Source organism: Mobula hypostoma, chromosome 8 (genome assembly GCF_963921235.1).
Source record: "Mobula hypostoma chromosome 8, sMobHyp1.1, whole genome shotgun sequence".
NCBI classification, from domain to species: Eukaryota; Metazoa; Chordata; class Chondrichthyes; order Myliobatiformes; family Myliobatidae; genus Mobula; species Mobula hypostoma.
This window is the reverse complement of record NC_086104.1, coordinates 116,652,240-116,796,418: the sequence shown is the minus strand read 5'-3', so window position 1 is coordinate 116,796,418 and position 144,179 is coordinate 116,652,240. Positions and strand designations below refer to the sequence as shown.

Below are 144,179 nucleotides of genomic sequence, written 5' to 3'. Positions count from 1 at the left end.
GTTTTTCTTCCTTCTCCCGTCTGCGTGAGATGTGGGACATTTGAGAGACTTTGAACTTTTACTGTGCTCATGGACTTCTTCATCAAGTTATTGTATTGTTTCACTGTTGTAACTATATGTTATAATTAAGAAGTTTTGTTAGTTTTTTTCAGTCTTGGTCTGTCCTGTGTTTTGTGATATCACACTGGAGGAAATATTGTATCATTTCTTAATGCATGCATTACTAAATGACAATAAAAGAGGACTGCGTGTCTTCATAATCTAAAAAAAAAGAGCAGTGCATTCAAGTCGACACAAGTATCTCACAGAATTAGAAGCCTTTTGCAAGGAAGAATGGGTGAAAACCCCGAAACAAGAATTAAAAGACTCTTGGCTACAAAAAGTGCTAACAAGCTGTGATACTTGCCAAGGGGGGTGTTACTAAGTACTGACCATGCAGGGTGCCCAAACTTTTGCTTTTGGCTCTTTTCGTTTTTTGTTATTTTGAAACTGTAAAAGATGGATTTAAAAAAGTTTTCTTGCATAAAATATTAAAGAAGTGTTTCATCTTTAACCATATGCATTTTGGAAATCAGGTCATCTTTTACTCGCTTAGCTATTCACAGTAACAGAAATTTTAATCAAGGGTGCCCAAACTTTTACACGCCACTGTAAGTCCTTAAACATGGTTAGTCCATGATCTCGAAGCAATCCTGTCAGGTACTACTCTGACTCCCATGAACCCCTCTTTGTTGTCCTTACCTCTCTTGCCTTACTCTTATTTCTATGTCTAAATGCAGGTAGGAGGAGGACAGCCAGATGATTGAATTTCCCATATTACAGTCTTGGGATGGAATGGTAGTCCTTCTTGATGGTAATGGTTGCTAAGCAGAGACTCCTTCAAGCTAGCTGAATTAAAGTGCCCAGCAAGGATAGGAAAAGTGCCAGGGTAGGCAGTTTTCTGTATTATTTTATTTGCAAACTTTATCTTCTTTTGCACATTGGTTGGTTGTCAATCTTTTTCTTTATACGTAGAGTGTTTCATAAAATTCTATCGTATTTTATCCCCCTGTAAATGCCTGCAAGAAATTGAATCTCAAGGTACTTAGATAATCAATTTACTTAGAACTTTGAACTAATCCAAATTCCTTACTCACTGGCCATAACACTTCTCTGCATACTGATATGCCTATTACCGTCCCTTATCTCACTCTCCCACACACACACACACACACACACACACACACAAAATCCGATTTTCTTTCCCCCTCACTCTCTTCCCCTCTCCCCCCCCCACTGTCTCCCCATTTCACTGTCCCCTCCTTCCTCTCCCTCCTGATCACTGCCCCACAAATGCACAAACACAAAAGAAAAACTCACACGGACACTCACATACATAGGCATACACGCACACACACACGTGAGGACAGACACACACGAAACTGAGGGTGTAATGTTATGTGAAGCTCCCCATAGCCCAGTCTTGCCCAAATGATTCAGTGAGGAATTCCAGGCCTGCAGCTCAGCACAACCCTTGATCTCCTGGCTGTGAACCCTCCACCCCTCCTACCCCACTCTTCTGTGACAGGCTCTGCTCATCCTGATCTGGTGAAAAACAGTCAACCCTGCTCCCTGCACAGCCCTCCCTCAGCAGATGGATCACTGACCACCCACAGGAGGAAGGAGGAGGGTTTTATGTTGAATCACCACTCTCAATGGCACCATTTATCAGCCAGTAACGGCATTCTGGTGAGAAGGCCCTCCGGGGCTCACATGAATGGGCTGAGCTCAAATTACTTGCACTAATGCAGTCACACTAATAATATAAACTGCCTGTGGACTGTTCCCAGAATTTCGTCAAAGACAATATGACTGCAAATTCAATGATGCAATATTTGGCTGGAGAGAGCGAGGGAGAAGTAGGGGGGAGGAGGGGGAAGAGGGAGAGGGAGGCAAAGGGACAGAGTGGGGAGGGGGGAGGGATGGAGGGATCAGGGGAAATGAGAAAGAAGGGATGAAGAAGAGAGAGGAGCAGTGCAGATGGGACAGTGATGAGGGAGGGGTATGAGGGGGAGGGACAGGAGCTGAGGAAGGAGGGGCAGTGAGAAGGGAGGGAGAGTAAGAAGGGAGGGAGACCACACTGTCAGGGTTGTCTGACTTGATTAATCCACTACTACTAACAGCTGAATCTGTTTCAGGAGAATCTTTTTGTCTTTGCCTCATCGTAACCACAAAAAAATGACTAATTACATCAATTTTTGTGGAATCTGCATTGGCACACACTGACCTCCATCTTCCCTACATAATGCAGGCATTCGGGGTGGCACGGTGCTGTGGCAGTCAGTGCAGCATTATTTACAGCACCAGTGAGTCAAATACAATTCCACCACTGTCCATAAGGAGGTTGTACATTTCCCCCTGACTGTGTGGCACTCTGGTTTCCTCCCTCATTCTAAAGACGCAAGGATCAGTAGCTTAATTGGTTCATGGGTATATTTGGTTTATTGGGCCAGGAAGGCATGTTGCTATGCTACATCCCTGAATAAATAAATTACAACGATATCTGTTCTGATTGTTACCTCAGTGTTTGGAGAGCACCCTGACTCGTTGCTCCACTGTTCGGTTTGGAGGCTCCAGTGCAGTAGAGCACAAGAGGCTACAAAGGGTTGTAGATTCAGCCACAACCATCATGATCACAACCCTCTCCATCGAGAATATCCTCAAGAGGGTGTGGCTCAGGAAGTCAGCATCCATTACCAGGGAAACTCACCACCTGGAACATGCCCTCTGGTTATTGTTACCATCAGGTAGAGCAGACTGAAAATGCACACTCAATACTTTAGAAACAGCTTCTTCCAATCCAACTTCAGATTTCTGAATCCATGAATCTGTGAACACTACATCTCTGGGCTGAATATGGTGACATGTACTTTGATAAGAAATTGACTTTGAACTTTGAACTTCAACACAAGGGGCTCCCTGTGACCTGATTTCCCATCAATTAGAATTCCTCTCAGAGTCCCAGCACTGGGAATTGATTCCTTGAGGAAGGTTTGAACAATGGCAATGGTGAGAAGTCTAAGATATTTGTGTGCATCTCACATTCTCAGACCCACAAAAAAGGAACCAGTAATGAAGAAGTGTTTATTCAAACCCAGAAACATCAGAATGCAGAAGCTTCAGGGAAGTTGACTTCCTGCCTTCATTAGAATAGTTCAATAAACAGGGTTCCTCAATAAGTTGTGGTTATTAAAGGCATTTAGCAACAGCAAGTTGTTGCAGAACAGAATCTGCAAAGAGCCTCTTCCATGTTTGGAGGTCACAGTCTATCTGATACCCAACAAAGGACAGACTGGAGAAACAAAGCACAATTTATCTAAAAACAGGGACTGCCAGGGATTATGGAGACTGGGAAGGAAATGAGGGATGAAAGGAGTTACAGGGATATAGGCATTGAGATGGGTCTGGATGATGGAAGAGGTTACGGACATTGGGACGGTTGAGGGGGATGGGAGCAGTTACAGACATTGGGACAAGTGTCGAGGATGAAAACAGTTATAGAGACTGGGAGGGGTCTAGTGGATGGAGCATTTGTAGAGACAGATGGGTGCGGGGGTTAAAGGGGTTTACAGAGCCGAGGAGAGGTGTTGTGGATGGAGGGAATTACAGAGACCGGGAGAGGTACAGGGGATAGAACATAGGAATCTGCAGCACATTACAAGCCCTTAAGTCCGCAGTGTTGTGCTGACCATGTTGAAACTGCCTCAAAATTCCCTAGCGCATAGCCCTTATTTTTCTAAGAGGCTCTTAAAAGACCCTATTGTATCCACTTCCTCCTCTGTTGCCAGAAGTACATTCCATGCACCCAGCAATTTCTCTGTGAAAAACTTATCCCGGACATCCCCTCAGTACCTATTTCCAAACACCTTAAAACTATGCCCCCACAAGTTAGCCATTTCAGTCCTGGGGGAAAGCCTCTTGCTATCCACACAATCAATGCCCCTTATCATCTTATACACTTCTATCAGGTCACTTCTCATCCTCTGTCGCTCCAAGGAGAAAAGGCCAAGTTCACGCAAACTATTCTCATAAGGTAGGCCCTCCAATCCAGGCAACATCCTTGTTAATCTCCTCTGCACTCTCTATATAGTATCCACATCCTTCCTGTAGTGAGGTGACCAGAACTGAACACAATACTCCAAATGGGGTCTGACCAAGGTCTTATATAGCTGTAACATTATGTCATGGCTCTTGAACTCAATCCCACAGCTGATGAATGCCAACACACCATACACCTTCTTAATAACACCGTAAACCTGCGCAGCAGCTTTGAGTGTCCTATGGACACGGACCCGAACATCTCTCAGATCTTCCACACTGCCAAGAGTCTTACCATTAATATTATATTCTGTCTTAAAATTTGACCTACCAAAATGAACCACTTCACACTTACCTGGGTTTAAGCCTATCTGCTACTTCTCAGCCCAGTTCTGCATCCATGTATTAATCCATACTCTAAGTTCATCTGCCTTGTTCATGATGAAAAAGGTTGAAAAGGGTTATAGAGACTGGAAGGGTTGTGGGGTTAGAGAGTTTTATTGAGGTGGGGAGAGTGTAGGAACTTGGAGGGGCCTCAGAGATGGGAGGGATGGATGGCTGATAAGGGTTACAGAGACAGGAATGGGTGCATATGCCAGAGAAGTTTACAGAGGAGATTGGGTGTGTTGTAGGGTCAGAGGTGTTTACAGAGATTGGGTGAGGTGTATAGAGACTTGGTTGCATGCAAATATTGCAGGGTGGGTCGGGGGGTTGGTTTAAACAGATGACAGGGGTACAGGAAACACAGGCGTAAGATACTGGTGTGCAGAAATCCAATTCATCATCTATGTAAAGAACGGGGGTAAAGTACTTGTGTCAACTGCCCTGTCACTATAGCAAACTGGAGGAGGTGCAGTAGCATGGTGGGGTGGCTCAATATTGTGGTGGGGGCGGGATGGTGTTTTGGTGGAGAGGCTCAGCTTCATAGTGGGGACGAGACAGTATTGTAGCGTAGAGGCTTAGTATCATGTTGGGGACGGGACGGTATTGTAGTGGGATCAGGATGGTATTGTGGTGTAGACATCATGATATCATAGTGAGGTGAACCTGTAGCATACTGGGATGGCATGGTAGTGTAGTGGGACTGGGGTACAGTATCAGTAAGGACGGATCTGTCACTGTAAAACACTGGGGAACAGTATTGGTGAGGATGGGTCTGTCACCGTATAACACTATGGAACAGTACCGGTGGGCAAGGATCCCTCACTGTATATACTGGCTGGGACAGGTCTAACAGTGAATTAGATCATGGTACTCTACTGGAGATAGGTCTGTCACTGTATCACATGGGGCCTGGGTACCAGTGAAGACAAGTCTGTCACTGTATAACACTGGGATATGGTACTGGTGGGGACAGGTCTGTCACTGAATAACACCAGTTTAGTGTACTGGTGGAGAATGCCCAGTAACTATATAACACCAGGGTACAGTACAGGTGGGCAAGGCTCCCTAGTTGTATCACACTGGGTTAGGGTCCTGGTGCAGACAGGTCAGTCTGTGAATAACAAGAGGGTACAGTACTGGTGGGTTTGTGTGATTGTATAACATTAGGTTTGCAGTACCAGTGTGGACACGTCTATCACTGAGTAACACCGGGGTATGGAATCACTAGGGGTAGATCTGACACTGTTTAACACCAGGGTTCAATACTGGTGAGGACAGTTCTATCATTATGTAACACTGTGGTGTAGAATCTCATCCCCACAATCCTTCTTGACATTCATCCCTCATTGCCCCCTCTCCCTCCTCCTTGGCACTCCCACCGCTGGCTTCCCTCCGCTGCTCCTTCCCTGTACAGGCACCCACACAATGTCCTCCAGGGTGTGTGTGTATAGTGACGACATGGCTGTGTCCATTTCTCCGTCCTGTGCCCTCGTTCAGTGATGTTCCGGCACAGTAGCATTGACATCCCACCCTCCACACTCCCACCGCCTGTCCATTTTGGGGCTTGTGCTGCCATCTAACTGGTGTATCATTATATTGAAGCCCGATGATTGAAGAGGCAGGGAAAGATGGAGGGTAGTGGATAGAGACAAAGCGACAGAGGAATATCCCAAGCAGTCTGCACAGTGACAATGTGCAGAGGAAGCCTCTCACATTAAGTATATTTTTGGTAAAAAATCTTAAAGGATCATCCAAATAACCCAGAGGAAGAGTTACATTATTAAGGACCCCCATCCCCCAAGGACATGCCCTCTTCTCATTGCTGCCATGAGGAAGGAGGTACAGAAGCCTGAAGGCACACACTAAACAATTCAGGAACAGCTTCTTCCCCTCTGCCATTGGATTTCTGAATGGACATTGAACCCATGAACACTTCATAACTTTTTTTTCTCTTTTTGCACTACTTATCTAATTTTAAGCGTTTTAATATATACTTCTTACTGTAAATTAATTTTCATTCTTATATATTGCGATGTCCTGCTGCCACAAAACAAATTTCATGGCATATATCAGTGATCTTAAGCTTGATCCTGATTCTGGATTGAACTTTACCCACGAGTTCCCCTTAGCATCTCCTCACCTTCATTACCCCTCACTCTCTCCCCTCTCACTGTCCCTCCCTCTTTCTCCCTCTCCTCCTCCCTTTCTCTCTCTATATTTTTCCCTCTCTCCACTCTCCCTTTCTACCTCCATCCCCTCCCCCTTTCCCCCCGCCTCTCTCTTTCTCTGCCTTTCTTTTTCCTCCATGGTAAGCTCGGAAAGCAGCTCATGTTCCTCACTCTTTGTCTAACACATGCGGCAGATAGCATCAGCATAAAAACCTGCACACACAGAGCACTGCACCTGTCCATCACACTGAGTGTTCGGCAGGTGAGAAACAACGTGTGGTGATTTCAGGCATGGTTGGGATAGTGTCTGGCTCACTGAGGGAATGACTCAGGATCACAAGATATGTTGGTCTGTGCTAGGTATTCTGAATAGAGCAACTCATTGCGTGTGTGCGCGCGCGCGTGTGCATTTGTGTGTGTTAGTGTGAGTGCTCATTGCATGTTCGTGCAGAGATCAAGTACATTTGTGTTTCAATACACTGATCCTGAATCAAAGGAGATCCCACCAATGAAATAAGACAATGTCTATTCCCAGCAAACACAAGAGTTACAAGATTCCACATCATCTGGAAAGATATCATTGAGGAAAGTGGAAGCTGTTGAGAATACTGACCTCAGTTCAAATACAATGCTTCCAGCCAGCTGAACAGTCCAGAGATGACACGAAGGGTGAAACAGAGATCCAAAGAAATGCATGGGAAACCATCTGGTGAATACACTTTGAATTGTAAAAGGTGTTTTTTTAAACCCGGATTTGTTAGTTTTTGGAGTAATTGAAAGGGACATTTGCTAGACTTCATTGTCCCAGAAGAAGGTATTGAATCTACAAGGGAAGGGTGACAAAGGCAGCAACCAAGGTGTCCCAGTTCTCTTTCTGGTTTCATATCAGTGATTATAACTGCCGAAGGAGATCTACAGTGAACTGGTTACTTTTGCACAATGATCATAGTTAATGGTGAAATTCAGTGCTGTCTGTTGTAAATTAGCCAGAAATGTGTAACTTCAGAACATAATTTTGTTTTTGCTGTCCTGGTCTAGAAATATGGAGCAGGGTGGAGGGTGGGGCAGGTACGTAAAAGGCTTGATTGTTAAGTATATTCAATGCTTCTTCAGAAATTGTCCCAAGAGCGAGCCATTTTCAGAGCTTCAGTTAATAACTGACTGTATGTGCTATTACCACTTGTGTTGTTTCCCCATAGCAAAGACTTGTGGAACTTCAATCAGAAGTGGAGGTTCTGGTATCCTGTGGAGTAACTTCACCTAATCTGAGTTGGGAGTTGAAGTTGGCTGTAAGAATGTCACTCTCCAGCATAATTGATTCCAAAACCACAATAAGGACATTATTTGGTAACTTTTAATATTGTACGTTATTTGTAAATGTGATGTGAACCTGCCTGTGTTGACTCTATAGGGCAGGATACTTAAATGTTTAAATCCAAAGCTATAAACTTTATCAAACTTTGGTTTTGAGAATGGGGAATTGTACTGGGCAGAATCAGTGAATGGGTGTGTAAAAGTGGCAATTACATTTAGGTCCGTGGCTGAAGATTAAAAAAGGCAGCACTTCACGGCAGCTTTCAGAGTTGGACTACGTCCAATGAATGGAATTCATTAGAAAGGGCGAATAAAACTAAGGCACGGCCAAATGGAGCGGCCATTGTTAGAGTGGCCATTGTGGGAGCTGGCCTGTGCTGGAATGGCTTTGGTTAATCTGGCTTTGCCAAGATAAGTATCTGCTGAGTTTTTCTCCCACTTTATTCTTTTTCATTGTCTGTTAGGGCACAGCTAGTGCAGTGAGAATGGCTTCGAGGGCTGTGTTGTGTTGTTTGTGTGAGATGTAAGAATTTGTGGAGACCTCTAGCCTCCCAGATAACCATATCTGCAGCAGGTGCACCGAGATGAAGTTCCACAGAGCATGAATTAAGGAACTGGAGAAGCAGCTCAATAACATTCAGCTCGTACAGGAGACTGAGGAAGTTATAGGAAAGAGCTTAGTTGCAGGAGGCAGGTAATTGGGTGACTGTCAGGAGAAGGAAGGGAAATGGTCAGCCAGTACACAGTACCCTGTGGTTGTTCCCCACAATTATAATTATACCACTTTGCATCCTGTTGAGGGGAATGACCTACCAAGGGGAGATCAGCGACTGGGTCTCTGGCACTGAGACTGCAGCTGTAACGGAGTAAGGTAGCTGACCTCGTAGCACGGTTACAGATTTGCATGTAAGATGTGATGAGCATCACTGAATCATGTTTGAAATCTGGGAGTCTAACATCCAAGGATACACATTGTACCAAAAGGACAATAGCAATATGCTGGAAGTTCAAGAGTGTTGCGGGCCAGAAGTGAGTGAAGCTGCCATTACTAGGGAGAAGCTGCTTGGGAAACAATAGTCTGAAGGCAATTAAGTCACCTGGGCTAAATGATCTACACCTCAAAGTTCTGAAAGAGGTGACAGAAGAGGGCGTTAAAGAAAGAAAATATAGAAATGCACATTAGTATCAGTAAAGCAGAGGTTAAATGTGTAATCTGGGGAAAAAAATCGCAGTCGACGTTTCAGGCCGAGACCCTTCGTCAGGACTAACTGAAGGAAGAGTGAGTAAGGGATTTGAAAGTTGGAGGGGGAGGGGGAGATCCAAAATGATAGGAGAAGACAGGAGGGGGAGGGATGGAGCCAAGAGCTAGACAGGTGATAGGCAAAAGGGATACGAGAGGATCATGGGACAGGAGGTCCGGGAAGAAAGACTAGTGGGGGGGGACTCAGAGGATGGGCAAGGGGTATATTCAGAGGGACAGAGGGAGAAAAAGGAGAGTGAGAGCAAGAATGTGTGTATAAGAATAAGTAACAGATGGGGTACGAGGGGGAGGTGGGGCATTAGCGGAAGTTAGAGAAGTCGATTTTCATGCCATCAGGTTGGAGGTTACCCAGATGGAATATAAGGTGTTGTTCCTCCAACCTGAGTGTGGCTTCATCTTCACAGTAGAGGAGGCCGTGGATAGACATGTCAGAATGGGAATGGGATGTGGAATTAAAATGTGTGGCCACTGGGAGATCCTGCTTTCTCTGGCATCAGAGCCTGATGGCACGAACATCGACTTCTCTTCTGGGCATGGGTGAGGCATCACAGGTTAGGGTATTTTTAGCTTTCTTAAGGGGGACAGGGTTTTTTTTATAGGATATGATGGATAAGCAGGAATAGGGTACTAGGATGACCAAAGATAGGAGGATAAAGTGTAGGTTAGGGTACGTGTGTGTGTGATTGGGTGAAGGGATTTAGAATGTAAGTTTGTTGCACATTCCGGAGCAGAAGGTGGCGGTAATGCACCATTAAACTGGGTGCCAACCACCGTAAAACAAGATGAAGAAGAATGTGAAGAAGAGATTATGGAGGCAATAGTAATGATCTTTCAAGAATCATTTCCCAGAGGACTGGAAGATGTTGGAGTCGATTGTTAAGGATGTTGTTTCGGCTACTTATAGGCACATGATAAAATAGGCCATAGTCAGCATGGTTTCCTGAAAAGGGAAGTCCTGCTTGACAAATCTGTTGGTAATCTTTGAAGAAATAACAACCAAGGTAGACACAGGAGAATCAGTGGTTGTTGTATTCTTGGATTTTGGAAGGGCTTTGACAAGGAGTCAAAGATGAGGCTGCTTAACAAGTTAAGAGCCATGGTATTACATAAAAGATGGTATGGATAGGGCATTGGCTGATTGACAGGAATCAAACAGTGGGAATAAAGGGAACCTTTACCGGCTGGCTGCCGGTGACTAGTTTTCTTCATGGATGTCTGTGTTGGGACCTCTTCTTCTTACCTTATATGTGAATGATGTGGATGATGGAATTGACAGTTTTGTGGCGAAGTTTATTGATGAGACAAAGACAGGCAGATGGGCAGGTAGTTATGAGGAAGCAGAGAAACCACAGAATGAATTAAACGCAAGAGGAGAATGGGAAATAATGTGGCAGATGGAATACAGTGTTTGGAAATGTATGGTCATGCAGTTTGGTAGAAGATATAAAAACATAGATTGTTTTCTAAGTGGAGAGAAAATTCAAAAATCTGAGGTGCAAGGGGATTTGGGAGTCCCAATGCAGGATTCCCTAAAGGTTAACTTCCATGTTGAGTTGGTGGTCAGGTTGGCAAATCTAATGTTAGTATTCATTTTGAGAGAACCAGAGTACAAAAGGAAGGAAGTAATGTTGAAGCTTTATAAGGCATTGGTGAGGCATCACTTGGAGTATCGTGAGCAGTTTTGAGCTGTTTATCTAAGAAAGGATGTACTGACATTGGAAAGGGTTCAGAGGAGATTCATGAAAATGATTGCAGGACTGGAAGGCTTCTCTTATGAATAACATTTGATAACTCTGTGCCTTTACCCACTGAAACTCAGAAGAATGAGTGATGACCTCACTGAAAACTACTGGATGTTGAAACGTCTCAATAGAGTGGATGCGGAGAGGACATTTCCTGTGGTGGGGGAGCATAAGCCAGAGGACATATCCTCAGACTAGAACAAAAATGAGGAGTAATTTGTTTAGTCAGTGAGTGGTGAAGTTGTAGAATACATTGCCAGATGTGGCTGTAGAGGCCAAGTCATTGGATATATTTAAGGCAGAGGTTGATAGATTCTTGATTAGTCAGGGCATGAGGGGATATGGGGAGAAGGCAGGAGACTGGGGCTAAGAGGGAAATGGATCAGTCATGATCAAATGTTGGAACAGTCTTGATGGGCCAAATGGCCTAATTCTGTTCCTCTAGCTTATGGTTTAAAATGCACCATTTTTATTTTACAAATGTTAGTGCATTTTCTGAATAAATGTATTTGAAAATGCAAAAAATGTGTGAGTGTGTGTTAGGGGTGTGCATTTGCGTTTCTGTGTAGTGTGTGACTGAGATACAAATGCTTTGAAAATGTCTGCAGCATCAACACTGAACATTACAAACACGCAAACATAATTGAACATAAAATTAAATTAACAGAAACAGGAGAAATTCTCCAGATGCTAGAAATCCAAGCAACACACACAAAATGCTGGAAGAACTCAATAGGTCTGGGAGCACCCATAGAAGAGAATAAACAGTCAACATTTCAGGTCAGGACCCTTCATCAGGACCAGAGAAAAGAGACAAGGTCTGAGTAAGAAGGTGGGGAAGGGGGGACGAAGAACAAGGAGATAGGTGAGACCAGAAGTGAGGTATAATGAAGCAAAGAGCTAGGAAGCTAATTGGTGAAAGATATACAGTAAAGGGCTAGAGGTGGGGGAATCTGATAAGAGAGGACAGAAAGCAATGGAGGAAAGGCGAGGGAGGTGGAGCACCAGAGGGAAGTGCTGGGCAGATAAGGTGAGTGAAGGAAATGGTAATGGGGAAAGGTGAAGGGGAGAGGCAATTACCAGAAGTTCAAGCAATCGATGTTCATGCTATCAGGTGGAGGCTACCCAAATGGAATACAAGGTGTTGTTCCTCCAACCTGACTGGGAAATCCCGTTTTTTTTGGGTGGATCGAGCATTGGTGCTTAGCGAAGCAGTCTCCAAATCTACATCAGATCTGACCAATATACAGGAGGCCACACTGGGAACACTGTATACAGCAGATGACCCCAACAGACTCACAAGTGAGGTGTCACCTCACCTGGAAGATAGCTTTGGGCTCTCAACGGTAGTGAAGGAGGGGGTGTAGGGGCAGGTGTTGCACTTGTTCTTCTTGTAAGGATATGTACGAGGAGGGTGATGAGTGGGAGGGGATGAATGGACAAGGAAATCACAAAGGGAGTGATCCCTGTGGAAAGCTGACAGTGCTGGGGGAGGGAGTGCTGGGAGGGAAAGATGTGCTTGGTGGTGGGATCCCATTGGAGATGGCAGAACTAAGGAGAATTACGTGCTGGACATGGAGGTTTGTGGGGTTGCAGGTGAAGACAAGAGGAACCCTTGCAAGGATAAGTACCAGAAGAGAACATTCCAAAATGTCAGTCCATGGCCTCCTGTACTACTGCGGTGATGTCACACTCAGGTTGGACGGGCAATATCTTATATTCCATCTGGGTAACCTCCAACTTGATAACATGAACATCAATTTCTTGAATGTCTAGTAATTGCTCCCTCCCCCTTCACCATTCCCCATTCCCATTTCCCTCTCTCACTTAATCTCCTTACCTGTCCATCACATCTGTCTGGTGATTCCTCCCCGTTCCCTTTCTTCCATGCCCTTTTATCCTCTCCTATCAGATTTCACCTTCTTCAGCCCTTTATCTCATTCAGCAATCAACTTCCCAGCTACTTACTCCACCACCCACCTTCTCCCGGTCTCACCTATCACCTCCTGCTTTGTACTTCTTCCTCCCCTCTCCCAACATTCTCGTCTCTTTTTTTCCGATCCTGATGAAGGGTCTTAGCCTAAAATATTGATTGTTTACTCGTTTCCATAAATTCTGCCTGGCCTGCTGAGTTCCCCCACCATTTTGGGTGTATTGCTTTGATTTTGATCATGCAGATTTTTTCTTGTTTATGGAAATGAACAGATGGTCAGTATTTCAGACTGAGACCCTTCTTCAGGACTGAGAAGGAAGGGGGAAGATGCTAGAATAAAGAAATGGGGGTAAGGGAAGGAGTCCAACTGAAAAGTGATAGGTGAAGCCATGTTGGTGGTAAAGGTCAAGGACTGGAGAAGAATAAATCTGATGGGAGATGATAACGGGAAGGAGGAAGGGTCCCTGTAAAAAGTAATAGGTAGGTGAGAAGAGCTAATAGGTCATAAGGTCATAATAGGGAATAGAGAAAGTGGGGGGGGGGGGGAGAATATGTTTACCAGAAGAAGAAATCAATAATTATGCCGTCAGGTTGGAAGCTCCCCAGACAGTCCTTTGGGAAGGGACTGAACAAGGAGGGTAGGGGTCTAGATGGTTTAGAGTTTGTAAAATGTGTTCAGGAAAGTTTTCTAAATCAATATATAGAGGGACCAACTAGAGGGGATGCAATATTGAATCTCCTGTTAGGAAACGAGTTAGGACAAGTGACGGAAGTCTGTGTAGGGGAGCACTTTGGTTCCAGTGAACACCATTAGTTTCAACTTGATCATGGACAAGGATAGATCTGGTCCTAGGGTTGAGGTTCTTAACTGGAAGAAGGCCAAATTTGAAGAAATGAGAAAGGATCTAAAAAGCATGGATTGGGACAGGTTGTTCTCTGGCAAGGATGTGATCGGTAGGTGAGAAGCCTTCAAAGGAGAAATTTTGAGAGTGCAGAATTTGTATGTTCCTGTCAGGATTAAAGGAAAAGTGAATAGGAATAAGGAACCTTGGTTCGCAAGGGATATTGCAACTCTGATAAAGAAGAAGAGGGAGTTGTATGACATGTATAGGAAGCAGGGAGTAAATAAGGCGCTTGAGGAGTATAAGAAGTGCAAGAAAATACTTAAGAAAGAAATCAGGAGGGCTAAAAGAAGACATGAGGTTGCATTGGCAGTCAAAGCGAAGGATAATCCAAAGAGCTTTTACAGGTATATTAAGAGCAAAAGAATTGTAAGGGATAAAATTGGTCCTCTTGAAGATCAGAGTGGTTGCCTATGTGTGGAACCGAAGGAAATGGGGGAGATCTTAAATAGTTTTTTTGCATCTGTATTTACTAAGGAAACTGGCATGAAGTCTATGGACTTAGGGGAAACAAGTAGTGAGATCATGGAAACTGTACAGATCGAAAAGGAGGAGGTCCTTGCTGTCTTGAGGTAAATTAAAGTGGATAAATCCCCGGGAACTGACACGGTGTTCCCTTGGACCTTGAAGGAGACTAGTGTTGAAATTGCAGGGGCCCTGGCAGAAATATTTAAAATGTCGCTGTCTACAGGTGAGGTGCCGGAGGATTGGAGAGTGGCTCATGTTGTTCCGTTGTTTAAAAAAGGATCGAAAAGTAATCCGGGAAATTATAGGCCGGTAAGTTTAACATCGGTAGTAGGTAAGTTATTGGAGGGAGTACTAAGAGACAGAATCTACAAGCATTTGGATAGACAGGGACTTATTAGAGAGAGTCAACATCGCTTTATGCGTGGTAGGTCATGTTTGACCAATCTATTGGAGTTTTTCAAGGAGGTTACCAGGAAAGTGGATGAAGGGAAGGCAGTGGATATTGTCTACATGGACTTCAGTAAGGCCTTTGACAAGGTCCCGCATGGGAGGTTAGTTAGGAAAATTCAGTCGCTAGGTATACATGGAGAGGTGGTAAATTGGATCAGACACTGGCTCAATGGAAGAAGCCAAAGAGTGGTAGTAGAGAATTGCTTCTCCGAGTGGAGGCCTGTGACTAGTGATGTGCCACAGGGATCAGTGCTGGGTCCATTGTTATTTGTCATCTATATCAATGATCTGGATGATAATGTGGTAAATTGGATCAGCAAATTTGCTGATGATACAAAGATTGGAGGTGTAGTAGACAGCGAGGAAGGTTTTCAGAGCCTGCAGAGGGACTTGGACCAGCTGGAAAAATGGGCTGAAAAATGGCAGATGGAGTTTAATGCAGACAAGTGTGAGGTATTTCACATTGGAAGGACAAACCAAGGTAGAACATATAGGGTTAATGGTAAGGCACTGAGGAGTACAGGGGAACAGAGGGATCTGGGAATACAGATACAAAATTCCCTAAAAGTGGCGTCACAGGTAGATAGGGTTGTAAAGAGAGCTTTTGGTACATTGTCCTTTAGTAATCAAAGTATTGAGTTTAAGAGCTGGAATGTTATGATGAGGTTGTATAAGGCATTGGTGAGGCCGAATCTGGAGTATTGTGTTCAGTTTTGGTCACCAAATTACAGGAAGGATATAAATAAGGTTGAAAGAGTGCAGAGAAGGTTTACAAGGTTGTTGCCGGGACTTGAGAAACTCAGTTACAGAGAAAGGTTGAATAGGTTAGGACTTTATTCCCTGGAGCGTAGAAGAATGAGGGGAGATTTGATAGAGGTATATAAAATTATGATGGGTATAGATAGAGTGAATGCAAGCAGGCTTTTTCCACTGAGGCAAGGGGAGAAAAAAACCAGAGGACATGGGTTAAGTGTGAGGGGAGAAAAGTTTAAAGGGAACATTCGTGGGGGTTTCTTCACACAGAGAGTGGTGGGAGTATGGAATGAGCTGCCAGACAAGGTGGTAAATGCGGGTTCTTTTTTAACATTTATGAATAAATTGGACAGATACATGGATGGGAGGTGTATGGAGGGATATGGTCCGTGTGCAGGTCAGTGGGACTAGGCAGAAAATGGTTCGGCACAGCCAAGAAGGGCCAAAAGGCCTGTTTCTGTGCTGTAGTTTCTATGGTTCTATGGTTCTATGGTAGACTGGAATCAAGACACAGGACAAGTGTTCAGTGGGGCAAGATCAGGTAGAGACAATCAGCCTATCCAGATTGTGGATCTTGGGTAGGAGACAGAAGTGAGCAGCACAGGATGAGGGATCTATGAATTTGGTGGTAGTGGATGGGAATTCTGCAGAGTGGATGTGAACAGTGATGGTATCGGGGATAATTTTCATAAATGAATATAGATCAAATGCAAATTTTACATCAACATGATAAACAAAGATAAGTAGGGCTACAGTACCACAAGTTAAGGAAACAGAATCTGAGTTAGTGTTTGGATTTATTTTTCTGTGGGTTCAGAAACATTGTGGCAGTGGCAAGATGCTGTTTTTGAAATTTCAGAAACTTCAGGAACTTCCTGACTGATGGAGGTACTGGAGCACAACCAAGGTGGTGGATGTCACCTTTCTGAGACATAAATCCTTCAAAATATTGACAAACAGGAGCTTGCTTTACTCTGTCTATACCCATGACTAATGGCTAGGTAGAGCTGAATTGCCATCTATAAATGTTTTGATGATACATCAACATATTTGTTGGCAGAAGCACAGATGGAGATGACAGGCTGTAGTGGAGTGAGTTTTACCAACTAGATGGGCGGTGTTGCACCAATAACCTTGCAGTCAACGTCTGTAAGACCAAAAACCTGATTGTCAACACCAACCAATCCTTATAGTCAGATCAAAAGTGGGGAGAGTGAGCAATTTCAAGTTCTTGGGTGTTCTCTGAGAATCTAACTTGGTCCTAACATTTCCACACAGCTATAAAGAAGGCAAGATAGTGGCTATATTTCATTCAGAATTTGAGGAAATTTGGTTTAGAACACGGAACATAGAAATCTACAACACATTACAGGCCCATCAGCCCATAATGTTGTGTCAAGCATACAACTTAGAATTTCACTGGCACATACCCCTCTATTTTTCTACGCTCTATGTACCTACCTAAGAGGCTCTTAAAAGACCCTATTGTGTTCATTTTCAACACCACAGCTTGCAGTGCATTCCATGCACCCACCACTCTCTGTGTGAAAAATTTACCCCTGACATCCTCTCGGTACCTATTTCCAAGCACCTTAAAACTGTGCCCCACCATGTTAGCCATTTCACCCCTGGGAAAAAGCCTCTGGCTCTCCACACGATCAATGCCCCTCATCATCTTATACACCTCCATCAGGTCATCCACCATTGCTGCAAGGGGAAAAGGGCAAGTTCACTCAACCTATTCTCATAAGTTATGCTCTCCAATGCAGGCAACATCCTTGTAAATCTCCTCTGCAGTCTCTCTATAGTATCCACATCTTTTCTGTAGTGAGATGACCAGGAGTGAACATCGTACTCCAATTGGGGTCTGACCAAGGCCTTATATAGATGTAACAGTACCTCGTGACTCTTGAACTCAATCACACAGTTGATGAATGCAAACAAACCATACCCCTTCTTAACACTGTCAACATGCGCAGCAGTTTTGAGTGTCCTATGGACATGGACCCCAACATCTCTCAGATCCTCCACACTGCCAAGAGTTAAATTCTGTCTTCAAATTTGCCCTACCAAAATGAGCCAGTTCACACTTATTTGGGTTGAAGTCCTTCTAACACTTCTCAGCCCAGTTCTGCATCCTATTGATATCTCGCTGTAACCTCTGACAAATCTCCAGACTATCCACAACACACCCAACCTTTGTGTGATCAGCAAATTTACTAAACCATCCATCTATTCATCATCCAGTTCATTTATTAAAATCACAAAGAGGAGGGTTCCCAGAACAGATCTCTGTGGAATGCCTCTTGTCACCGACATCCATGTAGAATACAAACAACCTACAACCGCTCTTTGCCTTCTGTGGCAAGCCAATTCTGGATCCACAAAGCCTGGTCTCTTTGGATCCCATGCCTCTTTACTTTCTGAAGGAGCCTTGCATGGGGATCCTTAACAAATACCTTAAAGAAATCCATACACACTACATCCACAGCTCTACCTTCATCAATGTTTTGGTACCTCCTCAAAGAACTCATTCAGGCTCACAAGGCATGACCTGCCCTTGACAAAGCCATACTGACTAATCTTAATCCGATTATGTCTCTCCAAATGCTCATAAATCCTGCCTCTCAGGATATTCTCCAACAAATTGCCCACCACCGAAGTCAGCTCACTTGTCTATAATATGCTGGGTTATCTCTACTCCCTTTCTTGAACAAGGGAACAACATTTGCAACCCTCCAATCCTCCAGTATTTCTCCCATCCTATTGATTATGCAACGATTATCGCAAGAGGCTCAGCAATCTCCTCCCTCACTTTCCACAGTAGCCTGGGGTATATCTCATCTGGTCCTGGTGACTTATCTAATGATGCTTTCAAAAGCTCCAGCTCATCCTCTTTCTTCATGTCTCTATGCCCGCTGTAAGGAATTCCCACAGTTGCCAAGTTCTTTAGCCCTGATAAAAACTGAAGTATTCATTAAGTACCTCTGCTACGTCCTCTGACTCCATTCACACGTTTCCACTATTGCACCTGATTGGTCCTATTTTCGCATGGCTTATCCTTGGGAGCAGATGTTCTCAGGGCGAGGAAGAATGCCTTGTAGAATGCCTTGAGGTTCTCATAATCCCGCTCCCAAAGGCCTTCTTGTGGCCCCCTTCTGGCTCTCCTAATTCTATTCTTAAGCTCCTTCCTAGTAACCTAACAGTACCTAGAGCTCTAACTGTACATAGTTTTTTGAACCTTTCATAAGCTTTTCTTTTCTTCTGAACTAGATTTTCAACATCCTTTGTACAACATGGTTCTTTAACGCAAACATCATTTCCCTGCCTCAATGTAACGTACCTACGCAGAAATCCATGCAAATGTTCCCTGAACATTTGCCACATTTCTGCTGTTCATTTCCCTGAGAACATCTGCTCCCAAGTTCTGGTCTTATAGCATCATATTTTCCCCTAACCTTATTAAATGTTTTCCCAAATTCTCTGCTTCTATGCCTCGCCAGTTCTATTGTGAAGGAGAAAGAGTTGTGGTCACTACCTCCAAAACACCCTCCTGCCGAGAGATCTGACACCTGACCTGGTTCATTTCCCAATGCCAGAATCAGTCAGCCTCTCCTTTAGTTGGTCTATCTGCATATTGTGTCAGGGAACCTTCCTGAACACATCTAAAAAAACTCCATCCCATCTAAACCTCTTGTGCTAAGGAGATGCCAAACAATATTAGGAAAGTTAAAATCTCCTATCATAAGAATCCTATTATTATTGATCTGTTCCAGAATCTGCCTCCCTGTCTGCTCCTCAATACTCCTGTTACTATTGGGAGGATCTAATAAAACACCCAATAGAGTTATTGCCCCTTTCCTGTTTCTGACTTCCACCCACAGTGACTCAGTAGACCATCCCTCCATGACATCCTCCTTTTCTGCAGCCTTGACACTATCCCTATTTAGAAATGCCATGCCGCCATCTCTTTTGTCTCCCTCTCTGTCCATTTGGAAACATCTATAGCCTAGCACACTCAGCAGCCATTCCTGCTCCTGAGACATCCAAGTGTCTGTAATGGCCACAAAGTCATAATTCCACATAAGTTCATTCGCCTTGCTTATGATACTCCTTGCATTAAAATAGACACATCTCAAACACCAGGTTGAGTGCATCTTTGCTCTGACATCTGTGTATCCTTCCTCACAAACTCCCTATGGAGTACTTATTGTTAAAGGGGACAGCCACAGGGGTTCCTCTACTATCTGACGCCCTCCCTTCCCACTCCTGATGGTCACACACTTATCCATCTTCAGTGGCCCCAGGTTGACTACCTGCCTGTGGCTCCTGTCTACACCTCCTCACTCTCCCTAACAAACCGAAGGTCATCGAGCTGCAGCTCCAGTTCCCTAACACGGTCTCTAAGGAGCTGCAGCTCGATGCACCTGGTGCAGATGTGGCCATCAGGGAGGCTGGAAGTCTCCCTCACATCCCACATCTGACACCCAGAACAGAAAACTGGTCTTGCAGTCATACCCACTATTCTAATGCGCCGAGCCCTGTGAGAAGCTCCATTTTAAAACTCTGCTCCCCGACCTGTACGAAGCTGACACTCTCTTCAAAATGATTGGTCTGCTGCTAATGTACTAAAAGCACCCAAAAACTTCTACAGATGTACCATGTGGAGCATTCTGACATGCTGCTTCACTGCCTGGTATGGGGGAGCAGGGAGAAGGCAAGAGCTACTGCACAGGATTAAAAGAAACTACAGAAAGTTGTAAAATTATTCAACACCATCATGGGTACTAGTTTCCATAGTACCAAGATATCTTCAAGGAGTGGTACCTCAGTAAGGCAGCATTAAGGACCTGCAAACCCCATACATGCTATCTTCACATTGTTACTGTCAGGAAGCATGTACAGAGGCATACACTCACAGATTCGGAAACAGCTTCTTCCCCTCTGCTATCCTGTATCTAAATGGACATTGAACCCATGAACAATATTCCTTCGATATTCTTTATGAATTAGAGTTAAAAAATACATGTGGACTAAGATGTTAACTGTCCTGTGCTATCACCAGTGGGTTCATCAGTTGATCTGCCACCTGTCTTCAGGAGTTTCGGCCCACTTATTAAATTGTACTGCTGCTGCTAAGTTAACAAATTTCACAACATATGCTGGTGATATTAAACCTAATTCTGAAGATGCTCACAATTTTCAGTGCAGACCCTCAATGAGGACTGGTATGTGTTCTCCCAATTTCTCTTTGCTGACCACACTTCAGAACAATGGGGATGGGGTGACATTAATGACAGATTAAGGAACCTGGCCCCATATCCTCATGGTGACATCCCACCAGATTTTTCCAGGCATGCAATGAGAATTCTTGGGTCCTGCAATCGGTACAGTCCTGGTGTTGCATTGTCCATGCCCGTAGCTGTGGATTTCAGCCGTAGCAGTCTAAAATAAGAATATTTCATTATTTCAATGAGCTGCTTGCACAAGTCACCACAACATGGCAGCAGCGGGATGGAGCTGTTGAACATTCAGGTGTGTGTCTCCAGGAACTTCCTTCCTGATGGAGGTTTGGAGCACGACCCAGATGGTGCATGTCACCTTCCTGAGGTATTGCCTCTTATAGATAGATGCCTTCAACAGTGAGGAGAGATGTCTTCATGCTAGAACTCACTGAGTCCTCCACTCTCTGGAGCCTCTTGCATTCTTGTGCATTGGAGTACCAGGCCTGACACAACTAGTTAGAAAGTTCTCCCTGTACAGCTGTGGAACATCGTCAAAGTCATCAATGAAATCCCGTGACTCCATAAACAATTCTCAAAGTAAGCATGCTGGAATGCCTTCATCATGGCAGCATTGTTGTGTTGGGCGCAGGATAGATCCGTCAAAATGTTGGCACCAAGGACCTTGAAGCTGCTGACCCCTCAGTGAGGACTGTTCGTTCCCCTGATTTCCCCTCAGCCAATCACACATCAGAGCAATCGGGGGGGGGGGATGCAGGGGAACCTTAATGACACATTGAGAAACCTGGCCCTCGTGGTCACATTCACCAAATTATTCCAGGCAGTGAAAGAGAATTATTGGGTCCTGCACATTGGAAAAGTGTTAAGTGGAATGGAACCAGCAGTGAAAGGGTTACTAGGGAGTGAATGCTTCACTAAACAAAGCACAAGGGAGGCTGAAGGCTGGAGGAGGGAGTTTTGCCACTGTGGGAGGGGCGGAGAGAAAGGATCTCTGCACTGTGGGAAAGGCAGTGAGCAGGCAACACTGAGCTGTGAGATGGGCGGTGAGGTGGGAGCGCAGCGTTCTCTGAGGGGTGGTGAAGAAAGTTCTGCACTGTAGGAGGAGTGACCACTCCACATTAGGAGGGGCCAAAAGGAGGGAGAGCTGCACTGGAAACGAGCAGTGAGCAGGGAGTTCTGCGCTTGGGTTTACATCGTGCAATAGAATCGCAATCGTTTACAAAACACCGGGTCCAAATTCATCTACCTGGGTTCCTCTCCCTTCCAGAATGCAGGGGTGAAGCACAGTTCACCTAGTCTTCCATGGCACAGTGCTGCCTTCCCCCTCGTCCCTCCCACGGTGCAAACATCCGCAGCCCTGACCACCTGACGGGGAATGGTCAGCGGTGAAGCAGCTCGGTCAAGGTCTTGGTCCTGAGGCCCCATGTAGTGGTGTCCGGGGACTGGGGTACTGGTGCTCTACCCACAATCCTCCACCCATTCTGGGCCTCTGCTGCCATCGACTGGCCTGTCGTCACAATGAAGGTGACAAGAGTGTGTTTATGAGATGGAGGAAAGGAACAAAATGGAGGGAGAGGACGTAGGAAGAACAAACGAGAGAGGAAGGCAGAGGGAAAAAAGGCAGAGAGAACGAGGAGAGAATCAGAATTAGGTTTATTATCACTGGCATGTTGTGACATTAGTTGTTTTACGACATGAAAATATTATTAGCAACCATAGGCAATATCGTAAAAATATAAATTAATACCGCAAAAAGGAGAAGAGCTGTCTCTGAAACATTAAGTGAGGGTCCCCAGGTTCTGTACTTCATCCCTGTTGCTAGTAGTCAAAAGAGGGCACGTCTGAGAATGTGTGTGTGTGCGCGTTGTGTGTGTGTGTGTGTGTGTGTGTGTGTGTGTGTGTGTGTGTGCGCGTTGTGTGTGACGTGTGTGTGTGTGTGTGTGTGTGTGTGTGTGTGTGTGTGTGTGTGTGTTTGTGTGGTGGGATGAGGTATAAATGCTTTGAAAATGTCTGCAGCATCAACACAGGACATTACAAACACACAAACATGATTTAACATACACTTAAATTAACACGAACTGGAGAAAATGTGCAGATGCCAGATATTCAAGCAACACAGACAAAATGCTAGAGGAACTCCCATAGAAGAGAGTGAACAGTAAACATTTCAGGCCAGAACCCTTCATCAGGACCAGAGAAAGGAGTCGTGAAGTCAGTGTAGGACGGTGGGGGAGGTGGGGAATAAGTACAAGGTAGTTGGTGATGGTTGAGACTGGGACAGGGGGAATAATGAAGTAAAGAACTGGGAAATTAATTGGTGAAAAAGATAAAGGGCTGGAGAAGGGGAGGATCGAAGGCCACGGAAGAAAGACAAGGGGGAAGGCGAACAAGAGGGCAGATGGGCAGATAAGGAGGTAAGGTGAAAGAAGGAAATGGATATGAGGAATGTTGAAAGGATGGGGGCAATTACCGGAAGGTCAAGAAATCGATGTTCATGGTATTAGTTTGAAGGCTACCCAGATGGAATATAAGGTGTTGTTCCTCCAACCTGACTGTGGCCACATCACAGCAGTAGAGCAGGCCATGGACTGACTTGTCGGAATGGGAATGGGAAGTAGAATTGAGATGATGACCACTGGGAAATCCCACTTTTTCTGGTGGATAGAGTATAGGTGCTTGGCGAAACAGTCTCCCCATCTACGTCGGATCTCACCATTACACTGCGAGCACTGGATACAGCAGATAACCACAACAGATTCATAAGTGAAGTGTTGCCTCACCTGGAAGGATTGCTTTGGGCTCTCAGTTGTAGTGAGGGAGGGCGTGTAGGGACTGATGTTGCGCTTGTTCATCTTGCAAGCATAAGTACCAGGAGGGGGGTGATTTGGAAGGGATGAATGGACAAGGAAATTGCAAAGGGAGTGATTCCTGTGGAAAGCTCAAAGTTGGAGAGGGGGTGAGGGTTTGGGAAAGCTGTGCATGATAGTGGGATCCTGTTAGAGATGGCAGAATTCAAGGATAATTATATGCTGGACACGGAGGTTTGTGTGATTTTAGGTGAGGATGAGGAACCCTTGAAAAGATACATACCAGAAGGGATCTATCCAACATGTCAGTCCATGGCCTCCTGTACTGCTGTGATGAGGTCACACTCAGGATTGAGGAGGACTACCTCACATTCCATCTCAGTAGCCTCCAACTTGATAGCATGAACTTCGATTTCTCGAATGTCTGATAATTGCAACCCCTCTTCACCATTTCCCATTCCCATTTCCCTCTCTCACTTTATCTCCTTACCTGCCCATCACATCCCTCCAGTGATCCTCCCCCTTCCCTTTCTTCCATGCCTTTCCAGCCTCTCCCATCAGATTCCCCTTTCTCCAGTCCTTTATCTCATTCACCAAACAACTTCCCAGCTCCTTACTCCACCACTCCCGTCTTCCACTCTCACCTATCATCTACTGTTTCGTATTTCTTCCTCCCCTTCCCCAACATTCTCGTCTCTTTTTTCTTTTTTTTAATTTTATTTTTATTTGGATAAGGAATTCACAATTATCATGTACTTTTTTCACACATATAACACAGAGGGAAGGATCTCTGTGGAAAGTGGAGGGTTAGTGGGGGGTGGATGGAGATAAATTCGTCAGAATGTTGACACTCAGGAACTTGCAGCTGCTGACCCCTCAATAAGGACTGGCGTGCGTCCTCCTGATTTCCCCTCAGCTGACCACACTTCAGAGCAATGGAGGGAGGTGGGTGTGATCTTAAACACACTGAGAAACCTGGCCTCTTGCCTTCACAGATATATCCCTCTCAAATTATTCCAGGTAATGAAAGGATCTTGCAATTTGGGAAGGAGTTAAGTGGAAAGGAACTGGCAGTGAAAGGGTTACTGGGGACTGAGAGCTTCACAACACAAAGCACAGGGGCCGACAGCAGACTGGAGTGTATAGTAAGGATGTGTAGAAGGTTGAAGACAATGACATACAGCACTCCATTCAACGGATGGGTGATAAAGAGGGGGCACACTGCTGTGGAAGGGGCTTAGAGGACTGTTGATACACACTACAATAGGAATCTCAATCATTTACAAACCTCCGGATCCAATTTCATCTGCCTGGGTTCCTCCCTCTCACAGAGAGCAGGGGAGAGGCAGAGTTCAACATTCCTGCCATGGTGCAGTGCTCCCTTCTTCTACGTCCTTCCCACAGTGCAAACATCTGCGACCCTCACCACCTGAACGGGAATGGTCAGTGGTGAAGCAGCCAGGTCGAGGACTCTGACCTGCGGCTCCATGCAGTTGTGTCCCGGGACTGAGGCACTGACCTTCCCTCTGCTATCCTCCGCCCTGTCTAGGCCTCCACTGCCGTCTACTGACCAAAGCGACAGAATCAGAATAGGTTTATTTTCACTGACATATGTCGTGAGATTTGTTGCTTGTCGCAGCAATCCACTGCAGGAGATGAGAATATTATTAGTTGCCATAAACTATATATAAAAAATCAACACTACAGGCAGAGGGTAAAGCAGTGAGAAACTATTAATGGCTTCATGGATATTCAGAAATTTAAACACAGAGGGGAATATCTGTCCTTGAAGCATTGGGTGGAGGTCTCTAAGTTCCTGCACATCATTCCTGAATATAGTAATAAGAAGGGGCATGTCTCACATTGCAAGGTTCCTTAATAATGGATGGAGGGAGAGAGTGAGGAGGGAAAAGGGAGCGAGGGGGAAGCAACGGCAGAGAGTGGGAGGGAGAGAGCAAGTGGAAGAACAAAAAGGGAAGAGGAGAGCAAGGTGGGGCTGAGAGAGCGGGACAGAAAATATGGAGGAGACAGAGGAAGATGAAGGGTTAGGGAGAGAGATAAAGGAAACCAGAGGGAAAGGGAGGGAGGAAAGACAGAGAGAGAAGAGAGGGAGAGGTAGAGATGGCTATAGGCGATATGGAGGGAGAAGGGTGGAGATAGGGAGGAGAGAGGGAGGTAGGGGAATGAGAGAATGAGAGTGAAGATGAAGAGAGAGGGGACTGGTACAGAAGAAAAGAGTGCAAGAGGGCAGAGTGAAGATGGGGAGGAGTGGAGAGACAGAAAGAGAGGGAGGGATGGACAGGGAACGAGTGGTGGAAGGGGAAAGCGAGGGACATCCAGAGATGGGGAAAGAATGGGAGAGAGTATGGACAGAGAGAAGGGGTGGAAAGAGAGAAAGAGAGGGGAGGGAGCAGGGGGGAAAACATTGGAGAAAAGAAACGAGACAGAAAGAAGGCAAGAGTGAGGTGAGGGAGAGAGTGTGTGGAAAGAAATATGCGGAGAGAAGGAATGATAGAGAAAGGAAGAAAGAAGGAGACAGAGGATGAGGGAGCGTTTTCAATGGTGAGAGAGAGATGGAGAGAAAAAGGAAGATGAGATGCTGTTCTGCTATTTCCAGCTCTCTCTCTCTCTCTTACCCTCTCAGAGCAATGGGGAGGACATTACTGACACTGAGGAACCTAGCCCTCATGGTTACATCACCACCAAATTATTACAGGCATGGAAAGAAAAGTATTGCGTCCTGCACATTGGCAACGAATTAAGTGGAAAGGAACTGGCAGTGAAAGAGTTACTGGGCACTGAATGCTTCACAAAACAAAGCACAGGGGAGGCTCAGACACGAGGAAATCTGCAGGTGCTGGAAATTCAAGCAACACACACAAAATGCTAGTAAACACAGCAGGCCAGGCAGCATCTATAGGAAGAGGTACAGTCGATGTTTCGGGCCGAGACCCTTAGTCAAGACTAACTGGAAGGAGAGATAGTAAGAGATTTGAAAGTGGGAGGGGGAGGGGGATATCTGAAATGATAGGAGAAGACAGGAGGGGGAGGGATGGAGTTAAGAGCTGGAAAGTTGATTGGCAAGAAGATACAAGGCTGGAGAAGGGGGCGGATCATGGGACGGGAGCCCTAGGGAGATAGAAAAGGGGAAGGGAGCATCAGAGGAAGATATAGTGAGAGGGACAGAAGGAGAAAAAAGATAGAGAAAGAAAGGGGGAAAAAATAATAATAAATAAATAAGGGATGGGGTAAGAAGGGGAGGAGGGGCATTAACGGAAATTAGAGAAGTCAATGTTCATTCCATCAAGGTGGTGGCTAACCAGATGGAAAATAAGGTGTTGTTCCTCCAACCTGAGTGTAGCTTCATTTTGACAGTCGAGGAAGGAGGCCATGGATAAACATATCAGAATTGGAATAGGATGTGGAATTGAAATGTGTGGCCACTGGGACATCCTGTTTTCTCTGGCGGACAGAGCACTGGTGTTCAGTAAAATGGTCTCCCAGTCTGCGTTAGGTCTCGCCAATATATGGAAGGCCGCATTGGGAGCACTGGATGTAGTATTTCACCCCAGCTGACTCACAGGTGAAGTGTTGCCTCACCTGTAAGGACTGTCTGGGGCCCTGAATGGTGGTGAGGGAGGAAGTGTAAGGGCAGGTGTAGCAGTTGTTCCGCTGGAAGAGGGAGTTTTGCACTGTGGGAGGGGCGTAGAGAAGGGACCTCTGCACTATGAGAGGGGTGGTGTGAAAGGACGCCGCGCTGTGTGAAAGGCGGTGAGGAGGGAGCACTGCGTTGTGTGAAGGGCAGTGACGAGAGAATCCTGCATTGTAGAAGGGAGCACTCCACGGTAGGAGGGGTGATAAGGAGGCAGAGCTACGTTGGAAAAGAGCAGTGAGCAGGGACTTCTGCGCTGGTATTCACATAGTGCAATAGAATCTCAAAATAGAAATGTTTACCAAACAGAGGGTCCAATTAAATATACCTGGATTTCTCCCACTCCAGAAAGCACAGTTCACCTTTACTTCCATGGCACAGTGATTCCTTCCTCCTTGTCTCCCCCCAATCCACCTCCCCCACCCCATCCCATCCCCACAGTGCAAACATCAACAGGGAAACGGACAGCGGTGAAGCAGCTGGGTCAAGGTCACTGTCCTGGGCCTGAGGCACTGACCTTCCACCCTCCACCCTCTGCCCATCCTGTGCCTCTGCTGCCATTTACTGGCCTGTCGCCACAATGAAGGTGATGAGTAGCAGAGTGTGCGTTTGTGAGAGGGAGGGAGGGAACGAAAGCGAGGAAGAAGAAGTAACAAGAAAAAAACGACAAAGGAAGGAGAGGGGAAGAGGCAGAGAGAACGATAGGAGAAAATCAGATATAGGTTTATTGTCACTGACCTATGTTGTAACACTTGTTTTATGACAACAGTATATGCAAGACATAAAATATTACTAGTTACCACGGGCAATATGAAAAAGTATAAATTAATAATGCAAAAAGATTGCAAACTTCGGAGTACTTATTCATGGGTTCGTGGACATTCAGAAATGTTATGGCAGAGGGTAGAACTGTCCCTGAAGTACTAAGGGTGGATCTTCGGGTTCCTGTACTTCATCCCTGAAGGTAGCAATGAAAAGAGGGCTTGTCTCGGATGGCGAGTGTTCTTAAGGATAAAGGGAGTGAGAGAGAACGAGTGGGAGGGAGGGAAAACAATGGAGGGAAAAGAAGAGAAAGGGAGAAGAGAGCACAGAGAGGGGGAAACAGAGAGTGAGTGCGAGAGAAAAAAGAAGAATTGAGAGGAGGAAAGACACGGAATGAAAGTGAGAAGATGAGGAAAATGGGACAAAGAGTCAAAAAGGAGGAAAAGTGGAAAGCAGGGGGAGAGAGAGGGATGGAGTTGGAGAGTGGACAAGGAGAAAAGAAGGGGGAGAGAATGGGAGAGAGAGGGTGTGGGTTGAGATGGAGATAGAGCACGGGAGCAGAGAGATGGTGAGGGAGAGAGAGATTGGGGAAGGAGGAAGTGTCATGGTCCGGTCTGGTAAAGCCACATTCCGGTTCGCGGTCCGGTCCATCAATCCGTATGCTGGGTTTTCCCTGTTTTATCCAGTTCCATTGGGCTCCTTAATCGAGGCACCTGATTCTAGTTTCGGGTTGGCTTCATAAATAGCTTCGTGAGTCAGCTTCTTCTGCTGGACAATTCCCTTCCCCTCCCCATCTGAATCCCTGATGGTTCACATATGCAGTTTACCTCAGCAAGTATCCTCGACAGTCATCCCGGCCCTGGGTCCTAGAAAGCATCCCGGCCCTGTGCTCAGAGAAGGAGTCCCAGCTCTGTACCCAACAGCCTAACTGAGCCAAGTCCAAGAGTCGAGCCTAGCCTAGTTCTAGAGCAGAGTCCTGTACTGGAGTTCCTCGCTCAGCCCAGGATTCCCTCGCCAGGCCATGTAGATGGGAATGTTATGGTATAAGTAATAGGTACGGTCCCAGTGGAGACGTCTCTGTCATTGTATAATGTCCTTGTACAGTACAGGTGGGGATGGTTCTATCACTATTTTGTATTGAACTACAGTGTCGGTGGGGATGTGTCTGTCACTGTATGACATTAGGATACAGTACCAATGGGGACAGGTCTTTCTCTGTATAACTCTGTTGCACAGTGGGGCTATCAGTATCTAATTGAACACCAGTTTCCGTATAATAGCAGGGTACAGCAGACATGGCGATGGATCTGTCATTGTATATCATTGGGGCAGAGGACTGGAAGGAATGTGTCTGCCCCTGTGTAACCCAGGGTTCAGTAAAGCTGTGGACTGGTGTGACATTGTATTACTGCAGGGTACAGTACTAATAGGGACGTGGCTGTCACTGTATACCACCAGGGTACAGTACCAGAGGGGACTTGTCATTTACTGTAAAACTCTGTGGTGGAGCACTGGAGGGGATTGTTCTGTCACTGTATAAGACTGGAGAACAATCTGGGAAGGGATGGTTCTTTCCCTGTAAAACAGCAAGGTAGAATACCAGTGCAGATATGTCTGTCACTATATAAAACTCAGGTACAGTACCAGTGCAGGAGTGTCTGTCACTGCATGACATCAGGATACTGTGACAGTGGGAGCATGTCTCTCACTGTATAATGCTGTGGTATAGTGTCAAAGGGGGTGGGGTTATCACTCAATACACCAGGCTACATTACCAGTAGGGGCATGTCTACCTTTGTATATACCAGGGTACAGTATCAGTAGGGATTTGTCTATCACTATATACAGCAGGGTATGTACAACTAGGGATGTGTCTATCAGTTTATACAACAGGCTGCAGTATCAGTAGCATGACTCTGTCACTGTATACACTAGGTACCATGCCAGTTGGGATGTATCTATCACTGTATACAGCAGGGTACTGTACTAGTAGGGACGTGTGTATCTGTTGTTACGTACCCCGTAACTGGGTTGCCAAACCAGCAGAAATGGATCACTCAGTTGGAGTCTGGAGTACTAGAACTAAGAAAGTTTTATTAAAGAAACAAGCAACACAGTAATCGAAAGGATAATAAATGCAACAATTCAGTGATGATAAACACACATGTGCACAGAAGTAAGATAACAGCATCAATCAAGCTCTATCGTTGTCTAGGGGTAAATGACCAATTTCAAAATTACTCAAAGTTCAGTCCAGTTAGTAGTTCAGTTCGCAGTAATCATTGCCATGGCGGTGGACAACGTGGGGGAAGAGAGACATAGAACAGGAACAACTGATCATTCAGAACGGCTTCACTCACAGACCAGCAAGATGGCTCACAGACCAGCAAGATGGCTCACAAACAGCTTTTGGGCAGGTCCTTGGTGATGTCACCTGAGGTCACCGACTGTGACCCCTCCTCCAGATGCGGTCGATCCTCTGCAGTGAACCCGGCACCCAGGCAAGGGCGGACACACACCGGGTTCCCGCTGATCGTACCTTTCCACCCTTGTCGTTGTCTGGTACTTCTCACCCACTCGTGAGAAGCGCACCGCTTCCAGGGTCTCGTTACCTCGGGTGGCGTGTGTGTCTGTCTTAGCGAACCTGTCCCTTTTTATCCCCCTGCTGGGGTATCGCCTGTCCATCACTTCAAACAGTTCAGGGTTCAAAGGGGGGAGCCGCTCCAGACAGCTCTCTCTCCCACATCCCTTCATTACACATCTCCAGACGCTGCTCCATTGTTCCTTATCTCTCCTTCCCCTGAGGGCAGGTAGCAGACCAACTGCTGATGCCACTGATGCTAGCCCAGGCCAGCAAACATCTTAATTTTATGTGTATTCTCGTAACACTGTGGTACAAAATCAGGGGGGATTGATATGTCACTGTACCACACCACAGTATCTAAAGGTGGGGATGAGTTTCTGACTGTAGAACATGAGGGGACAATCCAGCAGTGTATGGATCTTTTGCTGAAAAACACCCGGGTGCAATTTCTGTGGATATGGGAATGACACAGTATATGTAATAGGTGGGGAGTTCTCTGTCACTATATACCACCAGGGTACAGTACTGGAGAAGACTTGTCTATCGCTGTTCAACGCTGTGGTACAGCACTGGGGGTGATGGTTCTGTCATTGTATAACTGTGGGGAACAATCCTGGAAGTGATGTTTCTTTCACTGTACCACTACAAGGTAGAATACCAGTGGACACACATAGAAGTTTCTGGTGTACGCAGCAGACCAGGCAGCATCTCTAGGAAGAGATACAGTCGACGTTCCGGGCCCGAGATCCTTCGTCATGACGAACTGAAAGAAGAGCTGGTAAGAGATTTGAAAGTGGGAGGGTGAGGGGGAGATCCGAAATGATAGGAGAAGACAGGAGCGGGTGGGATGGAGCCAGGAGCTGGACGGTTGAATGGCAAAAGGAATATGAGAGGATCATGGGACAGGAGGCCTAGGGAGAAAGAAAAAGGGGAGGAGGGGAAAAAGCCCAGAAGATGGGCAAGGGGTATGGTGAGGGGGACAGAGGGAGAAAAAGGAGAGAGAGAAAAAGAATGTGAGTATATAAATTAATAACAGATGGGGTACGAGGGGGAGGTGGGGCATTAGCGGAAGTTGGAGAAGTCAATGTTCGTGCCATCAGGTTGGAGGCTACCCAGATGGAATAAAATGTGTTGGTCCTCCAACCTGAGTGTGGCTTCATCTTTACAGCAGAGGAGGCTATGGATAGACATATCAGAATGTGAATGGGACTTGGAATTAAAATGTGTGGCCACTGGGAGATCCTGCTTTCTCTGGCGAACAGAGTGTAGGTTTTCAGTGAAATGATCTTCCAGTCTGCATTGGGTCACGCTAATATATAGAAGGCACATCGTGAGCACCGGATGCAGTATATCACCCCAGCCAACTCACAGGTGAAGTGTCAACTCACTCCCTTGTCTATTCGTTCCCCCCATCCCTCCCCACCGATCTCCCTCATGGCACTTATCCTTGTAAGCGGAAGAAGTGCTACACGTGCCCTTACACTTCCTCCCTTACCACCATTCAGGGCCCCAGACAGTCCTTCCAGGTGAGGTACAGTACTAGTGAGGTCAGGCCTATCACTGTCTCACAATGTGATACAGTACCAGTGGGGACAGGTGTGTCACTGTATAACACCAGCATATGGTTCCAGAGGGGATGGGTCCATCACTGTATTACCCAGGAGCACTGTACCAGTGGGTATTCGTCAGTTATTGTATAACACTGGGGTATGGTACCAGTGGTGATGGGTGCAATACTGGTGAGAATCAGTCTGTCACTGTATACCACTGCAGTAGCAGTGGGGACGTGTCTGACACTGTACAACCCTGTGATACAGTACCAATGGGAATGGTCTATTATGATTTAACACCTGGATATAGCACAGTTTAGACAGGTGTGTTACTCTATAACACCAGGATATGCTACCAATAGAGACAGGCCTGTCACTGTGTAACACCTCTGCATATTACTTGTGGGGATCTTTCTCTCACTGTATATCTAATGAATACTGTAGCAGTCCGGACGTGACCATGTCATTGTATGACATCGGGGTACAGTACCAGTGGGGATGGTTCTGTCACTATATAACACAGGGGTACAGTACCGGTGTGGATCAGTCTGTCACTTTAGAACATAGGGTGCAGTACCAGTGGGGACACCCTGTCACTGTATACCACTGGGTTACGATACCAGCCAGGATGGGTCTGTCACAGTATAATTCAGAGGTACTGTACCAATGGGGAACAGTCAGTTACTGTGTAACATTGAAGTATGGTATCAGTGGGGATGTGTCTGTCACTGCATAACTCAGGAGTACAGTACTGATGGTGACATGCCTGCCACAGTATAACTCGGTGGTACAGTACCTGTGGGGATGACTCTCTCATAACACTATTGATCACCGGGGTACAGTACCAGTGAGCATGGGTCTATTACTAACACCAGGGTAATGTACCAGTGGCGATAGGTCTATCAACATCTAATACCATGTACAGTAGCACTGGGGATGGGCCTGTCACTGTATAACACTGGAGTACAGTGCCAGTGAGGTGTGTCTAGCACTGTTTAACACCAGGCTCCAGTAATACTTGAGATGAGACTATCACCTTATAACTGACGGGTATGATGTTAGTGGACACTTGGCTGTTACTGTTTAACACTGGGGTATGGTACCGGTTATTGAAAAGTCTGTCAGTGTGTAACAAAGGATACAGTCCCACTTGATTGTGTCCATCACTGTATAACTAATTGGCATGGTACCAGAGGGGAAGTGTCTGTCATAATACAATACTGGAGCACAGGACCAGTGGGGATGAGTCTATCACTGTATTACAGCAGGGTACAGTACCATTCAGGATGTCTCTGTCACTGTATAACAGCAGGGTACAGTACCAGTGGGGATGGGTCTGGCAAAGTATAACACTGGGGTACAGTACCAGTGGGAATGGGTCTGTCACTGTACAACACAGGGATACAGTGCCAGTGGGGACAGGTCTGGCACAGTATAACACTGGGGTACAGTACAAGTGGGGTTGGGTCTGGCACAGTATAACACTGGGGTACAGTACCAGTGGGAATGGGTCTGTCACTGTACAACACAGGGATACAGTACCAGTGGAGACAGGTCTGGCACAGTATAACACTGGGGTACAGAATCAGTAGGGACAGGTCTGGCACAGTATCGCACCGCAGTACAGTAATAGTTAGGATTGGACTATCACATTATAACTAACGTGTATGATACTAGTGGAGATGTGCCTGCCGCTGTATAACACTGTAATATAGTACCAGTGGGGATAGGTCTGCACTCTATAACAATGGGGTACAGTACCAGTTTCAGACCAGTCTGTCACTGTATAACAGAGGGTACACTCCCATTTGTATATGTCTGTCACCGTATAACTAATGGGCACAGTACCAGTGGGGATTGGTCTGTCACTGTATAACTAATGGGCACAGTACCAGTGGGGATTGGTCTGTCACTGTATAACTAATGGGCACAGTACAGGTGGGGATTGGTCTGTCACCGTATAACACCAGGGTATAGTACTGGTGGGGATAAGTCTATCACTGTATAACACCAGGGTGCAGTACCATTGGGGACGTGTCTGTCACAATGGGAAGTGGAATTAAAAATGGGTGACCACTGGGAGATCCCTCTTGTTCTGGCTTACGGAGTGTAGTTGCTCGGTGAAGCAGTCTCCCAATCTGCATGGGGTCTCACCAATATACAAGAGACCACACCAGGAGCACCAAACACAGTATATGACTTCAACACACTGGCTGGTGAAGTGTCACCTCACTTGTCAGGACTAATTGGGGACCTGAATAGTAGTGAGGGAGGAGGTATAGGGGGCACTTGTTCCACTTGCAAGGGTAAGTACCAGGAGGAAGATCAGTGGGGAGGGGTGAATAGACAAGGGAGTCGCGTAGGGAGCAATCCCTGTGGAAAGCAGAAAGTAGGGGGGAGGGAAAGATGTGCTTGGTGGTGGGATCCAGTTTGGAAATGGCATAAGTTTCGGAGAATTATCTGCTGGACACGAAGACTGGTGGGTAGTAGGTGGGGACAAGAGGAACCCTATCCCTCGGAGGGTGGCAGGAGGATGGGTGAGAGCAGATGAGCGTGAAATGGAAGAGATGCAGCTGAGGGCAGTGTTAAGTGGAGAAAGGGAAGCCCCTTTCTTTGAAAAAGGAGGACATCTCCTCCATCCTAGAATGAAAAGCCTCATCCTGAGAGCAGATGCAGCAGAGATGGAGGAACTGAGAGAAGGGGATGGTGTTTTTACAAGTAGCAGGGTGAAACGAGGAACAGTCACGGTAGCTGTGAGAGTCTGTTGGTGGATAAGCTGTCTCCAGAGATACAGTCTGTTAGATCGAGAAAGGGTAGGGAAGTGTCGGAAATGAACCAGGTGAATTTGAGGGCGGGGTGGAAGTTGGAGGCAAAGTCGATGAAAAGGACAAGTTCAGCACAGGTTCAGGAAGCAGCACCAGTGCAGTCATCGATGTAGCATAGGAAAAGTGAGGGATAGTTACCGGTGTAGTGTTGGAATATAGACTGTACCACGAAGCCAGCAAACAGGCAGACATTGCTGGGACCCATGCAAGTGCCCATGGCCAGCCCTTTTGTTTGAAGGAAATGGGAGGAGTCAAAGGAGAAATTATTTCTAGTGAGGACAATTTCCGCGAGGCAGAGGAGAGTGGTGCTAGAGGGAAACCGGTTAGGCCTGCTGTAATACCTGTGTACATTATCGATGGGGACGGTTCTGTCACTGTATATCTAATGGGTACTGTACCAGTGAGGATCGGTCTCTCACTCTGTAATACTGGAATATGTTACCAGTGTAGATTGGTCTGTCATTGTATCACACTGGAGTACAGTACAGGTGAGGATAGACTTGTCACTGTATCACACTGGGGTACAGTATCAGTTGGGTTGGGTCTGTCATTGTATAAATTCAAGGTACGTTACCAGTGAAGATTGCCCTGTCACTGTATTAACCTGTTCACATTATCAGTGGGGACTGTTCTGTCACTGTATATCTAATGGCTACTGTACCGACCAGAACGTGTCTGTCACCGCATAACACTGGGTACAGTACCAGTGGGGATGTGTCTGCCCCTGTATAACACCAGATTTGAGCACCACTAGGGACAGATATCTCACCGTATAACACCAGAGGAGATTGGTTCTATCGCTGTACCGGTTACAGCGGGTACAGTAGGGGTTGGATGGGACTGTCACTGTATAACTAATGAGTATGGAACCAGAGGGGAAATGTGTGACTGAATAATATTGTGGTACAGTACCCACGGAGATGATTCTTCGATTGTATAAATTCAGGGTACATTACCTGTGGGGACAGCTCTGTCACAGTATCACACCTGAGTACATTACAGGTAGGGATATTCCTGTCACTGTGTATATAATTGGTATGGTACTGGTGTGGTCATGTCTGCCAGTATATCATAACAGGGTTCAGGCAACACACATCAAAGTTGCTGGTGAACACAGCAGGCCAGGCAGCATCTCTAGGAAGAGATACAGTTGACGTTTCAGGCAGAGACCCTTCGTCAGGACTAAGGGTTAGTAAGAGATTTGAAAGTGGGAGGGGGATGGGGAGATCCAAAATGGTAGGAGAATACAGGAGGGGGAGGGATGGAGCCAAGAGCTGGACAGGTGATTGGCAAAGGGGATATGAGAGGATCATGGGACAGGAGGCCCAGGGAGAAAGTCGGGGGTAGGGGGGGGGAACCCAGAGGATGGGCAAGGGGTATAGTCAGAGGGACAGAGGGAGAAAAAGAGTGAGAGAAAGAATGTGTGTATAAAAATAAATAATGGATGGGGTACGAGCGGGAGGTGGGGCATTAGCGGAAGTTTGAGAAGTCAATGTTCATGCCATCAGGTTGGAGGCTACCCAGATGGAATATAAGGTGTTGTTCCTCCAACCTGAGTGTGGCTTCATCTTTACAGTAGAGGAGGCCGTGGATAGACATGTCAGAATGGGAATGGGATGTGGAATGAAAATGTGTGGCCACTTGGAGATCCTGCTTTCTCTGGCGGACAGAGCAGAGGTGTTCAGTGAAATGATCTCCCAGTCAGCGTCGGGTCTCGCCAGTATATAGAAGGCCACATTGGGAGCACCGGACGCAGTATATCACCCCAGCCGACTCACCGGTGAAGTGTCACCTCACCTGGAAGGACTGTCTGGGGCCCTGAATGGTGGTAAGGGAGGAAGTGTAAGGGCATGTGTAGCACTTGTTCCGCTTACAAGGATAAGTGCCAGGAGAGAGATCAGTAGGGAGGGATGGGGGGTACGAATGGACAAGGGAGTCGCGTAGGGAGTGATCCATGCGGAAAGCAGAGATAGTAGGGGCGGGAAAGATGTGCTTAGTGGTGGGATCCCGTTGGAGGTGGCGGAAGTTATGGAGAATAATATGTTGGACCTGGAGGCTGGTGGGGTGGTAGGTGAGGACCAGGGGAACCCTATTCCTATTGGGGTGGCGGGAGGATGGAGTGAGAGCAGCTGTGCGTGAAATGGGGGAGATGCGTTTGAGAGCAGAGTTGATGGTGGAAAAAGGGAAGCCCCTTTCTTTAAAAAAGGAGGACATCTCCCTTGTCCTGGAATGAAAAGCCTCACCCTGAGAGCAGATGCGGTGGAGACGGAGCAATTGCGTGAAGGAGATGGCATTTTTGCAAGAGGCAGGGTGAGAAGAGGAATAGTCCAGATAGCTGTGAGAGTCAGTAGGCTTATAGTAGACATCAGTGGATAAGCTGTCTCCAGAGATAGAGACAGAAAGATCTAGAAAGGGGAGGGAGGTGTCGGAAATGGACCAGGTAAACTTGAGGGCAGGGTTTAAGTTGGAGGCAAAGTTAATAAAGTCAATGAGCTCGGCATACATGCAGGAAGCAGCACCAATGCAGTCATTGATGTAACGAAGGAAAAGTGGGGGACAGATACCAGAGTAGGATGAGATGATGACCACTGGGAAATCCCACTTTTTCTGGTGGATAGAGTATAGGTGCTTGGCGAAACAGTCTCCCCATCTACGTCAGGTCTCACCATTACACTGGGAGCACTGGATACAGTAGATAACCACAACAGATTCATAAGTGAAGTGTTACCTCACCTGGAAGGATTGCTTTGGGCTCTCAGTTGTAGTGAGGGAGGGCGTGTAGGGACTGATGTTGCACTTGTTCTTCTTGCAAGGATAAGTACCAGGAGGGGGGTGATTTGGAAGGGATGAATGGATAAGGAAATAGCAAAGGGAGTGATCCCTGTGAAAGCTGAAAGTTGGAGAGGGGGTGAGGGTTTGGGAAAGCTGTGCTTGATGGTGGGATCCTGTTAGAGATGGCAGAATTCAAGGATAATTATGTGATGGACACGGAGGTTTGTGTGATTTTAGATGAGGATGAGGAACCCTTGCAAGGATACATACCAGAAGGGACCTTTCCAACATGTCAGTCCATGGCCTCCTGTACTGCTGTGATGAGGTCACACTCAGGATTGAGGAGGACTACCTCACATTCCATCTCAGTAGCCTCCAACTTGATAACATGAACTTCGATTTTTCGAATGTCTGATAATTGCAACCACCCTTCACCATTACCCATTCCCATTTCCCTCTCTCACTTTATCTCCTTACCTGCCCATCGCATCCCTCCAGTGATCCTCCCCCTTCCCTTTCTTCCATGCCTTTCCAGCCTCTCCCATCAGATTCCCCTTTCTCCAGCCCTTTATCTCATTCACCAAACAACTTCCCAGCTCCTTACTCCACCACTCCCCCTCTCCCGCTCTCACCTATCACCTACTGTTTTATATTTCTTCCTCCCCTTCCCCAACATTCTCGTCTCTTTTTTCAGGTCCTGATGAAGCGTCTTGGTCCAAAATATTGATTGCTTACTGATCTCCATTAATTCTGTATTCCTCCAGCATCTTGTATGCATTGCTTTGATTTCCAGCATCTGCAGATTTTATTTTTGTTAATGGAAATGAACAGATAGTCAGTATTTCATGCAGAGGCCCTTCTCCGGGACTGAGAAGGAAGGGGGAAGATGCTAGAATAAAAAAAAGTGGGGTATGGGAAGGAGCCCAGCAGAAAGGTGATAAGTGAAGCCAGGTGGGTCGTATAGGTCAAGTTCTGGAGAAGAATGAATCTGTTAGGAGAGAACAGTGGACCTTAGGATAAAGGGAGGAAGGAAGTTATAGGTGATTGAGCAAAACTAAAACGTCATCATGCAAAATAGAGATAGTGTGGGTGGGGTGTGGGCAGGGAGGCAGGCAAAATATGCTTACCAGAAGGAAAATGAATATTCATGCAACATGATAGCAAGCTCCCCAGACAAAATATAAGGTGTTGCTCCAAATCCCAGAGGGTGGCCCTGGACTGACACTTTGGAATGGGACTTAGAGGAGGCCGCATCGGTAGCACCGGACACAACAGACAACCCCAGCAGATCCACAGGTGACATGTTGCCTTACCTGGAAGGATTGTCTTTGGCCCTAAATGGAGGTGAGGGAGGTAGTGTATGGGCACATGCAGGGATTACTGCCAGGAGGGATATTAGTGGGGAGGGATGAATGGACAAGGGAATGACAGAGGGAAGGATCTCTGTGGAAAGTGGAGGGTTAGTGGGGGGGTGGATGGAGATAAATTCGTCAGAATGTTGACACTCAGGAACTTGCAGCTGCTGACCCCTCAATAAGGACTGGCGTGCGTCCTCCTGATTTCCCCTCAGCTGACCACACTTCAGAGCAATGGAGGGAGGTGGGTGTGATCTTAAACACACTGAGAAACCTGGCCTCTTGCCTTCACAGATATATCCCTCTCAAATTATTCCAGGTAATGAAAGGATCTTGCAATTTGGGAAGGAGTTAAGTGGAAAGGAACTGGCAGTGAAAGGGTTACTGGGGACTGAGAGCTTCACAACACAAAGCACAAGGGCCGACAGCAGACTGGAGTGTATAGTAAGGATGTGTAGAAGGTTGAAGACAATGACATACAGCACTCCATTGAACGGATGGGTGATAAAGAGGGGGCACACTGCTGTGGAAGGAGCTTAGAGGACTGTTGATACACACTACAATAGGAATCTCAATCATTTACAAACCTCCGGATCCAATTTCATCTGCCTGGGTTCCTCCCTCTCACAGAGAGCAGGGGAGAGGCAGAGTTCAACATTCCTGCCATGGTGTAGTGCTCCCTTCTTCTACGTCCTTCCCACAGTGCAAACATCTGCGACCCTCACCACCTGAACGGGAATGGTCAGTGGTGAAGCAGCCAGGTCGAGGACTCTGCCCTGCGGCTCCATGCAGTTGTGTCCCGGGACTGAGGCACTGATCTTCCCTCTGCTATCCTCTGCCCATTCTCGGCCTCTGCTGCCGTCTACTGACTAAAGAGACAGAATCAGAATAGGTTTATTTTCACTGACATATGTCGTGAGATTTGTTGCTTGTCGCAGCAATCCACTGTAGGAGATGAGAATATTATTAGTTGCCATAAGCTATATATAAAAAATCAACACTACAGACAGAGAGTAAAGCACTGAGAAACTATTAATGGCTTCATGGACATTCAGAAATTTAAAGACAGAGGGGAAAATCTGTCCTTGAAGCATTGAGTGGGGGTCTCTCAGTTCCTGTACCTCATTCCTGAATATAGTAATGAGAAGGGGCATGTCTCACATTGCAAGGGTCCTTAATAATGGATGGAGGGAGAGAATGAGGAGGGAAATGGCAGAGAGGGGGAAGCAACAGCAGAGAGTGGGAGGAAGGGAGTGAGTGGAAGAACAAAAAAGGAAGAGGAGAGCAAGAAGAGCGGGTGAGACAGCGGGACAGAAAATATGGAGGAGATGGAGGAAGATGAAGGGTTAGGGAGAGAGATAAAGGAAACCAGAGGGAAAGGGAGGGAGGAAAGATAGAGAGAGAAGAGAGGGAGAGGTAGAGATGGTCATAGGCGATATGGAGGGTGAAGGGTGGAGATAGGGAGAAGAGAGGGAAGTCGGGGAATGAGAGAATGTGAGGGAAGATGAAGAGTCAGGGGACTGGTACAGAAGGAAAGAGTGCAAGAGGGCGGAGTGAAGATGGGAGAGGAGTGGAGAGAGAGAATGAGAGGGAGGGATGGTGAGGGAATGAGAGGTGGAAGGGGAAAGCGAGGGACATCCAGAGATGGGGGAAAGAATGGGAGAGAGTATGGACAGAGAGAAGCGGTGGAAAGAGAGAAAGAGAGGGGAGGGAGCAGGGGGGAAGACATTGGAGAAAAGAAATGAGACAGAAAGAAGGCAAGAGTGAGGTGAGGGAGAGAGTGTGTGGAAAGAAATATGGTGGAAAGAAGGAATGATAGAGAAAGGAAGAAAGAAGGAGACAGAGGATGAGGGAGAGTTTTCAATGGTGAGAGAGAAATGGAGAGAAAAAGAAAGATGAGATGCTGTTCTGCTATTTCCAGCTCTCTCTCTCTCTCTTGCTCTCTCAGAGCAATGGGGAGGACATTAAAGACACTGAGGAACCCAGCCCTCATGGTTACCTAGCCCCCACCACCAAATTATTACAGGCATGGAAAGAAAAGTATTGCATCCTGCACATTGGCAACGAATTAAGTGGAATGGAACTGGCAGTGAAAGGGTTACTGGGCAGTGAATGCTTCACAAATCAAAGCATGGGGGAGGCTCAGACACGAGGAAATCTGCAGATGCTGGAAATTCAAGCAACACACACAAAATGCTAGTAAACACAGCAGGCCAGGCAGCATCTATAGGAAGAGGTACCGTCGACGTTTCGGGCCGAGACCCTTAGTCAAGACTAACTGAAAGGAGAGATAGTAAGAGATTTGAATGTGGGAGGGGGAGGGGGAGATCTGAAATGATAGGAGAAGACAGGAGGGGGAGGAATGGAGCCAAGAGCTGGAAAGTTGATTGGCAAGAAGATACAAGGCTGGAGAAGCGGGAGGATCATGGGACGGGAGGCCTAGGGAGATAGAAAAGGGGAAGGGAGCATTAGAGGAAGATATAGTAAGAGGGGCAGAGGGAGAAAAAGGAGAAAGAAAGAAAGCGGGAAAAAATAATAATAAATAAATAAGGGGTGGGGTAAGAAGGGGAGGAGAGGCATTAATGGAAATTAGAGGAGTCAATGTTCATGCCATCAAGTTGGAGGCTACCCAGACGGAATATAAGGTGTTGTTCCTCTAACCTGAGTGTAGCTTCATTTTGACAGTAGAGGAGGCCATGGATAAACATATCAGAATTGGAATAGGACGTGGAATTGAAATGTGTGGCCACTGGGAGATCCTGCTTTCTCTGGCGGACAGAGCGTAGGTGTTCAGCAAAATGGTCTCCCAGTCTGCATTGGGTCTCGCCAATATATAGAAGGCTGCACTGGGAGCACCGGATGTAGTCTATCACCCCAGCCGACTCACAGGTGAAGTGTTGCCTCACCTGGAAGGACTGTCTGGGGCCCTGAATGGTGGTGAGGGAGGAAGTGTAAGGGCAGGTGTAGCAGTTGTTCCGCTGGAAGAGGGAGTTTTGCACTGTGGGAGGGGCGTAGAGAAGGGACCTCTGCACTATGAGAGGGGTGGTGAGAAAGGACGCCACGCTGTGTGAAAGGCGGTGAGGAGGGAGCACTGCATTGTGTGAAGGGCAGTGAGGAGAGAATCCTGCATTGTAGAAGGGAGCACTCCACGGTAGGAGGGGTGATAAGGAGGCAGAGCTGCGTTGGAAAAGAGCAGTGAGCAGAGACTTCTGCGCTGGTATTCACATAGTGCAATAGAATCTCAAAATAGAAATGTTTACCAAACAGAGGGTCCAATTAAATATACCTGGATTTCTCCCACTCCAGAAAGCACAGTTCACCTTTACTTCCATGGCACAGTGATTCCTTCCTCCTTGTCTCCCCCCGATCCACCTCCCCCACCCCATCCCATCCCCACAGTGCAAACATCAACAGGGAAACGGACAGCGGTGAAGCAGCTGGGTCAAGGTCACTGTCCTGGGCCTGAGGCACTGACCTTCCGCCCTCCACCCTCTGCCCATCCTGTGCCTCTGCTGCCATTTACTGGCCTGTCGCCACAATGAAGGTGATGAGTAGCAGAGTGTGCGTTTGTGAGAGGGAGGGAGGGAACGAAAGCGAGGAAGAAGAAGTAACAAGAAATAACCGACAAAGGAAGGAGTGGGGAAGAGGCAGAGAGAACGATAGGAGAAAATCAGAAATAGGTTTATTGTCACTGACCTATGTTGTAACAGTTGTTTTATGACAGCAGTACAGGCAAGACATAAAATATTACTAGTTACCATGGGCAATATGAAAAAGTATAAATTAATAATGCAAAAAGTTTGCAAACTTCTGAGTAAGTATTCATGGGTTCATGGACATTCAGAAATGTTATGGCAGAGGGAAGAACTGTCCCTGAAGTACTAAGTGTGGATCTTCAGGTTCCTGTACTTCATCCCTGATGGTAGCAATGAAAAGAGGGCCTGTCTCGGATGGCGAGTGTTCTTAAAGATAAAGGGAGTGAGAGAGAACGAGGGGGAGGAAGGGAAAACAATGGAGGGAAAAGAAGAGAAAGGGAGAAGAGAGCACAAAGATGGGGAAGCAGAGAGTGAGTGGGAGAGAAAAAAGAAGAACTGAGAGGAGGAAAGACACGGAATGAAGGTGAGAAGATGAGGAAAATGGGACAAAGAGTGTCAAAAAGGAGGAAAAGTGGAAAGCAGAGGGAGAGAGAGAGATGGAGTTGGAGAGTGGACAAGGAGAAAAGAAGAGGGAGAGAATGGGAGAGAGAGGGTGTGAGTTGAGATGGAGATAGAGCAGGGGAGTAGAGAGATGGTGAGAGAGAGAGAGATTGGGGAAGGAGGAAGTGTCATGGTCCGGTCCGGTAAAGCCAAATTCCGGTTTACGTTCTGGTCCATCAATCTGTATGCTGGGTTTTCCCTGTTTTATCCAGTTCCATTGGGCTCCTTAATCGAGGCACCTGATTCTAGTTTCGGGTTGGCTTCATAAATAGCTTCGTGAGTCAGCTTCTTCTGCTGGACAATTCCCTTCCCCTCCCCATCTGAATCCCTGATGGTTCACATATGCAGTTTACCTCAGCAAGTATCCTCGACAGTCATCCCGGCCCTGGGTCCTAGAAAGCATCCCGGCCCTGTGCTCAGAGAAGGAGTCCCGGCTCTGTACCCAACAGCCTAACTGAGCCAAGTCCAAGAGTCGAGCCTAGCCTAGTTCCAGAGCCGAGTCCTGTACTGGAGTTCCTCGCTCAGCCCAGGATTCCCTCGCCAGGCCATGTAGATGGGAATGTTATGGTATAAGTAATAGGTATGGTCCCAGTGGGGACGTCTCTGTCATTGTATAATGTCCTTGTACAGTACAGGTGGGGATGGTTCTATCACTATTTTGTATTGGACTACAGTGTCGGTGGGGATGTGTCTGTCACTGTATGACATTAGGATACAGTACCAATGGGGACAGGTCTTTCTCTGTATAACTCTGTTGCACAGTGGGGCTATCAGTATCTAATACCATTGGACACCAGTTTCCGTATAATAGCAGGGTACAGCAGACATGGCGATGGATCTGTCATTGTATATCATTGGGGCAGAGGATTGGAAGGAATGTGTCTGCCCCTGTGTAACCCAGGGTTCAGTAAAGCTGTGGACTGGTGTGACATTGTATTACTGCAGAGTACAGTACTAATAGGGACGTGTCTCTCTCTGTATACCACCAGCATACAGGACCAGAGGGGACTTGTCATTCACTGTGAAACACTGTGGTGGAGCACTGGAGGTGATTGTTCTGTCACTGTATAAGAGCAGAGAACAACCTGGGAAGGGATGGTTCTTCCCCTGTAGAACAGCAAGGTAGAATACCAGTGCAGATATGTCTGTCACTGTGTAAAACTCAGGTACGGCACCACTGCAGGAGTGTCTGTCACTGCATGACATCAGGATACTGCGACAGTGGGAGCATGTCTCTCACTGTATAATGCTGTGGTATAGTGTCAAAGCGTGTGGGGTTATCACTCAATACACCAGGCTACATCACCAGTAGGGGCATGTCTATCTTCGTATATAGCAGGGTACAGTATCAGTAGGGATTTGTCTATCACTATATTCAGCAGGGTACGTACAACTAGGGATGTGTCTATCAGTGTATACAACAGGCTGCAGTATCAGTAGCATGACTCTGTCACCGTATACACTATGTACCATGCCAGTTGGGATGTATCTATCACTGTATACAGCAGGGTACTGTACTAGTAGGGCCATGTGTATCTGTGTATAACTCTGTGGTACAAAATCAGGGGGGATCGATTTGTCACTGCAGCACACCACAGTATCTAACGGTGGGGATGAGTTTCTGACTGTAGAACATGAGGGAACAATCCAGCAGTGGATGGATCTTTTGCTGAAAAACACCCGGGTGGAATTTCTGTGGAGATGGGAATGACACAGTATATGTAATAGATGAGGAGTTCTCTGTCACTATATACCACCAGGGTACAGTACTGGAGGGGACTTGTCTATCGCTGTTCAACGCTGTGGTACAGCACTGGGGGTGATGGTTCTGTCATTGTATAACCCTGGGGAACAATCCTGGAAGTAATGTTTCTTTCACTGTACAACTACAAGGTAGAATACATAAAGGTTGCTGGTGAACGCAGCAGGCCAGGCAGCATCTCTAGGAAGAGGTACAGTCGATGTTTCGGGCCGAGATCCTTCGTCAGGACTAAATCAAAGAAGAGCTAGAAAGAGATTTGAAGGTGGGTGGTGGAGGGGGAGATCCGAAATGATAGGAGAAGACAGGAGGGGGAGATGGAGCCAGGAGCTGGACAGGTGATTGGCAAAAGGAATATGAGAGGATCATGGGACAGGAGGCCTAGGGAGAAAGAAAAAGGGGAGGAGGGGAAAAAGCCCAGAAGATGGGCAAGGGGTATGGTGAGGGGGACAGAGGGAGAAAAAGGAGAGAGAGAAAAAGAATGTGAGTATATAAATTAATAACAGATGGGGTACGAGGGGGAGCTGGAGCATTAGCGGAAGTTTGATATGTCAATGTTCATGCCATCAGTTTGGAGGCTACCCAGATGGAATAAAATGTGTTGTTCCTCCAACCTGAGTGTGTCCTCATCTCTACAGTAGAGGAGGCTATAGACAGACATATCAGAATGGGAATGGGACTTGGAATTAAAATGTGTGGCCACTGGGAGATCCTACTTTCTCTGGCAGACAGAGCGTAGGTGTTCAGTGAAATGATCTCCCAGTCTGCGTTGGGTCTCGCCAATATATAGAAGGCCACATCGGGAGCACCGGATGCAGTATATCACCTCAGCCGACTCACAGTTGAAGTTTCACCTCACTCCCTTGTCCATTCGTTCCCCCCATCCCTGTCCACCGATCTCCCTCATGGCACTTATCCTTGTAAGCGGAAGAAGTGCTACACGTGCTCTTACACTTCCTCCCTCACCACCATTCAGGGCCCCAGACAGTCCTTCCAGGTGAGGTACAGTACTAGTGAGGACAGGCCTATCGCTGTCTCACACTGTGATACAGAACCAGTGGGGACAGGTGTGTCACTGTATAACACCAGCATATGGTTCCAGTGGGGATGGGTCCATCACTGTATTACCCAGGAGCACTGTACCAGTGGGTATTAGTCAGTTACTGTATAACACTGGGGTATGGTACCAATAGTGATGGGTGCAATACTGGTGAGAATCAGTCTGTCGCTGTATACCACTGCAGTAGCAGTGGGGACGTGTCTGACACTGTATAACCCTCTGATACGGTACCAGTGGGAATGGTCTATTATGATTTAACACCTGGATATAGCACAGTTTAGACAGGTGTGTTACTCTATAACACCAGGATATGTTACCAATAGAGACAGGCCTGTCACTGTGTAACACCTCTGCATATTACTTGTGGGGATCTTTCTCTCACTGTGTATCTAATGAATACTGTAGCAGTCCAGACGTGACCCTGTCATTGTATAACATAGGGGTACAGGACCAGTGGGGATGGTTCTGTCACTATATAACACAGGGGTACTGTACCGGTGTGGGTCAGTCTGTCACTTTAGAACACTGGGTGCAGTACCAGTGGGGACATGCCTGTCACTGTATACCACTGGGTTACGATACCAGCCAGGATGGGTCTGTCACAGTATAACTCAGAGGTACTGTACCAATGGGGTTACTGTGTAACACTGAAGTATGGTATCAGTGGGGATGTGTCTGTCACTGCATAACTCAGGGGTATAGTATTGGTAGTGACATGCCTGCCACAGTATAACTCGGTGGTACAGTACCTGTGGGGATGAGTCTATCATAACACTATCTATCACCGGGGTACAGTACCAGTGAGCATGGGTCTATTACTAACACCAGGGTACTGTACTAGTGGGGAGAGTTCTATCAACATCTAATACCATGTACAGTAGCACTGGGGATGGGTCTGTCACTGTATAACACTGGAGTACAGTACCAGTGAGGCGTGTCTAGCACTGTTTCACACCATGCTCCAGTAATACTTGAGATGAGACTATCAATTTATAACTGATGGGTATGATGTTAGTGGAGACCTGGCTGTTACTGTTTAACACTGGGGTATGGTACCGGTTATAGAAAAGTCTGTCATTGTATAACAGCAGGGTACAGTACCAGTGGGGATGGGTCTGGCACAGTATAACACTGGGGTACAGTACCAGTGGGGACAGGTCTGGTACAGTATAACACTAGGGTACAGTACCAGTGGGAATGGGTCTGGCACAGTATAACACTAGGGTACAGTACCAGTGGGAATGGGTCTGTCACTGCACAACACAGGGATACAGTACCAGTGGGGCAGGTCTGGCACAGTATAACACTGGGGTACAGTACAAGTGGGGACAGGTCTGCCACTGTATCGCACCGCACTACAGTAATAGTTGGGATTGGACTATCACATTATAACTAACGTGTATGATACTAGTGGAGACGTACCTGCAACTATTAACACTGTAATATAGTACCAGTGGGGATAGGTCTGCACTCTATAACAACGGGGTACAGTATCAGTTTCAGACAAGTCTGTCACTGTATAACAGAGGGTAAACTCCCATTTGTATATGTCTGTCACTGAAAACTAATGGGCACAGTACCAGTGGGGATTGGTCTGTCACTGTACAACACTGGGGCACAGTACCAGTGGGAATGGGTCTGTCACTGTACAACTCCAGGGTATAGTACTGGTGGGGATGAGTCTATCACTGTATAACACCAGGGTGCAGTACCACTGGGGACATGTCTGTCACAGTATAACACCGGTGTACAGAACTGGTGGGGACAGGTCTATTACCTTATAACACCAGTTTCAGTACCGGTTTCAGAAAAGTCTGTCACTGTATAACAGAGGATACAGTCCCACTGGGTTGTGTCTGTCACTGTATCACTAATTGGCTTGGTACCTGATGGGAAGTGTCTGTCACAATGGGAAGTGGAATTAAAATGGGTGGCCACTGTGAGATCCTTCTTGTTCTAGCATACGGAGCGTAGTTGCTCGGTGAAGCAATCTCCCAATCTGCATGGGGTCTCACCAATATACAAGAGACCACACCAGGAGCACCAAACACAGTATTTGACTTCAACACACTGGCTGGTGAAGTGTCACCTCACTTGTCAGGACTAATTGGGGACCTGAATAGTAGTGAGGGAGGAGGTATAGGGGGCACTTGTTCTGCTTGCAAGGGTAAGTACCAGGAGGAAGATCAGTGGGGAGGGGTGAATGGACAAGGGAGTCGCGTAGGGAGCAATCCCTGTGGAAAGCAGAAAGTAGGGGGGAGGGAAAGATGTGCTTGGTGGTGGGATCCAGTTTGGAAATGGCATAAGTTTCGGAGAATTATCTGCTGGACACGAAGGCTGGTGGGTAGTAGGTGGGGACAAGAGGAACCCTATCCCTCGGAGGGTGGCAGGAGGATGGGTGAGAGCAGATGAGCGTGAAATGGAAGAGATGCAGTTGAGGGCAGTGTTAAGTGGAGAAAGGGAAGCCCCTTTCTTTGAAAAAGGAGGACATCTCCTTCATCCAGAATGGAAAGCCTCATCCTGAGAGCAGATGCAGCAGAGATGGAGGAACTGAGAGAAGGGGTTGGTGTTTTTACAAGTAGCAGGGTGAAACGAGGAACAGTCATGGTAGCTGTGAGAGGCTGTTGGTGGATAAGCTGTCTCCAGAGATACAGTCTGTGAGATCGAGAAAGGGTAGGGAAGTGTCAGAAATGAACCAGGTGAATTTGAGGGCGGGGTGGAAGTTGGAGGCAAAGTGGATGAAAAGGACAAGTTCAGCACAGGTTCAGGAAGCAGCACCAATGCAGTCATCGATGTAGCATAGGAAAAGTGCGGGACAGTTACCGGTGTAGTGTTGGAATATAGACTGTACCACGAAGCCAGCAAACAGGCAGACATTGCTGGGACCCATGCAAGTGCCCATGGCCAGCCCTTTTGTTTGAAGGAAGTGGGAGGAGTCAAAGGAGAAATTATTTCTAGTGAGGACAATTTCCGCGAGGCAGAGGAGGGTTGTGCTGGAGGGAAATTGGTTAGACCTGCTGTAATACCTGTGTACATTATCGATGGGGACGGTTCTGTCACTGTATATCTAATGGGTACTGTACCGGCAAGGACCGGTCTCTCACTGTGTAACACTGGAATATGTTACCAGTGCAGATTGGTCTGTCATTGTATCACACTGGAGTACAGTACAGGTGAGGATAGACTTGTCACTGTATCACACTGGGGTACAGTATCAGTTGGGTTGGGTCTGTCATTGTATAAATTCAAGGTACGTTACCAGTGAAGATTGCCCTGTCACTGTATTAACCTGTTCACATTATCAGTGGGGACTGTTCTGTCACTGTATATCTAATGGCTACTGTACCGACCAGAACGTGTCTGTCACCGCATAACACTGGGTACAGTACCAGTGGGGATGTGTCTGCCCCTGTATAACACCAGATCTGAGCATCACTAGGGACAGATATCTCACCATATAACACCAGTGGGGATTGCTTCTATCGCTGTACCGGTTACAGCGGGTACAGTAGGGGTTGGATGGGTCTGTCACTGTATAACTAATGGGTATGGAACCAGAGGGGAAATGTGTGACTGACTAATATTGTGGTACAGTACCCACGGAGATGATTCTTCGATTGTATAAATTCAGGGTACATTACCTGTGGGGACAGCTCTGTCACAGTATCACACCTGAGTACATTACAGGTAGGGATATTTCGGTCACTGTATATATAATTGGTATGGTACTGGTGTGGTCATGTCTACCAGTATATCATAACAGGGTTCAGGCAACACACATCAAAGTTGCTGGTGAACACAGCAGGCCAGGCAGCATCTCCAGGAAGAGATACAGTTGACGTTTCAGGCCGAGACCTTTTGTCAGGGCTAAGGGTTAGTAAGAGATTTGAAAGTGGGAGGGTGAGGGGGAGATTCAAACTGATAGGAGAATAAAGGAGGGGGATGGATGGAGCCAAGAGCTGGACAGGTGATTGGCAAAGAGGATATGAGAGGATCATGGGACAGGAGGCCCAGGGAGAAAGACTGGGGTTGGGGGGGAACCCAGAGGATGGGCAAGGGGTATAGTCAGAGGGACAGAGGGAGAAAAAGAGTGAGAGAAAGAATGTGTGCATAAAAATAAATAATGGATGGGGTACGAGGGGGAGGTGGGGCATTAGCGGAAGTTAGAGAAGTCAATGTTCATGCCATCAGGTTGGAGGCTACCCAGATGGAATATAAGGTGTTGTTCCTCCAACCAGAGTGTGGCTTCATCTTTACGGTAGAGGAGGCCGTGGATAGACATGTCAGAATGGGAATGGGATGTGGAATTAAAATGTGTGGCCACTCGGAGATCCTGCTTTCTCTGGCGGACAGAGCAGAGGTTTTCAGTGAAATGATCTCCAAGTCTGCGTCGGGTCTCGCCAGTATATAGAAGGCCACATTGGGAGCACCGGACGCAGTATATCATCCCAGCCGACTCACCGGTGAAGTGTCGCCTCACCTGGAAGGACTGTCTGGGGCCCTGAATGGTGGTAAGGGAGGAAGTGTAAGGGCATGTGTAGCACTTGTTCCGCTTACAAGGATAAGTGCCAGGAGAGAGATCAGTGGGGAGGGATGGGGGGCACGAATGGACAAGGGAGTCGCATAGGGAGTGATCCCTGCGGAAAGCAGAGAGAGTAGGGGCGGGAAAGATGTGCTTAGTGGTGGGATCCCGTTGGAGGAGGCGGAAGTTATGGAGAATAATATGTTGGACCCGGAGGCTGGTGGGGTGGTAGGTGAGGAGCAGGGGAACCCTATTCCTATTGGGGTGGTGGGAGGTTGGAGTGAGAGCAGATGTGCGTGAAATGGGGGAGATGCGTTTGAGAGCAGAGTTGATGGTGGAAGAAGGGAAGCCCCTTTCTTTAAAAAAGGAGGACATCTCCCTTGTCCTGGAATGAAAAGCCTCACCCTGAGAGCAGATGCGGCGGAGATGGAGCAATTGCGAGAAGGGAATGGCATTTTTGCAAGAGGCAGGGTGAGAAGAGGAATAGTCCAGATAGCTGTGAGAGTCAGTAGGCTTATAGTAGACATCAGTGGATAAGCTGTCTCCAGAGATAGAGACAGAAAGATCTAGAAAGGGGAGGGAGGTGTTGGAAATGGACCAGGTAAACTTGAGGGCAGGGTTTAAGTTGGAGGCAAAGTTAATAAAGTCAATGAGCTCGGCATACGTGCAGGAAGCAGCACCAATGCAGTCATTGATGTAACGAAAGAAAAGTGGGGGACAGATACCAGAATAGGATGAGATGGTGACCAGTGGGAAATCCCACTTTTTCTGGTGGATAGAGTATAGGTTCTTGGCGAAACAGTCTCCCCATCTACGTTCGGCTCACCATTACACTGGGAGCACTGGATACAGTAGATAACCACAACAGATTCATAAGTGAAGTGTTGCCTCACCTGGAAGGATTGCTTTGGGCTCTCAGTTGTAGTGAGGGAGGGTGTGTAGGGACTGATGTTGCGCTTGTTCTTCTTGCAAGGATAAGTACCAGGAGGGGGGTGATTTGGAAGGGATGAATGGACAAAGAAATAGCAAAGGGAGTGATCCCTGTGGAAAGCTGAAAGTTGGAGAGGGGGTGAGGGTTTGGGAAAGCTGTGCTTGATGGTGGGATCCTGTTAGAGATGGCAGAATTCAAGGATAATTATATGCTGGACACGGAGGCTTGTGTGATTTTAGGTGAGGATGAGGAACCCCTGCAAGGATACATACCAGAAGGGATCTTTCCAACATGTCAGTCCATGGCCTCCTGTACTGCTGTGATGAGGCCACACTCAGGATTGAGGAGGACTACCTTACATTCCATCTCAGTAGCCTTCAACTTGATAGCATGAACTTCGATTTCTCGAATGTCTGATAATTGCAACCACCCTTCACCATTTCCCATTCCCATTTCCCTCTCTCACTTTATCTCCTTACCTGCCCATCGCATCCCTCCTGTGATCCTCCCCCTTCCCTTTCTTCCATGCCTTTCCAGCCTCTCCCATCAGATTCCCCTTTCTCCAGTCCTTTATCTCATTCACCAAACAACTTCCCAGCTCCTTACTCCACCACTCCCGTCTTCCACTCTCACCTATCATCTACTGTTTTGTATTTCTTCCTCCCCTTCCCCAACATTCTCATCTCTTTTTTCTTTTTTTTTAAATTTTATTTTTATTTGGATAAGGAATTCACAATTATCATGTACTTTTTTCACACATATAACCTTTTCCATTTTTTTATATGTATAAAACTACAATTATTTATACATTCTTAAGTACACATTGAGATGATATAAAAGGAAAATAAACATTTAAATAGATAATTATGTACTGTGGTAAATCTAACCTATTAGGCTAAGTAATGAAATTAGTTGTTAAGAAAAATGGTAATAATAGTTTCCATACAACCCTTCTGGACCATTTCCACTGGTCCAAAATGTTGCATACAAGCCGATATACCAACCATTGTAGGTGTTTATATCCCAATTTGTTCGTGCTTGTTCCTGCCCGCAGACATAATTATCCAATCCCTATGTACTTATTTACATAATTTTTTCATTTTTTTTTATCCCTTTCCCAAATCTTTCCCTTTACTTGTGTTAATTCTCTATTTTCCAAAAAAAACCAACAAACATTTAGACTAGGGGTGCTTACGTTAGCAATATTACTGTGTTGATGAGAAGAGCAATATAAATCATTAGGAGAGTCATCTAAAGTCTGCTCGCATTGGGGTTATATATTCAATCCATTTATTCCAGATTTGATAAAATGTTTCTTTTTGAGTTCTCAGGGAGTAAGTCAACTTTTCCATTTTAAATATTTCCAAGATAATTTCGTACCAATCTTCTAATGTAGGTGGTATTGGATTTAGCCATTTTCTAGTGATTGATTTCTTACTTGCCGCTAAGAGGGCCTGCAGCAACTTTATATCTTCCTTCTGTTCAAGGAACAATACATGCCCCAAATAGAGCGTCTCAAAGTTCAGAGGTATCTGGGACCTAAGTACCTTAACTAATGTTCTATGAATACCTTCCCAAAATAGACTTAATTTAGGGCAATCCCAGAAAATATGAAAATGATTTGCCTCCTTGGAGCCGCACCTTCTCCAACACATCACATTTGTATCTTTATATTTTTCCTGATATGGGGTCTTGAAGTATCTTATAATGTTTTTCCAACAATGTTCTCTCCAAGTCAAAGAATTAGTCGAGGACCATTGAAAGCTGCAGATTTTCCCCCAAGCCTCCTCTGAAAGTACCAACCCCGCTTCTTTCTCCCACTTCTCTTTAATATACAGTGTATTTACATTTTTAGCATGGGAGAGTGCATTATATAGGCGAGAAACTGATTTACTAGGTATTGAACTGCAAGCCGAATTCAGAATCTTGAAAAATTCTAATTCTACTGTTGATAGGTCTGTATATCTACAACTCTGGTTAACATAGTTTCGTATTTGAAGGTACCTAAAAAAGTCATTATGTTCTAGGCCATGTTTGTCCTGCAGGATTTGGAAACTTTGTAATACTCTTTTATCTATAAATGAGAGGTAGGTTGTAAGACCTTTCTTTATCCATAGCTCAAATCTTTTATCTCCTCTGTTAGGAAGGAATTCGGTATCATATGCACACCATCTAAAGAGTTTTAGCATGTTATTAATTCCACATGAATTAACCACCTTCTGCCATACTTTTAATGTAAGATTTATCCAAGCATTATTAAATTTTTCCAACTGGGCCATCAATCCTTTGTCAGCTATTGAGGCCTGAAGAGGAAAACTGTCAACTAATCCAAATTCTATTTCCTTCCATCTAGCCTTATATTCCCTATTACACCAATATAACAGAGGGGTTATCTGTGAGGCATAAAAATAATTTCTCAGGCAAGGAAGAACCATACCTCCTCTTTCCTTCCCTAACTGTAAGGTGTTATATCGAATTCTAGGTTTCCTTCCTTGCCAAATGAAGCGGGAAATCCATTTGTCCCATTCCCTGAATTGATTATCATCCACCTCCACTGGTAAAGTACGGAAAAGATATAATAACCGAGGAAGAATATTCATTTTTATAGTATTTATCCTTGAATTTAAACTTAAAAAGGGGATAAGATTCCATCTATGCATATCTGCTTTTATCTCTGAGATTAATGGCCCATAATTTACCTGTGACAGTGTTGAAAGAACCTTCGGCAGGGTTATTCCTAAATATTTTAATGATTTAGCTTCCCACTTAAGATCGTATGTATCCTGCAATTTTTTGGATGGTGTATAATTTAGGGACATAACCTGCGTTTTCTTTACATTTATTTTATAACCTGATATTTTCCCAAAGTCATCCAACAGTGTAAGCAATCCTATAAATGATTTTTCTGGTTCACTCAGATAGACCAAAACATCATCTGCGAATAACGCCACTTTCTGTTCAATCCCTGCCACCTTGATACCTTTTACGATTTCGCTCTGTCTTATTAGTTGGGCAAGTGGTTCAATATATAGCGCAAAAAGGAGAGGAGAAATTGGACATCCCTGTCTAGTGCCTCTCTCTAAAATGAAGGAGTCAGAGAGGTCCCCATTTATCTTAATTCGAGCTGTAATATAGAGTCTGAATTACTTTAATAAACCTTTCTTGAAAGCCGAATCTTCCTAACACTCTGTATAGGAATGCCCAACTAACCGAATCAAAAGCTTTCTCAGCGTCCAATCCTACTACCATTGTCTCTGTCTCATTCTTATTAACCTGTTCTAATATGTGCAGAGTTCTCCTTATGTTGTCCTGTGTTTGTCTTTGTTGAATAAATCCAGTCTGGTCTAAATGGATTAGGCCAGGTAAAAGCTTTTCCAATCTGCGCGCTAATATAGATGTAAATAGTTTGTAATCTAAATTAAGAACACTAATTGGCCGATAATTGCCACATTCTAGTTTATCTTTACTCTCTTTAGGAATAACTGAAATAATCGCTTCTCTCCAGGAAGGTGGAGTTTCTCCTCTCTGCAAGATCCAATTAAAGGTGTTAAGTAGTAATGGGGCTAACTGTGTCTTCAGGGACTTGTACCACTCTGAGGTAAACCCATCAGAACCCGGGGACTTTCCAGCCTTTAACCTAGAGATGGCCACGTTCAGTTCTTTGACAGTTACTGGTTCTAATAAACTTTCATTTTGTAAATCTGTAAGTTTAGGTAGATCTAAAAAATTCAATACACTGTCTATATAGGGCTCATTGGGGGCCCGGGGTTGGGAGTACAGCTCTCGATAATATGTTTCAAAACTCTCTTGAATTTTCCCCATTGTACTGTCCACAAGCTTTGTCTTTGGATTCTTTATTTTATGAATTGTATTGTCTGCTTGTTGTTTTCGTAATTTATATGCTAATAATCTAGCTGATTTACCTCCTACTTCACAATTCTTTTGTCTCAGGTAAAGAAAATTTCTTTGAGTTTCCAACGTATAAATATCATCAATTTAACTTTGCAATTTCCTAATTTCCTGTTTTCGATTTGAATTACTTTTGTTGCTATCTCCAACTTGAAGTTGTTTTAATTTTCTTTGAAGGTCTGCTAATTTTTGTGCATTGATTTTTTTCATGTGAGTAGTAATGGAAATAATTTTTCCTCTCAGTACAGCTTTCAATGTATCTCATAAAATCACTGGTGATGTTTCTCCCGTGTCATTAAGGTCTAGATATTCTTTGATTTCTCCCCTTAATCTCTCCATTACTTTTGGGTTATTAAGTATATGTGAGTTTCTCGTCTCTTTTTTCAGGTCCTGATGAAGCGTCTTGGACAGAAATATTGATTGCTTACTAATTTCCATAGATTCTGTCTGGCCTGCTGTATTCCTCCAGCATGTTGTATGCATTGCTTTGATTTCCAGCATCTGCAGATTTTATTTTTGTTTATGGAAATGAACAGTTAGTCAATATTTCATGCAGAGGCCCTTCTCCGGGACTGGGAAGGAAGGGGGAAGATGCTAAAATAAAAAAAAAGTGGGGTATGGGAAGGAGCCCAGCTGAAATGTGATAGGTGAAGCCAGGTGGGTGGTATAGGTCAAGTACTGGAGAAGAATGAATCTGTTAGGAGAGAACAGTGGACCTTAGGATAAAGGGAGGGAGGAAGTTATAGGTAGGTGAGCAAAACTAAAACGTCATAATGGAAAATGGAGATAGTGAGGGGGTGGTACGGGCAGGGAGGCAGGCAAAATATGCTTACCAGAAGGAGAAATGAATATTCATGCAACATGATTGCAAGCTGCCCAGACAAAATATAAGGTGTTGCTCCAAATCCCAGAAGGTGGCCCTGGACTGACACTTTGGAATGGGACTTAGAGGAGGCCGCATCGGTAGCACCGGACAAAAGAGACAACCCCAGCAGATCCACAGGTGACATGTTGCCTTACCTGGAAGGATTGTCTTTGGCCCTAAATGGGAGTGAGGGAGGTAGTGTATGGGCACATGCAGGGATTACTGCCAGGAGGGATATTAGTGGGGAGGGATGAATGGACAAGGGAATCACAGAGGGAAGGGACTCTGTGGGAAGTGGCTGGTTAGTGGGGGCGTGGATGGAGATAAATTCGTCAGAATGTTGACACTCAGGAACTTGCAGCTGCTGACCCCTCAATAAGGACTGGCGTGCGTCCTCCTGATTTCCCCTCAGCTGACCACACTTCAGAGCAATGGAGGGAGGTGGGTGTGATCTTAATAACACACTGAGAAACCTGGCCTCTTGCCTTCACAGATATATCCCTACCAAATTATTCCAGGTAATGAAAGGATCTTGCAATTTGGGAAGGAGTTAAGTGGAAAGGAACTGGCAGTGAAAGGGTTACTGGAGACTGAGAGCTTCACAACACAAAGCACAAGGGCGGACAGCGGACTAGAATATATAGTAAGGACGTGTAGAAGGTTGAAGACAACGACATACAGCACTCCATTGAACGGATGGGTGATAAAGAGGGAGCACAGTGCTATGGAAGGAGCTTAGAGGACTGTTGATACACACTACAATAGGAATCTCAATCATTTAAGAACCTCCGGATCCAATTTCATCTGCCTGGGTTCCTCCCTCTCACAGAGAGCAGGGGTGAGGCACAGTTCAACATTCCTGCCATGGTGCAGTGCTCCCTTCTTCTACGTCCTTCCCACAGTGCAAACATCTGCGACCCTCACCACCTGAACGGGAATGGTCAGTGGTGAAGCAGCCAGGTCGAGGACTCTGTCCTGCGGCTCCATGCAGTTGTGTCCCGGGACTGAGGCACTGACCTTCCCTCTGCTATCCTCCGCCCTGTCTAGTCCTCCACTGCCGTCTACTGACTAAAGAGACAGAATCAGAATAGGTTTATTTTCACTGACATATGTCGTGAGATTTGTTGCTTGTCGCAGCAATCCACTGCAGGAGATGAGAATATTATTAGTTGCCATAAACTATATATAAAAAATCAACACTACAGACAGAGATTAAAACAGTGAGAAACTATTAATGGCTTCATGGACATTCAGAAATTTCAAGACAGAGGGGAAAATCTGTCCTTGAAGCATTGAGTGGGGGTCTCTAAGTTCCTGCACATCATTCCTGAATATAGTAATAAGAAGGGCCATGTCTCACATTGCAAGGGTCCTTAATAATGGATGGAGGGAGAGAGTGAGAAGGGAAAGGGGAGAGAGGGGGAAGCAACGGCAGAGAGTGGGAGGAAGAGAGCAAGTGGAAGAACAAAAAGGGAAGAGGAGAGCAAGAAGCGGGGGTGAGAGAGCGGGACAGAAAATATGGAGGAGACAGAGGAAGATGAAGGGTTAGGGAGAGAGATAAAGGAAACCAGAGGGAAAGGGAGGGAGGAAAGACAGAGAGAGAAGAGAGGGAGAGGTAGAGATGGTCATAGGCGATATGGAGGGTGAAGGGTGGAGATAGGGAGGAGAGAGGGAGGTAGGGGAATGAGAGAATGAGAGTGAAGATGAAGAGAGAGGGGACTGGTATAGAAGGAAATAGTGCAAGTGGGCAGAGTGAAGATGGGAGAGGAGTGGACAGAGAGAAAGAAAGGGAGGGATGGACAGGGAATGAGAGGTGGAAGGGGAAAGCGAGGGACATCCAGAGATGGAGAAAGAATGGGAGAGTGTATGGACAGAGAGAAGGGGTGGAAAGAGAGAAAGAGAGGGGAGGGAGCAGGGGGGAAGATATTGGAGAAAAGAAACGAAACAGAAAGAAGGCAAGAGTGAGGTGAGGGAGAGAGTGTTTGGAAAGAAATATGGTGGAGAGAAGGAATGATAGAGAAAGGAAGAAAGAAGGAGACAGAGGATGAGGGAGAGTTTTCAATGGTGAGAGAGAGATGGAGAGAAAAAGCAAGATGAGATGCTGTTCTGCTATTTCCAACTCTCTCTCTCTCTCTCTTACTCTCTCAGAGCAATGGGGAGGACATTAATGTCACTGAGGAACCGAGCCCTCATGGTTACATCACCATCAAATTATTACAGGCATGGAAAGAAAAGTATTGCGTCCTGCACATTGGAAACAAATTAAGTGGAATGGAACTGGCAGTGAAAGGGTTACTGGGCAGTGAATGCTTCACAAAACAAAGCACGGGGGAGGCTCAAACACGAGGAAATCTGCAGATGCTGGAAATTCGAGCAACACACACAAAATGCTAGTAAACACAGCAGGCCAGGCAGCATCTGTAGGAAGAGGTACAATCGACGTTTCGGGCCTCGACACTTAGTCAAGACTAACTGAAAGGAGAGATAGTAAGAGATTTGAGAGGGGGAGGGGGAGATCTGAAATGATAGGAGAAGACAGGAGGGGGAGGGATGGAGCCAAGAGCTGGAAAGTGATTGGCAAGAAGATACAAGGCTGGAGAAGGGGGAGGATCATTGGACAGGAGGCCTAGGGAGATACAAAAGGGAAAGGGAGCATCAGAGGAAGATATAGTGAGAGGGACAGAGGGGGAAAAAAGAGAGAGAAAGAAAGGGGGAAAAATAATAATAAATAAATAAGGGATGGGGTAAGAAGGGGAGGAGGGGCATTAACAGAAATTAGAGAAGTCAATGTTCATGCCATCAAGGTGGAGGCTAACCAGACAGAAAATAAGGTGTTGTTCCTCCAACCTGAGTGTAGCTTCATTTTGACAGTAGAGGAAGGAGGCGATGGATAAACATATCAGAATTGGAATAGGACATGGAATTGAAATCTGTGGCCACTGGGAGATCCTGCTTTCTCTGGCGGACAGAGCACAGGTTCTCAGCAAAATGGTCTGCCAGTCTGTGTTGGGTCTCGCCAATATATAGAAGGCCGCACCGAGAGCACCGGATGTAGTATATCACCCCAGCCGACTAGCAGGTGAAGTGTTACCTCACCTTCAAGGACTGTCTGGGGCCCTGAATGGTGGTGAGGGAGGAAGTGTAAGGGCAGGTGTAGCAGTTGTTCCGCTGGAAGAGGGAGTTTTGCACTGTGGGAGGGGCGTAGCGAAGGGACCTCTGCACTATGAGAGGGGTGATGTGAAAGGACGCCGCGCTGTGTGAACGGCGGTGAGGAGGGAGCACAGCGTTGTGTGAAGGGTGGTGAAGAGAGAATCCTGCATTGTCGAAGGGGTCGTAAGAAGGGAGCCCTCCACGGTAGGAGGGGTGATAAGGAGGCAGAGCTGCGTTGGAAAAGAGCAGGGAGCAGGGACTTCTGTGCTGGTGTTTACATAGTGCAATAGAATCTCAAAATAGAAATGTTTGCCAAACAGAGTGTCCAATTAAATATACCTGGATTTCTCCCACTCCAGAAAGCACAGTTCACCTTTACTTCCATGACACAGTGATTCCTTCCTCCTCGTCTCCCCGCCATCCACCTCCCCCACCCCATCCCATCCCCACAGTGCAAACATCAGCAGTCCTGACCACCTGAGGGGAAACGGACAGCGGTGAAGCAGCTGGGTCAAGGTCACTGTCCTGGGCCTGAGGCACTGACCTTCCGCCCTCCACCCTCTGCCCATCCTGTGCCTCTGCTGCCATTTACTGGCCTGTCGCCACAATGAAGGTGATGAGTAGCAGAGTGTGCGTTTGTGAGAGGGAGGGAGGGAACGAAAGCGAGGAAGAAGAAGTAACAAGAAATAACCGACAAAGGAAGGAGTGGGGAAGAGGCAGAGAGAACGATAGGAGAAAATCAGAAATAGGTTTATTGTCACTGACCTATGTTGTAACACTTGTTTTATGACAGCAGTATATGCAAGACATAAAAATAAAATATTACTAGTTACCATGGGCAATATGAAAAAGTATAAATTAATAATGCAAAAAGTTTGCAAACTTCAGAGTAAGTATTCATGGGTTCATGGACATTCAGAAATGTTATGGCAGAGGGAGGAACTGTCCCTGAAGTACTAAGTGTGGATCTTCGGGTTCCTGTACTTCATCCCTGATGGTGGCAATGAAAAGAGGGCGTGTCTCGGATGGCGAGTGCTCTTAAGGATAGAAAGAGTGTTAGAGAACGAGGCGGAGGGAGGGAAAACAATGGAAGGAAAAGAAGAGAAAGGGAGAAGAGAGCACAGAGAGGGGGAAGCAGAGAGTGAGTGCGAGAGAAAAAAGAAGAATTGAGAAGAGGACAGACACGGAATGAAGGTGAGAAGATGAGGAAAATGGGACAAAGAGTGTCAAAAAGGAGGAAAAGTGGAAAGCAGAGGGAGAGAGAGAGATGGAGTTGGAGAGAGGACAAGGAGAAAAGAAGGGGGAGAGAATGGGAGAGAGAGGGTGTGAGTTGAGATGGAGATAGAGCAGGGGAGTAGAGAGATGGTGAGGGAGAGAGAGATTGGGGAAGGAGGAAGTGTCATGGTCCGGTCCGGTAAGGCCATATTCCGTTTGACGGTCCAGTCCATTAATCCGTATGCCGGGTTTTCCCTGTTTTATCCAGTTCCATTGGGCTCCTTAATCGAGGCACCTGATTCTAGTTTTGAGTTGGCTTCATAAATAGCTTTGTGAGTCAGCTTCTTTTGCTGGACTATTCCCTTCCCCTCCCCATCTGAATCCCCGATGGTTTACCTCGGCAGTTTACCTCAGCAAGTATCCTCGACAGTCATCCCGGCCCTGGGTCCTAGAAAGCATCCCGGACCTGCGCTCCAAGAAGGAGTCCGGGCTCTGTACCCAACAGACTAACCGAGCCAAGTCCAAGAGTCGAGCCGAGCCTAGTCCCAGAGCCAAGTCCTGTACTGGAGTTCCTCGCCCAGCCCAGGAGTTCCCTCGCCAGGCCATGTAGATGGGAATGTTATGGTATAAGTAATAGGTACGGTCCCAGTGGGGACGTCTCTGTCATTGTATAATGTCCTTGTACAGTACAGGTGGGGATGGTTCTATAACTATTTTGTATTGGACTACAGAGTTGGTGGGGACGTGTCTGTCACTGTATGACATCAGGATACAATATAAATGGGGACAGGTCTTTCTCTGTATAACTCTGTTGCACAGTGGGGCTATCAGTATCTAATACCATTGGACACCAGTTTCCGTATAACAGCAGGGTACAGCAGACATGGAGATGGATCTGTCATTGTATATCATTGGGGCAGAGGACTGGAAGGAATGCGTCTGCCCCTGTGTAACCCAGGGTTCAGTAAAGCTGTGGACTGGTGTGTGATTGTATTACTGCAGGGTACAGTACTAATAGGGACGTGTCTGTCTCTGAATACCACCAGGATAAGGTACCAGAGGGGACTTATCGTTCACTGTAAAACTCTGTGGTGGAGCACTGGAGGTGATTGTTCTGTCACTGTATAAGACTGGAGAACAATCTGGGAAGGGATGGTTCTTTCCCTGTACAACAGCAAGGTAGTATACCAGTGCAGATATGTCTGTCACTGTGTAAAACTCAGGTACAGCACCAGTGCAGGAGTATCTGTCACTGCATGACATCAGGATACTGTGACAGTGGGAGCATGTCTCTCACTGTATAATGCTGTGGTATAGTGTCAAAGGGGTGGGGTTACCACTCAATACACCAGGCTACATTACCAGTAGGGGCATGTCTACCTTTGTATATACCAGGGTACATTATCAGTAGGGATATGTCTATCGCTATATACAGCAGGGTATGTACAACTAGGGATGTGTCTATCAGTTTATACAACAGGCTGCAGTATCAGTAGCATGACTCTGTCACTGTATACACTAGGTACCATGCCAGTTGGGATGTATCTATCACTGTATACAGCAGGGTACTGTACTAGTAGGGACGTGTGTATCTGTGTATATCTCTGTTCTACAAAATCAGGGGGGATTGATATGTCACTGTACCACACCACAGTATCTAACGGTGGGGATGAGTTTGTGACTGTAGAACATGAGGGAACAATCCAGCAGTGGATGGATCTTTTGCTGAAAAACACCCGGGTGGAATTTCTGTGGAGATGGGAATGACACAGTATATGTAATAGGTGGGGAGTTCTCTGTCACTGTATACCACCAGGGTACAGTACTGGAGGGGACTTGTCTATCGCTGTTCAGCGCTGTGGTACAGCACTGGGGGTGATGGTTCTGTCATTGTATAACTGTGGGGAACAATCCTGGAAGTGATGTTTCTTTTAATGTACAACTACAAGGTAGAATACCAGTGGACACACATAGAAGTTTCTGGTGAACGCAGCAGACCACGCAGCATCTCTAGGAAGAGATACAGTCGACGTTTCGGGCCGAGATCCTTCGTCATGACGAACTGAAAGAAGAGCTGGTAAGAGATTTGAAAATGGGTGGGGGAGGGGGAGATCCAAAATGATAGGAGAAGACAGGAGCGGGTGGGATGGAGCCAAGAGCTGGACAGTTGAATGGCAAAAGGGATATGAGAGGATCATGGGACAGGAGGCCTAGGGAGAAAGAAAAAGGGGAGGAGGGGAAAACCCTGAGTATGGGCATGGGGTATAGTGAGAGGGGTAGAGGGAGAAAAGGGAGAGAGTGAAAAAGAATGTAAGTAAATAAATAAATAACAGATGCGGTACGAGGGGGAGGCGGAGCATTAGCAGAAGTTTGATATGTCAATGTTCATGCCATCAGGTTGGAGGCTACCCAGATGGAATATAACGTGTTGTTCCTCCAACCTGAGTGTGGCTTCATCTCTACAGTGGAGGAGGCTATGGATAGACATATCAGAATGGGAATGGGACTTGGAATTAAAATGTGTGGCCACTGGGAGATCCTACTTTCCCTGGCGGACAGAGCGTAGGTGTTCAGTCAAATGATCTCCCAGTCTGCGTTGGGTCTCGCCAATATATAGAAGGCTACATCGGGAGCACCGGATGCAGTATATCACCCAAGCTGACTCACAGGTGAAGTGTCAACTCACTCCCTTGTCCATTCGTGCCCCCCATCCCTCCCCACCGATCTCCCTCATGGCACTTATCCTTGTAAGCGGAAGAAGTGCTACACGTGCCCTTACACTTCCTCCCTTACCACCATTCAGGGCCCCAGACAGTCCTTCCAGCTGAGGTACAGTACTAGTGAGGTCAGGCCTATCACTGTCTCACACTGTGATACAGTACCACTGGGGACAGGTGTGTCACTGTATAACACCAGCATATGGTTCCAGAGGGGATGGGTCCATCGCTGTATTACCCAGGAGCACTGTACCAGTGGGTATTAGTCAGTTACTGTATAACACTGGGGTATGGTACCAGTGGTGATGGGTGCAATACTGGTGAGAATCAGTCTGTCGCTGTATACCAGTGCAGTAGCAGTGGGGACATGTCTGACACTGTACAACCCTGTGATACAGTACCAGTGGGAATGGTCTATTATGATTTAACACCTGGATATAGCACCAGTTTAGTCAGGTGTGTTACTCTATAACACCTGGATATGCTACCAATAGAGACAGGCCAGTCACTGTGTAACACCTCTGGAAGGAGCATAGAGGACTGGTGATACTGTTACGTACCCCGTAACTGGGTTGCCAAACCAGCAGAAATGGATCACTCAGTTGGAATCTGGATTACTAGAACTAAGAAAGTTTTATTAAAGAAACAAGCAAGACAGTACTCTAATAGTAAGGATATAAATGCAACAGTTCAGCAATGATAAACACACATGTACACAGAATTAGGATAACAAGATCAATCAAGCTCTATCGTCGTCTCGGGGTAAATGACCAGTTTCAAAGTGACGCAAAGTTCAGTTCAATTGAATTCAGTTCAGTTCACAGTAATCGCTGCCGTGGGAGATTGATAGTGGGGGGAAGGAGAGAGAGAGCAAAACGAATGAATATTCAAACGGCTTCCACACAGACCTTCGATATACTTCGCAGTCAGCTTTCGGGCGAGCCCTTTGTGATGTCTTCTGAGGTCACCGACCGTGACCCCTCCGTTTCAAGATACGATTGTTTCTCTGCAGTGAACCTGGCACCCAGGCAAGGGCAGACACACACTAGGTTCCCGCTGATCGTGCCTTTCCACCCTGTGCGTCTATGGCTTGGTCCCATGACCAGCCTTCCAAAACTTCCCACCGTCTTGTGGGAGATGCACCGCTTCCAGGGTCTCGTTACCTCGGGGTGTCGTGTGTGTCTTGCCTTAGTGAACCTGTCCCTTTTTATCCCCCTGCTGGGGTATCACCTGTCCATCACTTCAAACAGTTCAGGGTTCAAAGGGGGAGCCGATCTTGACAGCTCTCCTTCCGTTCAACTCTCCCGTCCCTTCATTAACATCTCCAAATGCTGCTCCATTGTTTTCCTTATCTCTCTTACTCCTGAAGACAGGTGGCAGACCAAATGGTGATCTCTCTGGTGCTAGCACAGGCCAGCTAACATCTTAATCTATGTGTATTCTCGTCACACCTCCTTTCTTTAAGGGTTTTTACCGGGGTAAAAATTACAAACATGAATACATTATTTGATACACACAAATATACATCTTTATCAGCTATTTGGCTAATACAGCGAATTTGAAGTTGTCAACACCTTGACAGACAGTCAGCAATCACATTTTCCGTTCCTTTTATATGTGTAATTTTGATATCAAATTCCTGTAGCACCAGACTCCAACTTAGCAATCTTTTGTTTTTATCTTTCATAGTGGCCAAAAACACCAATGGGTTGTGGTCGGTGTAAATTACCAGTGGTTTCCATGCCGGGCAAATATAAACTTCAAAATGTTGTAATGCCAGTATGATGGCCAGTAACTCCTTTTCCACAGTGGAATAATTTCTCTGATGGGTATTAAATTTCTTGGAAAAATAAGCCACTGGGTGGTCAACCCCCTCTTTGTCGGTCTGCAACAGCATCGCCCCGTCCGCTTCGTCGCTAGCATCTGTTGCTAGGAAGAAGGGTTTTGAAAAATCAGGCTCATTTAGCACAGGATGGTGACACAGAATCGCCTTCAGACTCTCGAAGGCTTGTTGATAAAGGTCGTTCCACACAAACTTCGCATTCTTTGGCAAAAGCTTAGTGAGCGGGAGGGAAATATCCGCAAAATTTTTGCAAAACTTCCTATAGTACCCCACCATCCCCAAGAACCTTCTCAGGGCTCTCTTGTCTGTCGGGGTGGGGACCTCCGAGATAGCCCGCACCTTAGCCTGTATCAGAGCCAGCTGCCCCTGTCCTACCACAAGTCCCAGATAAGTGACTTTCGCGTGGCCGAACTCACTTTTTGCGAGGTTCACTGTCAGGGTGGCTTCGGACAGCCGTTTAAATAGCTCCTCTACCGCCACAAAGTGCTCCTCCCATGTGTCACTCCAGACCACCAAATCATCAATATATGCTTCTGTGTTCCTTAGTCCCTTTATTACTGAATTAATCATCCTCTGGAAGGTCCCTGGGGCATTTTTCATGCCAAAAGGTAGAACATTATACTCGTATAAACCAGAGGGAGTGACAAATGCTGAGATTTCTCTAGCCCGGTCGGTTAAAGGAACACACCAGTACCCTTTCAGCAAATCGATCTTTGTGATGTACTTAGTTCTCCCCACTTTATCGATGCAATCGTCTACCCTTGGGATGGGGTAAGCATCAGTTTTTGTGATGGCGTTCACTTTTCTGTAATCTGTACAGAATCGTATGCTCCCATTGGCTTTCGGGACAACCACACAGGGGGACGCCCATTCCGACTTGGATGGCCTAATAATATCTGTGGCTAGCATGTGTTCAATTCCTTTCTCCACTAGCTTGCCTTTCACCAAGTTCATCCTACAGGGATGTTGTTTAATAGGCTGGTCTGAGGTGACCGCAACATCATGCACCGCCCCTTTGCATCGCCTCGGGACATCGGGACATGTATCTGCGTGCCGGTTAATTAGCTTTATCAATGGCCCGCTTTGTTCGGGGGTTAGGTGAGAGACCTTATCGGCAAATTTAGCCAGAACAATAGAGTTCTCCAATCGGGTCGGCACCATATTCGTCTTCTCGAGATGGGTTTTCCCCGTCTCATTCGACACCCCAGCCTCATTAATTTCCGTGATAACACCAACCGGGTTTTCTTTCTGATCGTGGTAGGCTTTTAACATGTTAATGTGTACCAACTGTGTGGGTTTACGCCTGTCCGGCGTTTCGATAACATAATTCAAAGGGTCTATCTTTTTTAATTACCTTGTACGGACCGTGGAATCTCGCCTGGAGGGGGCTGGATACCACTGGGAACAGAACTAAGACCCGATCGCCCACTTGGAACACTTTTTCGCGGGCACGCCTATCATACCATTTTTTCATTTTAGTCTGGGAGTGTCGCAGATTTTCTTTTGCAAGGTCACAGATCCTTTCAAGCCTCTCACGAAATTTTAAAACGTAATCAATCACATTAACCTGGACGGCCGGACTGGACCATTGCTCTTTTAGTAAGGTCAGGGATCCTCTGGGCCGATGACCAAAGACGAGCTCGAATGGGCTGAACCCCAATGACTCTTGAACCGTCTCCCTCACGGCAAATAAGAGGAGGGGCAAAGCATCATCCCAGCTCCTAGCGTTTTCTTGACAGTAAATTTTAATCATGGTCTTTAATGTGGCGTGGCATCGTTCCAACGCCCCTTGTGACTCAGGGTGGTACGCGGAGGCCAAAATCTGCTTTGCTCCCATCTCATCCAACATCCGTCGGAAGGTGTGAGATGTGAAGACACTCCCCTGATCCGACTGGATTTCCCTGGGCAGCCCCACCGTAGTGAAAAATTTCACAAGCGCCTTTACCACTGCGGGAGCCTTTACGCTGGCCAGGGGCACCGCCTCCGGAAACCTGGTGGCGGCGCACATCATAGTCATCACGTACTCCCGCCCACTCGTAGTTCTGGGCAGGGGACCGACAAAATCCACAATTACTCGAGAAAAAGGTTCCCCGAAAGCGGGTATCGGTCGAAGGGGCGCCTTAGGCAGGACCTGATTTGGTTTTCCCACCACCTGACATAAATGACATCGCCTACAATATTCAACAATATCTTTCCTCATATTCGGCCAGTAAAACTCTTTCATAATTCTGTCGACTGTCTTCCTCACCCCAAAATGTCCACCAAGGGGTACTTTGTGGGCCAGGTTAAAAATCTCGCCCCTATAAATTTTCGGCACTACCACCTGGTGTACAACTCCCCGCTCCTCATCTGCGGGCACAGTACGTGGTCTCCATTTCCCCATTAGTACTCCCTCCCTTACATAATAGCCTACTGGCTCCCTTTTCAATTCTGCGTCAGAGAGAGCTGTCTCCGCCAAATCCATCAGCTCCTCGTCTCGCTCTTGTGCCTGTATAAAGTCCTTCCTGGCTAATGCTAAGTCTGCCTCAGCCCCCTCACCTCCTCTTGTTCCACAACACTCCTCCTTTTCACTTTCTAACCCCTCCTCGTACAAGGCTGGCAGAAACGTCTCAGCTAGCTGTATCTCAGCCTTTGCAGCCTTCCTCGACATCCGTCGAGTTACTGCGCAAACGGGATAAACCTGCGAGTCCATGGGCGGGGCCTCAATGCTGGCAGGCTGACTTGTCAATCTCACGGCTGGAAACACGATTCCCCCGGCAAGGTCATTACCGAGCAAGACTTCCACGCCTTTCATCGGTAATTCGGGCCTCACCCCGATCGTGACTAGTCCAGAGACCAAATTGCTTTGTAGGTGTATCTGGTGCAAAGGCACTGCTTCCGTCCCCTTTCCAATGCCTTTGATCACACTGACCTCCCCAGTCTCAGTCTCTGAACTAAAGTCTAAAACACTCCTCAAGATCAGTGACTGACAAGCTCCCGTGTCTCTCCAGATCCGTACTGGAACTGGGTTTAACCCCTCCTTCACCGACACCAATCCGGCCGAGATAAAGCTCTCGCGCCCTTCCTGAACTTTATCCGACCTCCTCTCTCCTGGAGGTTGGTTTGCCGGTTCAATACAGCCAGTCGGAACCCCCGTTTTTCCTTTTCCCGTCTCCTCCTTTGGGGCAAAGCACCTGGACGCAAAGTGTCCGACTTTCCCACAATTATAACAGACGACCCCAGGAGACTTCCTACCAGACTGCTCCCGGTCTACCTTATCCTTCTCACGAGTCCCCGGCTTACTTACTGATTTTTCTGGCGGACTTTCCCCGCCGTCCCGACGACCCTTCTGGTAGCCTTTACTCGGGGCAAACTTCATTTTATGCGTCAACGCGTACTCATCCGCCAACTTAGCAGTTGCGGCTAACGTGGCTGCCTCTTTCTCATCGAGGTAGGGTCTCATACCCTCAGGGACACAACCTTTAAACTGCTCAATCAGGATCAGCTGTAGCAGTCTGTCATAATCCCCCTCTACCCCCTTCGAGGCGCACCAACGCTCACAATATGTCTGCATCTCACGGGCAAACTCTAAATACGTGCGGTCCCACTGCTTCCTCGCATTCCGGAACCTTTGCCGGTATGCCTCCGAGACCAACTCATAAATCCTGAGGATGGCCTCTTTCACCACCTCATACCTCTGGGCATCTTCCGCGGACAAAGCTGAGTACGCTTGTTGGGCTTTCCCTTTCAGTACACTCTGAAGCAAAACAGCCCACTTATCCCTCGGCCAGTCCTGACTTGTAGCAACTTTTTCGAAATGGAGAAAGTACCGATCCACGTCCGTATCGTCAAATGGGGGAACCAGCCTAACCTCCTGGGTCGCCCGGAACCCTCCACCTTGGTTCGGCACGGGCCCCTGCTCTGCCCTTATCCTTAACTTCTCCAGCTCGAATTCCCTTTCCCTCTGTTTCTCCTCTCGCTCCAACTGTCTTTCTCTCTCTCTCTCCTGCCTTTCTAACTGTTTCCCTTTCTCCCGCCTTTCTAACTCTTCTCTCTCCAACTGCCTGTCCCTCTCTTTCTCTTCTCGCTCCAACTGCCGTACCTGGAACTCGTGCTCGAGTCTCGGTTTTTCAAGCTGCACCTGTACCGCGTCTCCAGCAGGTTTTTCAATAGACACCACCTCCAGCTCCCCTTGGGGAAACACACCTTTAGATACATAGTGCTCTATGATAGCTCGGTGCATCTCCTCTCTCCTCATTGTCGACTTCCCCTTAGCAAGATTCACCCGTTTGGCCACAGCTATCAATTCCGATTTCCTGGCATCCTCTAATGCCTCCAAGGTCGGCGCCTTTATAAATTCCTCAACCTCCATTTCTGCTGTTTGTCTTTTCTTTCTTTCGGGAATTTTAACCCAATCAATTAACTCGGTCCCAAATTTAGCGTTCAAAATCGCGGACAAGAACCCCACTTATGTTACGTACCCCGTAACTGGGTTGCCAAACCAGCAGAAATGGATCACTCAGTTAGAGTCTGGATTACTAGAACTAAGAAAGTTTTATTAAAGAAACAAGCAACACAGTACTCTAATCAAAAGGATAATAAATGCAACAGTTCAGCAATGATAAACACACATGTACACAGAATTAGGATAACAGGATCAATCAAGCTCTATCGTTGCCTAGGGGTAAATGACCAGTTTCAAAGTGACGCAAAGTTCAGTTCAATTGAATTCAGTTCAGTACGCAGTAATCGCTGCCGTGGGAGATGGAGGGTGGGGGGAAGGAGAGAGAGAGCAAAACGAATGAATATTCAAACGGCTTCCACACAGACCTTCGATATTCTTCACAGTCAGCTTTCAGGCGAGCCCTTTGCGATGTCTTCTGAGGTCACCGACCGTGACCCCTCCCTTTCCAGATACAATCGTTTCTCTGCGGTGAACCTGGCACCCAGGCAAGGGCGGACACACACCAGGTTCCCGCTGATCGTGCCTTTCCACCCTGTGTGTCTATGGCTTGGGCCCGCGACCAGCCTTCCAAAACTTCCCACCGTCTTGTGGGAGATGCACCGCTTCCAGGGTCTCGTTACCTCGGGGTGTCGTGTGTGTCTTGCCTTAGCGAACCTGTCCCTTTTTATCCCCCTGCTGGGGTATCGCCTGTCCATCACTTCAAACAGTTCAGGGTTCAAAGGGGGAGCCGATCTTGACAGCTCTCCTTCCGTTCAACTCTCCCGTCCCTTCATTAACATCTCCAAATGCTGCTCCATTGTTTTCCTTATCTCTCTTTCTCCTGAAGACAGGTGGCAGACCAACTGCTGATTCCACTGGTGCCAGCACAGGCCAGCTAACATCTTAATCTATGTGTATTCTTGTCACAATACACAATGCAATATGAATCTCAATCATTTACAAATCTCTGGATCCAATTTCATCTGCCTAGGTGCCTCCTTCTCACAGAGAGCAGGGGAGAGGTACATTTCAACATTCCTGCCATGGTGCAGTGCTCCCTTCTTCTACGTCCTTCCCACAGTGCAAACATCTGCGACCCTCACCACCTGAACGGGAATGGTCAGTGGTGAAGCAGCCAGGTCGAGGACTCTGCCCTGCGGTTCCATGCAGTTGTGTCCCGGGACTGAGGCACTGACCTTCCCTCTGCTATCCTCCGCCCATTCTAGGCCTCTGCTGCCATCTACTGAATAAAGAGATAGAATCAGAATAGGTTTATTTTCACTGACATATGTCGTGAGATTTGTTGCTTCTTGCAGCAATCCACTGTAGGAGGTGAGAATATTATTAGTTGCCATAAACTATATATAAAAAATTAACACTACAGACAGAGAGTAAAGCACTGAGAAACTAGTAATGGCTTCATGGACATTCAGAAATTTAAAGACAGAGGGGAAAATCTGTCCTTGAAGCATTGAGTGGGGGTCTCTAAGTTCCTGTACCTCATTCCTGAATATAGTAATAAGAAGGGGCATGTCTCACATTGCAAGGGTCCTTAATAATGGATGGAGGGAGAGGGTGAGGAGGGAAAGGGGAGAGAGGGGGAAGCAACGGCAGAGAGTGGGAGGAAGAGAGTGAGTGGAAGAACAAAAAGGGAAGAGGAGAGCAAAAAGCGGGGGTGAGAGAGCGAGACAGAAAATATGGAGGAGACGGAGGAAGATGAAGGTTTAGGGAGAGATATAAAGGAAACCAGAGGGAAAGGGAGGGAGGAAAGTTAGAGAGAGAAGAGAGGGAGAGGTAGAGATGGCCATGGGGGATATGGAGGGTGAAGTGTGGAGATAGGGAGGAGAGAGGGAGGTAGGGGAAGGAGAGAATGAGAGGGAAGATGAAGTGAGAGGGGACTGGTACAGAAGGAAAGAGTGCAAGAGGGCGGAGTGAAGATGGGAGAGGAGTGGAGAGATAGAAAGAGAGGGAGGGATGGACAGGGAACGAGAGGTGGAAGGGGAAAGCGAGGGACATCCAGAGATGGGGAAAGAATGGGAGAGAGTATGGACAGAGGGAAGGGGTGGAAAGAGAGAAAGAGAGGGGAGGGAGCGGGGGGGAAACCACTGGAGAAAAGAAACGAGACAGAAAGAAGACAAGAGTGAGGTGAGGTAGAGAGTGTGTGGAAAGAAATATGGTGGAGAGAAGGAATGATAGAGAAAGGAAGAAAGAAGGAGACAGAGGATGAGGGAGAGTTTTCAATGGTGAGAGAGAGATGGAGAGAAAAAGCAAGATGAGATGCTGTTCTGCTATTTCCTGTTCTCTCTCTGTCTCTCTCTCTTACTCTCTCAGAGCAATGGGGTGGACATTAATGACACTGAGGAACCTAGCCCTCATGGTTACATCACCATCAAATTATTACAGGCATGGAAAGAAAAGTATTGCATCCTGCACATAGGAAACGAATTAAGTGGAATGGAATTGGCAGTGAAAGGGTTACTGGGCAGTGAATGCTTCACAAAACAAAGCACGGGGGAAGCTCAAACACGAGGAAATCTGCAGATGCTGGAAATTCGAGCAACACACACAAAATGCTAGTAAACACAGCAGGCCAGTCAGCATCTATAGGAAGAGGTACAATCGACGTTTCAGGCCGAGACCCTTAGTCAAGACTAACTGAAAGGAGAGATAGTAAGAGATTTGAAAGTGGGAGGTGGAGGGGGAGATCTGAAATGATAGGAGAAGAAAGGAGGGGTAGGGATGGAGAAGGGGGAAGATCATTGGACGGGAGGCTTAGGGAGATAGAAAAGGGGAAGGGAGCATCAGAGGAAGATATAGTGAGAGGGACAGAGGGAGAAAAAAGAGAGAGAAAGGAAAGGGGAAAAATAATAATAAATAAATAAGGGATGGGGTAAGAAGGGGAGAAGGGGCATTAACAGAAATTAGAGAAGTCAATGTTCATGCCATCAAGTTGGAGGCTACCCAGATGGAATATAAGGTGTTGTTCCTCCAACCTGAGTGTAGCTTCATTTTAACAGTAGAGGAAGGAGGCCATGGATAAACATATCAGAATTGGAATGGGGCGTGGAATTGAAATGTGTGGTCACTGGGAGATCCTGCTTTCTCTGGCGGACAGAGCACAGGTTTTCAGCAAAATGGTCTCCCAGTCTGCGTCGGGTCTCGCCAATATATAGAAAGCTGCACTGGGAGCACCGGATGTAGTATATCACCCCAGCCGACTCACAGGTGAAGTGTTGCCTCACCTGGAAGGACTGTCTGGGGCCTTGAATGGTGGTGAGGGAGGAAGTGTAAGGGCAGGTGTAGCAGTTGTTCCGCTGGAAGAGGGAGTTTTGCACTGTGGGAGCGGCGTAGCGAAGGGACCTCTGCACTATGAGAGGGGTGGTGTGAAAGGACGCCGCGCTGTGTGAAAGGCAGTGAGGAGGGAGCACTGCGTTGTGTGAAGGGCAGTGAGGAGAGAATCCTGCATTGTAGAAGGGAGCACTCCACGGTAGGAGGGGTGATAAGGAGGCAGAGCTGCACTGGGAAAGAGCAGGGAGCAGGGACTTCTGCGCTGGTGTTCACATAGTGCAGTAGAATCTCAAAATAGAAATATTTACCAAATAAATATACCTGGTCCAATTAAATATACCTGGATTTCTCCCACTCCAGAAAGCACAGTTCACCTTTACTTCCATGGCACAGTGATTCTTTCCTCCGTGTCTCCCCGCCATCCACCTCCCCCACCCCATCCCATCCCCACAGTGCAGACATCAGCAGTCCTGACCACCTGAGGGGAAACGGACAGCGATGAAGCAGCTGGGTCAAGGTCCCTGTCCTGGGCCTGAGGCACTGACCTTCCGCCCTCCACCCTCTGCACATCCTGTGCCTCTGCTGCCATTTACTGGCCTGTCGTCACAATGAAGGTGATGAGTAGCAGACTGTGCGTTTGTGAGAGGGAGGGAGGGAACGAAAGCAAGGAAGAAGAAATAACAAGAAAAAAACGACAAAGGAAGGAGAGGGGAAGAGGCAGAGAGAACGATAGGAGAAAATCAGAAATAGGTTTATTGTCACTGACCTATGTTGTAACACTTGTTTTACGACAGCAGTACATGCACAACATAAAATATTACTAGTTACCATGGGCAATATGAAAAAGTATAAATTAATAATGCAAAAAGTTTGCAAACTTCTGAGTAGGTATTCATGGGTTCATGGACATTCAGAAATGTTATGGCAGAGGGAAGAACTGTCCCTGAAGTACTAAGTGTGGATGTTCGGGTTCCTGTACTTCATCCCTGATGGTAGCAATGAAAAGAGGGCCTGTCTCGGATGGCGAGTGTTGTTAAGGATAAAGGGAGTGATAGAGAATGAGGGGGAGGGAGGGAAAACAATGGAGGGAAAAGAAGAGAAAGGGAGAAGAGAGCACAGAGAGGGGGAAGCAGAGAGTGAGTGGGAGAGAAAAAAGAAGAATTGAGAAGAGGAAAGACATGGAATGAAGGTGAGAAGATGAGGAAAATGGGACAAAGAGTGTCAAAAAGGAGGAAAAGTGGAAAGCAGAGGGAGAGAGAGGGATGGAGTTGGAGAGTGGACAAGGAGAAAAGAAGGGAGAGAGAATGGGAGAGAGGGGGTGTGGGTTGAGATGGAGATAGAGCAGGGGAGTAGAGGGATGGTGAGGGAGAGAGAGATTGGGGAAGGAGGAAGTGTCATGGTCCGGTCCGGTAAAGCCGCATCCGGGTTCACGGTACGGTCCATCAACCCGTATGCCGGCTTTTCCCTGTTTTATCCAGTTCCTTTGGGCTCCTTAACCGAGGCACCTGATTCTCGTTTCGGGTTGGCTTCATAAATAGCTTTGTGAATCATCTTCTTTTGCTGGACTATTCCCTTCGCCTCCCCATCTGAGTCCCCGATGGTTTACCTCGGCAGTTTACCTCAGCAAGTATCCTCGATAGTCATCCCGGCCCTGGGTCCTAGAAAGCATCCCGGACCTGCGAAAGCATCCCGGCCCTGCGCTCAGAGGAGGAGTCCCGGCTCTGCACCCAACAGACTAACCGAGCCAAGTCCAAGAGTCGAGCCTAGCCTAGTCCTAGAGCCGAGTCCTGTACTGGAGTTCCTCGCACAGCCCAGGAATCCCTCACCAGGCCATGTAGATGGGAATGTTATGGTATAAGTAATAGGTACGGTCCCAGTGGGGACGTCTCTGTCAGTGTATAATGTCCTCGTACAGTAGAAGCGGGATGGTTCTATCACTATTTTGTATTGGACTACAGTGTCGGTGGGGACGTGTCTGTCACAGTATGACATCAGGATACAGTATCAATGGGGACTGGTCTTTCTCTGTATAACTCTGTTGCACAGTGGGCCTATCAGTATCTAATACCATTGGACACCAGTTTCCGTATAACAGCAGGGTACAGCAGACATGGCGATGGATCTGTCATTGTATATCATTGGGGCAGAAGACTAGAAGGAATGTGTCTACCCCTGTGTAACACAGGGTTCAGTAAAGCTGTGGACTGGTGTGACATTGAATTACTGCAGGGTACAGTACTAATAGGGACGTGTCCGTCTCTGTATACCACCAGGATCCGGACCAGAGGGGACTTGTCGTTCACTGTAAAACTCTTTGGTGCAGCACTGGAGGTGATTGTTCTGTCACTGTATAAGACTGGAGAACAATCTGGGAAGGGATGGTTCTTTCCCTGTACAACAGCAAGGTAGAATACCAGTGCAGATATGTCTGTCACTGTGTAAAACTCAGGTACGGCACCAGTGCAAGAGTCTCTGTCACTGCATAACATCAGGATATTGTGGCAGTGGGAGCATGTCTCTCACTGTATAATGCTGTGGTATAGTGTCAAAGGGGGTGGGGTTATCACTCAATACACCAGGCTACATTACCAGTAGGGGCATGTCTATCTTCGTATATACCAGGGTACAGTATCAGTAGGGATATGTCTATCGCTATATACAGCAGGGTATGTACAACTAGGGATGTGTCTATCAGTTTATACAACAGGCTGCAGTATCAGTAGCATGACTCTGTCACTGTATACACTAGGTACCATGCCAGTTGGGATGTATCTATCACTGTATACAGCAGGGTACTGTACTAGTAGGGACGTGTGTATCTGTGTATAACTCTGTGGTACAAAATCAGGGGGGATTGATATGTCACTGTACCACACCACAGTATCTAATGGTGGGGATGAGTTTGTGACTGTAGAATATGAGGGAACAATCCAGCAGTGGATCGATCTTTTGCTGAAAAACACCCGGGTGCAATTTCTGTGGAGATGGGAATGACACAGTATATGTAATAGGTGGGGAGTTCTCTGTCACTATATACCACCAGGGTACAGTACTGGAGGGGACTTGTCTATCGCTGTTCAACGCTATGGTACAGTACTGGGGGTGATGGTTCTGTCATTGTATAACTGTGGGGAACAATCCTGGAAGTGATGTTTCTTTTACTGTACAACTACAAGGTAAAATACCAGTGGACACACATAGTAGTTTCTGGTGAACACAGCAGGCCAGGCAGCATCTCTAGGAAGAGATACAGTTGATGTTTCGGGCCGAGATCCTTCGTCAGGACGAACTGAAAGAAGAGCTGGTAAGAGATTTGAAAATGGGTGGGGGAGGGGGAGATCCGAAATGAAAGGAGACGACAGGAGGGGGAGGGATGCAGCCAAGAGCTGGACATTTGATTGGCAAAAGGGATATGAGAGGATCATGGGACAGGAGGCCTTGGGAGAAAGAAAAAGGGGAGGAGGGGAAAACCCAGAGGATGGGCAAAGGGTATAGTGAGAGGGACAGAGGGAGAAAAAGGAGAGAGAGAAAAAGAATGTGAGTATATAAATAAATAACAGATAGGGTACGAGGGGGAGGTGGGGCATTAGCGGAAGTTTGATATGTCAATGTTCATGCCATCAGGTTGGAGGCTACCCAGATGGAATATGATGTGTTGTTCCTCCATCCTGAGTGTGGCTTCATCTTTACAGTAGAGGAGGCTATGGATAGACATATCAGAATGGGAATGGGACTTGGAATTAAAATGTGTGGCCACTGGGAGATCCTGCTTTCTCTGGCGGAGAGAGCGTGGTTTTTCAATGAAATGATCTCCCAGTCTGCGTTGGGTTTCGCCAATATATAGGAGGCCACATCGTGAGCACCGGTTGCAGTATATCACCCCCGCCAACTCACAGGTGAAGTGTCAACTCACTCCCTTGTCCATTCGTTCCCCCCATGCCTCCCCACCGATCTCCCTCATGGCACTTATCCTTGTAAGCGGAAGAAGTGCTACACGTGCCCTTACACTTCCTCCCTCACCACCATTCAGGGCCCCAGACAGTCCTTCCAGGTGAGGTACAGTACTAGTGAGGACAGGCCTATCGCTGTCTCACACTGTGATACAGAACCAGTGGGGACAGGTGTGTCTCTGTATAACACCAGCATATGGTTCCAGTGGGGATGGGTCCATCACTGTATTACCCAGGAGCACTGTACCAGTGGGTATTAGTCAGTTACTGTATAACACTGGGGTATGGTACCAGTGGTGATGGGTGCAATACTGGTGAGAATCAGTCTGTCGCTGTATACCACTGCAGTAGCAGTGGGGACATGTCTGACACTGTATAACCCTCTGATACGGTACCAGTGGGAATGGTCTATTATGATTTAACACCTGCATATAGCACAGTTTAGACAGGTGTGTTACTGTATAACACCAGGATATGCTACCAATAGAGACAGTATAACTCAGAGGTACTGTACCAATGGGGAACAGTCAGTTACTGTGTAACATTGAAGTATGGTATCAGTGGGGATGTGTCTGTCACTGCATAACTCAGGGGTATAGTATTGGTAGTGACATGCCTGCCACAGTCTAATTCGGTGGTACAGTACCTGTGGGGATGAGTCTATCATAACACTATCTATCACCGGGGTACAGTACCAGTGAGCATGGGTCTATTACTAACACCAGGGTACTGTACTAGTGGGGAGAGTTCTATCAACATCTAATACCATGTACAGTAGCACTGGGGATGGGTCTTTCACTGTATAACACTGGAGTACAGTACCAGTGTGGCGTGTCTAGCACTGTTTAACACCAGGCTCCAGTAATACTTGAGATGAGACTATCACTTTATAACTGACGGATATCATACTAGTGGAGACCTGGCTGTTACTGTTTCACACTGGGGTATGGTACCGGTTATGGAAAATTCTGTCAGTGTGTAACAAAGGATACAGTCCTACTTGATTGTGTCTGTCACTGTATAACTAATTGGCATGGTACCAGAGTGAAAGTGTCTGTCACAATACAATACTGGAGCACAGGACCGGTGAGGATGAGTCCATCACTGTACTACAGCCTGGGTACAGTACCAGTGGGGAAGGATCTGGCACAGTATAACACTGGGGTACAGTACCAGTGAGGACAGGACTGGCAAAGTATAACACTGGGGTACAGTACCAGTGGGAATGGGTCTGTCACTGTACAACACTGGGGCACAGTACCAGCGGCGATTGGTCTGTCACTGTATAACTCCAGGGTATAGTACTGGTGGGGATGAGTCTATCACTGTATAACACCAGGGTGCAGTACCATTGGGGACGTGTCTGTCACAGTATAACACCGGTGTACAGAACTGGTGGGGCAAGTCTATTACTTTATAACACCAGAGTACAGTACCGGTTTCAGAAAAGTCTGTCACTGTATAACCGAGGATACAGTCCCACTTGGTTGTGTCTGTCACTGTATCACTACTTGGCACGGTACCAGAGGGGATGTGTCTGTCACAATGGGAAGTGGAATTAAAATGGGTGGCCACTGGGAGATCCCTCTTGTTCTGGCAGATGGAGCGTACTTGCTCGGTGAAGCAGTCTCCCAATCTACATGGGGTCTCACCAATATACAAGAGACCACACCAGGAGCACCAAACACAGTATATGACTTCAACAGACTCTCTGGTGAAGTGTCACCTCACTTGTAAGGACTAATTGGGGACCTGAATAGTCGTGAGGGAGGAGGTATAGGGGGCACTTGTTCCGCTTGCAAGTACCAGGAAGGAGGTCAGTGGGGAGGGGTGAATGGACAAGGGAGTCGTGCAGGGAGCAATCCCTGTGGAAAGCAGAAAGTAGGGGGTTGGATCTGTCATTGTATAAATTCAAGGTACACTACCAGTGAAGATTGCCCTGTCACTGTATTAACCTGTTCACATTATCAGTTGGGATTGTTCTGTCGCTGTATATCTAATGGCTACTGTACCGACAAGAAGGTCACAGTAATCACTACTGAGTACATTACAGGTAGGGATATTTCTGTCACTGTATATCTAATTGGTATGGTACTGGTGTGGTCATGTCTGCCAGCATATCATAACAGGGTTCAGGCAACACACATCAAAGTTGCTGGTGAACGCAGCAGGCCAGGCAGCATCTCTAGGAAGAGATACAGTTGACGTTTCAGGCCGAGACCCTTTGTCAGGATTAAGGGTTAGTAAGACATTCGAAAGTGGGAGGGGGAGGGGGAGATTCAAAATGATAGGAGAATACAGGAGGGGGAGGGATGGAGCCAAGAGCTGGACAGGTGACTGGCAAAGGGGATATGAGAGGATCATGAGACAGGAGGCCTAGGGATAAAGACAGGGGTCGGGGGGGGGGAACCCAGAGGATGGGCAAGGGGTATAGTCAGAGGGACAGAGGGAGAAAAAGAGTGAGAGAAAGAATGTGTGTATTAAAATAAATAACGGATGGGGTACGAGGGGGAGGTGGGCATTAGTGGAAGTTAGAGAAGTCAATGTTCATGCCATCAGGTTGGAGGCTACCCAGATGGAATATAAGGTAAACAACAGGAATTCTGCAGATGCTGGAAATTCAAGCAACTAACATCAAAGTTGCTGGTGAACGCAGCAGGACAGGCAGCATTTGTAGGAAGAGGTGCAGTCAATGTTTCAGGCCAAGACCCTTCGTCAGGACTAACTGAAGGAAGAGTGAGTAAGGGATTTGAAAGTTGGAGGGGGAGGGGGAGATCCAAAATGATAGGAGAAGACAGGAGGGGGAGGGATAGAGCCAAGAGCTGGACAGGTGATAGGCAAAAGGGGATACGAGAAGATCATGGGACAGGAGGTCCGGGAAGAAAGACAAGTGGGGGGGGACCCAAAGGATGGGCAAGAGGTATATTCAGAGGGACAGAGGGAGAAAAAGGAGAGTGAGAGAAAGAATGTGTGCAATAAAATAAGTAACAGATGGGGTACAAGGGGGAGGTGGGGCCTTAGCAGAAGTTAGAGAAGTCGATGTTCATGCCATCAGGTTGGAGGCTACCCAGACGGAATATAATGTGTTGTTCCTCCAACCTGAGTGTGGCTTCATCTTTACAGTAGAGGAGGCCGTGGATAGACATGTCAGAATGGGAATGGGATGTGGAATTAAAATGTGTGGCCACTCGGAGATCCTGCTTTCTCTGGTGGACAGAGCGTAGGTGTTCAGTGAAATGATCTCCCAGTCTGTGTCGGGTCTCGCCAATATATAGAACGCCACATTGGGAGCACCGGCTACAGTATATCACCCCAGCCGACTCACAGGTGAAGTGATGCCTCACCTGGAAGGACTGTATGGGGCCCTGAATGGTGGTAAGGTAGGAAGTGTAAGGGCATGTGTAGCACTTGTTCCGCTTACAAGGATAAGTGCCAGGAGGGAGATCAGTGGGGAGGGATGGGGGGCACGAATGGACAAGGGAGTCGCGTAGCGAGCGATCCCTGCGGAAAGCAGAGAGAGTAGGGGCAGGAAAGATGTGCTTAGTGGTGGGATCCCGTTGGAGGTGGCGGAAGTTATGGAGAATAATATTGGACCCGGAGGCTGGTGGGGTGGTAGGTGAGGACCAGGGGAACCCTATTCCTATTGGGGTGGCGGGAGGATGGAGTGAGAGCTGATGTGCGTGAAATGGGGGAGATGCGTTTGAGAGCAGAATTGATGGTGGAGGAAGGGAAACCACTTTCTTTAAAAAAGGAGGACATCTCCCTTGTCCTGGAATGAAAAGCCTCATCCTGAGAGCAGATGTGGCGGAGACGGAGGAATTGCGAGAAGGGGATGGCGTTTTTGCAAGAGACAGGGTGAGAAGAGGAATAGTCCAGATAGCTGTGAGAGTCAGTAGGCTTACAGTAGACATCAGTGGATAAGCTGTCTCCAGAGACAGAGACAGAAAGATCTAGAAAGGGGAGGGAGGTGTCGGAAATGGACCAGGTAAACTTGAGGGCAGGGTTTAAGTTGGAGGCAAAGTTAATAAAGTCAATGAGCTCAGCATGCGTGCAGGAAGCAGCGCCAATGCAGTCGTCGATGTAGCGAAGGAAAAGTGGGGGACAGATACCAGAGTAGGATGAGATGATGACCACTGGGAAATCCCACTTTTTGTGGTGGATAGAGTACAGGTGCTTGACGAAACAGTCTCCCCATCTACGTCGGGTCTCACCATTACACTGGGAGCACTGGATACAGTAGATAACCACAACAGATTCATAAGTGAAGTGTTGCTTCACCTGGAAGGATTGCTTTGGGCTCTCAGTTGTAGTGAGGGAGGGTGTGTAGGGACTGATGTTGCGCTTATTCTTCTTGCAAGGATAAATACCAGGAGGGGGGTGATTTGGAAGGGATGAATGGACAAAGAAATAGTAAAAGGAGTGATCCCTGTGGAAAGCTGAAAGTTGGAGAGGGGGTGAGGGTTTGGGAAAGCTGTGCTTGATGGTGGGATCCTGTTAGAGATGGCAGAATTCAAGGATAATTATATGCTGGACACGGAGGCTTGTGTGATTTTACGTGAGGATGAGGAACCCTTGCAAGGATATATACCAGAAGGGACCTTTCCAACATGTCAGTCCATGGCCTCCTGTACTGCTGTGATGAGGCCACACTCAGGATTGAGGAGGACTACCTCACATTCCATCTCAGTAGCCTTCAACTTGATAGCATGAACTTCGATTTCTCGAATGTCTGATAATTGCAACCACCCTTCACCATTCCCCATTCCCATTTCCCTCTCTCACTTTATCTCCTTACCTGCCCATCGCATCCCTCCTGTGATCCTCCCCCTTCCCTTTCTTCCATGCCTTTCCAGCCTCTCCCATCAGATTCCCCTTTCTCCAGCCCTTTATCTCATTCACCAAACAACTTCCCAGCTCCTGACTCCACCACTCCCTCTCTCCCGCTGTCATCTATCACCTACTGTTTTGTGTTTCTTCCTCCCCTTCCCCAACATTTTCATCTATTTTTTCAGGTCCTGATGAAGTGTCTTGGTCCAAAATATTGATTGCTTACTAATTTCCATAGATTCTGTATTCCTCCAGCATCTTGTACGCATTGCTTTGATTTCCAGCATCTGCAGTTTTTTTTTTTGTTTATGGAAATGAACAGATAGTCAGTATTTCATGCAGAGGCCCTTCTCCAGGATTGAGAAGGAAGGGGGAAGATGCTGGAATAAAAAAAAGTGTGGTATGGGAAGGAGCCCAGCAGAAAGGTGATAAGTGAAGCCAGGTGGGTCGTATAGGTCAAGTTCTGGAGAAGAATGAATCTGTTAGGAGAGAACAGTGGACCTTAGGATAAAGGGAGGGAGGAAGTTATAGGTAGGTGAGCAAAACTAAAACGTCATCATGCAAAATAGAGATAGTGTGGGTGGGGTGTGGGCAGGGAGGCAGGCAAAATGTGCTTACCAGAAGGAAAATGAATATTCATGCAACATGATAGCAAGCTCCCCAGACAAAATATAAGATGTTGCTCCAAATCCCAGAGGGTGGCCCTGGACTGACACTTTGGAATGGGACTTAAAATTTTTGCTGTGGTGCTTGATAAAGCAATCCTCGAATTTCTGATGGGACTCACCAATGCAGAGGAGGCCGCATCGGTAGCACCGGACACAACAGACAACCCCAGCAGATCCACAGGTGACATGTTGCCTTACCTGGAAGGATTGTCTTTGGCCCTAAATGGAGGTGAGGGAGGTAGTGTATGGGCACATGCAGGGATTACTGCCAGGAGGGATATTAGTGGGGAGGGATGAATGGGCAAGGGAATCACAGAGGGAAGGATCTCTGTGGGAAGTGGCGGGTTAGTGGGGGGGTGGATGGAGATAAATTCATCAGAATGTTGACACTCAGGAACTTGCAGCTGCTGACCCCTCAATAAGGACTGGCGTGCGTCCTCCTGATTTCCCCTCAGCTGACCACACTTCAGAGCAATGGAGGGAGGTGGGTGTAATCTTAGTAACTCACTGAGAAACCTGGCCTTTTGCCTTCACAGATATATCCCTATCAAATTATTCCAGGTAATGAAAGGATCTTGCAATTTGGGAAGGAGTTAAGTGGAAAGGAACTGGCAGTGAAAGGGTTACTGGGGACTGCGGCTTCACAACACAAAGCACAAGGGCGGACAGCAGACTGGAGTGTATAGTAAGGACATGTAGAAGGTTGGAGACGACATACAGCACGCCATTGAAAGGATGGGTGATAAAGAGGGAGCACAGTGCTATGGACCGAGCTTAGAGGACTGTTGATACACACTGCAATATGAATCTCAATCATTTACAAACCTCCGGATCCAATTTCATCTACCTGGGTTCCTCCTTCTCACAGAGAGCAGGGGAGAGGCACAGTTCAACATTCCTGCCATGGTGCAGTGCTCCCTTCTTCTACGTCCTTCCCACAGTGCAAACATCTGCGACCCTCACCACCTGAACGGGAATGGTCAGTGGTGAAGCAGCCAGGTCGAGGACTCTGCCCTGCGGCTCCATGCAGTTGTGTCCCGGGACTGAGGCACTGACCTTCCCTCTGCTATCCTCTGCCCATTCTCGGCCTCTACTGCCGTCTACTGACTAAAGAGACAGAATCAGAATAGGTTTATTTTCACTGACATATGTCGTGAGATTTGTTGCTTGTCGCAGCAATCCACTGCAGGAGATGAGAATCTTATTAGTTGCCATAAACTATATATAAAAAATCAACACTACAGACAGAGAGTAAAGCACTGAGAAACTATTAATGGTTTCATGGACATTCAGAAATTTCAAGACAGAGGGGAAAATCTGTCCTTGAAGCTTTGAGTGGGGGTCTCTAAGTTCCTGTACCTCATTCCTGAATATAGTAATGAGAAGAGGGCATGTCTCACATTGCAAGGGTCCTTAATAATGAATGGAGGGAGAGAGTGAGGAGGGAAAGGGGAGAGAGGGGGAAGCAACGGCAGAGAGTGGGAGGAAGAGAGCGAGTGGAAGAACAAAAAGGGAAGAGGAGACGAAGAAGCGGGGGTGAGAGAGCGGGACAGAAAATATGGAGAAGATGGAGGAAGATGAAGGGTTAGGGAGAGAGATAAAGGAAACCAGAGGGAAAGGGAGTGAGGAAAGGTAGAGAGAGAAGAGAGGGAGAGGTAGAGATGGTCATAGGTGATATGGAGGGTGAAGGGTGGAGATAGAGAGGAGAGAGGGAGGTAGGGGAAGGAGAGAATGAGAGGGAAGATGAAGAGAGAGGGGACTGGTACAGAAGGAAAGAGTGCAAGAGGGTGGAGTGAAGATGGGAGAGGAGTGGAGAGACAGAAAGAGAGGCAGGGATGGACAGGGAATGAGAGGTGGAAGGGGAAAGCGAGGGACATCCAGAGATGGGGAAAGAATGGGAGAGAGTATGGACAGAGAGAAGGGGTGGAAAGAGAGAAAGAGAGGGGAGGGAGCAGGGGGGAAGACATTGGAGAAAAGAAACGAGACAGAAAGAAGGCAAGAGTGAGGTGAGGGAGAGAGTGTGTGAAAGAAATATGGTGGAGAGAAGGAATGATAGAGAAAGGAAGAAAGAAGGAGACAGAAGATGAGGGAGAGTTTTCAATGGTGAGAGAGATATGGAGAGAAAAAGCAAGATGAGATGCTGTTCTGCTATTTCCAGCTCTCTCTCTCTCTCTTACTCTCTCAGAGCAATGGGGAGTACATTAATGACACTGAGGAACCTAGCCCTCATGGTTACACCACCACCAAATTATTACAGGCATGGAAAGAAAAGTATTGCATCCTGCACATTGGAAACAAATTAAGTGGAATGGAACTGGCAGTGAAAGGGTTACTGGGCAGTGAATGCTTCACAAATCAAAGCATGGGGGAGGCTCAAATACGAGGAAAGCTGCAGATGCTGGAAATTTGAGCAACACACACAAAATGCTAGTAAACACAGCAGACCAGGCAGCATCTATAGGAAGAGGTACAGTCGACGTTTTGGGCCGAGACCCTTAGTCAAGACTAACTGAAAGGAGAGATAGTAAGAGATTTGAAAGTGGGAGGTGGAGGGGGAGTTCTGAAATGATAGGAGAAGACAGGAGGGGGAGGGATGGAGCTAAGAGCTGGAAAGTGATTGGCAAGAAGATACAAGGCTGGAGAAGCGGGAGGATCATGGGACGGGAGGCCTAGGGAGACAGAAAAGGGGAAGGGAGCATGAGAGGAAGATATAGTAAGAGGGGCAGAGGGAGAAAAAAGAGAAAGAAAGAAAGGGGGAAAAATAATAATAAATAAATAAGGGGTGGGGTAAGAAGGGGAAGAGAGGCATTAACGGAAATTAGAGAAGTCAATGTTCATGCCATCAAGTTGGAGGCTACCCAGACAGAATATAAGGTGTTGTTCCTCCAACCTGAGTGTAGCTTCATTTTGACAATAGAGGAGGCCATGGATAAACATATCAGAATTGGAATAGGACGTGGAATTGAAATGTGTGGCCACTGGGAGATCCTGCTTTCTCTGGCGGACAGAGCACAGGTGTTCAGCAAAATGGTCTCCCAGTCTGCGTTGGGTCTCGCCAATGTATAGAAGGCTGCACTGGGAGCACCGGATGTAGTATATCACCCCAGCCGACTCGCAGGTGAAGTGTTGCCTCACCTGGAAGGACTGTCTGGGGCCCTGAATGGTGGTGAGGGAGGAAGTGTAAGGGCAGGTGTAGCAGTTGTTCCGCCGGAAGAGGGAGTTTTGCACTGTGGGAGGGGCGTAGCGAAGGGACCTCTGCACTATGAGAGGGGTGGTGTGAAAGGACGCCGCGCTGTGTGAAAGGTGGTGAGGAGGGAGCACTGCGTTGTGTGAAGGGTGGTGAAGAGAGAACCCTGCATTGTAGAAGGAAGCACTCCACGGTAGGAGGGGTGATAAGGAGGCAGAGCTGCGTTGGAAAAGAGCAGGGAGCAGGGACTTCTGCGCTGGTGTTCACATAGTGCAATAGAATCTCTAAATAGAAATGTTTACCAAACAGAGGGTCCAATTAATTATACCTGGATTTCTCACACTCCAGAAAGCACAGTTCACCTTTACTTCCATGGCACAGTGATTCCTTCCTCCTTGTCTCCCCGCCATCCACCTCCCCACCACCCCATCCCATCCCCACAGTGCAAACATCAGCAGTCCTGACCACCTGAGGGGAAACGGACAGCGGTGAAGCAGCTGGGTCAAGGTCACTGTCCTGGGCCTGAGGCACTGAAATTCCGCCCTCCACCCTCTGCCCATCCTGTGCCTCTGCTGCCATTTACTGGCCTGTCGTCACAATGAAGGTGATGAGTAGCAGAGTGTGCGTTTGTGAGAGGGAGGGAGGGAACAAAAGCGAGGAAGAAGAAGTAACAAGAAATAACCGACAAAGGAAGGAGTGGGGAAGAGGCAGAGAGAACGATAGGAGAAAATCAGAAATAGGTTTATTGTCACTGACCTATGTTGTAACACTTGTTTTATGACAGCAGTACAGGCAAGACATAAAATACTACTGGTTACCATGGGCAATATGAAAAAGTATAAATTAATAATGTAAAAAGTTTGCAAACTTCTGAGTAAGTATTCATGGGTTTATGGACATTCAGAAATTTTATGGCAGAGGGAGGAACTGTCCCTGAAGTACTAAGGGTGGATCGTCGGGTTCCTGTACTTCATCCCTGATGGTAGCAATGAAAAGAGGGCCTGTCTCGGATGGCGAGTGTTCTTAAAGATAAAGGGAGTGAGAGAGAACGAGGGGGAGGGAGGGAAAACAATGGAAGGAAAAGAAGAGAAAGGGAGAAGAGAGCACAGAGAGGGGGAAGCAGAGAGTGAGTGGGAGAGAAAAAAGAAGAATTGACAGGAGGGAAGACATGGAATGAAGGTGAGAAGATGAGGAAAATGGGATAAAGAGTGTCAAAAAGGAGGAAAAGTGGAAAGCAGAGGGAGAGAGAGGGATGGAGTTGGAGAGTGGACAAGGAGAAAAGAAGGGGTAGAGAATGGGAGAGAGAGGGTGGATTGAGATGGAGATAGAGCAGGGGAGTAGAGAGATGGTGAGGGAGAGAGAGATTGGGGAAGGAGGAAGTGTCATGGTCCGGTCCGTGAAGACTGCATGCTGGTTCATGGTCCGGTCCATCAATCCGTATGCTGGGTTTTCCCTGTTTTATCCAGTTCCATTGGGCTCCTTAATTGAGGCACCTGATTCTAGTTTTTGGTTGGCTACATAAATAGCTTCGTGATTCAGCTTCTTTTACTGGACTATTCCCTTCCCCTCCCCATCTGAATCCCCGATGGTTTACCTCGGCAGTTTACCTCAGCAAGTATCATCGACAGTCATCCCAGCCCTGGGTCGTAGAAAGCATCCCGGCCCTGCGTCCCAGAAAGGGTCCAGGCCCTGCGCTCCAAGAAGGAGTCCCGGTTCTGTACCCAACAACCTAACTGAGCCAAGCCCAAGAGTCGAGCGTAGCCTAGTCCAAGAGCCAAGTCCTGCAATGGAGTTCCTCGCCCAGCCCAGGAGTTCCCTCGCCAGGCCATGTAGATGGGAATGTTATGGTATAAGTAATAGGTACGGTTCCAGTGGTGACGTCTCTGTCAGTGTATAATGTCCTTGTACAGTACAAGTGGGATGTTTCTATCACTATTTTGTATTGGACTACTGTGTCGGTGGGGACGTGTCTGTCACTGTATGACTTCAGGATACAGTATCAATGGGGACAGGTCTTTCTCTGTATAACTCTGTTGCACAGTGGGGCTATCAGTATCTAATACCATTGGACACCAGTTTCCGTATAACAGCAGGGTACAGCAGACATGGCGATGGATCTGTCATTGTATATCATTGGGGCAGAGGACTGGAAGGAATGCGTCTGCCCCTGTGTAACCCAGGGTTCAGTAAAGCTGTGGACTGGTGTGTCATTGTATTACTGCAGGGTACAGTACTAATAGGGACGTGTCTGTCTCTGTATACCACCAGGGTACAGTACCAGAGGCGCCTTGTCGTTCACTGTAAAACTCTTTGGTGGAGCACTGGAGGTTATTGTTCTGTCACTGTATAAGACTGGAGAACAATCTGGGAAGGGATGGTTCTTTCCCTGTACAACAGCAAGGTAGTATACCTGTGCAGATATGTCTGTCACTGTGTAAAACTCAGGTACGGCACCAGTGCAGGAGTATCTGTCACTGCATGACATCAGGATACTGTGACAGTGGGAGCATGTCTCTCACTGTATAATGCTGTGGTATAGTGTCAAAGCGTGTGGGGTTATCACTCAATACACCAGGCTGCATTACCAGTAGGGGCATGTCTACCTTTGTATATACCAGGGTACAGTACCAGTAGGGATATGTCTATCGCTATATACAGCAGGGTATGTACAACTAGGGATGTGTCTATCAGTTTATACAACAGGCGTCAGTATCAATAGCATGACTCTGTCACTGTATACACTAGGTACCATGCCAGTTGGGATGTATCTATCACTGTATACAGCAGGGTACTGTACTAGTAGGGACGTGTGTATCTGTGTATGACTCTGTGGTACAAAATCAGGGGGGATTGATATGTCACTGTACCACACCACAGTATCTAACGGTGGGGATGAGATTGTGACTGTAGAATATGACAGGAACAATCCAGCAGTGGATGGGTCTTTTGCTGAAAAACACCCTGGTGCAATTTCTGTGGAGATGGGAATGACACAGTATATGTAATAGGTGGGGAGTTCTCTGTCACTATATACCACCAGGGTACAGTACTGGAGGGGACTTGTCTATCGCTGTTCAACGCTGTGGTACAGCACTGGGGGTGATGGTTCTGTCATTGTATAACTGTGGGGAACAATCCTGGAAGTGATGTTTCTTTTACTGTACAACTACAAGGTAGAATACCAGTGGACACACATAGAAGTTTCTGGTGAACGCAGCAGACCAGGAGGCATCTCTAGGAAAAGATACAGTCGACGTTTCGGGCCCGAGATCCTTCGTCATGACGAACTGAAAGAAGAGCTGGTAAGAGATTTGAAAGTGGGAGGGTGAGGGGGAGATCCAAAGTGATAGGAGAAGACAGGAGGGGGAGGGATGGAGTCAAGAGCTGGACAGGTGATTGGCAAAGCGGATACGAGAGGATCATGGGACAGGAGGCCCAGGGAGAAGGAAAAGGGGGAGGGGGGGGAAAAGCCCAGAGGATGGGCAAGGGGTATAGAAAGAGGGACAGAGGGAGAAAAAGGAGAGAGAGAAAAGGAATGTGAGTATATAAATAAATAACTGATGGGGTACGAGGGGGAGGTGGGGCATTAGCGGAAGTTAGAGAAGTCAATGTTCATGCCATCAGGTTGGAGGCCACCCAGATGGAATATAATGTGTTGTTCCTCCAACCTGAGTGTGGCTTCATCTTTACAGTAGAGGAGGCCGTGGATAGACATGTCAGAATGGGAATGGGATGTGGAATTAAAATGTGTGGTCACTGGGAGATCCTGCTTTCTCTGGCGAACAGAACGTAGGTGTTCAGCGAAACAATCTCCCAGTCTGCGTTGGGTCTCGCCAATATATAGAAGGCCACTTCGGGAGTACCGGATGCAGTATATCACCCCAGCCAACTCACAGTTGAAGTGTCACCTCATTCCCTTGTCCATTCGTGCCCCCCATCCCTGTCCACCGATCTCCTTCATGGCACTTATCCTTGTAAGCAGAACAAGTGCTACACATGCCCTTACACTTCTTCCCTTACCACCATTCAGGGCCCCAGACAGTCCTTCCAGGTGAGGTACAGTACTAGTGAGGTCAGGCCTATCACTGTCTCACACTGTGATACAGTACCAGTGGGGACAGGTGTGTCTCTGTATAACACCAGCATATGGTTCCAGTGGGGATGGGTCCATCACTGTATTACCCAGGAGCACTGTACCAGTGGGTATTAGTCAGTTACTGTATAACACTGGGGTATGGTACCAGTGGTGATGGGTGCAATACTGGTGAGAATCAGTCTGTCGCTGTATACCAGTGCAGTAGCAGTGGGGACATGTCTGACACTGTACAACCCTGTGATACAGTACCAGTGGGAATGGTCTATTATGATTTAACACCTGGATATAGCACAGTTTAGACAGGTGTGTTACTCTATAACACCAGGATATGCTACCAATAGAGACAGGCCTGTCACTGTGTAACACCTCTGCATATTACTTGTGGGAACCTTTCTCTCACTGTATATCTAATGAGTACTGTAGCAGTCCAGACGTGACCTTGTCATTGTATAACATCGGGGTACAGTACCAGTGGGGATGGCTCTGTCACTATATAACACAGGGCTACAGTACCGGTGTGGATCGGTCTGTCACTTTATCATACTGAGTGCAGTACCAGTGGGGACATGCCTTTATTCGTATAACACTGGTTTATGATACCAGCCAGGATGGGTCTGTCACAGTATAACTCGGAGGTACTGTACCAATGGGGTTACTGTGTAACACTGAAGTATGGTATCAGTGGGGATGTGTCTGTCACTGCATTACTCAGGGGTATAGTATTGGTAGTGACATGCCTGCCACAGTATAACTCGGTGGTACAGTACCTGTGGGGATGAGTCTATCATAACACTATCTATCACCGGGGTACAGTACCAGTGAGCATGGGTCTATTACTAACACCAGGGGACTACACCAGTGGGGTTAGGTCTATCAACATCTAATACCATGTACAGTAGCACTGGGGATGGGTCTGTCACTGTATAACACTGGAGTACAGTACCAGTGTGGCGTGTCTAGCACTGTTTAACACCACGCTCCAGTAACACTTGGGATGGGACTATCACTTTATAACTGACGGATATGATACTAGTGGAGACCTGGCTGTTACTGTTTAACACTGGGGTATGGTACCAGTTACAGAAAAGTCTGTCACTGTACAACAGAGGATACAGTCCCACTTGGTTGTGTCTGTCACTGTATAACTAATTGGCATGGTAGCAGAGGGGAGTGTCTGTCACAATACAATACTGGAGCACAGGACCAGTGGGGATGAGTCTATCACTGTACTACAGCTGGGTACAGTACCATTTGTGATGTCTCTGTCACTGTATAACACCAGGGTACAGTACCAGTGGGGATGGGTCTGGCACTGTACGACACAGTGGTACAGTACCAGTTGGGTCTGGTCTGGCGCAGTATAACACTGGGGTACAGTACCAGTGGGGATGGGTCTGGCACAGTATGACACTGGGGTACAGTATCAGCGGGGTGTGTCTGCCACTGTAACTCACCGCAGTACAGTAATGGTTGGGACAGGACTATCACATTATAACTAATGTGTATGATACTAGTGGAGATGTGCCTGCCACTGTATAACACTGTAACATAGTACCAGTGGGGATAGGTCTGTCACTCTATAACAACGGGATACAGTATCAGTTTCAGACAAGTCTGTCACTGAATAACAGAGGGTACACTCCCATTTGGATATGTCTGTCACTGTATAACTAATGGGCACAGTACCAGTGGGGATTGGTCTGTCACTGTATAACACCAGGGTATAGTACTGGTGGGGATAAGTCTATCACTGTATAACAGCAGGGTGCAGTACCATTGGGGACGTGTCTGTCACAGTATAACACCGGTGTACAGAACTGGCGGGGACAGGTCTATTACTTTATAATACCAGAGTACAGTACCGGTTTCAGAAAAGTCTGTCACTGTATAACAGAGGATATAGTCCCACTTGGTTGTGTCTCTCACTGTATCACTACTTGGCACGGTACCAGAGGCGAAGTGTATGTCACAATGAGAAGTGGAATTAAAATGGGTGGCCACTGGGAGATCCCTCTTGTTCTGGCATACGGAGCGTAGTTGCTCGGTGAAGCAATCACCCAATCTACATGGGGTCTCACCAATATACAAGAGACCACACCAGGAGCACCAAACACAGTATATGACTTCAACAGACTCACTGGTGAAGTTCCACCTCACTTGTAAGGACTAATTGGGGACCTGAATAGTAGTGAGGGAGGAGGTGTAGGGGGCACTTGTTCCGCTTGCAAGGGTAAGTACCAGGAGGAAGATCAGTGGGGAGGGGTGAATAGACAAGGGAGTCGCGTAGGGAGCAATCCCTGTGGAAAGCAGAAAGTAGGGGGGAGGGAAAGATGTGCTTGGTGGTGGGATACAGTTTGGAAATGGCATAAGCTTCAGAGAATTATCTGCTGGACACGAAGGCTGGTGGGTAGTAGGTGGGGACAAGAGGAACCCTATCCCTCGGAGGGTGGCAGGAGGATGGGTGAGAGCAGATGAGCGTGAAATGGAAGAGATGCAGCTGAGGGCAGTGTTAAGTGGAGAAAGGGAAGCCCCTTTCTTTGAAAAAGGAGGACATCTCCTTCATCCTAGAATGAAAAGCCTCATCCTGAGAGCAGATGCAGCAGAGATGGAGGAACTGAGAGAAGGGGATGGTGTTTTTACAAGTAGCAGGGTGAAACGAGGAACAGTCACTGTAGCTGTGAGAGTCTGTTGGTGGATAAGCTGTCTCCAGAGATACAGTCTGTGAGATCGAGAAAGGGTAGGGAAGTGTCAGAAATGAACCAGGTGAATTTGAGGGCGGGGTGGAAGTTGGAGGCAAAGTGGATGAAAAGGACAAGTTCAGCACAGGTTCAGGAAGCAGCACCAATGCAGTCATCGATGTAGCATAGGAAAAGTGAGGGACAGTTACCGGTGTAGTGTTGGAATATAGACTGTACCACGAAGCCAGCAAACAGGCAGACATTGCTGGGACCCATGCAAGTGCCCATGGCCATCCCTTTTGTTTGAAGGAAATGGGAGGAGTCAAAGGAGAAATTATTTCAAGTGAGGACAATTTCCGCGAGGCAGAGGAGAGTGGTGCTAGAGGGAAACCGGTTAGGCCTGCTGTAATACCTGTGTACATTATCGATGGGGACGGTTCTGTCACTGTATATCTAATGGGTACTGTACCAGTGAGGACTGGTCTCTCACTGTGTAACACTGGAATATGTTACCAGTGTAGATTGGTCTGTCATTGTATCACACTGGAGTACAGTACAGGTGAGGATAGACTTGTCACTGTATCACACTGGGGTACAGTATCAGTGGGGTTGGGTCTGTCATTGTATAAATTCAAGTTACATTACCAGCAAAGCTGGCCCTGTCACTGTGTTAACCTGTTCACATTATCAGTGGGGACTGTTCTGTCACTGTATATCTAATCGATGTATCGATGAGAACGTGTCTGTCATCGTACAACATGGAGGTACGGTATCAGTGGGGATGTGTCTGTCCCTGTGTAACACCAGGTTTGAATACCACTGGAGATAGATATCTCACCGTATAACACTGGGATATGGTATCAGTGGGGATTGCTTCTATCTCTGTATAACACCAGGGTACAGTAGGGGTTGGATGTGTCTGTCACTGTATAACTAATGAGTATGGAACCAGAGGGGAAGTGTGTGACTGTATAATACTGGGGTACAGTACCCATGGAGATGATTCTTCCATTGTATAAATTCAGGTTACTTTACCTGTGGGGATGGGTCTGTCACAGTATCACACCTGAGTACATTACCGGTAGGGATAGTTCTGTCACTGTATATCTAATTGGTTTGGTACTGGTGTGGTCATGTCTTCCAGTGTATTATAATGGGGTACAGTATAGTCAGGGTAGGCCTGTCAGCACTGCAGTAAGCTACCAGTGGGGAAGGGTCTTTTGCTGTATAACTCTGGGGCACAGTACCAGAGAGGATGGGTCTGTCACTGTATAACACCAGAGTACAGTATTGGTACAGATGTGTCTGTCATGGTACAATACCAGGGTACAGTACTGGTGAGGACATGTCTGTCACTGTATAGCAACAGGGTACAATGCCGATGGGGACATATCCGTCACTCGATAACCATGTGTTACAGTATCGAAGGGAATAAATCTATCACTGTCTAATACCAGGGCACAGTACAGGTGGGGACAGGCCATCAATGTTTAACAGTGGGGTACAGTCCCAGTGAGACAGGTCTGGATGGGATGAATCTGTCACTGCATAACAGCAGTGTACAGTACCAATAGGGATAGGTCAGTTATTGAATAACACCGGGGTATAGTACCGGTGGGGGGTGGGTCTGTCACTGTATTACATCAGGGAACAGTACCAGTGGGGATGGGTCAGTTACTGCATAACACCAGGGTACAAGACAGGTGTGGACAAGTTTGTCACTGTACAGCACCAGGGTACAGTACCACTGAGTATAGGTTTGTCACTATAACAGCAGCTACAGTATTGGTGGGGGCTGTTGTGTCACCGTATAACAGCATTGAACGGTAACGGTGGGTACAGGTCTGTTACAATATAACACCTTTGAATGGTGGTGGTGCAGACAGTCCTGTCACTGTATAACACCAACATACGGTACCAGTGGGGTTGTGTCTGTCACAGTCTAACACGAGGATACAATTCATGTGGGGATAGGCCTATAATACAGTATCAAAGTGGATGTGTTGACCACTATGTAAAACTAAGGAAGAGTACTGTGGGGCCAAGTGTGTCACTGTACAACAGCAGCATACAGTACTCATGGGGATGAATCTGTGATATTTTAACGTCAATGTAGAGGACTGTCACAGCATAACAATGGGATACAGTACTGGAGAGAATGTGTTAGTCACCGTAGAATGCTGGGGTGTTGTACCAGTGGGGTTGTGTCTGTCACTGTATCATAGTGAGGTACAGTACTGGTGGAGGACAGATCTGTCACTGTCCAACACTGGGGTACAGTACCAGAGAGGTTGAGTCTATGACTGTATAACAACGTGGTGCAGTACTGGAGGAGATGGGTCCATTACTGTATAACATCCCAGTCGGGATCTGTCAGTCACTGTATAACCATGTGATACAGAATCAAAGGGGATGGGTTTATCACTGTCTAATACCAGAATGCAGTACAGGTGGGGACAGGTCTGTCAATGTATAGCACTGGGGTGCAGTAACAGTGGGACAAGCCTGTATCTGTACAACACTAGGGTGCAGTAACAGTGGGACAAGCCTGTATCTGTACAACACTAGGGTGCAGTAACAGTGGGACAAGCCTGTATCTGTATAACACTGGGGTACAGTACTGGACAGGATGGGTCTGTCTTTTTAGGGTACAGTAATGGTGGTTATGAGTCTGTCACTCTGTAAACTGGGGTACAATGCCAGAGAGGAGAGGTCTTTTGCTGTATAACAGCAGAACAGAATGCCAGTGGGGATGGGTGCGTCTCTGTATAACACTGAGGTACGGTGCGGGTGAATCAGTCACTGTATACCACTGAAGTACGCTACTGGTGAGGATGGGTCTGTCACTGCATAACGCCAGGCTATAGTTTCCGTGGGGACAGGTCTTTCACTGCATAACACTGAATTATAGATTCATTGGGGACAGGTCTGTTCCTGTAAGATTCAGTGGTACAGTGCATTTTTGGATGAGTTTACTGCTATCTAATACTGGATACAGTACCAGTGGGAACAGGTGTGTCACTGTATATTGACCACCGGGGTAGAGTACTGGAGGAAATGGATCTGTCACTGTATGACACTGCAATGCAGTACTGGTGGGGATGGATTTCTCATTGTTTAACATTGTGGTACAGAATTGTTGGGAATGGTTCTGTCACTGCATGACTCTGAGATGCAGTACTGGTGGGTGTCACAACCACGGATTCAGCAGTGCAGTAGATACAGCAATTGCACTTGTGAATGTGCACATGTCCGCTAATTATCATTTAATGGTGATAGTATTTATCTCCATACTTGTCATCGTAGTGCTTGTAGAGGCTTGAACACAGCACAGCAACACTTCGAAGCCTGTCTGCTTTCGGCCTTGCCTGAGAGGTTGGACTGTCGAGTCAACTGACTCTGAAGACTAGCAGTACTGTATTCATTTTATATTCAGTTGTTCTTTTCAGCCGTAGTGTAGGCTTCGTTTCTCATTTGAGAGTTTTAGTTAACAGATCTGTTTGTCCTAGCATTTATTGTTTTCTTTTTCCTTTAACACCGTTCACATTAAAGTCTGTGAAATATCGACCCACGTCAGTGTCTCTCATTCTACACTTGGGCCATATCTGAACCTGGTGACAGCAAGTCTTGACCACACAAAGATAGATCCAGCAGAGAGAGAGCAGCTGACCTTGGCCGTAAGATTCATTGGTCAAGTAAAAGACAAGCAACAGGCAATGGAATCTGTTATTAGTGAAGTTACGGAGGCACTGAAGCAGATAATCTTGTGCCGACAAGACCAGTCTCGCTTTGAGGAACAGGTATCATGCCTAGCAGAAAATGTTTAAACTCCTCTAATAGCCGCTATGAATACCTGGTGATGCCTTTTGGCCTGGCCAATGCCCCCGCTGTATTCCAGGCCTTGGTTAACAATATGCTCAGGGACATGTTGAATCAGTTTGTATTTCTGTGTTTGGATGACATCTCTATCTATTCCCGCTCTCATCAGGAGTACATCTAGCATGTCCGGAGAGTACTCAGATGCCTTCTTGAAAATAACCTGTACACCAAGCCTGAACAATGTGAATTCCATAAGGACCAGGTGTCATTTTTATGCTATATACTTACCCCATCCAGTGTTCAAATGGACCCTAGTAAAGTTCAGGCAGTTGCAGAGTTGCCCAAACCATCTACAGTCAAACAGGTATGGCGCTTCATGATGTTTGCAAACTTTTATCGGAGCTTCATCAGGAATTTCGGCCCTATTACGGCTCCAATTAACGCACTCACCAAAAAGACCTCGGCAAGATTCCATTGGATGGACGATGCTGACCAAGCATTTTCAGAGCGAAAATGACATTTCACCGCTGCCCCGATGCTGCAACACCCAGACCCATCTCAGCCATTCATTGTCGAGGTGGATGCATCCGATGTAGGTATTGAAGATGTCCTCTCTCAGCGCTCATCTACCAATAGCCAGCTGCACCATTGTGCCTTTCTTTCATGTCGCTTGACTCCGACTGAGAGGAATTATGACATTTGGAACCGGGAGCTTCTGGCTGTCAAGGAGGACCTGAAGGAATGGCAACACTGCCTGGAGGGGACAGAGCATCCATTCTTGGTCTGGACAGATCGCAAGAACATCTCCTATAGTCAGGATTCTAAGAGACTCAACTCTCGTCAAGCCCAGTGGGCTCTCTTCTTCACATGTTTCAATTTCATCCTCACTTATCATCCCGGCAGCAAGAATACAGAGGCCGACCATCTCCCAGCAGTTGGATGGAACTGCGGACAGTGCTGATTCAGAGCCCATTCTTGCTCACTCGTGTATCACTGCTCCGGTGATCTGGGGAATAGAGGCAGTTGTGAGGGCTGCCCAGCAATCAGATCCAGGCCCGGATGGGGGATCTCCCAACTGGCTGTTGGTCCCTGCTGCAGTGTGTTCCAAAGTGTTGGAATGGGGTCACTCCTCCCGTCTGGCTGAACATCCGACAATTCAATGGAATCAGCAATTTATAATGAAACAATTTTGGTGGCCATCTATGTCCCAGGATGTCCTCGACTTTGTATCTGCCTGACCCACCTGTGCTCAGAACAAGACATCATGCCAGCGTCCTGCGGGTCTGTTATATCCACTGCCTGTGCCCCACCACCCTGGTTCCACCTCTCAGTAGATTTCATCACTGGTTTGCCCCCGTCTAATGGAAACACCACCATTTTGGTCATTGTGAATCGATTTTCCAAAGCTGCTCACTTCATTGCCCTCCCCAAGCTCCCATCAGCTCATGAGACTGCCACACTCATGGTGCAACATGTGTTCAGGCACCATGGCTTTCCTCAAGCCATAGTGTCGGATCGTGGACCACAGTTCTCTTCCCTCTTTTCGAAAGCTTTCTGCTGTCTTGTAGGAGCCATGGCCAGCCTCTCGTCTGGCTTCCACCCCCTCGTCTGGTTTCCACCCCCAATCTAATGGCCAGACTGGGAGAGTGAATCAGGAGTTGGAACCAACCCTGCACTGTCTTGCTTCTTCCAACCCCACATCCTGGAGCTCCCAATTGGTTTGGGCAGAGATTGCCCACAATAACATCCAGTCGTCCTCCACTGGTATGTCTCCCTTTGAATGCCAGAAGGGATTCCAGCCCCCGCTCTTCCCTAATCAGGAGATAGACGTGGAATTTCCTACTGCTGAACAGCTGATTCAGCGCTACAAGCAGACCTGGAGACGAGCCAGGGCTTCTCTGCTGCGCGCCCAGAAACAACATTCCTGGCAGGCTGATCGGGTCCATCGACAGGGAAGGCCATTCAAGCCAGGACAGGATATCTGGTTGGCATCAAAGAATCTTCCCCTGAAAGTCAAGAGCCGGAAATCGGCATTGCGCTACGTGGGACCATTTGTAGTGGAAAAGGCTGTCACAAGATGTCCTATAGATGGCGTCTCCCAGCAACACTGAAGATCCACCCAGTATTCCATGCTTCCCAGCTCAAGCCGGTTATTACCTCTCCTCTGGCCTCAGTCGCCCCACCTCCCCTTCCTCCACGGCTGGTAGATGGTTCCCTTGTCTATGCGATGCAGCGCCTCCTGGCATCTCGCATCTGGGTATGGCCCAGAAGAATGTACTTGAATCCCAGTGAAAGACATCTTGGACAAGTCACTGATCCGGGATTTCCAGTGGACACAGGTCTATGGCGCCTCAGGGGCTGCGCCTAGAGAGGGGGACCCCGTCATAACCACGGATTTGGCACCGCGGTAGATACGGTAATTGCGCTCGTGAATATGCACGTGTCCGCTAATTATTATTTAATGGTGACAGAATTTAACTCCATACTTGTCGTCATAGTGCTTGTCGAGACTTGAACACAGCTCAGCAATGCTTCGGTGGCTATCTGCTTTCAGCCTTGCCAGAGGAATTGGATTGTCGAATCAACTAACTCTGAAGACTAGCGGTATTCGTTTTATATTTAGTTGAACTTTTTAGCCGCAGTATAGGCTTTTTTCCATTTCAGGGTTTTAGTTAACGGCTGTGTTTGGCCTAGCGTTTATTGTTTTCTTTTTCCTTTAACACCGTTCGCATTAAAGTCTGTGAACTATCGACCCGCGTCGGTGTCCTTAACTCCGCACTTAGGCCATATCTGAACGTGGTGACAGTGGGGACATGTCTGTAACAGTATAATACAGCGCTACAGTACTGGTGAGGCAGGTCTGTCGCTGTATAACACTGGGGTGTATTACCCATGGGGATGGGTCTGTCTCTGTATAACACCAGGGTATGGTACTGGTGGGACAGGTTTATTAATGTATTGCAGTGGGGATGATTCTGTCATTGTACAACAGTATGGTAGGGACAGGTCTGTCACTGTATAACACAGGGGTGCGGTACCGGTAGAGTTGTGTCTTTCGTGATATAACTTTGTGGTACAGTACCAGTGGAGACAAGTCTGTCGCCGTAAAGCACCGGGGTACAGTACTGGATCTGTCATTGATATCATATGATTGCATAGGATAAAATGGGTCAAGTCAGCATGGTTTCCTTATGGGAACATATTGCCTGACAAATCTGTTAGAATTCTTTGAGGAAGTAACAAGCAGGCTAGACAAAGGAGAATCGGTGAATATTGTTGTGACGAGAATACACATAGATGTTAGCTGTCCTGTGAGATCAGCAGTTGATCTGCCACCTGTCCTTGGGGGAAGGAGAGATAAGGAACAATGAAGCACCATCTGGAGATGTGTAATGAAGGGACGGGAGAGAGAGCTGTCTGGAGCGGCTCCCCCTTTGAACCCTGAACTGTTTGAAGTGATGGACAGGCGATACCCCAGCAGGGGGATAAAAAGGGACAGGTTCGCTAAGGCAGGACACACACGACACCCGAGGTAACGAGACCCTGGAAGCGGTGTGCCTCTCACGAGTCGGTGGGAAGTATCGGATCTTAAACGCACAGGTGGAAAGGTACGATCAGCGGGAACCCGGTGTGTGTCCACCCTCGCTTGGGTGCCGGGTTCACTGCAGAGGATCGACCGCATCTGGAGGAGGGGTCACAGTCGGTGACCTCAGGTGACATCACAAAGGACCTGCCCGAAAGCTGCTTGTGAGCAACATCGCCGGTCTGTGAGTGGAAGCCATTCTGAATGATCAGTCGTTCCCGTTCTCTCTCTCTCTCTCTCTCTCTCTCTCTCTCTCTCCCTCCCCACGTTGTCCATTGCCATGGCAACGATTACTGCGAACTGAACTAAATCGAACTGGACTTTTGTGTCACTTTGAAATTAGTCATTTACCCCTAGACAACGATAGAGCTTGATTGATGCTGTTATCTTAATTCTGTGCATATGTGTGTTTATCATTGCTGAACTGTTGCATTTATTATCCTTTCGATTACTGTGTTGCTTGTTTCTTTAATAAAACTTTCTTAGTTCTAGTAATCCAGACTCCAACTGAGTGATCCATTTCCGCTGGTTTGGCAACCCAGTTACGGGGTACGTAACATTGTGCACTTGTATTTTTAAAAAACCTTTGACAAACCATGAGACTGCTTGGAAGAATAAGAGCTCATCGTATTAAGAAAAAATACCAGCAAGGATAGAGCTTTGGCTGATTTGGTCTGAAAGATGGTGCCCATGTATATCGGCGGCTCTCTGCGGGCTGCTTGAATTTGTACCAGTTTCCCTTAAAGTATACTCATTTTCAACAACTTTCGCCCCGAGCTGCAGCACGCAAATTCCCTCTTAACAACTAACTACGAAATTACATCAATGATCTTCAGGTTTCACGGTAAAGCGCGTCGCCTTTTAGTGCCAAGGCCAAAGGCCGAAAACACGGCCGGAGAGGTGGGATTCCAACCAAGCTGAAGAGCAGAGGGATGAGGCCTCCTCTCCCTACCATCTTGTTAGCGAATGTACAGTCACTTGAAAATAAGACTGACGATCTCAGGCCAAGGCTTCTGTATCAGAGGCAGATGAGCCAGATCTCAATTGTCTCAATTGAGCTGGGTGGTGTGGACCTAATGCTCCTGCAACTCCTTCCCAATGGCAGATGAGAAGAGTGTATTCTCTGGGTGGTGGGTGTCCTTAATAAAAACTGCTCTCCTGTGTTAACACTCCTTGTAGGTGTCAGTGGTGGTGAGGGTCTGTCTGTGATGGACTGGCCTCTATCCACAACTTTGTATCACCTTCTCCATTCCTGGGTGTTGGTGTTTCCGTATGTCATTATGTCGCCAGTCAGGATACTTTCCACCATGCAACTAGAGAAGTTTACCAAAGTTTTAGGTGACACGTTGAATCTATACAAACTTTTAAGAACGTAGAGGTGCTGAAGTGCATTCTTTATAATTACCAGTACTGTAGTGCTGGGTCCAGATAGATCATGTTCAATGGAATGATGGTTCAAGATCTTTCAAGAATGTACAAACCACTGGTGGCATGAACATGAAATTCTCCAGCTCTGGGTCATTCTCTCCCTCTCTCCCCTTCTCTCTCACTCTCTCTCCCTGATCTGCCCAGTAACTCATACCCAAACCCCATTACCTTGTCTTCTTCCTCTTCTCCAAACAATTCACTCTGCTCATTGCCTTTACCATCAGGCAGAGGATATAAAAGCCTGAAAGATCAAATGTCTCGGAAGAACTGTTATCACTGTTATCAGACTCTTGAATGGACCTTTTGTATGAGATGCTGGACTGTTGACTTTATAATCTACCTTGTGATAGTCTTGCCCTTTATTATTTACCTGGACTGCATTTCTTCTGCATCTGTTACAATTTTTATGTTTAGATTCAGGTTTCTTTATCAGCTGTACATACACTATAGGAAAAGATGCAAAGCAATGTGCTGCTTGCATTAATAACCACCACACCCTAGAATGGGCTGAGGGCTGGCTGCAAGTATCAAAACACATTCTGAGGTCAATGTAGCATGCCCACAAAGCTTGGCAGAACAACACAGAACAACCGAAATGTCCTCCAGGACAACTCCAAAAGGTGATACCTCAGAAAGGCGGCATCCATCATTGAGGATCCCCATCACCCAGGATATGCCCTCTTCTCATTGCTACCATCAAGGAGATGGTATGGGATTCTGAAGATACACACTCAATATTTTAGGAACAACTTCTTCCCCTCTGCCATCAGATTTCAGAATGGATAATGAATCAATAAATATTTCTGCTGTATTTTTCCCTCTCTTTTTGCACTATTTGTTTAATTTATAATATATATAGTTCTTTGGACCTCAGCCCAGGACTTGATGGTTTTGGGTTTAACCTTGACTCCAGGAATCACTCATGACAGGTTTGACCTTTGAGACTTGTCTGATCTGAGATCTCCCAGGCGACTCAATATCTCCGCATAGTCTAACCTCCTCATCTCTGGAATCAACCTAGAGAAACTCCTCAGCACCACCTCCAAAGCCAGTATATCCTTCAAGTAAGGAGACCAAAAGTGCACGCAGTACTCCAGATGCAGCCTCACCAGTACTCTTTACAGTTGCAGCATAACCTCCCTGCTATTAATTTCAGTTTCTTGCGCAATGAAGGCCAACATTCCATTTGCCTTCTTGAGAGGGTGCTACACCTGCAAGCTGACCTTCCCTGCTGAAGGGTCCCAGCCTGAAATGTCGACTGTACTCTCTTCCATAGATGCTGCTTGGCCTGCTGAGTTCCTCCAGCATTTTGTGTGATCCACAAAAATAATACAAGTAACAGAGATTCCTCAGCCTATCAAAATAATTTTAACAAGCTTAAACAGAAGCCACCAGGAGACTACATTACAAAGCGAGCCACCGAGAAAAAACACAAGAAACTCAAAATGATTAACAACTGTCATTACACAAAACTAAACAATTCATATGTGCTGAAAACCTTGAAGCCCAATGCTCTCTAGCATAGGCCCGAAGAACACAACACACCCCTTCCCCCTCCATGGTCACAAGCAGCTGCAGATTCGTGTATGCATTCCCCAAATCATTTCCATTCATCCTGTGTATCTTCAGGTCTTACCAATGCTTTGAGTGTGTCCGCAGTAAGCTACGTCTACATGAAATAAAGAATGTAGTACTTCCTCATATCTCTCTAATACAACAATCTTGCCCTGAGGTCCTCAATCTTGTTCTCCACTGACTGTACATTTGCTATCAAGAAGTTGAGTGGAGGGGATCTCACTCCTCTGCATTTCAGCTTGGTTTGGAGTCCAACTGTCCTCCCTCTCTTCTAACCATGGCACTTAAAGTTTCCATAACTGCATGCTTGAGTGTTAATTCTGCTGAGTCCTTCAGAAGATTGCAAAATCACTCGTTCATTGAGACAGCTCAAAAGTAGTTGCTTAAGGGGAAATCACATGCTGCAAATTGCAGAACAAGTATATTTAGAAGTTTTGTAAACAGGGTGCAGCACCACGCTGTGGTTCATTTTGGACACATATATCTACTTCAACTTATCTAGACAATGTGCTGGCAGACCACAAGTTTCGGGTAGACTGAAGAGTGTCTTCCACCAAGTTGATGATCTGTCAGCAGGAACTCGATATTAGCCTCCATGTGTCCCTGGGAAAAGCCCATAGATCTGAGTCCTCTATCACGCAGCTACTCGGGATGAACTGTGACACAGATGCCCAGTCACTAATCGTTCCACTCACCGCTCCCACCCACAGGTGTCTCAATGTCAGTGTACTGTCACCCCAGTCACCACCCATCACTAGAGCTTTTATACTGACTGTAACCCACTCAGCACCTGTCCCTACAGGTGTCTCAGTGTCAGCATCCAGACACCCACACAACACCTGTCTCTACAGGTGGCTCAGTGTCACTGTCCAGTCAGCCACACACTACCTGTCTCTACAGGTGTCTCCTTGTATCTCTGTCCTATCAGCCACCACTGCCTGTCCATACAGATGCTTCAATGTGTCATTTTGCCATCACCCACTCACTGCCTGTCACAAATAGGGACTCACTGTGTCAGTATCCCATCATCCCACTCAGCCTCTCAGAGTCTCAGTGCCCTACTACGTCACAGTGTTGTCACTCAACTCAACTCTAATCCCTACAGATGTTTCAGTAAGTCACTGTCCCATCACCACACTGCCCCACTCACATCTGTCACACTATGAGCGGTGCTGATTCCCTGCTGACCCACTACCCCTTCGCACCGTGCGACTGCGGGCTTGGTAGGGGCTGCCTGCCCGGCCAAGTGAGAGGGGACACTGCAGCCTGTGTGCCAGTAGTGAAGGGAGCAGGTGTTTAGTGTGCATGGGTAGAATGCTGATCGAGCGTATTCTCTGTCATGGATGGTGTTGAGAGTTGTCTGACAGTACAAAAGGACATAACTGAATATTCAGATTAATGTAAAGAATCCCAGGATAAGAAAATCTTGGAAAAAACTGACACACAGAGAACAAATCCAGTCCAAAGTTCACATGTTTATTTACATAAAGCAAATAGTTATTCATGTTCGTATCACAGTGAGATGAAAACGGAGAGGGGAGACAGAGAGAATGAAAGAATAGTTGGGGTTAGGCCATGAGACAATTGGGGTCTGACACAGTGATGCGAAGAGACTGGAGGCAGTGGGACTAGTTTGGGGACTGACAGTACTGTGGAGAGAGAGTGGGGTAATGGGTTCGTTTGGGGACTAAAAGACAGCTGTGGGGACAGAGCAGGGCAGTGGGATTTGATTGAGATTGACAGAGGGAGGGCACTGTGATTGATTTTAACCATGGGTCATGGAGAGAGAATGGGACAGTGGGATGAGTTCAGGATTGAACGGGTGGCATGCAGTGGGATTAGTGTGAGCACTGATGCAGGTCTGTGGGGAGAAAGTGGGGTAGTGAGATGTGATTGGGATAGACAGAGGGGCAGTGGATTTGTCCAAGTGTATCACCTCCATCAACGCCCTTGTCGTGCCACCTGTAGAGTCAAAAATACTTTTAACACTAAGGGTTGTGGGTGGGAAGGTGAGGTAAGGAGGGAGGATGAGGTAGAGAAGGAGAGGAGTGAAGGGATATGGAGGGAAGGAGGAATACAGAGAGGATGATTGAGAGAGAGAGGAGGGAGGGAGGGGTTGGACTTGAGGCTATGAATCATGAAGCGGCTGCCATTCCCTCCCCCTTCCCCACCAGGGCCCCCTCCATTGCATCAGCCAAGGAGATCAGCACCCACCCCCACTCACTCCCCTGCGACGTCGCATCCTAGAGTTCAGAGATTCTCAATATCAGCAGTTGAGTGATGAGTAGGAAACTCTGGGTGCCAAGGGAAGTGGCTGCATTGACGGAGTTCAGCGTCATTGTGCTGTCCCGTGTCAGGTTCCGAAACTCCAGGTTACACCGGTCACCCTGGCAGCAGTAGAAGCCAGTATTGGGCTCCATGCCGAAGATGGACAGCGAGTTATTGTTGTGGCAGACATAGTGGGACGTGCAGCCCTTGAAGACGAAAGTAGTGCTGTCCACTGTGAAGAAAGAAGGAGAGGGAACAACATCAGCAGCAGATTCAAGAGGCAGGCCAACCTTCAGCGTAACGGAGTCACAGCAAGGAAACAGGCTTTTTGGCCCAACACACCTGAGTGTTCCTAGTGAATAAGTCCCATCTGCCCGCATATGGCCTTCAAACCTCTAAATCTTTCCTATCCACGTGAGTATCTATATTGTTTTTAAACATGGCTGAGGTGCTTGCATCAACCATGTTTTCCATAAAACATATTGCTGGAGCAGAATTAGTCGATTTGGCTCATCGAGTCTACTCTTTCATCCGATCATGGCTGATTTATTATCCTTCTCAAACCTATTCTTCTGCCTTCTCCCCCATAACCTTTGATGCCATAACTAATCAAGAATCTATCAACCACTTCTCTAAATATACTCTGTGACCTGGCCTCCGCAGCCACCTGTAGCAATGAATTCCACAGATTCACTAACCTCAATTCTTCCTCATCTCTGTTCAAAACGATCTTCCCTCTATTCTGAGGCTGTGGTCACTGGTCCTAGAGTCTCCTACTATGGGAAATATCTTCTCCACAGCTATTCTATCTAGGTCGTTCAGTATTCAGTAATTATCCCTCATTCCCCTGCCTCCTCCCTGTAACCTTTGATACCTGGTTAATCAAGAATCTATCAACTTCCTCCTTAAATAGGAAAATTACAAATAGCAACACTTCCTCTGTGAAGAAACTGATGTTAATTTTAAATCTCTCACTTCTGAATTTAAGCTCTTGCCTTCTTGTTTACAACGCCCCTCCCTGGCATTCACAGTATCTAGAGCCCTGAAGTTCTAATATAACTCTCAGTCTCAGTTTGCAGGGGATAAAGTGCTAGTCTGCACAAATTCTCCTTCTAACTCGGGACTCCAAGTTCAAGAAACATTCTGGCAAATATTTTCTGCACTCTTGTACATCTTCACCTTTTCCTATCATAGCGACCAAAATGGTATACAATACTCCAAATGTGGCCTCACCAATATCTTTATAACTACAACATCACTTCCTAGTTCCCTGTCTGATTGACTTCCTATTTTCCTGGCTGATGATGGCTAGCATACCATATATCCTCTTCACAACCCTGCCTACCTGTGTTATCATTTCCAGTGAATTTGTACTCCTATTCCATAACACTCACTAGGGGCCCATCATTCACTGTGTAAGCACAACCCTGGTTTCTTCACCCAGAATGCAACACCTCATATATAGCTGGTTTGAAAAATCGCTTCCCAATCCTGGCGTACACACCCAGCTGAATAATATGCCTTTGTGCTTTCCATATCCTTCTACGCTATCTGCCACTGCAGCTGTTTTACTAACATCTGCTCAGATGTCTGCCTCTGCACCTTCAAAAAACTGAGAGAAAGGCTCATGACAGGAGAGAAGACAGAATATCTACACTGGGATCTCTACTTACTGCTGGTATATCAGTGACCTGCAGGAAAACGTGCATTAGTAGCTTAGAAAGTTTTCAGGCTTTACAATAAGTCAAGTCAAGTCACATTTTATTGTCATTTCAACCATAACTGCTGGTACAGTATACAGTAAAAACGAGACGACGTTTTTCAGGACCACGGTGCTACATGAACAATACAAAAACTGCACTGAACTACGTAAAACAACACAAAACTACACTAGACTACAGACATACCTAGGATTCATAAAGTGCACAAAAGCAGTGCAGGTATTACAATAAATAATAAACAAGACAACATGCACAGTAGCGGGCAGTGGGTTGGTGTCAGTCCAGGCTCTGGATATTGAGGAGTCTGATGGCTTGGGGGAAGAAACTGTTACATAGTCTGGTCGTGAGAGCCCGAATACTTCGGTGCCTTTTGCCAGATAGCAGGAGGGAGAAGAGTTTGTATGAGGGGTGCGTGGGGCCCCTCATAATGCTGTTTGCTTTACGGATGCACCGTGTGGTGTAAATGTTTGTAATGGCGGGAAGAGAGATGATCTTCTCAGCTGACCTAACTATCCGCTGCAGGGTCTTGCGATCCGAGACAGTGCATTTTCAGAACCATTATCTGGGGTGTTGTGGACTGTGTAGAAGCCTGCAGAGATACAGAGATGGGTAGAGAAATCACAAACAAGAGAGAATTTGCAGATACTGGAAATCCAAACAATCCAGACAAAAAGCTTGAGAAACTCGGCAGGCCAAGCAAAATCTATGGAAAAGAGTTAACAGCAGACGTTTCAGGGCAGGACTCTCCATCAGGACTGAAGAATAAGGAAGCAAACTCAGAGTAAAAAGTTGGCTGGGGGGAAGAGGAAGAAATACAAGGTAGTGGGTGATAGGTGAAACCGGGGGCGAGGGTGAAGTAAAGAGCTTGGTAACGTCGATTGGTGAAAGACATCAAGGGCTGGAGAAGTGGGAATCTGATAGGAGAGGACAGAAGTCCATGGAAGAAAGGGAAGGGGAGGAGCGCCAGAGGGAGGTGATGGGCAAGTAAGGAGAGAGAGGGAAATAGGAATAGAATGGTGAGGGTGGGGGGACTAGGTGCGATTACCAACCATTGACTTCGTCGGCTCAAAACTGCTGTGTTGCGCCATTGTCTTTTGGAGCCGTCTGGTAAAGGAAGCCATTGAAATAAAACTGGAGAAAAATCACTGTTACAAAGACGAAGGTCTCGCTCTAAGTAAAAAAATCATTGTAAACAAGGTAGGAGAGCAGAAACCTGATTGGATGAGGACTAACCAGTCAGGAGGGATGGAGACATGCGCAGGCATCCTCCCCCATGAAGATAGTAGAGTTTGACATCGAAACATCAGCTATACTCAAACATGAACCCGGCTGGAAGCCCGAGTAGAGATTATTCATCATATTAGCAGGAAAGCACTAGATGGGTGTTTACAGTAAGAAGTATATCTATTAAAAATGTTAAATTAAATAAGTAGTAAGTAGAAAAAGAAGCTAGTGATGTAGTCTTGATGAGTTCAACATCCATTCAGAAATCTGACGGCAGAGGGAAAAAAGTTATTTTCCGTGTCATTAACCGCGTGCCTTGAGGCTCCTGTAGCTCGTTCACCGCTGTGCTACCATGGGGTCCCTATTCCCCTCCATAAATGCTCCCTGACTTGCTGAACACCTCCAGCAGTTTGTGCGTGTTGCTCTGAAACATGGAGCATAGAAAATAAGTGCAGGAGTAGGCCATTCGGCCCTCCGAGCCTGCACCACCATTCAGTACGATCATGGCTGATCATCCAACTCAGAACCCTGTACCTGCCTTCTCTCCATACCTCTCTAACTCCCTCTTAAATATAGCCAATGAACTGGCATCAACTGTTTCCTGTGGCAGAGAATTCCACAGATTCACCACTCTCTGTGTGAAGAAGTTTTTCCTAATCTCGGTCCTAAAAGGCTTCCCCTTTATCCTCAAACTGTGACCCCTCATTCTAGACTTCCCCAACATCGGGAACAATCTTCCTGCATCTAGTCTGTCCAATCCCTTTAGGATTTTATACGTTTAAATCAGATCCCGCCTCAATCTTCTAAATTCCAGAGAGTACAAGCCTAGTCGATCCAGTCTTTCATCATGTGAAAGTCCTGCCATCCCAGGAATCAACCTGGTGAACCTTCTTTGTACTCCCTCTATGGCAAGGATGTCTTTCCTCAGATTAGGGGACCAAAGCTGCACACAATACTCCAGGTGTGGTCTCACCAAGGCCTTGTACAACTGCAGTAGTACCTCCCTGCTCCTGTACTTGAATCCTCTTGCTATGACTGCCAGCATACCATTCAACTTTTTCACTGCCTGCTGTACCTGCATGCCCACTTTCAATGACTGGTGTACAATGACACCCAGGTCTCATTGCACCTCTCCTTTTCCTAATCGGCCACCATTCAGATAACAATCTGTTTTCCTGTTCTTGCCACCGAAGTGGATAACCTCACATTTACCCACATTAAATTGCATCTGCCATGAATTTGCCCACTCACCTAACCTATCCAAGTCACTCTGCATCCTCTTGTCATCCTCCTCACAGCTAACACTGCCGCCCAGCTTCGTGTCATCCGCAAACTTGGAGATGTTGCATTTAATTTCCTTGTCTAAGTCACTAATATATATTGTAAACAACTGGGGTCCCAGCACTGAGCCTTGCGGTACCCCACTAGTCACTGCTTGCCATTCTGAAAAGGTCCCATTTATTCCCACTGTTTGCTTTCTGTCTGTCAAGCAATTCTCTATCCACATCAATACCTTACCCCCAATATCGTGTTCTTTAAGTTTGCACACTAATCTCCTGTGTGGGACCTTGTCAAAAGCCTTTTGAAAATCCAAATATACCACGTCCACTGGTTCTCCCCTATCCACTCTACTAGTTACATCCTCAAAAATTTTATGAGATTCGTCAGACATGACTTTTCTTTCACAAATCCATGCTGACTTTGTCCAATGATTTCACTGCTTTCCAAATGTGCTGTTATCACATCTTTGATAATTAACTCTGGCATTTTCCCCACCACCGATGTCAGGCTTGCCGGTCTATAATTCCCCGGTTTCTCTCTCTCACCTTTTTAAAAAAGCGGGGTTACATTAGCCACCCTCCAATCCTCAGGAACTAATCCAGATTCTGAAGAGTTTTGAAAAATTATCACAAATGCATCCACTATTTCTTGGCAAACAACAGGAATTCTGCAGATGCTGGAAATTCAAGCAACACACATAAAAGTTGCTGGTGAACGCAGCAGGCCAAGCAGCATCTATAGGAAGAGGCGCAGTCGACGTTTCAGGCCGAGACCCTTCGTCAGGACTAACTGAAGGAAGAGTGAGTAAGGGATTTGAAAGCTGGAGGGGGAGGGGGAGATGCAAAATGATAGGAGAAGACAGGAGGGGGAGGGATGGAGCCGAGAGCTGGACAGGTGATAGGCAGAAGGGGATACGAGAGGATCATGGGACAGGAGGTCCGGGAAGAAAGACGGGGGGGGGGGGTGACCCAGAGGATGGGCAAGAGGTATATTCAGAGGGACAGAGGGAGAAAAAGGAGAGTGAGAGAAAGAATGTGTGCATAAAAAAGAGTAACAGATGGGGTACGAGGGGGAGGTGGGGCCTAGCGGAAGTTAGAGAAGTCGATGTTCATGCCATCAGGTTGGAGGCTACTCAGACGGAATATAAGGTGTTGTTCCTCCAACCTGAGTGTGGCTTCATCTTTACAGTAGAGGAGGCTGTGGATAGACATGTCAGAATGGGAATGGGATGTGGAATTAAAATGTGTGGCCACTGGGAGATCCTGCTTTCTCTGGCGGACAGAGCGTAGATGTTCAGCAAAGCGGTCTCCCAGTCTGCGTCGGGTCTCACCAATATATAAAAGGCCACATCGGGAGCACCGGACGCAGTATATCACCCCAGTCGACTCACAGGTGAAGTGATGCCTCACCTGGAAGGACTGTTTGGGGCCCTGAATGGTGGTAAGGGAGGAAGTGTAAGGGCATGTGTAGCACTTGTTCCGCTTACACGGATAAGTGCCAGCAGGGAGATCAGTGGGGAGGGATGGGGGGGACGAATGGACAAGGGAGTTGTGTAGGGAGCGATCCCTGCGGAATGCAGAGGGGGGGGGAGGGAAAGATATGCTTAGTGGGCCACTTCCTTAAGCACTCTGGGATGCAGACCATCTGGCCCTAAGGATTTATCTGCCTTTAATCCCTTCAATTTACCTAACACCACTTCCCTACTAACATGTATTTCCCTCAGTTCCTCCATCTCACTAGACCCTCGGTCCCCTATTTCTGGAAGATTATTTATGTCTTCCTTAGTGAAGACGGAACCAAAGTAGTTATTCAATTGGTCTGCCATGTCCTTGTTCCCCATGATCAATTCACCTGTTTCTGACTGTAAGGGACCTACATTTGTCTTAACCAATCTTTTTTTCTTTTCACATATCTATAAAAGCTTTTACAGTCAGTTTTTATGTTCCCTGCCAGCTTTCTCTCATAATCTTTTTTCCCTTTCCTAATTAATGTCCTCCTCTGCTTGACTCTGAATTTTTCCCAGTCCTCAAGTGTGTCGTTTTTTTCTGACTAATTTGTATGTTTTTTCTTTGGGATTGATACTATCCCTAATTTCCCTCATCAGCCATGGGTGCACTCTCTTCCCTGATTTATTCGTTTGCCAAACTGGGATGAACAATTGTTGTAGTTCATCCATGCAATCTTTAAATGCTTGCCATTGCGTATCCACCGTCAATCCTTTAAGTATCATTTGCCAGTCTATCTTAGCTGATTCATGTCTCATATATTCAAAGTTACCCTTTTGTAAGTTCAGAACCTTTGTTACTGAAGAAACTATATCACTCTCCATCTTAATGAAGAATTCCACCATATTATGGTCACTCGTACCCAAGGGGCCTCGCACGACAAGATTGCTAATTAACCCTTCCTCATTGCTCAAAACCAATCTAGAATGGCCTACTCTCTAGTTGGTTCCTCGACATGTTGGATCAGAAAACCATCCCGCATACATTCCAAGACATCCTCTTCCTCAGCACCCTTACCAATTTGGTTCACCCAATCTATATGTAGATTGAAGTCACCCGTTATAATTGCTGCTCCTTTTGTGACGACAAATGAAATTATCAGACGGTTGATGCGAATGAGAGAGAGATAAGGGAGACAATGGAGAAACGTTCAAAATGTTAATGAGAGAGGAGAGAGAGATAACAGAAAAGAAACACAATTCAGAATATTGACAGACCGGTTGCTTTGAACGTGAACTGTTTCAAGTTGGATGGACTGGCGATACCCCAGCAGGGGGATAAAAATAACAGGTTCGCTGAGTCATGAAACACACCATGAGATCACGTGATAACAAGACCCTGGAAGAGCGGTGTGCCCCCACAAGTTGGTGAGAATCTGGAGTTCCGGGTCGCGGGAACCCACCATAGACGCACAGGGTGCAAAGGTACCATTGGTGGGATCCTGCTGTGTGTGTCCGCCCTTGCCTAGGTGCCGGGTTCACCGTGGAAGAACAGTCGTATCTGGAAGGGAGGGGTCACAGTTGGTGACCATAGCGGGATAGAATACATAAAAGGGTCCACCCGAAACCAACTGCGAAGAACATCAAAGTCTGCTGGAATCAAATTTGCATCTCTCTCTCTCTCTCCAACAGCACAACAGCGAATACTGCGAGCTGTACTAAGCTGAACTGAACTCTGCGTCAGTTAAGACTGACCATTTTACCCCTAGACTGCGACAGAGCTTGGTTGCTTCCTATTACCCTAGTTCTGTGTACATGTGTGTTTTATTATTGCTAACCTGTTGCATTTATATCCTTACGATTAGGGTACTGTGTTACTTGTTTCTTTAAAAAAACTTTACTAGTTCCCAGTAATGCAGACTCCAACGAGTGGTCCATTTCTGCTGATTTGGCAACCGAGTTACGGGGTACGTAACATAAGTGGGGATCTCTTCCTCGATTTTGAATGCCAAATTTGGGACTAGGTAAATTGATTGGCTTAAAATTCCTGAAAGAAAGAAAGAAAGGGCAAACAGTAGAAATGGAGATTGAGGAATTCCTAAAGGCGCCAACCTTGGAGGCATTAGAGCATGCCAGGAAATCAGAATTGGCGACTGTTGCCAAACCGTTGAATCTTTTTAAGGGGAAGCTGACAATGAGGAGAGCGGAGATGGACAGAGCTATCATTGAGCATTATGTATATAAAGGTGTGTTTCCCCAAGGGGAGCTGGAGGTGGTATCTATGGGCAAACCTGGTGGAGAAGTGGTGCAGCTGCAGATAGAAAAATTGAGACTCGAGCACGAGTTCCGGGTAAGGCAGCTAGAACAAGAAGAGAAGCAGTTAGAATGGCAAGAGAGAGAGAAACAGAGGGAAATGGAATTTGAGCTGGAGAAGTTAATGATGACGCTAGCGCAGGGGCCCATGCCGAACCAAGGTAGAGGGTTCAGGGCGACCCAGGTTAGGCTGGTTCCCCCATTTGAGGAGGCTGATGTTCATCACTACTTTCTACATTTTGAAAAAGTCGCTGCAAGTCAGGACTGGCCGTGGGATAAGTGGGCTGTTTTGCTTCAGAGCGTACTTAAAGGGAAAGCTCAGCAAGCTTACTCGGCTTTGTCCGCAGAAGATGCCCAGAGGTATGATGTGGTGAAAGAGGCGATACTCAGTATTTATGATTTGGCCCCGGAGCCATACCGGCAGAGGTTCCGGAATGTGAAGAAGCAGTGGGGCCGCTCGTATTTAGAGTTTGCCCGTGAGATGCAGATGAATTGGAAGCGTTGGTGTGCCACGAAAGGGATCAATGGGGATTATGACAGACTGCTACAGCTAATACTGATTGATCAGTTTAAAGGTTGTGTCCCTGAAGGTATGAGGCCCTATCTAGATGAGAAAGAGGCAGAAACCTTAGCCGCAACTGCTAAGTTAGCGGATGAGTACACGTTAATGCACAAAGTGAAGTTTACCCCGAGTAAAAGCTACCAGAAGGTTAGTCAAGAGGGCAGAAAGAGTCTGCCAGTAAAGCCAGAAAGAAGCCGTGGACTCGTGAGAAGGATACGGAGGACCGGGAGCAGTTTAGTAGGGAGTCTCCTGGGGTTGTATGCTATAATAGTGGGAAAGCCGGTCACTTTGCATCCAAGTGCTTTGCCCCAAAGAAGGAGATGGGGAAAGGAAAAACGACAATTCTGACTGGCTGTATTGAGCTGGCAAACAAACCGCTAGGGGAGAAGAGGTCTGATAAAGTTCAGGAAGGGCGCGAGAAGTTTATTTCGGCCGGATTGGTGTCAGTGAAGGAGGGGTTAAACCCGGTTCCAGTACGGATCTGGAGAGACACTGGGGCTTGTCAGTCATTGATCTTAAAGAGTGCTTTAGACTTTAGTTCAGAGACCCAGACTGGGGAGGTCAGGGTGATAAAAGGCATCGGGAAAGGGACTGAAGCAGTACCTTTGCACTAGATACATCTAAAAAGCGACTTGGTCTCCAGACCGGTCACGATAGGGGTGAGGCCCGAATTACCGATGGATGATGTGGAGGTCTTACTCGGTAATGAACTTGCTGGCAGAAATGTGTTCTCAGCAGTAAAACTGATGAGCCAGCCTGCCAGAATTGAAACCCCTCCCGTGGACTCACAGGTTTATCCCGTTTGCACAGTGACTAAGCGCATGATTCAGCTGAGACATTTTTACCAACTTGTACCAAGAGAGGTTAGAAAGTGAGAAGAAGGGGCGTAGTGAAACAGAAGTTGAGGTAGACTTATCATTAGCAAGGAAGGAAATTATACAGGCACAGGAACGAGACGAGGAGCTAATGGTTTTGATGGAGACAGCTCTCTCCGAAGCAGAATTAAAAAGGGAGCCAGTAGGCTATTATGTGAAGGAGGGAGTACTAATGAGGAAATGGAGACCAAGTACAGTGCCCGCAGATGAGGTATGGGGTGTGGTGCACCAGGTGGTAGTGCCGAAAATTGATAGGAGCCCGATTTTTAACCTGGCCCACAAGATACCCCTCGGTGGACATTTTGGGTTGAGGAAGACAGTTGATAGAATTATGAAAGAGTTTTACTGTCCAAGCATGTGGGAGGATATTATTGAGTGTTGGAGATGGGAGCTGACACAGTTACATCCTATTGATATGTTAACGGCTTGCCATGATAAGCGAGCAGACCTAGTCGGTGTTATCACGAAAATCAATGAGGCTAAGGTGCCACCTGATAAGGGGAAAACCCATTTTGAAAAGATAAGTATGGTGCCGACCAGATGGGAGAACTCTATTGTTTTGGCCAGCTTTGCTGATAAGGTCTCTCCCTTAACCCCCGAACAGAGCGAGCCGCTGATAAAGCTAATTAACCAGCACGCAGACGTATGTCCGGATGTCCCGAGGCGATGCAAACAGCCGGTACATGGTGTTGTTGTCACATCACGTCAGCCTAGTAAGCAACACCCCTATAGGATGATTAATTCAGTGAAAAAGGGGCTAAAGAACGCAGAAGTGTATATTGACAATTTAGTGGTCTGGAGTGACAGTGGGAGGGGCATATTGTGGCAGTAGAGGAACTGTTTAAAAAGCTGTCTGAAGCCATCCTGACAGTGAACCTCGCAAAAAATGAATTCAGCCACGCGAAGATCACTTATCTAGGATTTGTGGTAGGACAGGGGCAGTTGGCTCCGATGCAGGCTAAAGTGCAGGCTATCTCTGAAGTCCCCACCTTAACAGACAAGAGAGCCCTGAGAAGGTTCTTGGGGATGGTGGGGTAATATTGGATGTTTTGCATAAACTTTGCGGATATTACCCTCCTTCTTACTAAGCTCTTGCCAAAGAATGCAAAGATTGTGTGGGACGTCCTTTGTTATATTTGTCCGGCACGGAAACCAGTGATAATTTACACAGATCATAACCCATTAGAGTTTTTGGCCACTATGAAGGATAAAAACAAAAGGTTGCTAAGTTGGAGCCTGGTCTTACAGGATTTGGTATTAAAATAACACATATAAAATGAACGGAAAATGTGATTGCTGACTGTCTGTCAAGGTGGTGAAAACTTAAAGTTCTCTGTATTAGCCGAATAGCTGATGACCCTGTATATTAGTGTGTATCTAATAATGTATTCATGCCCATAATTTTTACCCCAGTAAAAATCCTTTGAAGGGTAGGGGTGTGACGACAAACCAAGTTATCAGACGATTGATGCTAATGAGAGAGAGATAAGGGAGACAATGGAAAAACATTCAAAATGTTAATGAGAGGGGAGAGAGAGATAACGGAATAGAAACACAATTCAGAATATTGACAGACCGGTTGCTTTGAACCTGAACTGTTGGAAGTTTGATGGACAGGCGATACCCCAGCAGGGGGATAAAAAGACCAGGTTCGCTACGGCACGAGACACGCCACGAGATCACGAGACAACGAGACCCTGGAAGAGCGGTGTTCCCCCACAAGTTGGTGAGAGTTTGGAGGTCCAGATCGCGGGAACCCACCAGAGACGCACAGGGTGCAAAGGTACAATCGGTGGGAACCTGGTGTGTGTGTCCGCCCTTGCCTGGGTGCCGGGTTCACGGTGGGAAAACGGTCGTATCCGGAATGGAGGGGTCACAGTCGGTGACCACAGCGGGATAGAATACATAAAAGGTTCTGCCCGAAACCAGCTGCGAAGAACATTAAAGGTCTGCCTGAATCAAATTTGCATCTCTCTCTCTCTCTCTCTCCAACGGCACAACATCGATTACTGCGAACTGTACTAAGCTGAGCTGAACTCTGCATCACTTAAGACTGATCATTTTACCCCTAGACTGCGATAGAGCTTGGTAGATTCCTATTACCCTAGTTCTGTGTACATGTGTGTTTTATCATTGCTAACCTGTTGCACTTATATCCTTACGATTACAGTACTGTGTTACTTGTTTCTGTAATAAAACTTTATAAGTTTCCAGTAATCCAGACTCCAACGAGTGGTCCATTTCTGCTGGTTTGGCAACCCAGTTACGGGGTACGTAACACTTTATTGCACGCATTTCTAATTTCTTGTTTAATGCCATCCCCAACCTCACTACTACTGTTACGTGGCCTGTACACAACTCCCACCAGCGTTTTCTGCCCCTTAGTGTTATGCAGCTCTACCCATATCAATTCCACATCCTCCTGGCTAATGAACTTCCTTTCTATTGCGTTAATCTCCTCTCTAACCAGCAATGCTACACCTAGTATCTAGTATCTGCACAATCTCTTGCGTTTGTATTTCATCCAAATCATTTCTACATACCACAAACAGAACAGATTCCAGTAAGGATCATTACCGTACACCACTTGTCACGGCATATCAGTCAGGACAATTCCTCTCAAGTACGAGAAGTTATCGCGGTTTCATGGAGGAGCGGGCTGAACTTACACCAGTGCAGGTTGCCCGACGTATGAATACACCGGTCCTGTTGCCCGTAGCATTTCACCGCGGCCATAGAGCGGTTACAACCTGCCTCCGTTAACGCGAAGCAGCCCTCGCACTCCAGGCCGTTCGGGACCTTGTTCTCTTTCTCTGCAAACAGGACACACACGGTTACCAGAGCCCGTTCCCATCCCATTGTCCGCTCCCTCAGCTTCAACGCCTGCCCACCAAGCCTGTTAGACCCCTTCCCCACCACGGCTCCCAGAGTGGTTCAGGGCACTGGATGGAGAGTGGTTTATCAGTGATACACCAAGGTTCTTGCCTATCTATAAGGAACAGTCTATGGGATACATTCAATTCCCCTGGGTGGGTTTATTCCACACCATCCACCTTACCTGTCCTTCATTTACAGGTTAGGAGTGTGATAGGGCACTCCCCACTTCCCTGGGTGAATGCGCCTCTAAGAACTCTGGGCAGGGCAGCTCTCTTAATCGCACCCCACCCACCCTCCCTAAACACACCACCTCCTTCACACGGGCTGCAGTGTTTACCGCGGACTACTCCGGCAACCCTTCTCGAAACTCTCTCGCACCCTAGTAACTATGAAGAACACGACTAACTGTGCAACAGTGAAACATCACCACCCGCAGGTCCCCACCCCCTCCACATCCTTCTCAAGAAAGTGGTGGATTCTCGATCTCTGAGCGTGTGCGACTGAGAACATGTCTGTATTAAATATTCTCAGCGCTGTGTGAGGGACAGCGAGGAAAAAGCGCTGCGGTGGAAGTGACGGTGAGGAGGGAGCTCCCTCTCGTGGGATCTTGCTGTACCAAACAGAGAGTTAGATGATTAGTGCAGAAAATTGATACAATCATTTAAATTTCTGATTCGTGTTTCGGCAGATGACTGAGAAAGGGAGCGAGCAAGTGAGGGAGATGTAAGGGGATGTAGATGAAGGGGGTGGGACAAAAAGCGAGGGAGAGAGAGATGGAAAGAGGAACGCACTCTGAGAGGGATAGTGTGTGGGAAGAGAGAGAGCGAGCGAAAGAGAGAGCGCACGGATCACAAAATGCTCTCGGAAGTCAGCAGGCAGTATCTATGGAGGGAAATAAGTAGACCAGAGGAAGTTTCGGGCTGAGACCTTTCATTGGGACTGGACAGGAAGGGGGAGACGTCCAGAATAAGAAGGCAGAGAGAGGGGAGGGAATACAAACTGGCCAGTGATAGGTAAAGCCAGTTCAGGGGAAAGGTGGATGTATAAGGGAAAGGGGCTGAAGTAAGAAGCAGGGAGCTGATAGGTGGGAAAGGTAACTGGCTGAATGTGAGGAGAGAGGAGGGTAGACCATGGGAAGAAGGAGGGGAACCAGAGGATGGCGATAACCAAGTGAGAAGTTAGGTGTGAAGATATCCTGAATGGTGAAAGGTTAAAAGAGAGCAGGAAGGAAGAGAAGTTACCAGAATTTGGAGAAATCTACTTTCGCGCCATCAGGTTTGAAGCTACCTAGACAGAGTATGAGGTTCTGCGCCTCCAACCTGAGAGTGGCCTTATCGGGAGGGTAGAGGGGTTCATGGACCGACACTTGGTAATGGGAATAGCAAGTCAACTTGAAGTGGGTCGCCACCGGGTGATCTGACCTTTTACCGTGACAAAAATGAAGTTGTTCAACAAAGCGGACCGCAATCTCTGTCGGGTCTCACCGATGTATAGGAGGCCGCCCAGGGAGCACCGGATACAATATGGAGAACAGAGTATGTCGCACCCCTTCTCGCTCACCTACCCCCCGCCCCTCCCCTGCTCCTCCGTACCTGGTTCCACTTGATCGTTGCACAGGTCCGAGTTACAGCAGGTAGCGTGCAGGAAGGCCGAGTAGGGGCCACTATTGAAGGTAATGAGACCCAGGCAGTGCCCACATCCGTTTACGATGTACTCGTGGTCGTGGCTTCCTGTGGGTAACCGTAAGCGTTAGACTGGCACTTGGTGCAACCCATCCCGTTGCCAGGCTCATATATTCTCACCCCCAACCCCTCTCCTCGTCTCCCCTTCACTGAGTTTCATCTCCCCTTCCTACTCTCCCATCACGCTTCCCACACATTCCAACATCTGTTCTCTTCCTCACACAGTTCCGTTCTTCTCCCCATCACTTCATCTCCTCCCCCCTCCTCCACTCTCCACTTTCCCCCACTACTCCTCTCACCTCTCCCTAACTCCTCCAGTTCCTCCCTCTCCCTCCTTTCTTCTGCCCCACTCCGTGTTCCTTCCTCCCAGTCTGCCTTCATTTCCTCCCTCCTTCCGCTGTACATCGCCTCCCCCTCCATACATCTACCGCACACCTCTTCCACAAACCACTTCCTCCCCACTGTCTCTCTGTGCCCCTCTTCCTCTCCCTTTCCCTCCGTCTTGTCTCACATTTTTCCTGTCACCCTCGTCTCCCATTCCCGTTCCCTGTCCCTTCATGCCTCTCCCACCCTCCCTTTCCTCATTTCCCCTCTACCATTCCTGCTCCGTCTGTCCCTTTATTCCCCTTCCCATGACATTCCCTCTGCCTCCAGCGACCGTGTGGCAGGACACAGCTCAAACAGCTCCAATGCGGCCGGATATGCACAACGTTGTTGTGTCGGTCTCAGACGGTGATGAGGCGGCGTACAGGAGTGGCGGACAGGCTGGATGAGTGCTGTTGCAGCAACAACCTTGTGTTCAACATCAGTAAGACTAAGAAATTGTTGGCCACAGGAAGGGGACTATCAGTCCTTATCCAGGGAAAAGGTAAGCAGAATCAAGTCCTGGGCGGCAACATCTCTGTTCGGAATATCCATGCAATATCCTGGACCCAAAATATATTGATACAACCACGAAGAAGCTACGCCAGTGGCTATGTTTCACGAAGAGCTTGATATCTCTCCCTCCACCCCCCACCCCAACACACACAAAAAACTAGTAATTTTCTACTCGTGTACGGTAGAGTAGAATTCTGACTGGTATGGAGGCTCCAATGTGCAGGATCGAAAGGGGCTGCATTGGGCTGGACACTCCGCCAGCTGCACCACTTTAAAAAGTCGGTGATCCAAGAAAGCGGCATCCGTCACAGAACATCCTCGCTATCGGGTACATGCCCTCTTCTCACTACCACCATCAGGGAGAGGTACAGCTGCCTGAATACACCTCACTGCTTTAAGAACAGCTTGTTCTCCTATGCTCTGAGTTAATCAGATTCCCGCACGGTCCATGGAATCGTGGACACTATTCGAGTTTAGCGCTATTAGTTGATTTAGATTTTTTACTCGAACCTTGTCATTTTTATGTCTTGCGCTGTACTACTGCCACAAACAACGGATTTTACAACATACGTCCATAATAATAAACCTGACATGATTCCTCCAACTCCTTTCCTCTCCCTTCCCACCCTCTGCCCTTCCCCACCCCATCTCGTCCCTTGCGCCTCGGCCGATTCCTCGCTTGTTTCTCCAGCACCACTCGGCCAGATAGCTCCCTCCGAATGGCCCCTGGACTGCGCAGACGCTACGTAAAGTCAGTTGAGGGAACTTACGGCCTTTCTCACGGATAGTGTAACTGCCGCAGGTCTGGTGCAGGGTGGCATTACAGCCGGTGGCGTTCAGTGTGCATTTTTGGTTGTAACTGTGGCAGGTGTAACATTGGAGGGAGGTTGCTGCGGAAAGAGAAACTCCGTCAGAAGTGTCCCAGGATCATACACTGCTGTCCAACCGCAACACACCACCCCTCCTCCATCTGCCTCCCCACCCACACTCCTCATTATCTTCTCCTCTGCCTCCCTGGACCACCGATATACCACCGGCTTGTCTTCTTCGTGGTGGCATCCATCTTGCGTACCAACTGCACCTTTTCCGTTCATCCGTCTCAGTCGCCCATCCCTCCCAACCCCTGCACACATCTCTGTACCTGTTACCGCACTCCTTCTCGTACAACCCTCGCCGTCTCTATAACTCCACCAGTTTCCGACTCCTTTACCCTCTGCATCTCTCCCCTACTCTCTTCCCCTTTTCTATGAATCCCTCCCTCCCTCTCCCTGTCTCTGTAGCCCCCATCCCCGATTCCTAAGTTGCAGCTATTTGTCTGAGTGTGTGTACTGGACCATGAAATACCTATAATAAAGCCTCATCCATTTATCCGGTGAAGGTGGGGCGGATATGCCGCCGTGTCCAGACTACTAGGGTTTGCCATCCAGACACACCTTTAACTGAGCATAGCGCATAGCGGCTCTAGGAACCGCAGCTCGCTGTGATCCGGGAGAAATCCTTCCCAAATATCTCAACACACGTCCCCGCCCGGCCCGAAACTACGTAATCTTCGTATTCCTACCAAAAAAACAGCCCCCTGGAATGATGAGCAAAACCCGAAACAAAACACTGATACACTCGGGGGATGGGCTGCGTCTGTAGGGACGGGTACATTGGCGTCTCACCTCCCGGACCCTTAGGTGGAATATTAGACCGAGAGTCTTTGAATTGAGCGACCCATTCCGAGTTACTGGGCCTCCCACCGAATGGAAGGAGAGCTCCACCGGTGTGACTAGGCGTGGAGAAAACACTTCCTCACCGACGGCCGCACGGGGAACCCACTGTGCGAAACAGAAGGTCTCTCTCTGGTGATGGAGTTGAGTGATCCATTACAGGACCACGATTCCCAGCGGGACAAATCTCCCCACAATTCCGTCAGGAACACAGTTCCCAGCTGGGAAGCTCTGATCTACCCCACATGAACACAAATCCCAGAGGGAGAGCACCTTCCACATTTCAATGTCCAGAAGTCATAGGAACAGAATTAAGAAATTCCCACTGGAAACTGTGAAGCTTCATTACACTTCCCATAGGAATTCAATTTCCAGCGGGGTTAAGTGATGGATGATGTTCCCATAACAATTCCCGCAGTAACACATTTCCCAGTGGGATATATCCTACCACACTTCTAACGGGAATTTGCTTCACAGGAACACAATAACACAATTCCACACCAGAGACGTCCCAACAATAGTTTCCAGGGTAATCTACGCCAGCATTCTCCGTCCGAGACTGCTCCCGGGATAAGCGACCACGGGACGGAGAGCCCACCGTCATCCAACCTCCATCAACGCCCCCCCCCACCCCCAACCCCCAACCCGGTTTAGAGTCCCGGGAGAGTGTTGTGATCGGCGAAAGCAGGCGGTTGCATCGAACTTACCCACGGCGGCCAAACCTAAGAACAGGGCAAGTGTCAACAAGATCGCCATCTCTGCGCATCAATTCTTCTGAAGCGCACAACAGCATTTTAAAGCATCTTCTGGTGGGAGGAGAAAATTGCCGAACGAAACCGGAACCCGAATGCGGGTGTGTCCACTCACCACCTGGCTGAACGCTAAAAAGTCCCCGGAAAAGCTGGGAGGAGAAGGAAGCAGGAAGGAGTGGATTGAGCCAAGCCGCCACTGATGTTGCGGTGGCCATATTGGTTCAACATACGGTTGCCTCTCCCCCATTTCATACACCTGCTGACTCCCATCCATCCTCTTCCACTTCCTCACCGCCTCCTTTTCCTAACAGTCGTCATCCCCTGCCACACCAAACATACTACTCCTCTCCCTCTTCAGACCCTCACCCCTCACCCTCGTAAATACCTAATCCACAACCGTCCCTCTCTTCCCCTTCTCTCTCTCTGCCACCCCATCACCCTCCTTCTCCCCCTCTCTATTTCCTTCATTACCCCATCTTTTGCTTTCTCTTCTCTCCGCTTTCCCCAGTCATTACCCCTCATTTCCTTCCCTTGTCTCTCCACTGTCTGTTCCTCTTTCTCTCTCTTGCTCTCGTCTCTCACACACACTTTCCCCCGCCTCTCATTTTGTCTCCCTCTCACTAATTTCCTCTCTCGTTCACCCCTTTCCCTTCTATCTACCTCATTCCCTCCTCCTCTCCCCCCTTTTCTTCTCGTTCTATTTCCTCCACCACCCCCTAAACATTCACTCTCTCGATTCTCTCTCCCACCATCATACCAATGGGTTTATCAACATATTGGAACGTCCCCAGTGCTGTAACTTAAAAACTTTCCCCATCCCCGGGCAGGCAGTTGCCAGAGGTTCCCTCAACCCTCATTGCTTCGGGGTTTGGACCACCTGCACGGACATCCCTAGTTATCGGGGTAGTCTGTCCACTTCTAAGGACAGAGACAAAAGACCGTTCGAACGTTTATCGCCCTCTTTAGTCCCTTCTCGAATGCAGCTAGCGGTGTAAGTGTTGTGTTGAGGAAGGAGCACTGTGGGAAGACTGGTGTGGAGGGAGCACTGGGCTGGGGTGGGGGCCATGAGGAGGGAAAGTCACACTGTGGGAGGGGCGGTGAATTATTCCATCTTTGTCAGACGTGGTGTCGTTCACTCAACAGAACTGATCTGCTTTCACTGTCTGCTGAAAACAGGTAATAGAAAATGACTCTGTTCCAGGTGGAGTGTTAGAGTAACGAGGTATATCTTACTGATCAATCTCAGACCATGAGCATACAGAGCAAGAGGTACATGGAGATGTTTTCCCAGTGGGAGAGTCTCAATAGAGCACACATTTGGGGCTTGGTATGGATTTGCTATTTAACACAGGGGGAGAGCTTCAGTCTGAGGGTGAGGAAGCTTGGGAATGTTCTGCCCCAGAGGGAGTTGGAAGGTGGATCGCTTGTGTAGGGGCAATTAAGGAGGCGATAAGTGTCTGAATAGAGGGGTTTTGGTGTGATAGAATAATGGTGATGTGGAATAGGCACAGAGAAAGATGAACTATCAGATAGATCATACTGAACAGTGGGCGTACAGAGAGAGCCAAGTGGTGACTGTGCTTCTGGTGTATTCTTCAAACATAGAACATAGAACAGTACAGCACAGTACTGGCACTTTGGCCTAATCTTTTAATCTACTCCCAAATGAATATAACCCTTCCCTCCCACACAGCCTTCTATTTTTTTTTCTTTCCATGTGCCTATCTAAGAGTCTCTTAAATGTCCCTAATGCATCTACCTGCACCACAATTCTGGCAGTACATATCCACATATCCATCACTCTCTTTATAAGAAAAAACTACCTCTGGTGTCCTCTCTACTTTCACTCAATAACCTTTAAATCACACCCCTTGTATTAGCCATTTCCACCCTGTGAAGAAAACTCTGTCTGTCTACTGTATTAATGTTTCTTATCATCTTATATACCTCTATCCAGTCACCTCATCTTCACTCCAAAGAGAAAAGCCCTAGCTTACTCAACCTTTCTTCATAAGACATGTTTTCTAATGCAGCCGGAATCCTGGTGAATGTACTCTGCACCAAATCTGAAGCTTTTACATTCTTACTATAAAAGGGGACCAGAACGGAACACAATATTCCAAGTATGGTCTAGCCAGAGCGATATTTTCCCATATCAAAGAAAGGATTGAGATCAGCTGAAGTCTAGAGGCTTTTGATTGAATCTTTCTGTGTATGATCAGTAGGTAAGAGAAGGTGCCCTTCAGTACATACCAGCTTGCAGTGCTAACCTTCCTCCAGAGAGGAGGACAGATTTTATATGGGCTGAGCAGTCATAATGGAAGAGTTTGAAAGGACATGAGTGGAGATCACTTCAGTCACAGCCACTCACTCCCACCATTCCCTCCCTTCAGAAAGTAAGGTCTCTGTGAGCCCTGTATTTGCCAAGAGATTCCAGGGAGACTCCATATCCTGCTTCTGGAGAGGCTCTGTGTCCCGTTTCATTGTTTCATTCCCCTGAGGCTGTGTGAAAGACTCTCCAGTCTAGTGGCTCTTCCCCGGGACATACATCGAGACAGGCATCAGAAACTCGGGGAAAGACCCCTTCACTTGGATCCACCTTTGACCAGTCTCCTGTGCCAGTTCTTCAACTCACCCTATATTCACCCCCCATAATCTTAGAAAACTCTATCAGGTGTCCCCTCCGCATCCATTTCCCCAGAGCAAACAACTCAAGTCCGTCGAGCCTCCCGTTATTGCTCATGCACTCTAATTCAGGCAGCATCTGGTAAAGTGGCTGAATTGAAGAGATCTGAGCATGGTCAGTTCAATAAGGGCCTAATGATGTCCTGATAGATTATTTAGTTTGTAGAATCTTACAAGAGAGCATTCAAAAATGGCTCCTAAGAAATGCACAACTTACATTTAAAAGAGCAGTTGAAATAACTGTGTCAATGGAAACAGCGGTCAGAGACGCATCTGAGTTGCAAACAAGAATGAAAATGAGCATGAACAAAATTGCAACATCTAACCAGAAGCGTGCCTGCCTGAACAAATTGTGTTACTATTGTGGTAGGGGCTCACAGACCAATGCAGGTTCAAAGGTGAAATTTGCAGAAAATGCAACAATGTAAGACACATATGAAGAGCATGTCAGGCAGACAAAAATAAATGGACTACACAGAGAAAACAAATATATAACAAGTTAAACTGCAGTTTCAAAAAGTCCAATAATTGCAGGCTGTTAATGAAATATCTGATAAAGATGGAGTGATACAGGACTATGTAGCCTTGAAATGTACAATGTGAGAACTGGCAATAGACAAGCAAGATACTTTATGCCAGAAGTAAATGGCAAATTAATTAGATTGGAATTGGACACTGGCTCAACTGTTTCAGTCATTCTAAAAAAAAATTGAATCGTATTTCCAAGACACTGAACTGAAGACTGCAGGTATCCAACTAAGAACTCATACTGAAGTAATGATAACTCCTGTCGGAATGACATTAGTTATAATGAAATACATCTCCCAACAAGCCACACAGGGTTTGTTTGTGGTAAAAACCGCAGGAGCAGCATTGTGCAGGTATGATCGGTTGAGACAACTACAACTTTATTGAAGATCCGTCCATCATTTGCATGGCACATACACTGTAATGAAGCCAATTGAAACCAAATTAAGAAATGTACTGGATGGTTCTGCAGCAGTGTTCAAGGATGGTATTGAAAAAAAAACACAAACATATCAAAGGTAAACAATCATTAAATGAAAATGCCGCACCCAAGTTTTGCAAAGCTCATCTGATTCTTCAAATGATCCATGATAAAGCAACCAGTGAGTTAGAGTGCATAGAGGCTGAAGGAATTCTTTCCACGGTTGAGTGGAGCCAGTAGCCAGTAACCAGTGTGTCTGTCAGAATCTGTGGTGATTTTAATGTTACCATCAACAGTACTGAAAGTAGATCGATACGTGGGCCCAGTGTAGAGGATATCTTTGCAAACTTTTCTGGAGGAAAACACTTCAGCAAAGTGGTCTTAGCTAAGTCCTACTTACTGATGGAGAAGGAAGAAGAATCCAAAGTGTTTCCCAACATACACATTCACAAAGGGCTTTATCACTATCATCATCATCAAGTGCCATGACCAGTTTGAGCTTTGACTGCCATGACCCACACACTCCTGTTTTGGGTCAAGTGGATCAATTCATTGGTATTCTTTTCCAGTTCTCTGGCTCCTGTCTCCATCACCATTTGTCTTTGCCTTCCTCTTGCTTTCTTCCCTTCAATCTTTCCAATAATTACCGTGCATTCTCACTCCACTTTCCTAATCACATGTCCAATGAAGTTACGTTGCCTTTTCATGATCTCATACATTCTCTTTTTGTACTTGCTCTGTTCATGACATCCTTGTTAGATATTCATTTTGTCCATGATATTATTTGCATCCTCCTCAAAAACCACATCTCTGCTGCTTCAATTCGTTTCCTCATGTTACTAGATATTGTCTAACATTCTGAGCCATATGACATTACTGGATAAACATAACATTTCAGTACTTTGAGGTGGGTTGTCTTGCCTAGTTTAGTGTTGGTCAGTATATTCTTCATTCTCGTAAAGGTGTCTTTTGCCATTCCTATTCTTCTTTTGATGTCCATGTCGCACCTGCCATCTGATGTCACCCAGCTTCCTAAGCAGCAAAAGTTCTCTACTTGTTTCATGTCTTCTCTGTTTATTTTCAGTCTGCAGATAGGATTCTCATTCTTTTTGGATATTACCATACATTGTCTTTTTTTTTAATTGATAGACCCATTTTTGCAATTTCTTCAACAACTGTATTAATTAAGTTTTGTAGTTCTTCCTCCATACTTGCAATTAGCACAGTGCCATCCACATATCTGAAATTACTGATGTTTTCACTGCCAACTTTGATTCCCAAGATGTCTCTTATTTTTTGTAATATTGTTTCACTGTACACATTAAACAAATCAGGGGAGAAAACACACCTTTGTCTAACGCCTCTCTTGATTTGCATATACTGACTCACTTCTCCATCTATTCTTACTGCGGCAATTTGTCCCAGTACAGATTTCAGATGAGGCTGAGGTCTTTCAAATCTAGATCTAGAGTTTCCTGTAATATTTCAAATAACTTATTGTGCCTCATTTTATCAAATGCTTTTGTGTAGTCAATAAAACAAAGAAACAAATCTCTTTCCACTTGAATAGCTTGTTCTGACAGTATCCTTAACATCAATATCACGTTTCTTGTACCTTTTTTATATATGACTATAATAGGCTTACTTTTGTAGTAGTATCTACAGCTGCACTCTGGCAGAAAGGTAAGGATCTGACACTCAGTATTACCTGGATGGCATCATTGTTACCTATAAGCATGGCAAGGAACACCTATAAAGCCTCAATACACTGTTAAAAAGATTAGAAGATTATGGGGGCAGAGCCTAACAGGATAAGTGTGAATTCTTTAAACCAGGCATCACTTACTGCTGTCACACTATTGATGCACAAGATCTACAGATGTGTGCTGAGAAAACTCAAACAGTGGTGGATGCTCAAGGCCAAAGAATGTTACACAGTTGTGGTCCTTTTTAGGATTTGTCGACCCTTGACAAACCTGGCTACTAAGCTCCACCCCTAGACTCATTATTATAGGTTGGGAAGAAATGGCAATGGACAAATCAGTACGAGGTAGCTTTGTTAAACGTAAAGGAAATGGTGATTGCAGACACTGTACTCGCAAATTATGATCCATATCATCCGGCGAAGCCTGCCAATGACTCCTCACATTTTAATATAGGGGCAGTCATGTTACATCTTATGAGTGATGGAAGTGAATGCCCCATTCCTTTTGTATCATGTTCCCTTACCATTGCAAAAAAAAAATATGCACAGATTGACAGAGAGTTCTTGAATCTGCCTTGAGGTGCAAAACATTTCAATAAGTACTTGTATGGGAGAGAGTTTATCTTTGTTACTGATCATCAACCACGAGTGTCCATTTTCAACCCACAGACATTACCACTAACAGCAGTAGCCTAAATGCAGAGATGGACTCTTCTTGTTGGAGAACACAATTACAAAATCGAATTCAAGAAGATGACTAATCATGGAAATGCTGAAGGATTGTTCCATTTACCCATGGAAAAAGAAATACAGGAAAAATTTGCAAAAAGTACATTCCTCTTTATGCATCCTGCATAATGCAAATTGAGAGACATATTGTTAAGACAGAGATGATCCAAAAGGAAACCAGAAAAGACCCCATACTGTTTCAGATCCACAGCACATGGCCACCCAAAATGGTTGGAATATGTAGCAGAAACTCCAGTTCCCCTACTTCTACTAGTGCCAAGATGAACTTTCCCTTGACAGAGATTGCCTTATGTGGAGATTGAGAGTTATTGTACCATCCTGGGTGAGAGGTAAAGTGTTGGATGAGCTATATGCCGCCATCACTTAGGCATGGTTAAAATGAAACCATTGGCTCTTATCTTTGTCTGGTCGCCTTGGATTGATCCACAGTTCAAGCAGCTTGCTCTGCACTATATGGGATGCCAGCGTATCCAGAAGATGCCAACAGCAGTCCCATTCCATCCCTAAGAATGACCTGCATTGCCCTAGCAAAGAATTCATATTGATTTTGCTGGACCATTCAAGGGCTCAAATTTCTTGGTAACAGGTACAAAATGACCAGACATTTTCCCATTGGCCACCAGCGCAGCCTTGCATGCTGTTGATGTATTGAGAAGCTTCTTTGAAAGTACTGGTATTCCAGAACATTTGGTCTCTGGCAATGGATCAGTTTATAAGGGACCCATTTCAGTCATTCCTAAAAAATAATGGAATAAGACATATTATATCTGCACCCTACCACCCAGCTACAATTGACTTGGCTGAAAGCTTTGTCAAAAGTCTAAAGAATGTCAGCAGATCACACTACACTAACGCTGAATCAAAAGCTCACCAATTTCCTCCTTGCATATCACAATGTAACATACTCCACAACCAACAATATACCGGCTGTGCTGTTCCTGGGTCATCCCTTATGTTTATGCTTGGATCTCCTCAAACCCAATCTCAGCAGGACAGTTGAGACAAATTGAAGGCTTCTTAGACAAGGAGGTTTTAATGTTTCACGCCTGCTGAGAGAATATAGATGTGATCAAAAGTGGGTATTCCGAAAAATTAAGGACACAATGGAACACTCTACTACACAGTGGAAATTGTACCTGATACCATCTGGAGACAATACGTCGATCAGTTGAGGAGATTGTTCAAGAACAAAGGTGGCTACTGCTGTCAGAACCTTTTCCAGCAATCTCAGAATCAACTCCTACAATCATACAGAGCAGGCCTCAGAACCTGACATTGTTTTCACAGCCACAAGTCTCACCTGCCAAGAAGAATGAGCCCCCTTATCAGGATGGATGTTACCCCTCAAGAGTTAGAAATCCTCCACAGTGATTAAATCTGTAGGCCTAAATGGGGCAATTTAAAATTTGACTGTGCCATGGATAACTGAATAGTGGGTGCATTGTATAGGATATTATGTATATAGTTGAGATGTATACTCTATTGAGTTGGAGTTTATAGCTAACCAGGGTGGAGTGTCGCGTATTTAATATTTCCTTAACATTTGTGAAATCTTGTGAATATATTGTTAGATAAAACATTGTTATTTATATAATTCTCAGGATTGTATGTAAAAATATGTGAATTGCATATGTCATGATGCTACCATATGCTAAGTGCCTGTCTCACTTAAAGAATGGAGTTAGGCTTGCATACCTGGCTGTTCTGTTTTTTCTTCCAAAGAGTCTAACATTTTGAAGTTACAAAACTGTCAGGGCACTGGAGCAGGGATCCAATCGCAGAACCAGTACTGTGCACACAGTGATATTAATTGAGTAACAAATCCCGAGGTGCAAACAAAGTCAGCATCAAAGTTCAGGCAGAGATGAAAACATGCAGAGAAATTCAAAAACCAGAATCGTGAAACAGGCAGAGTCAATATTCAGATGGACAGAGAACAGATACGAATTCTGGAAAGGCTCAGGAAAACTCACCGGCACAATCTGGCAACAAACAGGTGAAAACACAGGACTGAAATACACAGAGAGGCAGATGATAGGTGGAGCACAATGAGACACAGGTGACAGCAATACAGGTAATAATGAGAAGCAGATGAGAGACGGAGTACTCAGTACTACAGGGGCCGGAGTAGAGCAGGAGTGGGGACAGGAGCACATGGCAATACAAAACCACAGACTGACAGCCAGGGGGAAACACACAAAAAGACAGAGTTCAACTGGATGTACTGACAAAAACATAACAGTTGTGGTCCTCGTGTTGTTATACTGAGGCAGTGATTAGGGCTGTGCTCGTTGGTTCAAGAACTGAATGGTTGAAGGAAAGTAGCTTTCCCTGAACCTGGTGATGTGGGACTCCAGGCCTCTGTATCTCCAGCCCAATAGAAGCAGCAAGAAGATGCATGGCCTGGATGGTGACAGATATTTGACAATGGATGTTCCCTTCCTGAGGCAGCACTTCCTATACGTACTACCAATGGTGGGGAAGGATGTGCCGATAATGTATTGGGCTGAGTTCCACTACTCTCTGTAGCTTGCTACATTCATGTGCATTCCAATTGCCATACCAGACCACGATGCACCCGGTCATGAGACATTCAACAATACATTTGTATAATTTTTTTTAGAATGCCCAGTTTCAAGGTGAATCTCCTTAACCTCCCGAGAAAGTAAACAAGTGTGTCTTCTTTGTCATTATATCTGTGTGCTGAGCCCTGATCATCAATATATCAATACCCATAATATAAGGTTACAGAATCTAACAGCCATGGGAACACGACCTTTGGCCCATCTATCTTAGGCATCTACCTGAGAAAATCCTGCAAGAAGAACTTGTCCCTCAGAACTTCTATAAATCTTCCCCCTCTTATCACTAGGAAAACACTATGCACATCCACACTTTCGATTCCTCCATGAATTAATTTATACACCTCTACAAGGTGTGTGCGTGTGTGTATTTATACACACACACACTCACACACACACACACACAGGTTTCCCCCACTATCCGAAGGTAGAGCGTTCCTATGAAACAGTTCGTAAGCCAGAATGTCGTAAAGTGAATAAGCAATTACCATTTATTAATATGGGAAATTTTTTTGAGCATTCCCAGACCCAAAAAGTAACAAAATCATGCCAAATAACACATAAAACCTAAAATAACAATAACGTATAGTAAAAGCAGGAATGATATGATAAATTCACGGCCTATAAAAAGTAGAAATAATGTATGTACAGTGTAGTTTCACTTACCGGAATCGGGAAGACAGCAAGCACACTGTTAGGCTAAGTCGCCGGAGGTTGGGGTGGTGGGAGGTACAGGAGACTGGGGTGTCATCTCATCATCGTCTGTTTCCATCAGGGCAGGCAAGTCACCTTCTTCGCTGTCTGCCTGCCTCGATGTCGAAGGTCGAGGTTCGTCGTCTGCTGTGGCTGATGTGGAAGGCTTGGAAAACGACAGTATGCTTGACTGCTTAGTCTCGCGCATTCTTCAATCATACAGTTCTTTGTAAGCACTCAAAACATCCTGCAAACCTGCCCTAAACCTACGTACCCTTTCAAAATCAAAATTATACTTGTCTGCAATCATTGCAGCGTTGTCAACCGCAGCAAAGATCTCACGCAATTGTTTCACGTTCAGTTCCTGGACGGGTTCACTTTCGGGCCATTCGCTACTGCATTTGGTTTCAATTGTTATCCTTTCCTCTTACAATTGCATCAGCTCTTCATCTGTCAGTTCTTGGTCATGGGATGTCAGAACCTCTTCAACATCATCTTCGTCAACTTCCACAAAGCCAGCCTCCTTAGCCAAACTCACTAGTGCCATATTTATTAGAAACATAGAAACATAGAAAATAGGTGCAGGAGTAGGCCATTCGGCCCTTCGAGCCTGCATCGCCATTTATTATGATCATGGCTGATCATCCAACTCAGAACCCAGCCTTCCCTCCATACCCCCTGACCCCTGTAGCCACAAGGGCCATATCTAACTCCCTCTTAAACATAGCCAATGAACTGGCCTCAACAGTTTGCTGTGGCAGAGAATTCCACAGATTCACCACTCTCTGTGTGAAGAAGTTTTTCCTAATCTCGGTCCTAAAAGGCTTCCCCTCTATCCTCAAACTGTGACCCCTCGTTCTGGACCTCCCCAACATCGGGAACAATCTTCCCGCATCTAGCCTGTCCAATCCCTTTAGGATCTTATACGTTTCAATCAGATCCCCCCTCAATCTTCTAAATTCCAACGAGTACAAGCCCAGTTCATCCAGTCTTTCTTCATATGAAAGACCTGCCATCCCAGGAATCAATCTGGTGAACGTTCTTTGTACTCCCTCTATGGCAAAGATGTCTTTCCTCAGATTAGGGGACCAAAACTGCACACAATACTCCAGGTGTGGTCTCACCAAGGCCTTGTACAACTGCAGTAGTACCTCCCTGCTCCTGTACTCGAATCCTCTCGCTATAAATGCCAGCATACCGTTCGCCTTTTTCACCGCCTGCTGTACCTGCATGCCCACTTTCAATGACTGGTGTATAATGACACCCAGGTCTCGTTGCACCTCCCTTTTTCCTAATCGGCCACCTTTCAGATAATAATCTGTTTTCCTATTTTTGCCACCAAAGTGGATAACTTCACATTTATCCACATTAAATTGCATCTGCCATGAGTTTGCCCACTCACCCAACCTATCCAAGTCACCCTGCATCCTCATAGCATCCTCCTCACTGCTAACACTGCCACCCAGCTTCGTGTCATCTGCAAACTTGGAGATGCTGCATTTAATTCCCTCATCCAAGTCATTAATATATATTGTAAACAACTGGGGTCCCAGCACTGAGCCTTGCGGTACCCCACTAGTCACCGCCTGCCATTCTGAAAAGGTCCCGTTTATTCCCACTCTTTGCTTCCTGTCTGCTAACCAATTCTCCACCCACACCAACACCTTACCCCCAATACCGTGTGCTTTAAGTTTGCACACTAATCTCCTGTGTGGGACCTTGTCAAAAGCCTTTTGAAAATCCAAATATACCACATCCACTGGTTCTCCCCTATCCACTCTACTAGTTACATCCTCAAAAAATTCTATGAGATTCGTCAGACATGATTTTTCTTTCACAAATCCATGCTGACTTTGTCCGATCATTTCACCGCTTTCCAAATGTGCTGTTATCACATCCTTGATAACTGACTCCAGCAGTTTCCCCACCACCGACGTTAGGCTAACCGGCCTATAATTCCCCGGTTTCTCTCTCCCTCCTTTTTTAAAAAGTGGGGTTACATTAGCCACCCTCCAATCCTCAGGAACTAGTGCAGAATCTAACAAGTTTTGAAAAATTATCACTAATGCATCCACTATTTCTTGGGCTACTTCCTTAAGCACTCTGGGATGCAGACCATCTGGCCCTGGGGATTTATCTGCCTTCAATCGCTTCAATTTACCTAACACCACTTCCCTACTAACATGTATTTCACTCAGTTCCTCCATCTCACTGGACCCTCTGTCCCTTACTATTTCTGGAAGATTATTTATGTCCTCCTTAGTGAAGACAGAACCAAAGTAATTATTCAATTGGTCTGCCATGTCCTTGCTCCCCATAATCAATTCACCTGTTTCTGTCTGCAGGGGACCTACATTTGTCTTTATCAGTCTTTTCCTTTTTACATATCTATAAAAGCTTTTACAGTCCGTTTTTATGTTCTCTGCCAGTTTTCTCTCATAATCTTTTTTCCCCTTCCTAATTAAGCCCTTTGTCCTCCTTTGCTGAACTCTGAATTTCTCCCAGTCCTCAGGTGAGCCACTTTCTCTGGCTAATTTGTATGCTACTTCTTTGGAATTGATACTATCCCTAATTTCTCTTGTCAGCCACGGGTGCACTACCTTCCTTGATTTATTCTTTTGCCAAACTGGGATGAACAATTGTTGTAGTTCATCCATGCAACCTTTAAATGCTTGCCATTGCATATCCACCGTCAATCCTTTAAGTGTCATTTGCTAGTCTATTGTTGATGGTTCGAAGCCTTTAAAATCGTTCACTGCTTCGGGACATAGTTTCCTCCAAATACCATTTCTCATCAAGACTATTAGCCTATCGAGAGCATCTCCAATGCTGGCGATTGCCAGTTTTATATTGTAGTCTTTCCAGATCTCTCGCTAAGACGCTTCGGAGTTGCCCGCTCTGTCAACGGTACTTCCAATAAAACGCGTCACGTTTTGCGTATAGTAAGTCTTATTTGTGGCTATTAAGCCTTGGTCACACGGGTGCAACAACGATGTCGTATTCGGCGGTAAGAAAGCGACATGAATGTTACTGCCATACTCGGTAATGCCAGGTGGATGAGCAGCATAATTATCGACAATCACAAGACACCTACAAACGTTTGTATTATCGAGGTTGTATTCTCTACAGTATTTTTCAACAAAAGGACAAACGCACCCACCCACGTACTCAGAAAAATTTACTTGGGTATTCCAACCATTTGGATGTGAACGGAACACAACAGGAAGTGTTTTCTTATCAACGCTTTTAAGTGCCCTCGGATTTTCTGAATGATACACTAGTAGAGGCTTAAGGACAGCATCACCAGTGGCTTTAATAATAGGCATTAGGGTAAACCTGTCCTTCGATGCCTTGTGTCCTTTAGCCTGCTTTTCTTCTTTCGAAATAAATGTCTTGCCCGGCAATTTTTTCCAATAAATTGCAGTTTTGTCAGTTAAATACTTGCTTACACGAATAACCGCCTTCTGTAATTATTTTCTTCAGTTCTGCTGGGAACTTTTCGGCAGCTTCCGTATCAGCTAAAGCACTTTCTCCGGTAAATGTTAAACTATGAAGCTGCCTTCGCCTCAGAAACCGATCAAACCACCCAACACTACCTTTAAATTCCAACTTTCATCACCATCGTCCAATGTTTTCCGTTTCAGCTTATTAAAAAGACTGACTGATTTCTCCTTAAGTACAAGATAACAACGGAACACCACGCTTTGTACACCCATCAATCCACTCAAGCAATAGAATTTCCATTTTCTCCATTACTGGATGCCGACTAAGAGAAAACACTTTGCTACGAGCAGAACCAACAGTAACATCGGCAGCTTTCAAGATTCTCTCCCTCTCTGCATATAAATAGTGCGAATGGAGGATGCAGGCAAGTTCAACGCGCGGACAATGTCCTTACTTCGTTCACCACGATTGAAATGCTTAATTATATCTAGTTTTACACTAAGTGTAACACCATACCGAGCTCTTTTAGGTTTTTCCGAGACCTTCGAACTCATCTTGCTAACGGATGCACAAAATAAATCGAGATAAAGCACGTGTTTAAGCAATAGCGGCTAGAATGCAGTACCAGGGGGAGGAGATTGGTTGTTGGGCGCTCGCTGCCTGTTTTTCGTAACAGTGAAAACGCCTTCTTTTAGCGAAAACAGGTAACTAATGTAGGTCTTTCGTAACAGTGAGGTGTCATAAAGCAAATGTCCGAAAAGCGGGGTACACCTGTATATACACCTATTTAAATACTTCCATACCACCAGTTTCATCCGTCTCCTTCACTGTAAGGAACAAAATCCTACCCTCCTCAATCACTCTGTAACTCGAGACCTGGTAATAGCTTCATAATATTCCCTGAAGAGATACTGTAACAGTGAATGGTGTTCCTAGTGAAGTGGTCCCATACGAACTGTATGTGGTACTTCATTGTGGTGTGACCCACGGATATAGAGACTGCAGCTGTGCACATTGTTCCTGGTGTAAGTCTGACCCGGGGATACAGAGACCAGAATTATCAGTGTGCTCCTGGTTTGGGTCTAACCCAGGGATACAGAGACTGGAACTGTGTATGGTGTTCCTCATGTGGTCTGACACTGGGATATAGAGTTTCAAAGGCAGGGACACATAGCAAGGAAACAGACCATTTGGCCCAACAATATCTATGCTGATCTGTGAGAACTCCTCTGCGTCAATTCCAGTTACCAGTTCATAGCTTTGATTCCATCATCATTCAGACTCTCATGAATCACTGACAGCGACATCTCTGTCCCAGGTAGTGTGTTCCGGAAACTTATCTCTCTCTCTCTGAATGAAGAAGGCTCCCCTCTGATCCCCTTTAAATCTTTCCCCTTCACATTAAATTTGTGTCCTCTTCCTCTCACATATGGAGACATTTCCACCAGCCTATCCTCCTAACCCTCAGCCTTGCATTCAGTGTCAGCAAGACCAAGGAACTGACTGTGGATTTCAAGAAGGGGAAATCAGGACACACCAGTCCTCAGTCCTCATGCCAACTTCAAGTTCCTGGGCATCAACATCTTGGGGCCCAACTCTTCGATACACTTATGAAGCAGTCACACCAATGGCTATATTTCATTAGGAATTTGAGGAGATTTGATATGTCACCAAAAACTCTTCCAAATTTCTACAGATGTACCATGGAGAGCTTTCTGAATAGTTGTATCACTGTCTGCTATGTTGGCTCCAATTTACAGGACAGTAAGAGGCTACAGAGCTTTGTAAACTCAGCCAGATCCATTACGGATGCAATCCTTCCACCATTAAGGACTACTTCAAGAGGCATTGCCTCAGGAAGGTGGCATCAGTCACTAAGAACTCACATCATCTGGGATAGTGAGTCTACAGAAGGACTTAGACAGATTAGGATGATGTGCAAATTGGCAGATGAAATATAGTGTAGGGAAATGAATCATCGTACACTTTGGTAGAAAAGAAAAAAAAGGCAAGGACTATTTTCTAACGGGGGAGAAAAATTCAAAAATCAGACATGCAAAGAGACTTGAGCATCCTTGTGCAGGATTCTCTAAAGGTTAACTTGCAGTTTTAGTTGGTGATAAGGAAGGTAAATGCAATTTTAGCATTCATTTTGAGAGGACTAAAATATAAGAGTAATGACGTAATGCTGAGGCTTTTAAGACACTGATCAGACTGTTCTTGGAGTATTGTAAGCAGTTTTGGGCCCCTTTTTGAAGAAAAGATTTGCTGACAATGGAGAGGGGCCAGAGATATTGTTCGATGTTTCATTGCTATAGTCAGAAGTTCACACCTGCTTCAAAAGGGCAACAATGATACCAGTGCCCACGAAGAGCAAAGTGACCTGCCATAATAACTATCCCCCAGTTGCGCTCACATCTACAATGATGAAGAGCTTTGAGAGATTGTTTATGGGTACAATCAACTGCTGTCTCAGCAAGGACCTGGACCCAATCACCCCAATAGGTCTCATTGGACATTATCTTATTGGCTCTCTGCGTGACCTTGGATCACCAGGACAACAGAAGTATGTCAGGATGCTGTTTATTGACTACAGCTCAGCATTTAACAACATAATTCCTACAGTTCTGATCAAGAAGCCCCAGAACTTGGGCCTCCGTATCTCCCTCTGCAACTGGATCCTTGACTTCCAAACCAGAAGAACACAATCTGTGACGACTGGAAATAACATCAACACTGGCACACCTGAAAGATGTGTGCTTAGCCTGTGGCTAGGCACAACTCAAATCCCATCTGTAAATTTACTGATGATGCATCCATTGTTGGTAGAATCTCAGATGGTGATGAGGAGGTGTACAGCAGCAGAATATACCACCTGGTTGAGTGGTGTCACTGCAACAGCTTTGTCTTCAACGTCAATAAGACAAAAGCACTGATTGTGGACTTCAGAAAGGTTAAGATGAGGGAAGGCACACCAGTCCTCACGGAGGGATCAGAGATGGTGCGCAGTTTCCAGTTCCTGGGTGTCAATATCTCTGAGGACCTAATCTGAACCCAACATATCAATGCAGCTGTCAAGAAGGCAATACAGTAGCTATGAAGAAAGCAAGACAGTAGCTATATTTCATTATGAGTCTGAGGAGAATTGGTATGTCACCAAAATGACTAGGAAATTTCTATATTAGTACCATGCAGAGCATTCAAACTGGCTGCATCACCATCTGGTATGGGGGAGGGGAAGGTTTGCTCCTGTACAGGATCAAATTAAGCTGCAGATTACTGTAAGATTAGTCAGCTCCATCATGGATACTAGCCTCTGTCGTATCCACAACACCTTCAAGGAGCAGTGCCTCAGAAAGGGCCCCCATAACCTAGTACATGCCATTTCTCATTGCCACCCACAGGAAAGAGGTAGAGAAACCTGAAGGCACACATCAATGATCCAAGAACAGCTTCTCCCTCTCTGCCACCCGATTTCCTGATTTATGAATGGACAATGAACCAATGAACACTACCTCACTACTTCTTTATTTCCTTTCTTTGTACTACTTATTTATTAATTTAACTGTTATATTAATACTATAATTCACAGTTTTTTTCTCTCTATTATCATGTGTTGCATTATACAGCTGCCACAAAGTTAACAAATTTCACGCCATGTGCTGGTGATATTAAGCCTGATTCTGATTCTGATTCTGATTCAGAGAACATTCACAAGAATGATCCCAGGAATAAAAAGATTGATGTACAAGGACAGTTGATTGCTCGAAGTACGTAATCACCGGAGTTTGGAAAAAGGAGGTGGGAATCTTATTGAAATCTTTTGAATGTTGAAAGGTCTAAATAGAATGGATGTGGAGAGGATGTTTCCTATAGTGGGGGTGTCTAAGACCAGAGGTCACAGCCTCAGCACAGAGAGACACCCATTTAGAACAGAGAAGAGGTGGAATTTCTTTAGCCAGAGAGTGGTGTGTCTGTGGATTTCATTGCCTTGGACAGCTGTGGAGGCTAAGTCATTGAGTATATATATTTTTTTCAATATTTTTATTGATATGTAAATTACATGAATACAAATACAAAATTCATAAGGATGCAAGTACATATTACAAATTACTTTACATTTAAATCACAGTAATATTATCACAGTATCCCATATTCCAAAACAATCATGTATAAAAAAATATTGAATTATGAAATGAAATAGAATAAAATAATGGTGTTTTATTTTAAAAAAATCTACTGAGCTGGTTGGTAAAAATAAAAGAAGGAAAAAGAAAAATACTTTACCATATGATATAATAATAATGGCTCAGATCCATACTTTAATAACAGTTTAAAGATTGTGAAAATAATTCAGAAAGGGTCCCCATAACATTTGAAAGTCATGTTTAGAATCAGGAATCGAACAACAAATCTTCTCTAGATCAAGGCACAACATAACATCAGATAACCATTGAACATGAGTAGGCGGGGCGGCCTCCTTCCACTTGAGCAAGATTGCCCTTCTGGCCATAAGAGACATAGAGGCCAATATCCGCAAATTAGATGGTTTCAATTTTGTCGTACTATTCTCAACAGTACCAAACAAGGTAGTCAAAGGATTGGGATTAAAGCTGACATTAAAAAGTACAGAAAAAGTTTGAAATACATCTTTCCAGAATTTTTCCTGATTCTGATTCTGATTCAGAGAACGTTCACAAGAATGATCCCAGGAATAAAAAGATTAATGTACAAGGACCTTTGATTGCTCGAAGTACGTAATCACTGGAGTTTGGAAAAGGGAGGAAGGAATCTTATTGAAGTCTTTTGAATGTTGAAAGGTCTAAATAGAGTGGATGTGGAGAGGATGTTTCCTATAGTGGGGGTGTGTAGGACCAGAGGGCACAGCCTTAGCACAGAGGGGCACCCATTTAGAACAGAGATGAGGTGGAATTTCTTTAGCCAGAGGGTGGTGTGTCTATGGATTTCGTTGCCTTTGACAGCTGTGGAGGCTAAGTCATTTTTCAATATTGTTTTCAATACTTTTATTGATATGTAAATTGCATGAATACAAATACAAAATTCATAAGGATACAAGTGCTTTACATTTAAGTCACAGTAATATGACCACAGTATCCCATATTCCAAAACAATCATGTATAAAAAGAGATTGAATTATGAAATGAAATAGAATAAAATAACGGTGTTTTATTAAAAAAACCTACCCCCACTACCAAAATGAGCTGGTTGTTAAAAAAAAATAGAGGGATCGCACAAGCGAAGCAGCCGGTGAGTGAGTGGGCCAGTGAAGGAGTGGAGCTTTGAGGCTTTGACTCGAGAGATTCTGGCAGTTTTGGCAGTTGGTCTGTGCAATCGAGTCAATCAAGATTTGAATAGATCAGCAGTAAGCCATTGATTAGACAATCAAGATTTGAATAGCTCAGTCTCAGCAGAAAGCAGCTGATTGGGCAGTGGAGGTCAGGTGACCAAACATTTTGAAAAGCTCAAACAGATAAATAGAGGGATAGCTCAAGCAAAGCAGCTAGTGGAAAGCGGCCAGTGAGTGAGTGGGCCAGTGAAGGAGCGGAGCTTTGAGGCTTCGACTCGAGAGACTTCGACGAGAAGAGGCAGAGGACAAGCTTGCTCGCAGTTAGTTTTTACAATGTCTCCTGAGACAGTGATGTGCCTCTCATGTGAGTTGTGGCAGTCTTGGGGAAACTCCCCTCTCCTGCAGAGTCACATCTGCCAGAAGGGCATACGGCTGGGTGACCTGGAAGACTGTGTAAGGAATCTGGAGCAGCAGCTGGATGACCTTTGACTCATAAGGGAGAATGAAGCAGTCATAGATGAGAGCTACAGGGAGGTAATCACACCTAGGCTGTCGGAAGCAGGTCGTTGGGTGACAGTCAGAGGGGGGAAAGAGAAGGTGAGCAGACAGCTAGTGCAGAGCACCCCTGTAGCCATTCCCCTGAATAATAAGTTTACCGTCCTGAATACTGTTGGTGGGGATGACCGACCAGGTGTGAGCCACGGTGGCAGGGCCTCCAGCACTGAGTCTGAACTTGTGGTGCAGAAGGGCGGGACGGAGAACAGGAGAGCTGTCATCATTGGATACTCTATAGTCAGGGGAGCAGACAGGAGATTTTGTGGACGTGAGAAGGACACCCGCATGGTTTGTTGCCTCCCAGGTGCCAGGGTCCGGGATGTCTCTGACCAGCTGCACGACATCCTGGTACGAGAGGGAAAACAACCAGAAGTCGTGATACATGTTGGGACCAACGACATAGGCAGGAAGAGGGATGAGGTCCTGAAGTGTGAGTTTCGGGAACTAGGCAGAATGCTGAAGAACAGGACCTCAACGGTGGCGTTCTCAGGATTGCTGCCAGTGCTACGTGACAGTGATAGTAAGAATTGGAGGAGATGGCAGTTGAATGCGTGGCTGAGGAGTTGGTGCAGGGTGCAGGGTTTTAGATTTTTAGATCATTGGGATCTCTTCTGGGGAAGGTGGGACCTGTACAGATTGGATGGGTTGCACCTGAACTCGAGGGGGAGCAATATCCTTGCAGGTAGGTTCACTGGCATGGTTCAGGAGGGTTTAAACTAATTTGCAAGGGGGATTGGACCCAGAGCGATAGAGCAGTGAAAGAAGTGCATGGAGTAAAGCCAGATCTAACATATAGAGAGGCTTTGAGGAAAGAGAAGCAGAATAAATGGTGTAAAGACAGTAAGGTAGAAGGGCTGAAATGTCTGTAGCTCAATGCAAGAAGCGTCAGGAACAAAGGTGATGAACTGAGAGCTTGGATACATACATGGAATTATGATGTAGTGGCCATTACAGAGACTTGGCTGGCACCAGGGCAGGAATGGATTCTCAATATTCCTGGATTTTAGTGCTTTAAAAGGGATAGAGGGCAGAAAAAGGGGAGGAGGGGTGGCATTACTGGTCAGGGATACTATTACAGCTACAGAAAGGGTGGACAATGTAGCAGGATCCTCTTTTAAGTCAATATAGGTGGAAGTCAGGAACAGGAAGGGAGCAGTTACTCTATTGGGGATATTCTATAGGCCCCCTGGTAGCAGCAGAGATACAGAGGAGCAGATTGGGAGGCAGATTTTGGAAAGGTGCAAAAATAACAGGGTTGTTATCATGGGTGACTTTAACTTCCCTAATATTGATTGGCACCTGATTAGTTCCAAGCGTTTAGATGGGGCAGAGTTTGTTAAGTGTGTCCAGGATGGATTCCTATCACAGTATGTGGACAGGCCGACCAGGGGGAATGCCATACTGGATCTAGTACTAGGTAATGAACCGGGTCAGGTCACAGATCTTTCAGTGGGTGAGCATCTGGGGGACAGTGACCACCGCTCCCTGGCCTTTAGCATTATCATGGAAAAGGATAAAATCAGAGAGGACAGGAACATTTTTAATTGGGGAAAGGCAAATTATGAGGCTATAAGGCTAGAACTTGCAGGTGTGAATTGGGATGATGTTTTTGCTGGGAAATGTACTATGGACGTGTGGTTGATGTTTAGAGATCTCTTGCGGGATGTTAGGGATAAATTTGTCCCAGTGAGGAAGATAAAGAATGGTAGGGTGAAGGAACCATGGGTGACAAGTGAGGTGGAAAATCTAGTCAGGTGGAAGAAGGCAGCATACATGAGATTTAGGAAGGAAGGATCAGATGGGTCTATTGAGGAATATAGGGAAGCAAGAAAGGAGCTTAAGAAGGGGCTGAGAAGAGCAAGAAGGGGGCATGAGAAGGCCTTGGCGAGTAGGGTAAAGGAAAACCCCAAGGTATACTTCAATTATGTGAAGAAAAAAAGGATGACAGGAGTGAAGATAGGATCGATTAGAGATAAAGGTGGGAAGATGTGCCTGGAGGCTGTGGAAGTGAACAAGGCCCTCAATGAGAGGGAACTTGATGATGGTGAGGACAATATGAGTGAGGTTGATGTTCTGGAGCATGTTGATATTAAGGGAGAGGAGGTGTTGGAGTTGTTAAAATACATTAGGACAGATAAGTCCCTGGGGCCTGACTGAATATTCCCCAGGCTGCTCCACGAGGTGAGAGAAGATATTGCTGAGCCTCTGGCTAGGATCTTTATGTCCTCGTTGTCCACGAGAATGGTACTGGAGGATTGAAGGGAGGAGAATGTTGTCCTCTTGTTCAAAAAAGGTAGTAGGAATAGTCCGGGTAATTATAGCCCAGTGAGCCTTACATCTGTGGTGGGAAAGCTGTTGGAAAATATTCTTAGAGATAGGATCTATAGGCATTTAGAGAATCATGGTCTGATCAGGGACAGTCAGCATGGCTTTGTGAAGGGCAGGTCGTGTCTAACAAGCCTGATAGAGTTCTTTGAGGAGGTGACCAACCATATAGATGAGGGTAGTGCAGTAGATGTGATCTATATGGATTTTAGTAAGGCATTTGACAAGGTTCCACACAGGCTTATTCAGAAAGTTAGAAGACATGGGATCCAGGGAAGTTTGGCCAGGTGGATTCAGAATTGGCTTGCCTGCAGAAGGCAGCGGGTGGTGGTGGAAGGAGTACATTCAGACTGGAGGATTGTGACTAGTGGTGTCCCACAACGATCTGTTCTGGGGCCTCTACTTTTAGTGATTTTTATTAATGACCTGGATGTGGGGGTAGAAGGGTGGGTTGGCAAGTTTGCAGACGACACAAAGGTTGGTGTTGTTGTAGATAGTGTAGAGGATTGTCAAAGATTGCAGAGAAACATTGATAGGATGCAGAAGTGGGCTGAGAAGTGGCAGATGGAGTTCAACCCAGAGAAGTGTGAGGTGGTACACTTTGGAAGGACAAACTCCAAGGCAGAGTACAAAGTAAATGGCAGGATACTTGGTAGTGTGGAGGAGCAGAGGGATCCCGGGGTACATGTCCACAGATCCCTGAAAGTTGCCTCACAGGTGGATAGGGTAGTTAAGAAAGCTTATGGGGTGTTAGCTTTCATAAGTTGAGGGATAGAGTTTAAGAGACGTGATGTAATGATGCAGTTCTGTAAAACTCTGGTTAGACCACACTTGGAGTACTCTGTCCAGTTCTGGTCACCTCATTATAGGAAGGATGTGGAAGCATTGGAAAAAGTACAGAG

At 46.5% G+C, this 144,179-nt stretch overlaps 1 protein-coding gene and 1 long non-coding RNA gene across 3 annotated transcripts; one reads left to right on the top strand and one right to left on the bottom strand.

Moving 5' to 3' along the window:
• Nucleotides 1–30,098: 30,098 nt before the first annotated feature.
• LOC134350874 (uncharacterized) lies at nucleotides 30,099–116,546 on the top strand. Of its 2 annotated transcripts, none has more exons than XR_010019020.1 (4): nucleotides 30,099–31,278; nucleotides 62,559–62,686; nucleotides 88,686–88,814; nucleotides 114,984–116,546. It is a non-coding gene; the product is annotated as an uncharacterized LOC134350874 (long non-coding RNA). The 2 variants fall into 2 exon arrangements; XR_010019021.1 differs by lacking the exon at nucleotides 114,984–116,546 and adding an exon at nucleotides 109,848–109,936.
• LOC134350873 (urokinase plasminogen activator surface receptor-like) lies at nucleotides 104,928–122,317 on the bottom strand. The gene is made up of 5 exons (XM_063056660.1): nucleotides 122,237–122,317; nucleotides 120,588–120,707; nucleotides 118,849–118,986; nucleotides 117,049–117,192; nucleotides 104,928–105,191 (listed from the first exon to the last, which is right to left on the bottom strand). Exons 1-5 carry the CDS (start codon nucleotides 122,283–122,285, stop codon nucleotides 104,935–104,937), a joined length of 708 nt encoding a protein of 235 aa, XP_062912730.1. The 5' UTR covers nucleotides 122,286–122,317; the 3' UTR covers nucleotides 104,928–104,934.
• Between the last annotated feature and the right edge of the window lie 21,862 nt (nucleotides 122,318–144,179).

Excerpts from the sequence above, each read along its gene's own strand:
- LOC134350873 (XM_063056660.1), bottom strand. The coding sequence starts at position 122,285 with ATGGCGATCTTGTTGACACTTGCCCTGTTCTTAGGTTTGGCCGCCGTG. Across the intron at positions 118,987-120,587 it reads CACTATCCGTGAGAAAGGCC|GAAGCCACGACCACGAGTAC; the intron begins GTAAGTTCCCTC and ends GGTTACCCACAG. Across the intron at positions 117,193-118,848 it reads CAACGATCAAGTGGAACCAG|AGAAAGAGAACAAGGTCCCG; the intron begins GTACGGAGGAGC and ends TCCTGTTTGCAG.